Here is a 144179-nt window from a genome sequence, read left to right on the forward strand (position 1 = left end):
AAAACAGATGGGTTGAAGTTTAGCTTTGCAGCAAGAATCCAAATTTAATTCTCTGGATTGTTCTTAAGAGAGTTAATGCAAGTTGAATAATATGCACTGGCAGCCCCAGAAAACCTCTGTGGTTTTCTTTTCTTTCTTTTCCTTGGCCGGGCAAGGCCATTCTGCATTAAATTTGCATATGACCACCTTTCTCCCTAGAGTAAATCCAGTGGTTCATCTGACCATATTTCTGGTGGACAAGGGCCCTAAACTTCAGGAACTTTGCCCTCACAGTCAATCCCCATGCTCCTTGCAGCTCCTGCAAGTGAACCAGAGTGACCTGCAGAAGTGAGCAATGATTTAGTATTTGCCCTGTTTATTCATGAAACAGGTGAGGGTGATATTCTGCTCCTCTATGACAACACTGATCTTTAACTGAAACAAATTAAACTTTCTTAAGAGAGAGAATACACTGAGTTGTGGATGTTTGTGGCAGGGATATTTATAGAGTGCTCAGGGTGGCAAACAACACGTTTTAAATGGAATCTAAAAGAGATCAAGAAAGAAAACACTATATTACAGGGAAAACAACAACAACAACAACAAAAAAATCCCAAAAAATTGAGCATGCAACTTTTGTTGTGAATAGCATGAGTAGAGCAAAAAAAAGTCCATTGGGTTTTGCTTGGAGAATCTGGAGGACAGGAAGAGCTCACATGTCAGAACTCAGAGCTAAGAAAACACCAAAAACATTGCAGTCTTGTGAGTTTAAGTGATGATGGGATTCAACCTGACAGACTAATTTGAAAGTTTCTGAGAGAGATGGAAACTCTTTGCCAGATAAATAACTCTGAATTTGGCCAGTTGGGAACAAGAGCCTTCTTCCAGCTGGACGCTGCTTCCCTGCCATTCCACAGTGGGCGCGGAAGCTTTCCTGAGCTAAGGACTGGAAAGATTGATCCTGCTTTTGGTTTTCTGACCTGCCTGACCCTCTGTTCAAACAGCAGTGATGTGCTGAGCCCCAGAGCACAAAAGGGTTGGGAAGGAACCTATAGCAGAGAGGGGATGAAAGTTTGCAGGGGTCTGTCATTCATAAAGATCAATGGGCTCATGAAAGAAAGGGATTTTATGAGCTGCAAGGTAACATTTGAAGTCAGCAGGGATCTAGATTCTTTCAAATGTTGCACCCTCAATAGACCTGCAGGGCCTGTCAATGGAGCTGGTCCCACTCACCAGGGTGTAGAGCAGCCCTTTCCTGTGGTACAGAAACCAACTTACTACCATGGCTGTGTGTGCCCTCAGCTGTGCTCTGGAGCTGAGTCTCCGTTATGGCCATGCATCAAAGTGGTGGCTGAGGTAAGCACTGAGGCCTGAGTCTCTCTCACTCCCTCACACATACTCAGATTATCTCGCGTGCCTTGTTGACTTTGATTTCTTGCCCCATAGGACATTGAGCCAATCAGACCAGAAGCACTTTGCCTGAATCTTTCCTCCTCCCACTCTTCTCTGAAATAGTTTTCAAGACAAAGAGTAAAGCTCAGGGAGACCAGGATGGTTTAAGGAGAGCTCCTCCTACTTCCCCTGCTGTCTGGTGTTTCCAGGCAGGCTCCCTTCCTTAGAAATGCTTCTATCCCTCTGTTTCCTGACTCCCCAAATGAAAAGCTGTTTTTTTCTTGCTGCAAGGTGGTGGTTTGGTGGTGTGGTCACAGCACATCATTCTCTTGGAAGATGCAGCTCTACATCGGCTCACCTCCACTGCTGCCAGGGCAGCCCAGGTGTCCCATCCACTGGGCAGGGAGCCCTGCAGCTCTTGTCCATCAGTGGCTATTCCAGCTTGTGATTCTCAGGGATATTTCATAAATGCTGCCCTCAGAGTGTGCAGCCAGCACAAACTGGGAGCAGAGGACAATGACAATTGTGGGATGTGAGGGAGGTCACAGGAAAGGAAATAGCCTGGGCTGGTGGAGACAAATGATTCCAGCAACTCCCACAGCACCAACAAACAGAGCAGTCAACTGCTCCTGGGTCTGATTCACCTCTGAAACCCGTGGTGGGAAGGGACCATGTCTGCAGTGAATCACTGACATCTGGCTTCCTACATCTGGTTTAGGCTCTGAGTTTTATAGGTGCACTGTGAGTCTAATGCTCTTTTATTAGCATGACTCCATGCTGACCTCCATGCTAAAAAAAGCAGGGACTTTAATTTCATCTCATAATCCACCAAGGGCAAATAAACAGTCAGAAATTCTACTCTTTCTTTTTTCCCAACTCTCATTAAAACTGTGGTCGCTGTTATTACCATGCAGATATTTTGCACCAGTTTTTTATTACAGTCAAGTACAGATGCCCTTTTTATTTTGAGGTAGAGTTTATAGCAAAGGGGTTTTTTGCTAAAATTTCTGATTATCTGCTATGGCTGAGAGCATTTTGCCATCAATAAACTTCTTGGAATATTCAGGGTTATGCAGAGATTTTAATTCTTTAAAGAGTTTCTCAGTAAATAGCTTGTGAACACTGTGATCTCACTTGAAAAGCAGCCAGCAGACTTCTGAACCTGCCTGTCCACTTCTCTATAACACAGCCACTGGCCCAGCATCAGGAACCTGAAGCTGCTGATGCTAAAGACACATAATGGATTTAATTTAGAGGATTTTACAATGAACCATTTGGCATAGCACAAGCCATGCCCCATGTCCATGCTTTTGGGGCTGCTGTAGCTGTGTGCTCTGTAGGATATCTCTGTGCTCTGTAGGATGGTTCTGGGTTCTGTAAGATATCTTTGTGCTCTGTAGGATGGCTCTGTGCTCTGCAGGATGGCCCTGTTCTCTGTAGAATATCTCTGTGCTCTGTAGGATATCTCTGTGCTCTGCAGGATGGCCCTGTTCTCTGTAAGATATATCTGTGCTCTGTAGGATGGCTCTGTGCTCTGTCGGATATCCCTGTGCTCTGTAGGATGGCTCTGTGCTCTGTAGGATATCCCTGTGCTCTGTAAGATATATCTGTGCTCTGTAGGATGGCTCTGTGCTCTGTAGGATATCCCTGTGCTCTGTAAGATATATCTGTGCTCTGTAGGATGGCTCTGTGCTCTGTCGGATATCCCTGTGCTCTGTAGGATGGCTCTGTGCCCTGTAGGATGGCTCTGTGCTCTGTTGGATATCCCTGTGCTCTGTAGGATGGCTCTGTGTCTTGTGGGAGGATGCTGACCTTGCTGCTCTCACTTGGAGGTAGCATAGGAAAGGGGAGGTAAGTGCAGCAAGAAACTAAAAAGAGATCCTGTTTTGATCTATGCGCTGTAAATGCCCAAGGCCAGGTTGGGCAGGGGCTCTGAGCAACCCGTGGTGTGTCCCTGGGCACAGCACTGGGTGGGAATAGGATCTTCTTCAAGGCCCCTTCAACCCCCATCATTCTGTTATACTTTGATACAGTGGCTGGACAGTTGAGGCTGACCTTGCTGGAGATTTACAGTGTCTCTCAATACAACAAATTTCTCCTGATTTTTTATTTTTTTTTCAAAATATTGAAAAGTAGCTCCTATGCCTTTGGTGTTTTCTTGTTTTGTTTTGTTGTTGGGGGTTTTTTGGGGTTTTTTTTTGGGTTTTTTCTGGTTTTTTGTTTTTTTTGTTTTTGCTCTTACTACAGTTGTGTATTTTTACTTAGATGAGTGAAATAGTCAGTTCTCTTTGGGTAGCCATGAGAAAAATATCTGCCTTTCTAGCTGTTCTTAGTGGGGGACTTAGGTGTTATTGGAGGAATTTTCCTCATGAAAGGAATGGTTAGTGACACCAGTCACTCCAGAGTAATGTGTAGTGCAGTGGCAGCCTGGGTGGGCACACAGAGTGTCCATATTGCTTCATTTTATGATGTTTAAACACAGTGTGACACAGCAGCCTCCAGGAGTGTGGGAGCACTTGGATTCCAGCAGTCCTAGCTCATTATACTGACTGTACTGAGTGCTACCATTTACTCACAGTAGTAAACACCATGCTAGAGTGTGTACACAGGATCCAGGCTCTACAAAATAATGCAATTATGAGAACTGAACAATCCCGAGAGACTGTGCTTAGTGAAAAACATTTATACAATGCTGGAGCATTGTATAAAGCCATAGAAATGGGCAGTTCTTGGATGTCAGGAGACTTTCCAAGGCTTTTTACCCAGATAAAACTCTGATAGAAATTAAATGTCTGAGATTATTTATGATTCATTAGTGAACAAAACTGCAGAACTTGGGGCCATTCAGTACCTGATGGCTGGATGAGGACAGATTTTGAAGCGTAGATTTCTGCTAAATCAGTGGACAAGATTTATCAAATTTCTCAGAGCTTCTTCCAGCCCCAGCAAACAGCTACCCTTTCATTCATTGTAGAACTAGGTGCTAGAGACACATAACAGGAAAGCAAATAATGTTCTCTGGGGTTGTACACTTTAGGGCATCCAACTTTCCATTTTAGAAAGCGAAGAATATAAACAACAGTTTTGTTATTATGTCTGGCTAACACACAGCAGGTCTAGAATCAGTAACAGAAAATGTTCCTGAAAGGCCCAGCAGACCTCAAAGAGATAATGTGAATTGTCCGTTAACAGTAAGTCATTATGGAACTTATTAAGTGAAGCCTTGGGAGTTTCATAGAGCCTAAAGGTTGACATAAATTTTTCATACACTTTGAACTTTGCTAAATGTGCTTACATTTGATTAATGATGACTTTCTCCACTGCACTAATAAGAAGAAGGAAAATGTGAGCTAGGGCTGCAGCAGGGAGAATGGGCTCCTGCAAGGAAGGGCAGTGTTGGCAGCAGGAGAAAAATGGGGCTTTCTAGAGATACCCTGCCAAGCAGGAGGGAGTTTATTACTCCCTGAAAAACTGCTCCTTACCACCCAGAGACAGGACACTGAGGACAGCATGAAAGCCAATTTTGTAATTTTGGAAGTAAAAACATCACAGCTCCAAAACACTGGTGGAAAAATCCACCCCATCTAAAGCACTCATATATCACAAAGAACAACCAAAAACCCCAACCTCAGCCCCTAAATCCCTCATATAACACATAGAACAATACAGAAGAGCTTCATATTCAGCAAGAGAGACGAGTGGTGTGTCTGCAAGTCCTGCTGGGGACAGAACTGCAGGAAATTTGCCTTGGCAGCCAACGCAGTGAGTCATGGACTCATGGAATGATTTCATTTGGAAAAGAAGACAAAAATAACAAAACAATGCCTTCACTTGCAGCTAGGTCTGTTCAACAGCATATGGATTTGTTGAGCTAAAATAAACATGTTTTTCCCTTGTTTGGAAGCAGAACAAAAAGGGAAAGCAATCAGTAACCTCAGTCTAAAGCAGTCACAAAGTTTGAGACTGTTTCACTAATCACCAAAAATGCAAGGCGTGCCTTAAAATTAAATTAAAATTTAATAATTAAAAAGCACTACAAGGTAACTTTTTTGGGGATTATTTTTAACTTTCTAGTTTTAAAGTCGTTAAAGGCCAAACTTCTAAGCTTTCATTTTGTTTTATTTTAAAAGAGCAACACTTTGAAGAAGAGTCTGCCAAACAGCCATAGCGAAGCGGATTCAAGATAAAGTCTTCTCCTAGCTTGGATAGATGAACAATCAGTATTGGTCCTGATTTTACAAACACAAAAGGAAGAAGAAATACAGAAAACAAGAGATGCGGCTGGCCATTCCATCTCCTGGCAGCTTGGGGTAGAAGACAATAATTGTTTCCCCATCACAACCAGCTGTAAATTTGCCACTCCAGAGCAGTTTTCCCACAAACCTGGTTGGTGTCTCAGCTGTTGCTCTTCCTGATGCAGTTACAAACTACTGCAAATGGACTAGACAAGCACAGAAAACAAAGGGAGGGAAAAGTATCAGGTTTTAAGTTTGGCAGTTAAGAGAACTCACAAGGACTTCAAAAATCTCAGGTTCAATTCCCTGCCCCGGGTAATATTTATTCATAAGAAATAAATCGGCTTCATTGGGAAGTCTGAAAGACTCTTTGCCTGACATGGAAGGAGTTCTGAGAGTCACTCACAGTCCAAGCAAGTATTTCCCTCTTTGTCTCCTTTTTCTCTCCCTCTTTCTCATCTTCTTTCCATGGGGAAGCATGAACTGCTCCATACTCTCTGCAGACCACCCCCCTGCCATGGATCAGGAGCTATCCCCAACATGCACAATCCTCCCAGCAGGAGAAAGAGGTCTGGGGCATCAGCAGAGTCCCCTGTGTGTGTACACACATGAAGTTCTCTTGGCAGGGCTGCTGCAGCTTCTGCCCCTGCCCTGTGGGACAGGGCAGGACACCCACTGTGGACGTGAGATTTGCAGTTCATTAAGGGAGGGAGTAACAGAGATCTAGAGTTGGTGAGCAGCCAAGGTCTAAGATTTCATGCAGAAATACAAGAAAAAAGTTTTTCAAATCACTATGAATCCATGAATTGGAGTGGGCTAAAATTCTTTAATGGCTTGAGTAATTGTAGCCAGTCCATGTCAGTCAGGTTTGAAAAGGCCTTTCTTATCAAACACAGAAATCAATGATAATAAATAATGGAAAACTTGGGCACTTGCACGCAGGAAATGGAACTGGGTCAAGATGGTTGATCCCCAATCTCAGGCTATAAGAGTGAAACAATAATAGAGCTCCAGAGACCTGCAGTTCACTCCCTGACAAGCTCAATTAGTCCCTTTCCTGAGACATTCCTTTTGCTTTTCTCTCTCTCATACTCTTTTTCTTTTTCTTTTTTTTTCTTTTTCTTTTTCTTTTTCTTTTTCTTTTTCTTTTTCTTTTTCTTTTTCTTTTTCTTTTTCTTTTTCTTTTTCTTTTTCTTTTTCTTTTTCTTTTTCTTTTTCTTTTTCTTTTTCTTTTTCTTTTTCTTTTTCTTTTTCTTTTTCTTTTTCTTTTTCTTTTTCTTTCCCCTTGATACAGAATGTGATTCTTATGCCAATTAATCAGTTTTGGTTAGTAGCTCAGTATTTAGATCACAGGCCAAAGGGAAAACTTGCACATGTCCTACCTGAATTTTTCCTTTCTGATCCATTCATTACAAAAGTAATTCTGACAATGCAGCTAGACGGGGAAGACATACAAGAATTCCATGCTTTTGGGTCCCTAAGATTGTCCCTTCGTGAGCTTTATTTAAATTCCTACTGTACATTTTACCTCTGAGCTTATCATCAGCAACACGGTAAACTTCAGCATTTTATTTTGCCAGTCAGTCAACAACATGGAGCCAACAGAAACTGCAAGCTCTTTAAGAAGCTTTTCTCATCTGAGTTGTAGCAGTCTCTGGGGCAGAATCTTGCTCAAGATCACAAAAATGCTGGTGAGTTTACAAGCTTGTACCCTTTAACATAGTATCAAAGACTGCTTGACATTGTGGCAGGAACACCACAGAGGAGATCTGAGAATTCCCAAACAAACCCTCCCCTTCCCTATCAGAGCAAACTGGGAGAGCTCCCTTAGCAAGCAGCCCTGCACTTTCTTCCCTAATTGCTTCTTGCCAGGAGGAGAAACGGTGTTCCAAAGCACTGCGGAGACACCGTGGCACCTCAGCCTTCTGCTCTCCTGGTGACAGCCAACTAGACCAGGAGCTGAGCAGTTCTGCCAGTTGCAGCTCAGGATTGGTTCAGCTCACTAAAAAAATCCCTCTGGTAGAGTCAGGCTGTCTGTTACTGATGGTGTTTGGAGGGGCATTGTTGTAGCCCCGCAAATGATCCTCAGGCAAGACTTCCAAGCAGCAAAGCTGGCCAAAGCACTATCTTCACTTGCCACCGTCCCCTGCCTTACCTGGCTCAGCTGAGGTGATCCTCCTTGTGGTTAGGGTTTTCTCCAGACCCACTGAGGTTGTAATTAACCTTTCAGTTGTCTTCCATGGATGTGAGGCTCTGTTCTTGGGGAAAGCAGTGCCACTGCGCTTAAGTAACTGGAGTGGGTGAATCCTTTCCCAGGTGGCCCAGATTTTTGGGAAGGCTGCAGCCTATGGCCCACAGACTTCCTGGGTGTGTTGGGACTAACTCAGAGCTTCCATGTTGGGCTAGGTTTTACCAAGCTCAGATTAAAGACCCGAGGCTCTTGCGAGTGCCGTGGTGAAGTTCAACACAAAGCAATGTCCCATGGTGCCAGAATACGCTGCTCGTCCAAGGTGCTGCCAACAGTCTGGAGTGAAGGTAATTCCCAGCATTTCAGGGCTGGCCTTGGCTGAGATTAGCAAGCCTAACTTAAAAAAGCACTACCATAATTGCATGTTCACTGAGAAGTGGAAAAATAATCAAATGAAAAAGGACAAAACCAGCACAGAAAAAAAATTTATTTCCAAGTATCTACGAGAGAGCTACAAACAATAGAGACTAAAACTCAAAGCATATGAAACTATTAAAAAATGTAGTTGACAATGTCCTTCTTAAAAATTAAACATAAAAAATTTAGAAAATGCAGTTATTAATTCTAAAACTTGCTCAAAAGTGAAAGAAATCCAGATAGCATCAATGAGGATGGAATCCTACAAATTACCTTTTTTTAAATTTTATTTCAATGTGATACTAATTTCTTTTCTCTCTTTTTTTAAATGTTTATTTAAATTTATAATGGAGATATGTGCAAATCTAGCAAAATATTCTTTGGATTATAAACAGAGAAAAATAAACAACCAAAGAAATTTGAACCAGGTTAATAATAAACTATAGAATTATAGAGAATGCATACAGCTATAATAAAGTGAAATATTACAATAAACATAGAGCAAATCTGCTAATTTAGCAAACTCTGCCTTATAAAACATAGGGATATAATGGCACAAGTGAATATGTTATGGATATAGAGCTGAAACATCAGTCATCATTTTAAGGAGTTAAATTTTAATCTAACTACATATATGGGGGGGATCTTCAGAAAAGCAACACACCAACAAATCAGTTTTCCTCTCAGATCAAGCAGTTTGGTACCTGACTGCAAATGAAGGACAGGGTCTGTAAAACTAATGTAGGAAAATGTAGTTAATTTCTATTTATTGCCTCTTCCCATATTGCAGCTGCTGATCTCTGACCCTAAACAACCAACTATATTGAATTGAGCAGAGGTACAGCTGTACGCAGATGAAGAAAATGTTGATGTGCAGAACATATCCCAATCCCTTGCTCCTTCTGAACTAATACTTAAAAGAAAAAAAGTTCTAGATTCCTTTTTGGATTAAAAACATGCATTACAAAAAACAATTCTGAAAGCAATTCTGTATTTCTGTTGTCACAAATTAAAATATTTCCCAATCTGCAGATGATGCTATTCTACTGGAAATTAGAAAAAAACCCCAAACAACCAAACAACTCCCCCCCACCCCCCCCCAAAAAAAAACCAAAAAAAAAAAAAAAACAAAAGAAAAATAGGAATTAAGTACCAAAATCTTAATTTCTACTCAGGTAAGGTGATTGTCAGGTAGAACAGTCCTTAGGGAAGTCACAGCTAAACTGGGTCAGATTTCAGTCTCTAGAACCTGCAGAAGCTCAGCAAGGCTGGAGTAAAGTGTAAGCGCAGAGTACGCCTGTCCACCCACAAAGCCACTCCTGAAGCCTCGGGAATCTCTAAGATACAAGATAAATGCATATTACATGGGACATCTTGAAAAGTATTACACTTAATTTAATCCAGAACACACAGTAGGACTATATGATGATTCTTACTGTGTTCTGGGAGCAGCCACAAGCTGTAGAGAGGGTACAAAATGTTCACCAGACGTTATATTTGTTTTAATCTAAAAAACATTTGTAAAATGTACTTGATTTTTAAATAATCACTTAACAAAGCAACAAACCATCTACAAACACATAATAAATAAGGCTATTAAAAGGTCACAATTGTAGTAAATTAGTCAGAACTATAAATGGGACATTAGAAACACTATGTTTTTCCTTATATGCTTAATAACCAGAACAATAATTAAAAAAGAATCAGTTTATTTCAAAGTCTGCTTCTTATATTGAAGCACATATTAAAGCAACAGTACAATGTTCATAAAATATAAGTGTGATGCTGTAACATTTCTTACATGTCAGAATACTGATATTTGTATGTATACTAAAATAAGAATTTTAAAATTGTACAAATAGATACATTAAAAATGACATAGAAATAGGGTGCCTTCCACCGAACAAGACAGAGTTTTTATATCTGGCATGTATTAGTTTAAGAATAAAGAATAAGCAAAAAGATTTACAAGAATCAGCAGTAACAAGTTTGATGCTCAAGAGACATAGTAATTGTACATTGTACTGTACATACACCATATGAGTTTAAGCTGGCTGAATATTATATATTTCAAGTTTAAAAATGCACTACCATATAGAGTGTCCATAGTTTAAGGCGAAATTACAGCTCAGAACTGTTATCTTTTCTAATTTGTGGAAGCTTCTTTGACATAAAAGATTTAGATGTTCATAACACATAAAAGATTTCCCTTATTTGTAGATTCGCTTTTAGCATTTTCCTTCATTTAAATATCTCGCATTTCTTAAGTGGGTTTTTTCCTTCAGTGAAGCTGGCAGCGAACTTCCAGATTTGCCTTTTGTAGGAGAAGGTACTTCACAGTATTTACCACTTTCATGTCCTTTTAATCAAAGGAATCCTCTCTGTCAAACTTAAATGTTTAAATGAGATTTCTCTTGTTTTTAAAAAAATACCTGCTTACATTTCCTCTGGATTCTTCAGAACTTCGGACACAGTTCTTAAGGCCAAATCTTAAACTTTATTGTTAAGAATCATCATCGAAAGTGTCTTTGGAGCCATACAAGTCTGCAAGTTTCTTAAATCGAGGTCCCCAGTTTTGTAGATAGTCGTAGTCCAAGTCAGAATCTGTTGTTGCTGACTCCAAGGAGCTGAGGGACCCAGCCACGGAGCCCCTGCCCTCGTAGCCATAGATCTGGATGGAGTCATAGGGAGGTGCAGTGGGGTCGTTATCAGCCTCCTGTATCCTGGTGTTGATGAAATCATCCACGTCCACGCTGTTGGGTGCGGGCCGCAGCCCCGGCCTGGGCAGGTACTGGTACTCGGGCTTGATGTCCTTGCGGGGCATGAAACCGTTGATGCCGTCAGGGTTCTGCAGCGTGGCGATGTCAAACGCCTCCGTGTCCTCCTCACCTCCGCCCTCATCATCGTACGTGATGATGTTCTCCCGCACATCTTCCTCCTCAAACACGATCAGGGGCTCTTTCTTCTGCCTCTTCAGGGTTACAAACAGCACGACAATGACTGGGGAAAAAAAAAATGCGGGTTAGACCGCACTGTCAAACAGCAGCTCCTTTGTAAGTAATTATTGCATCCCCAAGCCCTCGGCTTTTCTGATGGATTGTTGCAAACTTCTGCATTTTTAGTGCTGCTTGCTAGGAAAAAGCAGAGATGTTTGTACACAGAACTAAACACACTGATCTGAGGCTTTCTGTCTGAGCTGCATGCCAGGGCTCTTACTAATGGCTCATTACTGCGACACTAATTCAAGGGAAGTGCTTGTGGGGCCCCAAGTACTGCAGAACACTGTGACACTGCCTTTGAGCAGCCCAAGCACATGAATATCTGCAACGAAACAAAGATGAATCTTTATCCTCTCTTGTATGCCCAAAATTTAACTCTAATTCCAAAGTGTCGTTTCCATTAAAATGGAATTTTTTTAAGCAACACCCCCAAAGACGTATTTGTTTTGCATTCTCACTTCAAATTTCTATAAAATAAAGTATATGAGAAAGGACACACTATAAAATACTACAGGGAAATTAGAAAATATTGTGTAATTTTTTTTCCAAATCCTCAAGAAACATTTTGCAGCACTTTCTTAATAGCAGGTCTTCCAAACCACTCATCTGTCTTCAACACAAGATAGGTTTGAGGGAAATAGCTGGCAGGGGCCATTAATCCTGGCTGACTTCAATAAGGAACTTGCCATCCAGGGAAGATCACAAAACTTAGAACTGTATGTCATGACCTCCTTTAAGCAGTGTCCCTGATTAGCTGGCATTAGGCCACAGAAGGACATTCTCCAAGCAGATCTATGCAAATACACTGGTGTTTGCTACTGAAGATATCACAGAAGCCCAGAATGATTTAGGATGGAAGAGATCATAAAGTTCATCTCATTCCATCCCCTGCCATGAATATTTTTGACTCTCCCAGGCTGCTCCAGCCCCAGTGTCCAACCTGGCCTTGGGCACTGCCAGGGATCCAGGGGCAGCCACAGCTGCTCTGGGCACCTGGGCCAGGGCTGCCCACCCTGCCAGGGAACAATTCCTGATTCCCAGTATCCCATCCAACCCTGCCCTCTGGCACTGGGAGCAATTCCCTGTGTCCTGTCCCTCCATCCCTGGTCAATTGTCTCTCTCCATCTTTCCTGCAGCTCCTTCAGGCCTGCCCTGCAAGGCCACACTGAGCTCAGCCCAGATCCTCTCACAGCCAGGCAGATCAACACTCCCTACAAAAATAAAAGCTGAAAAATTCAGATTTATTTCTCCATCTTGGAGCTGAGGGCAAGATTTTTTTTAACACAAGCCCAGCCAAGCAGCAAGGAAGGAACATTTTTCACCTAAGAGAATGACGATGCAGGCCAGGATGGCGATGAGAGCGCCGGTGCTGAGCCCCGCATTGAGCACGTAGGCCTCGGCATTGCAGGACAGCAGGGAGCCGCTGCCGTCGCAGCCGCACACGCGGATGGTCAGCGTGTTGGTGCTGCTCAGCGGGGGCACGCCGCCGTCGCTGATCACGATGGGGAGGAGGTACAAATCCTGCTTCTGGCGGCTGAACCCTTCCCGTCTGACCAGCACACTCGCTGTGTTATCTGGTTGAAGAAGACAGAGAATCATCATTAATTCTTCCACGGGGTTGTCCTCCTAGCCAATATTGAAAAGGAAATTATCTCGCTGCAAAAACTCTCAATTTTCTTTGGCTTTAGAGTTATTTCTACAATAAACCAGTGGAAAGTGCTGCCTTCCTAATGACCCAACAGCCATTACATGATTATATTTAATTAATATAGCACCACACTCAGTTTTAATCTCAGTTTTAATTCTTTAATTAACACAAGCAACACAGATAATCTCTGTCTGATAGCACATTTTAGTATCTGTAACTTTCTGAGAAATTCACAATATTTTTTCAACTACCCAAATGTCTGGACCTTCTTATTGCTGCCTGATCTGGTTTTAGTGTCTCTCCAAAATTAAAGTGTTCAATGGAGGGGTAAAAGTAAAACCCATATCTCCCTTATGTGTTCTTGGTATCACATATAAAAGCATGGTAGACACTGTCCCCAAATGGGATCTGATAATGAGACTCCCACCATAACAAAAGCCAATATTTTCTGTGTATGAGCAAATTTGAGCCTTGTTGTTTCAGTAACAAATGCTGAAGGTAACAGCATTTTATCAGAATCTGGTTTTCACCCAAACTTCCAAAGCCAGAATTCAGAGAGCTTGATCATACATGCACAGTATATCTGGGCACATTTTGTATCACATGGATGTGAGGAAGAGTTAAATCACAAAATCAAAAATGCCCTGAGTTGGAAGAGAACCACAGGGATCCAAGAGTCCAACTCCTGGCAGTATTGCTGTAACTCTGTTCCCACTGTCCTCACAAGAAGTGACCTGCCATGGTGCAGGGGACAGAAAATAAGCTGCCATCTCAGCACAGGACATTTTGGATGGTCCTGCATACTTCCTCTGGCTTAAACCTTGGAAAGGGGACAGTGTGAGATGACACCCTGGGCTGAGGCAGCCTGTGCTTCCTGTTCTCAGGGAAGCACCAACAGGGCTCCCTTGTGCCCCTGCTCTCTTTCTCAGCTCAGTCTAAACCAAAGTTTATATCAGTTGTACACATCCCAAAGTAAATAAAGTGAAGTATTCACATCCATGGTTTTCAGACCTTCAAAAGCCAGTTTATACTGAAGATTTAGTCCATACAACCTTTCCTGGCTTGCTATGTTCTTTATTTTTCACTGTATAACATAAAGGGGGGGAAAAAAGACCAGTTCTTTTATCTGCTGAGGGAGGGCTGTTCATCTCCAAAGGTATCTACATTACTGCTGCCTCAGGCTTTTGCAGATTAATTGTTTCCTGTTGAAGAGTCAGCATAAATCCCAGAATTTAATAATGCAAACCATAAAACCTCTCCTAATGACCTAATCACTGTGATTTCCATGGAAATCTGTGAATAAATTATACCCAAAGAAAAGTGTTCTTGCCTTGCATTAACCACCCTTGCAGGCAGTGCCCCTGATGTAGGACAAGGTCTGAAACTACCCCCAAATTTGGTAAATCTATGGGATGAGGAGGATGTTTGCACAGATTTACTCTCCCAGGAACTTCACCAGAAAAGAGGAATATTTAAGCTGGAGCTGTTTGTTACACACCAAATGAATCCATCCCCCGTAGCTGCCCCTGGCTGACAGCCCACACCCCTGGTGCCCTGAATGGCCCCCTGGGTGTGACAGAACTGTTGCTTTTTGGTGTTGAGTTTCACAAAAACAACAGCTGGGTACAAATGAGCTTGTCAACTTCTCCTTTGCACAATGTCACACTTGCTAAGGACAGAGACACTGATAAAGATCTGATTGTTTATTACTTGTGCCTTTTGGAGCTGTTAAGTGTCTCCCTCAGAGTCCTACTAATCTCCTGAATGTTTACATGCACTATCTAAACTTTGAGGCACAATTTTTTACAGGACCTTGGTGATATCAATGTCTGCATGACAAAAGCCTTATTTTAGGACTTTAAATTAATGGACTTGTAACACTTTGGTGCAGATAGAATACAACATCTAATATCTATTAGCCTATCAGCTAACTTAAATTAATATGTTGATCCAGAACAAAATATTCCCCAGAGTCCTCCAAAATGCACTTAATAATTAATTTCCTCAATGGGATAACCAAGATCTGCTCCATTAAATGAAAAATCACAACAGGGCAGATTATTCTTGTGGCAAAAAATATGAACATTAACAGGGGGCTGAACTACAGCTGCCTCAAGGCTGCAAAGGCAATGTGCAAGTAATGACAATAACATGTATTAGTATATATAGTCTTTGGCTATACATTTCTTATATTTTATTTTTCTTGCCTTTGTCAGCTGAAATAGCATTCCTAGTTAAAATTAAGAAAAGGATGGCAAATTATTCAGATGTTATACAGACTGGCCTGGTCCACTGCAGTCACTTATACTAAAAAAACCTGATTTTGAGCCAATGGTTGATTTATCTGTTTTAATGGGAAATGATTTTTGGTTTAACATAAATTTTTAAAAAGAAAAATCTAATCAACATGCCTGGCTAAAGTTTAAAAAGGACTACAATACATCCAGTCTAAAAGGTCATTTTTTCAACTTTTCCTTTTACTGTTTAGGTTCACTTCTTGCATTTAGTAGAAACATAATATCCATAAGAAGAAAAAGCCCCCGTTTCTTACCTAGAAAAAAGATAACATATAATCCCAGCTAATATTCTCATCCTTGCTTTTTTATTATTTTCAAGGCCCAGGAGTAGAACTATAATCCTGGTAAAATGGCATTTTTTAAGCCAACAGAAGTTAAATGTCAATGCCAGCTTAAAACTATTACTTAACACATATGGGAGCTACTTGACTGTCAGTCCTAATGAACACAATGGGAGTTAACACAAAAAGGAAAGGAACAGTCATCTCAAGGCCATTCCCAAAATATCACATTTTCCCAGTTATTATTGCCTTGGCTTTCCAATATTCAAAGATGTTGCAGGCAAAGATTCCCTGTGCTCTCCATGAAATCTTCACAATTAGAAGCTAAAATTGCATTATTCTTGGTGATACTTATACTGATCTCTCTGACCCTTGATTTTTGTCTTTTTCTCTGGTGATCTTATTGATGATTTCCATTTTTTCCTGTGCATAGGCAAATGCAGCTTAGTTTTTGGGGGCTTGTTAGCACATAGGTCGTGTAAGGAGTATTCTAGATTACAGGAGCTGACTGCAGTTTGAACTTTCTCAACTATGAGGTATGAGGTGTGAGGGCTGATTCAGTTAGAAAATGAAACTATTTCAGGGGTCCAGCTGTCTAAAATCTTTACCTTACCAGGAGTGGCAATCACTGTGGATAATCCATGGCAAAATCCTGTGACTTGATTGTTTGTGTGTTTCAAAATTTTCTTGCTGAAAAAGTGTGAAGCACATGTTTGAATTTAAAAAGTAGAATTTAGTCACTGATTTTTGGGGCTCACAAGTTTAATTTCAGGCTCTGCAAAGCTCTATCTTGTGAATTTGGGACTGCAGCCATTCCAGTAATGCTGGGCTGAGGGAGCTCAAGGAAAGGGCATTTCAGCACAGGACCCAGCAGGGTCAAAAGCAGGAAATCCATATACTCAAAATCTGCCTCTTTGCTGTGAAGTGCCATGAGCCTCTGCTGCTGTTTTGAAGGCCTGACTTCAGTGGGAGCAGAACTGAGCAGAGCCTGGGTAGACAGTGCTGTTTGTTTATGAGCTATAATATAAGGAAACAGTGCAAAAGTAATTCTGTGTTTTATCCCAGCGTGGACTAAGCCATTATCTTGTGTTTTCCATGGGAGATGGGCTCAGCTAAAGACTTGGTAACACAGTGGGCTATTAATAGGATGTAGAATGTGATTATGCTTTTTTGGATTACTGCAATATGTGATTACTTTCAGGAGCTGGTAAAAAGAAACTCTATTAAATGATAATTATGGGACTGTATTCACTTTAAAGTTCTGTAATAGGCCCAAACACTGGATTTTTCATTAACTGTTCTCCACAGTTAATAAAGCCATTTTTCTCTGAAAGTAGCAATTCCCTCTGAAAGCTGTGGCATGGCTTATAAAATACTCAGACTTACCACTGAAAAAAACAACTTTGAATGACCATGGACAATATTTGACTTGCAAATGGTAACACACTCTCCCTAAGAAGTTTTTTTATATAGGAGTACACAGAATTTTAAATTTTTTACTTTGTTCAAGTATAACTTTTAAAAACTCACAAGAATATGTAAATTAACAAGATAATTGCATTGAGGATTGAACAAAATGAGGGAAAGAAAGGATGGAAATGAATGAATTTTCTCAGAATATTTATTTCACAAAAAGAAAATTATGTGGGAAGATTCAATCCCTTAATCCTATCTTCTTGAAATAACCTTTTGCATTATTGTCAGGTAGAAACCTTATACCAAACTGACATCATAATTTCAACTACAACACATTTTTATCTGGGTGAATTTTGTCAGTAACAAATTTGTCAGTTTATGGAAATGAAGGATGAGTGGGATTAGCTGGAGTCAGGAACCATAATACAACTCAGAGTATCTCCACTCTGAGCTGCACTTCCTTTGCTAGATTATAAAATATAATCTATTTTCAGTTTGATGTAGTGACCATAAAATGTATTTTATAGCAAAACTTGGCCTCTGGGTCTCAAGCAAAGAATACGTGCTGATTTACTCCTCTCTAAAAATACACCCATGAATTTTTCAAAACTTGTGTTTTACTACTTTAAATATATGCCCTGCACTGGCTCCATTATGAATTGCTATGTATGTACAAACGTCAAGCACCAGGCAACAGTATTACTTTGATCAGTCAAGAATAACAGAGTTTTGTTTGGGAACTGTAATGATAATTGCCCTCCCTTCAGATGTGGAGAGAGATATAAAGTGTGCCTCAACAGAACAGTTTTTACTGAAATCATGTATCTGGATTTTTTTTTTTTTTTTTTTTTTTTTTTTTTTTTTTTTTTTTTTTCAGTTTGCCCACTTCCTCTGGCTCCCTCAGCCTCTGGCAAGTTTGGGTCACTGATGTTATTATGTTGTGATCAATTGAATTTTGACATTCACCCAGGCCTGAGGTTTTTTGCTTACAAATTTCTTTTACATCTCGCCATCAGAGTGCAAAGCTCTATTTTGTGAATACCAGATTGGCAAAGGGATCAGGATATCCAGATCCTGAGACAGCCAGCACAGGTATATTCCACAGCACAAATCACCATTTAATTTCCTGCACTGGGCACTGATTTGATTCCATTGGGAATCTAGCCCATGTCTCTTATGATTCATAATTTACAAAAGCTGGCAGGCACAGTGGTAAACAAATACAAGCAGCCTAATGATTTATGCTGTCTCAGCTAGTTTTAGGTTTGTCTAAATCAGGGACATCTGCCAATTCCATTTACTGAGTGTTTGGCAGTGGTTTTATCCTCTTCCTGGGAGATAAAATGGCAGTGGATTCTTCCTGTTGGTTATTACTATGTAATTTAAAATATGCATTCAAGAAAATTCAAGTGAGAATGTAGGTATCAGATTCAGTCAAAAAGAGAAAGTTTCTAACAAGGCAGAAGCCTGGGAATCTATTGGAAAATAAGGTAAATAAGGTCTTTTATCTCTCTTGTTTTTCACATTGTTTATAGTTAAGTTCTACCACTGTGCGTCATGCACTGTGCACCAATGTTGTTAGTTGTTTTCACTTCAGGACCAAAGGAATTGGCCTGGACAAAGCTCTGTATAAAGAGCGATGCATTGTGAAATAAATCAGAGTTTTACTCTCTCAACCTTCTGACTCAGTCTCTTCATTCCCATCCTGTCTCAAAAGCATCATGAGTTAACAAATATCCCACTTTCCCAGGAACATCCTTGCATCTCAGCTGTATGCTTTTGCCTTCCTCCCCTAAATCTTGGAGAAAGACACTCTGCCAAAGTTAATGACAATGCTTTTGCATAACATTACATTGGCCATTAGTTCTACTTTGTCATTTTGTTGGATTCTGGTAGAGTGGGAATCTTCACACAAACCTCTGTTGTCTCTGAGTGTAAAATTTGGATTATGAATAATTTCAGGTGGTAAACTGAAGATAAATCTTGGTCCATTGGCTGAGTCATCCTTGTCATCAGCACTAATTGTAATAAATTGCTGCAAAAGAAAAGCACTCAGTAAACAAACAGCTCCTTCTCTGGGTACATCACATACAAGCAGCGTTCTGAGACAGCTATTGAGTAAGAATTGTAAAATAGCAGAAGCCACCTCAAATACAAATATAAGTAATTAGAAGCACAGAGACAACTGCAAACTACAACAGGCAATCTTTAATTACTATTGCATTAACAACCCCAGAATTACAGCTGTAAAAGCATACACCTTCAACATTCTTATACACAAATATGTGTTAATGGTAACACAACAGATTAAATAAAATTCTGCAGAAAACTCAGCAGCTGAGAAAGTCTCTTTTAAACTGCTACACTGACTGTAAAGGCAAAGATCATGTGCAGAGCTGTATTTCTCTATGTTCCTAACCTCTCTCCCTCATAGATTGCCAGGAATAAATCTGTTGAGTAAACTCTACAAGAACTGCACTGGGATTCTTCCTGTAAGACACTGAGTATTTCTGCAATATCCAAACCAGTCTCACAACTGGGAAAGCTGCCCCCAGCTCCACTGGCCCTGTGCTGGTGGATACTCCCAGCCAACACCAATCCCACTCCATGCACAAAGGACTGTATAACTGCTGATAGCAGTCCAGAAATAAAGTGCCTTTCTGGGTGCTCAAGGCTTTCTGGTCAAAACCTCAAAACAAATGTTCATTTATTCCCTCTCATTGGAGCTGATAGGACAAACCTGGGCTAATGCCCTGAGGGAAGAGCTGTGTGTGCAGGGAGGTGGGGGGAACAGGGAAGGTGGTGGGTAAAGGGAAGGTGGTAGGCCTGGAGGAAGCGGTGGGAACAGGACGTGTTGGGAACAGTGAAGGTGTTGGACACAGGAAGGTGGTAGGAACAGGGAGGTAGTTGGAACAGAAAGATGGTGGGCACAAAGCAGTGGACAGAGAAAGGTGGTGGGCAAAGGGAAGGTGGGCCAGGTGAGGCTGGTGGGCAGAAGAAGGTGGTAGCACAGGGAAGATGGTGGGCACAGGGTGGTGGTGGGCAGAGGGAGGTGATGGGAAGAGGGAGGTGGTGAGAACAAGGAAGATGCTGGCCACAGGATGTGCTGGGCAGGCCATACCTGGTTGCTTCGGGCATTCTCACACACGAAGGCTTCGTAGGCAGCTGCAAACTTGGGAGCATTGTCATTGACGTCAATGACCTTGATTGCAACGGGAACTTTGGCTTCCTGGTGCTGTTTGTCTGCAGGAGAGACAACACTGATATGAGACAGAAGCAGGAAAACCCCTCAAAAGAAAAAAACAGTTCCAAACTGCATCCAAAGAAAGATCAAATATGGGAAAGATCAAATATGCTGAGGTATTTCTGCTGAGATTTCTTGCAGTTTATCAAACTCAGACAATTGGAGGATTACAAGATTCATACCACTGATTCTAAAATACCTCAGTGAAATACTCACGGACTTCAACTGCAAAGACAGAGATATTATGCCAAGCCATTTCTTCCCTATCCAAAGCCTTTATTGTCTTGATATTGCCATCTTCTGCATTAATAACAAAATATCTTTCAAGGTCAGTGTGTCGATCAATTGAATATCTAAAGAAGATTGAAAGTCAGCAATTAGAGGAAAGACGAACTTAGGAGTTTCATGCATCCAGATTTGTTCTATATTATTATTAATTCTAAATAATTCTAAGTAGTACACCTATTGTGACCCTCAATATCATTGTCAAAAGGACGATATGTGTTCTTTTAAAAGGAGAATCACCTGGTTGGTTTCTACATTTAGAAAAACAGTACATCAGAATGTTTGTAATAAGTGAAAATGCTAGTCTTTGAAGTCTCTATATCAAAGCCCTAATACACTCTTTATTTTCTTCTCTTCTAAAACATGATAAAAGTATCTACTGAGATATTTTTTTATCTTCTGTTTCATATTAATCTTGTTGATCTTTTAAGTCTTCCAATCTTTGGTTTACTTGGAATATTAATTGATCATACCAATTTATCAGCTATTATCCACGTTCTGCACATTTCTACAGCTTTATACAGCTCTGACTTTCATGACTTCACATTGAAATTCTTTTAAATGTTAAGTATACCCACAAAAGAGGTCTTCATAATTTAAGTTACACTGAGAACATGACAAATAAAATTAAACTAACAGAAGGCTATTGTAAGAATTCTTTACTATGAGGGCTGGGAGACCTTGCCACATGTTTCCCTGAGAAACTGTGGCTGCTCCTGGCAGTGTCCAAGGCCAGGTTGGACACTGGGGCTTGGAGCAGCCTGGGACAGTGGAAGGTGTCCCTGCCCATGGCAGGGGGTAGGAATGGATGAACCTTAAGGTCTTCCAGCCCAAATCATTCCATGAGTCTGTGATTCCAAGACAGTCCGACATAACTGCAGAAAGTAGGGGCCTGTGGGGGCTTGTCTTTAACAATTAACACTTAACAATTTCCCAGCCCAATCCATAATCTATATCTTAGACTTTGATATGTTGAGAAAAATCCATGCTGGGATAACAGCACAAGATATTTGTGGAAAATTTAATTTAGAATAGATTTTACCAAAGATTCCCTTAAGTATATTTTAATTTGACATAGCTGTAGTGTGATACAGGCTTTAAGAAACTGGCAGCTTGTGGAACAGGCACAAAAACAATGCTAGATGGTTAAACTTTCCATATTCTGGGTGTCTGTAGATCTGTCACACTGTCTTCAGAACTTGCCTAACCATTCCAAAAGCCAATGCTCAGAAGGAAACAGGAAATCCAGCAAACCTTAGGGCACTGTTGGCAGCATCCGGGTCTTTGGCATGTACTTTTCCAACCACAGTACCAGATGCTGCATTTTCCTGTACTTCAAAAATGTAACTTGGCTTCAGAAACACTGGTGGCTCATCAGCATCTTCCACTGTTATTTTCACTGTCACCGTGTCCTTGAAGGGCCCATTGCTGATGAACTTGGGGTCAATGTGGACATTGGTTGCCTCCACCTTCAGGCTGTAGGACTTTTTGCTTTCATAATCTAAGGTCTGTGAGAAACAAGAGGACAGGGCATTCCAGAGTCAGGGAAACCAGGCTGTAAGAGCAGCAGGCAGTGCCCTAGTGTTCAATGACATCAAACAAAGGTGAGCGTCTGTCAGTGAACTTGGACTGAAATGTGTGTATTTAAAAACATAAAGACTCAAATGGAAGGAGCTACATTCTATGTATGGAGCAGCATAGGAAGGCACTCAAAATATCACCACAGAGTCCTGGTCTTGCTTTTTGCTTGCTGTATCAATCATCTGTACTGGAAATATAAATTTTGTCTCCATCCAACCTTCCAGGCAGCACAAAAGTGCAAAGGATGGGAAAGGCGCTCCCACAAGAGGCCTGGCTTTATCCAGGCTGGCAGGCATTCCCCATGGATGTGGTTTGAAGTGCTCCTGGGTCCACCATGAGATAGCATACTGATAAGTTAAATTATTCAGGTAGTGGGGAAAATGCAAAGATGGTTTGCAGTGCTTTCATTCCTGCAGTTCTTTCCCACCACAGAACTCATACAACTTTCCAAAGAGAAGATGGAATAATGACCCATGGGACAAGTCCTTTTGGGAGCCTGATCAAAGCTATGGCGCCTCTTCACCTGCATGGGCATGAAGTGGCTGCAGGGTTGCACCTCAAAATGATCATGCAGGTGACAACCATATTTCACAAAGTATGTTAACACCAGTGAAGTGGAGTGACAGCTCACTCACATTTCAAAACACACATAAAATCCACTCCCACCTCTAGAACAGAGACAGAAATTGACCCAGGGCAATTTTGAGCAGAGGAGACCTCTGGGTCCCCCCACAAGGGTCTGCCCTAAAGGGCAGGGCAGGGTTGACCAGAAGTTGACAAGGTCTTCTTCTTTGACTTCTGATTATCTTCAAGAGAGATAAATAGCTCAAAGATAAAAAGGGCAAAATGATAATGCTTCCATAATAGTACAATTTATGTTCTGAAATTTGCAATTTAAAATTAATGCTTAATAATTAATAATGCTTTCAAAGTTCCTGCTGACAGGCTGTGTGCGAAATCCCCTCTGCTGCTTTTTCCATAGCCTGTGACTCCTTCAGAACACTATTGTGGACAATGCACAGCTGAAAAATTCAAACTATAGGGCATGAGGCTTTTCAGACTGAACATGAAGCAACAGTGAATGTCTGCTACTTATCAGCTCTAAGCAAAACTTCATTAACAATGAAGCTGATGGCATCATATTTTACCGTGACTTTTTATTATGAATTCATTTAGTTTGTGCAATTAATCCACTGTACAGTATTTATGTAACTCTTCTTGGTTATTTTCTTCCATTCCAATTCAGCTAATGGGGAAATGGAATATTAAGAGTTAATCACACCTTGAGCAATTAAGTGAAATTTGCATTTACTAATTTTAGCTTAGGTAGTAATCCATTATTACCAAATATTCTGTTAGCAACAAAAAAAACACTATATAGCAGTAGGCATCACCCACCTTCTTAAGCTTCACAACCCCTTCCTGAGTCTCATAATCTGTGGTGATTTCAAACATGTCCATGCCATCTCCATCGATGATGCTGTAAGCTACCAAGCCATTCTCCCCAATGTCAGGATCTTTGGCCTTCACTCTCCCCACTTCCTCTCCTGGGACAGCTGCTTCCAACACCGACATCTGGTACACACCTGGGCCAGAGAGAACAGGGAAAATAGGCATATGCCCCAAGTGAGCAAGCTGCTCCCCACTTGTGTGTTTACTCTTTGATCTTGAGTTCCAAATAAACACAGTGATTTTTGGCATTTTCACTCCCCTGAAGGAATGCTGTGTTCTGTTCTGCTCTGTTTCAAAGAGCTTTGAGCAGCAAAGGTGAGGGTCTTTCAGCTGTGAAACCTTAACCCACATGGATAATGTGGATAATAAACATGACCTCCTACCTGTTACCCCTCTGCTCAGGGAGGGATGTGAAAGGACAACTAACCACCGAAAAGGCAAAAATTGTTGTGGTATCAAGGTTTCCATTGATAGCAGAGATGTTATTACAAAAATGGAAGGAAAACTCTCTCTCATGTTGTCTTGGTTTGAAAAGACAGGAGTCTGTGAAGGAAAGCAAGAGCCTCCTGTGAAACGGAAAAGGTAAACCCCCTCCCTCCAAATTACCACAATTTCAAAATTAAAAGGCTCTCAGGTCAAGATATGGGAATGGAAGTAACAGTTCTTTACTAGGAAAAACAAAAACTAAATTAAAAAAAATGTAATTAGTACAAACAAAACTAGTGATAGAGTCAGAAACCTGACACCCTGAGGAGTCAGGGTGTTGGTAATAGTCCAGTTAAATAGTGGCTGCTCCTCCTGCAGTGGCAGATGAAATGCTGCTGAAGAGGTGGTCTGTAGAAGGGTGTAGTTTTCTCTGAAGGTCTGGTGATGGAGTAGATGGGCCTGGTTTTCCTCTGGGAATCCAGCAGAGGAGAAGCTGCTCCTCTGGGAATCCAGCAAAGGAGCTGCTCTGATGTTCCAAAAATGCTGATTTTACGCAGGTTGGGATGCTTGGCTCCTCCCTCTGGGTGGAGCATCTCACAATGGGATGATGGAACTTTACCAGTCATGCAGTGAGTCATTCAATGGCCATTAACAGAAGATATCTCCCTGGAGGGAGATTTTCTTATCTCCCTGGAAGAGATAAGAAAACTGCCCAACCTCCAACAGATGGCAAATAGAATACATGCTTCTCTTACAAGACAGGACATTATCCGCCCCTTATTCTATTTCCATCTGCATCACAATGAAATCTTACACCCAGTTCTCACTTAAGACCAGGTTTCCCTGTGGTACACAATTGGGTTTCCCCATCTTTCTGCATTACCCACCAAGTGTAACCAGGTCCTTGAGCAAAAACAATCCCATGGATGGGTTTGTCTTTGACTGAGGTGGGATTAATCCAAACAGTTTTCCCTAAAATGCCTTTCATATGTACCACAGGGACTTTATCTCCATCCACTCTGTGCAAGGGTTTTAACTAGGCAGGACCAGCTCCATTGATGGACCCTCGGGTGTTGACCATCCAGGTTGCTTTTGCCAGGTTAATTTCCCAGTTTCTAAATGTTCCCCCACCAAATGCCTTTAGGGTAGTCTTAAGGAGTCCGTTGCACCGTTCAACTTTGCCGGCAGCTGGAGCATGATAGGGAATATGATATATCCATTCGATACCATGTTCTCTGGCCCAGGTGTTGATAAGGCTGTTATTGAAATGGGTGCTGTTGTCAGATTCAATTCTCTCAGGGGTGCTATGTCTCCACAGGATTTGCTTTTCCAGGCCCAGGATGCTGTTCCGGGCAGTGGCATGAGGTACAGGGAAAGTCTCCAGCCATCCAGTGGTGTCTTCCACCATGGTCAGCACGTAACGCTTGCCTTGGTGTGTCTGGGGCAGTGTGATGTAGTCAATCTGCCAGGCCTCCCCATAGCTGTACTTGTTCCATCGCCCACCATACCACAGGGGCTTCACCCGCTTGGCCTGTTTGATGGCAGCACAGGTCTCACAGTCATGGATAACCTGAGAAATACTGTCCATGGTTAGATCCACCCCTCGGTCTTGTGTCCACTTGTAGGTGGCATCTCTGCCCTGATAACCTGAGGCATCATAAGCCCATCGAGCCAGGAACAACTCCCCCTTATGGTGCCAATCTAAGTCTATCTCTGACACCTCTATTCCTGCTGCCGATCTACCTGCTCGTTGTTTCAGTGTTCCTCATTAGCCCAACTTTTGGGGACATGGGCATCTACATGATGGACTTTCACCTTTAGTTTCTCCACCCGAGAGGCAATGTCTTTCCATATATCAGCAGCCCAGATTGGCTTTCCTCTACGTTGCCAGTTGGCCTTCCTCCACCTTCCCAGCCAGCCCCACAGAGCATTGGCTACCATCCATGAATCAGTATAAAGGTAGAGCTTTGGCCACTTCTCCCTTTCAGCAATGTCCAGAGCCAGCTGAACGGCCTTGAGTTCGGCGAGTTGGCTCGATCCACCTTCTCCTTCGGTAGCTTGTGCAACTTGGCGTGTGGGGCTCCATACGGCTGCTTTCCACTTCCGGTTCATCCCTACGATGCGACAGGAACCGTCAGTGAAAAGAGCGTAGCAGGTCTCCTCTGCTGGTAGTTGGTTGTATGGTGGAGCTTCTTCAGCCCTTGTCACTTGTACCTGCTCCTCGTCGTCAGTGAGAGCAAAGTTTTCACCTTCCGGCCAGTTCGTAATTATCTCCAAAATCCCAGGGCGATTCAGGTTTCCAATACGGGCGCGCTGAGTGATGAGGGCAATCCATTTGCTCCATGTGGCGTCACTGCATGGTGGGTAGTAGGAACCTTCCTTTTAAACATCCACCCCAGCACTGGCAGTCGGGGTGCCAGGAGGAGTTGTGCTTCCGTGCCAATCACCTCTGAGGCGGCTTGAACTCCTTCATAGGCAGCCAAGATTCCCTTCTCTGTTGGGATGTAGTTGGCTTCGGACCCTCTGTAACTTTGGCTCCAGAATCCCAGTGGTCAGCCTCGAGTCTCACCAGGCACCTTCTGCCAAAGGCTCCAGGACAACCCATGGTTCCCGGCTGCAGAGTAGAGCACATTCTTGACCTCTGGTCCCATCCCAACTGGGTCAAGGGCTACAGTATGAGCGATCTCCTGCTTGATCTGGGTGAAGACTTGTTGCTGTTCAGGGCCCCAGTGGAAATCGTTCTTCTTGCGGGTAACCAGGTATAGAAGGCTCACAATCTGGCTATACTCGGGAACGTGATTCTCCAAAAACCTATGGCACCTAGGAAAGATTGTGTTTCCTTTTTGCTGGTTGGTGGAGACATCACCGTGATCTTGTTGATGACCTAGTGGGAATCTGGCGCCGTCCATCTCACCATTTCACTCCCAGAAACTGGATCTCTCGGGCAGGTCCCTTGACTTTGCTCTTCTTGATGGTGAAGCCAGCTTCTATCAGTATCTGGATGATCCTCTCACCTTTCTCAAACACTTCTGCCACTGTGCTCCCCCACACAACGATATCATCAATGTATTGCAGGTGTTCTGGAGCCTCACCCTTTTCTAGTGCAGTCTGGATCAGTCCATGGCAGATGGTGGGGCTGTGTTTCCACCCCTGGGGCAGTCGGTTCTGGGTGCACTGCACGCCCCTCCAGGTGAAAGCAAACTGAGGCCTGCATTCTGCTGCTAGAGGAATGGAGAAAAACACTTTGGCAATGTCAGCCATGGCGTACCACTTTGCTGCCTTGGACTCCAGCTCGTACTGGAGTTCCAGCATGTCCAGCACAGCAGCACTCAGTGGTGGAGTCACTTCATTCAAGTCATGATAGCCTACAGTCAATCTCCATTCTCTGTCAGAGTTGTGCACAGGCCAAATGGGGCTGTTGAAGGGTAAGTGGTTTTTTCTGACCACCCCTTGGCTCTCCAGCTCACGAATCATTCTGTAGATGGGGATCACGGCATCTCAATCCATCCGATACTGCTGGTGTTGCACTGTCGAGGTCGCAATTGGCACTCGTTGCTTAGGAGTCCTACTGCAGACGGGTTTTCTGACAGTCCAGACAAGGTGTTTAATTGCTTAATGTCCTCTGCCTCTACAGCAGCTATTCCAAAAGCCCACCTGAGTCCCTTTGGGTCTTTGTAATAGCTGTTCTGGAGGAAGTCTATGCCCAGAATACACGGGGCCTCTGGGCCAGTCACTACAGGATGTTTCTTCCACTCCTTCCCAGTCAGGCTCACCTCAGCTTCCACCAGAGTCAATTGTTGTGATCCCCCTGTCACACCAGCAATGGAAACAGGCTCTGCCCCCACATGTCCCGATGGTATCAGAGTACACTGTGCACCAGTATCAACTAAAGCATCATATTTTTGTGGCTCTGATGTGCCAGGCCATCGGATCCACACTGTCCAGAATATCCGGTTTTCCCGTGCCTCTCCCTGGCTAGAGACAGGGCCCCTCTAACACTGGTTATCATTCCTTTCCTGGGCATACATACTAGAGGTCCCTTCAAGGGGATCTGACAGATCGTACCCACAAGCTTGGTCACGGGAGGTTGAGGCTACCTTCACTTTGGTGGAACTCCCCCGGTTAGAGTTTCCCTCCTTAAGTTGACGGACCCGTGCTGCCAGGACAGAAGTGGGTTTCCCATCCCACCTCCCCATGTCTTCCCCATGGTCACGCAGGAAGAACCACAGATTAGCCCTTGGGGTGTACCCTCTCTCTCTAGCTGGGGAATGTTGGGCTCTGACTTTGGGGCCTGTGACTTGCACAGGTGCTGCATTAACCTTCCTCATCTCCTCCCTCATCTCCTCTTTGAACTCCTTAATCACAGCTGAGATATGAACCTGCATTGGGCCATTGATCATACTCTCATAATTCCTAAGTTTGTTGGCAATAGAGCCCACTGTCTCTCAGTTAGTGTCAGCATCAATTGTTGCAATGAAAGTGGTGTAATGAGATGGTCCAAGATTTGCTAGACTCCATAGCATTTGCCCTGTGCACCTGACCTTGTCAGGGTCATTATCATGCTGTCCATCCCTCCCAAAGAGTACCTCCAATACTGCCACTTCCCTCAGCTGTTGGATCCCTTCCTCAAGGGTTTTCCAGCACATTCTATGATGGTGCTCCTGCATTCTCTCCCTGTGGACAAACCTCTCTCTGACACTCATTAAAATCCACTCCCAGAGAGAAAGGGACCCTGGTTCCCTTACAAAAACCTGATTCATACCTGAGTCCTGGGGCAAGGGTCCCAAGTTCCTTGCCTCACCACCGTCCAGCTGCACGCCTGTACCCATAAGGTCCCAGACCTGGAGTAACCAGATAGTATAAGCCTCACGCCCTCATCACACATTGTCTTTGTGCAGGTTACGGAGACTTTTGTACATCAGGGACTCGGTGATGATTGTAAACTCTGGCTCCCCTGTGGGTTGTGAGGTTCCTCCATTCCTATACCTATCTGGGTGCTCTGCTTTCACCTTAGACTTCCTTGTTTCTACTGGGGCAGCTGTGCTGGCTGTGACTGCCTTTGTGGTTCAGCTGGAACCTGGACAGTTGTAACATCTGTGAGTTCCACAGCTGTACTATTACACTGTCCCTCTTCAAGGCAAAGGGCAGGTTTCTCTCCAGCTGGGAAAATGCACTCCTTCAGCATCTCTCGTATCTCCTTAACCAGAACCCTCACCCAATCTGGGCGGTTCATTTCTGAGGTGGGCTGTGGGGCAGGGTCAGGCTCTGGAGCAGCAGCATCTCGAGTCTCTGGGGCAGTGTCAGGCTCTGCTGCAGCATCCCTCGTCTCTGGTGTAGGTGTCAGGGTGGTTATCCAGGTTAATCTTCCTTTATCTCTGAGTGCTAAATATAACAGGCATATCAGCAACACCACCCATTATATTATATCATTAGCACTTAGAGTGGAACTTAACCCTTCGAAAACTGGTGCAGCAGACCCAAAAAGATGGTTAAAGGGTTGGGAGAAAATTTCCCCCAGTGTCATTTCCTTGCAGTAGGTATCATTATTAAAGTAACCTCAAAAACATACAGTTAGGGTGTGATAGCTCTGAATCCATGTACCTGCCTTCTAGAGGAAGTTAAAGATCCATGAATTCCTCACCTTATTAACCCCTAAGCAAAACTGGGTAACAGCCACAGTAGCCTTAGTTATAGAACCCATGTCTAGATAAGGGACTGCAAATGGGAGAAATACAGTTGCGACCACGTGCCGCCCAAACCAGGGTAAACTAGACCACATAGTGACACTTAAAGATATTTCTGTATCAGCATACACACAAAAAAAAACAAAAAAAAAACTTAAGAACTGTTAATCCTTTTTTCCCTCTCAATGCCCTCGAGCCTCACATTGGGTGCCAAAATCTGTCTTGGTTTGAAAAGACAGGAGTCTGTGAAGGAAAGAAAGAGCCTCCTGTGAAACGGAAAAGGTAAACCCCCTCCCTCCAAATTACCACAATTTCAAAATTAAAAGGCTCTCAGGTCAAGATATGGGAATGGAAGTAACAGTTCTTTACTAGGAAAAACAAAAACTAAATTTAAAAAAAAATGTAATTAGTACAAACAAAACTAGTGATAGAGTCAGAAACCTGACACCCTGAGGAGTCAGGATGTAGGTAATAGTTCAGTTAAATGGTGACTGCTCCTGCAGTGGCAGATGAAATGCTGCTGAAGAGGTGGTCTGTAGAAGGGTGTAATTTTCTCTGAAGGTCTGGTGATGGAGTAGATGGGCCTGGTCTTCCCCTGGGGATCCAGCGGGGAAGAAGCTGCTCCTCTGGGAATCCAGCAGAGAAGAAGCTGCTCCACTGGGAATACAGCTAAGGGGCTGCTCTGATGTTCCAAAAAGTGCTGATTTTATGCAGGTTGGGATGCTTGGCTCCTCCCTCTGGGTGGAGCATCTCACAATGGGATGATGGAACTTTACCAGTCATGCAGTGAGTCATTCAATGGCCAATTAACAGAAGATCTCTCCCCAGAGGGAGACATTGTTCTTGGAAGAGATAAGAAAACTGCCCAACCTCTAACAGATGGCAAATAGAATACATGCTGATCTTACAAGCCAGGACACATGTGACTCATGATAAAACCTTCACCTCTGTTTCTTGTTTCTGCCCATTCATTCAAGAGGCATAAATTATATACAGTGAATTGGATAAATCCTGTCTTGCTGTGCTGGCTAAAGTATAAATCTGTTGCTTTCTCTGGCTTGAATTTGGAGTGTGACTGTAGAGCAACAATAATTAGTAAAATTTCACACCACAGAGAATATGTACCAATTTGTGTTGGAAAGGATGGATAAATATAATTGCCTGGCAAAGGATTCACAATAGTACAGTAAGGATGAAAACAATCCCCCCTACTGGCTGGACAATACCCTTACCTACAGATAAATCCAAAAGTCAAATGGACTGTTTGATCTCACCCCCCAAAATGTATGGTTCATCCCACACCTGTAACCCTACCCTGAAGCATCAAGTATCTGTAATCCCATTGGCCCAAAGTCTTGTTCCAGCCCACCTTGAAGCCCCCTGATAAGGGGTCTCCGAGGGGCCAGACGCCCTCTTGGATCTTCTCCCCTCTTAGAACTTCCACCCTCTCCTAGAGCATCCTCTCTACCCCTTGTCTCTCCCCTCCCCCATCTCCTCAAGCCTTGCCATGTGCTGGCAGCTCCAAGCAAGACCTTTCTCCATCCCTAATAAACCTGATATCCTAAGAGCAGCCTTCAGAGATCTCTTGTCTCCATTCATCTAAGCCGTCCTGGAGCACAGCATTCCCTACAAATTTTATACGATTTTATGCCAAACAATAAATGGCTTTCCCACGGCAAGCCCCAGTAGGAAAACCATCTCCAAACATCCCACCGGTGTTTCCCTGGTTATTCAGGGACACCAGAGGAGAGCAACACTCTTCCTGGATAAATCTCTTTCTAACAGTTGTCCTTTAGGCAATACTGATTCCAGAAGTTTCCCAACTCCCTCCAGAGTTCAGATAACATAACCTGATCCTAAATATATAAATCTATGTCAACATTTTCTGCCACATTATCAGCAATAATAAATTGGGGAGGAAAAAAAAAGGATGATAAAATAAAAAAAATCTCATTTGTTCCCCTTTATAATTGCTCTTTTTTGCTCCATGGGCACCGTAGGAACATTAGGAGACTTACACGAGGCAGGGGCTTGGCTCATTACCCATTGTGAGAACCCCAGCCTTGCTTTGGGGCCTCATGTGGTGGTGAAATTCCTCCTCCAACCCGTGCTTCCAAAGAAAAACTCTGCAGGCTTTAGCTGTTCGTTCTCAAGGCAGTTTATTGCTAGTTATCTAACAGATTATGTTCTTGGACTGCAGCTATTTGATCAGCGGCCTGGGTAGAGGCACACACACACCCTGACATCCTCTCTATCTGCTGTCTTCTTCGTCTCTCTCTCCGCCCAGGGCTGCTGCTATCTTTTATAAGATATATTACGTATAACATGTTTACAATTATTCCCCAATACCTACTACCTACATTGCCAAGTGTTTTTCTACTCTAAACCAATCTGTGAGTGCCAACATCACCAAGAACATGGAGGTAAGGAAGAAGAAGGAGGAAGAACAGGATCAGCCCACTTTCCTCCATCTTAGAACTTCTGACCCCCATGTACAAAGTGAAAACCCCCCTGTACAGGTGTTAAAACCCCCCTGTACAATACTAAAAAAATTTCCCCTCTACTTTGTAACTACTTTTACTATACTATCTAACCTTTTGTGATTGCTTGTTCCACCTCCAAAGTTGGTAATTCATTCCATGGCTCAAACTCAAAATCACAGCTGTTTTTCAGTTGTCTGCCAGGGTCTAGAATGCTTCTGACCAAGGCCTGGAACCTCTAAAAATGTCTGAGAGACATTTTGAGTTCCCACAACCCATAAAAACAATTGCCACATGTCATTGAAATAGGTCATTAAATCCAGTCACAAAGAACCCAAAATTTAAGTATATAACTCATTAACAGCTTGAGCAATGAGCATTAAAAAAAAAAATAAAAGTAAAATAAGAATGAAAATATCAGTAATTTGGTTGTTTATACAGACAGCTAAACCTTGGTTTTGAGTTACAAAACATTCCCAAATCAGATTTAACCTGGGGGTGAATGATTAAGTAAAGGAACTGCTTTTGGGCATTTCTGATAATTTAATGTGTTCTTGCAAAACACTCAGTGAAGGGGCCATAATTTGATGGAGTTAACAAAATGTTGAATACTGGTGTCCCAGGTTATGATGTGGAGGGAAAAATGTTTGTTTGTAAGGTACATAAACCCTGATTTTTTATGATTTAATAATTTTATTTTTGAAGGGTAAATAATGCTGACACAGATTTTTGCATTCAGCTCTTGCATGAGAAGCCAGGGAGCTGCAGTACTGGAAGAAGAGCTGTTAGAGATGTTAGAGGGATGGCCATGGCCAGGATATGTCAGGGTCAGAAGTGCTGCTTAGAGGAGAAACATGGTGGGCTGAGATGGCTTTGAGTGAGTTTGCAGTGCACTCAAAAAAACCCAAACCCACGCAGAGATGAGCTGCAGAACAGATGTGTGGGCCCACTAATGTACTTCTACCCAGCTGTGAAGACTGGGTCTGGTAATGTCAGCCCTGATTAATTTTATATGTGAAAAGTAAATTGCTCAGGTATAAAAAAAATGCTGTATTTGACCTCCATAAATACACTTCAGCAATTAAAAAGTAATTGTGTTACATTTAGTTTGTTTTGCGATGGTAAATATGCGTCTTGAAGAATGTATACATGTCTCTCTGTTCATGTAAGCTATACAGCATGGCCCAGTAGCTTCAAAAATGAAGTGTAGGGTCAGAAATCTTTGCAATTTAATGCTGGCCCTAAAAATGTCTCACTTTGCAACAAAAAGCAAATAATCCAGACACTAAAGTTCCATATGTTACAACAAAAAATGAGTAACTAATACTTCTTTATTCACGTATGGTGCAATAATCCATCAGTTATTGCCTCTTCAAGCCTTGGGTACATCTGATATTTCACAAACATGGGTCCTGGCAGGAGATGGGAGAAGGATTTTGTTCGTACTCACTCTGTGGGAACTTTGGTGGGTTGTCATTGACATCTGTAAGTGTAATTGTCACTTTGGTTGTCCCTGAGAGGCCTCCCATGTGTCCTCCCATGTCCTTGGCCTGTATCACCACGTGGTACTCCTCCTTGGCTTCTCTGTCCATGTTGGGAAGGGCAGTTCGGATGATTCCTGCAGGCACAAAGGAAGGTGGCATGCACAGATTTAATGAAAACCTGGCTGCTGCATTTGGAGTGCATTAAGCACAGCAATATTTGCAGGGATGGTGGAGGTTCTGCTTTCTCTGAGCATTGCTGTGAGGAAAGCAGCCCTAATCTTCCACACAGAGGATAGGCCTGGAGAATTACAGCTGAGCACAGAAACAGCCTTTTAATCATCACAGCATACAGAACACACAGAAACAACATCAGCTTTCTAGTGTAGAAGCTCCAGCAAATGCCAGGAGACCAACCTGCAGCAGAGCAGGAAGCTTTGCTCAGACACAGCAGCAGCTGTGTCCAGTCAGTATGTTCAGTTCACTTCGATGCACTCTGGTCGTGAGGTGCCACTCAAAGAAACGGTTTAACAATACCTGTTTGAGCCTCCACCGAGAAGTAGGGTTGACCTTCAAGGATACTGTAAACCAATTTGGCACTGTTCCCATAGGTAGGGTCATCAGCATCTGAAGCTGTTACCTGAATAACTGATGTACCTAAAAATGGAGAGCAGAGGAGGAAGAGTCTGAGGCAAACACATCTGTAAGGGCCATGCAGAGATGCTTTCAGTCACACAGGAGAGCTGTTCCTAAATTTTTTTATTTCCATGTTTGGTAAATAAAAATCAAAATTACTTGACAATTTCTATATGACAAAATATACTCATATGATCTAAAAAGGTCTGTCACCAGCTGTGATGTGGATTAATGTTCTAACCAGTGAGGATATAAAAGTCAGCAGTCACCCTGCACCATTATGGTTTTTTCCCTCAGTAGTTTAAGCCTTATATTGCTTTTGTCATTAGACAGTCACACAATAGAGTTTTCCTTTACATTTTTCTCAGTAAGTTTCAGACAAATCATTCCTGTAGAAATCTCTGAGACAGATACAAGCCCAAATAGGAGATGAAAATGGAATAGATGGTGAGGCAGTAACTTCCCGGCTTTATTACACAGCTCTGCCAAAGGAATGATCTTTGTGTTTACCCCAGAGGATTCACAGTCCATAAATTCCAGTGGACTCTTATGCTCCTTTCTAGGAGGAAAAATAGTTTGATTCTAAGAAGGTCTCCCAGTTAGGAGCTGTGCAGGGTTTGATTTGGCAGCAGATTAAATACATCAAATGAATGATGGCTGAACACGAAAGTAAATTTTACTTCCCCAAATCCTTGACAAAAGGAATGAAATAAAGCTAAAATGTCCTGATGGTGCAGTACCTTCCCCACAAGGGCAGTGCCTTTCTGAGTACTCACCTACATTTGATCTCTCGGGCACATTGGCATGGTAGTTTTCATGGAGAAACTCGGGCGGGTTGTCATTTATATCTTGAACTTTGACAATGAATTCAGAAGGGGGTTCCAAAGGTCTGTTTGTGTTCCTGTCCACAGCCTGAGCTGTCAGGGTGTACTGAGCTCTCTCCTCCCGATCCAGTGTCTTGGTTGCATGAATGTTCCCTGATTTGTCATCAATAACAAAAATGATTCCTGCTCCTTCACCTGAGAGAATGTATTTAATGTTTCCATCTCCAGAATCAATATCTGAATGAAGCTACAAAAGGAGAAACAGACACACCTTAACAAGAGAAAACACATTTCCTGGATGTGCTTGTAAAACAAAGAAGTGAAGGAAATTGCTATAATTTCACAGTTTTCAACAATTGTGGCTTCCATCAGTCATTAATCCACACTCAGGGACATGCTGTGACCACAGGCACCCTGCCTCCAGGGCAATGCAAGCCCAGACATGCCTTCTGTCACATGCAGGACTCTGCTAAACCCAAAATTTCAGATCTAAGGAAGAGGATATACAAGAAGATGCTTATAGCAGGTTCTTTATTTGCATGAAGTTGGTAGGAGTAATTTTTGCAAAGATTTTGTACACTTCAGTGAACCACGTTCTACTGGGTTGCATGTAAAAAGCTGTTAAATGACAAATAGGATGAGTTAAGTGATAAATGAATGAGCCCAGCTGTGCCCAGGTGTGTAAGAAGGCCATGGGCACCCTTGGCTTGTAGCAAGTACAATGTGGACAGCAGAAGCAGGGCAGTGACTGTCCCCTGTACTGTGGGCACTGCTGAGGCCACACCTCGAAGGCCGTGTCCAGTTCTGGGCCTCCCCATTTGGGAAGGACATGCAGGGGTTGGGGGTGTCCAGGGAAGGGAACGGAGCTGGGAAGGGGCTGAGCCCAGGAGGGGCTGAGGGAGCTGGGAGGGGGCTGGAGAATCCCTGAGGGAGCTGGGAGGGGGCTGGAGAACCCCTGAGGGAGCTGGGAGGGGGCTGAGCCCAGGAGGGGCTGAGGGAGCTGGGGGGGCTCAGCCTGGAGCAAAGGAGGCTCAGGGCCCTTGTGGCTCTGCACAGCTCCTGCCAGGAGGGGACAGCCGGGGGGTCGGGCTCTGCTCCAGGAACAGGGACAGGAGCAGAGGGAACGGCCCCAGGCTGGGCCAGGGCAGGCTCAGGTGGACTCCAGCAGGAATTTCCCCATGGAAAGGGTGCTCAGGCCTTGGCAGGGCTGCCCAGGGAGGTTTGGGGTGCCCATCCCTGGAGGTGTCCCAGAAGGGCTGCAGGTGGCACTCAGAGCTCTGGGCTGGGGACAGGGTGGGCATCGGGCACAGCTGGGACTCCATGGCCTTAGAGGGCTTTGCCAGCCTGAATGATTCTGGGATTCTGTGTGATTCTGATTGCCAACTAATTTTTAATTACACCCTCTCTAATATAAAAGAGGAAACAAATGCTTACTAAACATTCTTAATTCCAAAATCTGTGCACATTTCAGTTTGATGAATGAGGGAAACATTGAACCAAATTACAGATTTATTGATTTTATATTGACAGCTACAAATTGCACCATTTTAAACCAGAATACCCAACACGGTATTTGCTGACACTGATCCTGTTTCTCTACTCTTTTTGTGCTGGGGTTAAGTCAACACCATTCTGCTGCCCATTTAGAAACTGGCAAATATTCTGGTTTATTTACCTGTTTATATTTTACTAGTGTTAGACAATAGCAGAATAAAAAAAATCAGTCCAGGATATGTGTACATACACACGTACACGCAGATATTTACCTTCCTCTATACATAGTCCTCAATATATTTAATTGTACTGATAATTTGAAAATGAGAGGATAAAAAGATACCTATTTTACTGAGTTAATGGGTTAGACATTCAATTTTTAATTGCTGTCTTTAAAGACTTGAGAATTATATTCTTGAGACATATTTTTTCTCCATTTGTTGGTGTGGTTCTTGCTGCTTTGCTGAGTAACTGCCTGCATACCATTCAAGGACTGCTGAGGTCAATGGAAATATTTGTATTGACTTAGGTAGTATTTTGCTTAGCAAAACTGAGCTACCAGAAAATGAAGAACCAGCTTATACAGCACAAAGGCAACAACAACAACAATAACAACAAAACCACAAAAAAACCCACCACTAAACCACCTCAAAAAGAATAAAAATTAAGAATATTAATCAATGGCTGAAAAAGGAATTCTTTCTTACCCTTCCTACCAGCACAGGATCTGGTCCTGTGTACTCTTCTATAACGAAGAACTGGTTCCACACCCAGCCTCTTTTGGAGCGGTGCAGGACTTGTCCCTCCTTGCCCTTCTCGTGGTGCCCGTGCAGCGAGGGCCGGGCGCGGCTGAGGTGCTCCATGGTCAGGCCGTGGCTGTAGCACAGCACCCCCAGGCAGAGCAGAGCAGCGTGTAAACAGTGGTCCTCCTTCATTTTTGGTTAGTGTGTAGGCACAGGAGTATCCGAGATTCTACCCCTTCCACCTTGGAAGTCAGAAAGTCTGGAGCCACTGAGGAGTTTCAGACCAACCCTTGTGCACATCGGATTCCACCACGCATTAAACACATCACCTTAATGCTCTGCAGCTTCCCAGCTCAGTTTCTGGAAGAAGGGAAAATGGAAAAAATCATCAATTCTTTGAGGACCTTGTAGGGTTTTTTATTTAACAAAACAAAACTAAGACTGCAAAAATGGTATATATCAAGATAAGAAGACTAGAATGAATACATGAATGTTGATGAAATCCTGAGTAATGGTCAGATTTGGTGTTTGGCTGCATGCAGCTGCCACCTTGCAGAATCTCCTGGCTGGCTGGTTTGGCCACTTAGTGACTGGAAGTTGAAGGCTGTCTTTCATATTTTCTCATGATCCTTTCAAATAGATTTAGCCCAAGATGCAAGGTAACTGTAGAAATACCTAATTTAGACCTTATCCCTCTTTAGAGCTTAGATATAAGCCTTAGATACAAGATGCTAAGGCAGAGGTCCAGATATAAGGGAGATCCCAAGACTTATCAGAAATGCAATATTTCTCCACCAACCGTTTCATGATCAACACATCCTTGTGCTGAACATAACCATCCCTGTTTTTTAATGGGCAGAAGCAGGGGCTGGCAGGCCTCCAAGGAACTCCAGTTTGGATTTAAACCCTAGAAGCACCTCTGAGGATCAAGGCACCATCAGCACTGATTGCTAGTGTGATGCATTCAGATATTTTTGATAGTATAACAATTGATTTAACTATTTGTTTTTACTTTCCCTGGGTGTCAAATTACCAGGATTACATTGATCTCCTACTTTCTAATACTTCTTAAAACACTAGGTCAGATTTAATATTCGAGGGAGAAATAGAATTATACAGTGGAACCTGAACTAAGCAGTCCTTAATCCATCATAAAGGCCACTTTCACTTATCCCTGGGTTTTCCAACATATTCTCCTTGAATCTTTACACAACAACAAATTTTTCAAGGTCCCTAAAATGTTTGGTTAATTCTTGGTGTGATTCATTTTACTCTTCTGCAAGAGTAAAAATCTTGACATTATATTTATACAGGCAAATGTATAAATATGTACCACCATCAACTGTAAAACAGAATGATTTTTAAAGGTGAAGTAAGGAGATGTTAATGGTATTTTCAGCAGAGAAAATGTGAATATAGGCAAAAGCTTGAAGCTAAGCACATTCTGTAACTCCAGCCAGAGACAAACATCTCACTAGTCCCAAACCCACTAATTTAGGGTTGTCTTTCTCACATCCTGAGCAGTCATGTCCTCCTTACATATTCTGTTTACAGTTACATAAAAATACATTGGCTGACAGGGGTTCATGAATAAGGAAAGACATATTTTGGTTTATGTCCTGGTTTGTAAGATAAACTTGTATTCTATTTGCCATCTGTTGGAGGTTGGGCAGGTTTGTTATCTCTTCCAAGAACAATGGTGTGCTCCGAAGAGGTAATCGTTTGTTAATGGGCCATTGACTGACTCACTGCAGGGCTGGTAACGTAACACCATCCCATTGTGAGATGCTCCACCCAGAGGGAGAAGCCAAGCACTCTTTTATTGGATAAAAGGGGTACCTTTTGGGGGACAGAGCAGCTCTCTCTCTTTGCGGGATTCCCAGAGAAGCAGCTCCTTCGGCGGGACTCCCAGAGAAGTGGCCCCTTCGCTGGATTCCCAGAGGAAGACCGGCCCCACTGCCACCAGATCTTCAGAAAAAACTATACCCTTCTAAAAATCACCACTTCAGATGCAATTCATCAGCCACTGCAAGAGGAGCAGCTTCATTTCAACTGGACTGCTACCAACACCCCGACTCCTCAGGGTGTCAGGTTGTGGACTTTATCACTAGTTCTGTTTGTACCAATTGCATTTGCCTTTTTAAATTGTTATTTAGTTTCTCCTAGTAAAGAATTGTTACTCCCATTCCCATATCTTTGCCTGAGAGCCTTTTAATTTAAAGATCCTGGTAATTCGGAGGGAGGGGGTTTACCTTCTCCATTGCACCGGAGGCTTTTTCCCTCCTTCACAGACTCCTGTCTTGTCAAACCAAGACAGTTTATTTCCTCAAAAAAATATCAGTTTTCAATTTTATTATACTGAAAACTGAAATCACCTCAGTTACAGCACCAAACTGGCTCCAACATAATGAGTGAAATGACATTCTCACACATAAATGGAAATATAGTATGGTTTTCCCAAGCATATTTATTAAATAGCTTTGGTGTATCCATTTGACTTTTTCCTATTGTTACATGATGACACATTACAGATTACTCATGGATTACAGCATGGAACACATAGAAAGGAAAATAATCCCTGTGATTTTGCTCAGGAAAATTCTTACATTTTGACACAATGTACGTATGTGAAGTGCGGGGCATTAGGTCTGTGGTTTCTATTTCATGTCTCCTTCTTGCTGAGGGGTAAAAACAACAAAAGGCTTAAATGGTATGAAAATGGAGATTACACCTCTTTTGGATGCTTGTTTTGCACCCATCTTTGCATAGGGAAAAAAAACATGGTTGGGATTTGTGTTGTTGGGATCACTCATGTGCAGTAGTTAGAGGGGATTGGGCTCCTGGAATGTAATAAAGAATCTACATACTCTAAACATTGAATAGGAAAACATTCCTGGACAGCTGTGAATTTCTAAACCTGCTGTGAAAGAAAAAAAAAAGGTAAATAAACTTCTTATGTTAATAACTTGGGGTGCATTTGAAAATTAAACTCACTGATAGTCATTCATCTTTAGCATCACAGAATTATGTCAGCTACAGAGATAAGTAAACAAATCCCCCCACTCTTCTGCAACTTCTCAATACTGTTATGTAAACCAGTAAACACTTTTTAAAGCTGCTTAACCAGAATGGCAGAGCCAAGCAGATACACACACTGCTTATTATCAGGTATTCAAGTGTGAAGTGCTGGAAACAAAATGTTAATCACAGATCCATGCTTATTTACTAACAAGGATTTAAAGCAAAAATTGTTATCTTTTGTTTTATCCTGCATATGTCTATGTACAGAGATGAAGCAATAAGGCTCCATGTCTTCATCCTAAAGAAAACTCTTTTCTCTCACCCATCACTTTAGAGAATCCCAGAATCTCAGCATGGTTTGGCCTGGAATGGACCTTAAAGCCCCTCCAGTGCCACCCCTGCCATGGCAGGGACACCTTCCACTGTCCCAGGCTGCTCCAGCCCCAGTGTCCAGCCTGGCCTTGGGCACTGCCAGGGATCCAGGGGCAGCCACAGCTGCTCTGGGCACCTGGGCCAGGGCTGCCCACCCCGCCAGGGAACAATTCCTAATTCCCAATATCCCATCCAGCCCTGCCCTCTGGCACTGGGAGCCATTCCCTGTGTCCTGTCCCTCCATCCCTGGTCAATTGTCTCTGTCCAACTTTCCTGCAGCTCCTTCAGGCCCTGCAAGGCCACACTGAGCTCACCCCAAAGCTTCTCCTCTCCAGGTGAAAAATCCCAGCTGTCCCAGCCTTTCCTCCCAGCAGAGCTGCTCCATCCCTCTGCTCATCCTGGTGCCTCCTCTGGGCTCTCTGCAGCAGCCCCAGGTCCTGGCTGTGCTGGGCCCAGGGCTGGGGCAGCTCTGCAGGTGGGGTCTCACCTGAGCACAGGGTCAGAGGGGCAGAATCCCCTCCCCTGCTGCCCATGCTGGGCTCAGCCCAGGGCAGGGGGTTCTGGCTGGGTCAGGTCCCTCTTGGGCTAAAAACAAGTCCCTCAGGCTGTTTGTAGCAATTGATTCTGTTTTGGGTTGTAAAGGCAAAGGGCTCTGTGCTAGCAGCAGTTCCAAGCTGGCTCTTTAGGCAGTGACCCCCAGGTAAGACAGGCTGCCAGGAAAGCTGGAGCTGCAATAATCTGTCCCTGGCCTCCTCATGCCCCTTCTCCCCTCCTGGAGTTCATGCTCTGCTCGCTCACATCGTGTTCACTCCAGCAGTAAAACCTCTGACTCCTATCCTCAGAAAACCTAAAAAAGCATAAACCAACAGGCTTCCACTGAAGGCTGTGAAATTACTTAAATTCACACCAGCTACAGTCTGGATTTTCATAAACTACTTGTATGCTAAAAGACAAGGTGCACAAGATATTCTTAAGTTAAAGCTAAAATAAATTTAATTTAAAAATGAAGCAGTAGCTTTTACAAAAAAAAAAAATCCCAAAGCTTTTTTCCTTCATTTATTTTTCAAACTATCTATTTTAAACATTTCAAATATTTCAACGTTAACTCAGCTGCTGAAAGCCTACTGTTTCCTTCTACTTCAAGCAGAAAACATGAAAAAACAGCTAAACAATTTATAACTCAATTCCTTTTTCTCTTGGGGAAAGATACCTCATAATCCTGAGACTTTGGAATACAGATATGAGGATGGCAGTTGCTGCAGCTGCTGGGCTGCTGCTCCAGTGAGCGTCTGAAAATTCTGAGTGCAGTACTTGGATTCAGGCACTGCACAGATTTGTCAGACTGATTTGCCATGAATGGTTGCAGCCTTTTTTATAAGTCACAATCTTTGTGGTATTTGGGATCTCTGTCCATAGGTTATAATCCACAACTGCAGAAAATCCAGTCTCAGTGAGCAGTTGACGAAACTGCAGAACTGCTGCTTTTAGCTGGGATAGAGTTAACTTTCCTCCTGGTAGCTGCTCCGGTGGTGTGTTTTGGATTTAGGAAGAGAATGATGCTGATAACATACTGAAGTTGGAGTTGGTGCTGAGCAGTGCTCTACACTGAGTCAAGGACTTTTCAGCTTTCAGCAGGCTGCATGGGAGGCACCAAGAGCTGGAAGTGGACACAGCTGGGATAACTGACCCAGCCTGGTCAGAGGGGTATTCCAGACCATTCCACTGTGCTCAGCACATAAACTGGAAGGAGCTGGCCAGGTGTCTCTCAGGAGCTGTCTGGGCAGAAGTCTGTTAGTGGTGAGCAACTGCTGTGTGCATCACTTGTTCGGTGTATTCAAATTCTTTCCTTGTTGTTATCACTATTTCCTTCCTTTTCTGTCCTATTAAAGCGTCTTTATCTCAACCCATGAGTGTTCTCATTTTTACTCTCCCAAATCTCTGCCCCATCCCTGGGGAGTAGTGGAGAGTGAGCAGTGCCTGTGTGGTGCTCAATTGCTGGCTGAGATTAATTGACAAACATCCTGGGGTTTTTTTTGACATTATTTAGAATTGCGCAAGATATAATATTGAAATCCCAAATTTTCCTAACAAATCTGTAAGAAAAGCTGTTTCTCTCTTCCTTGAGCATAGTGGATCCCAAGTTTCATAGAAACATAGAATATCCTGAGTGGGAAGGGACCCACAGGGATCACCCGGTCCAGCTCCTGTCCCTGCTGACCCCCAACAATCCCCCCACAATCATGGATCCAGCCCCTGTCCCTACCCAGACCCCCAACAATTCCCCCAGGATCATGGATCCAGCCCCTGTCCCTGCTGACCCCCAAGAATCCCCCCAGGATCATGGATCCAGCCCCTGTCCCTGCCCAGACTCCCAACAATCCCCCCAGGATCATGAATCCAGCCCCTGTCCCTGCTGACCCCCAACAATCCCCCCAGGATCATGGATCCAGCCCCTGTCCCTGCTGACCCCCAACAATCCCCCCTGTCCATCCCTGGTGTCCAAAGGCTCCTGGAGCTGCGGCAGCCTCGGGGCCGTGCCCGTTCCCTGGGCAGCCTGGGCAGTGCCAGCACCTCTGGGGGAAGCAGAACCTTTCCCTGCTCTGCAGCCTGAGCCTGCCCTGCCCAGCTCCAGCCGCTCCCTGGGTGCTGCCCTGGCCCAGGGCAGAGCTCAGAGCTGCCCCTGGGGAGGAAGTCTCAGACTGCTCTGGCTGAACCAAGATGGACTTATACTCAAAAGCATGAATTCCATTAATATCTTTGAGCTGTATACATATGAATGTTGGCGATTTTGTTAGTGGCTCACCACTAACAGAATAACAGCGTTATCAGAGGTAAAGGGTGAACAAGAGCTAGTCAGCTACCATACAAGGTCTGATCTCATTAGCAATGCACATGAATGCAGTGAAATATCATTGGATGCATGCAGGACAGAGAAATATTTTAAAAGTCTAGTCCACACTCTGAAAAACAACCTGCATGAGGAGGTGTATACGAAAATGTCTGCGTAGAAATAAAATGTGTCCCTAAATTGTGAGAACAGGCCTGCTGGGCATTTCTAGCTGCACAGACAGCCTGGCTGTGCTGTGTGCTTTTAGTTGTTGATGCAAACCTCACCAGTTTCAATTTTAACATAAGAAAAGTCTGTTCTTTGACTGTTAGAAAATAACACCCATCAATACTCCTAATGGAAATACTCCATTAATTTAAGAATTCAATCGAGAACACAACACCTGAAAAATAATATATCCATGTCCACGTGGAAACTATATTGCATGCAGCCACTCTGCAAAGTCAGTGTGCTCCACACAGCTTCACACAGATCTGAATGACTGTTCCAAGATATCAACAGTGAAAAATGAAGAGGCGGCAGAGATAATTTCAATGACAAGAGCAGTGGCGGAAGTGAAGTCTAGCCAACTTTAAATTCCTTTCATTATTTTTATAGCAACAATAATCCCCAGCATTCATGATGATTTCCTGTGTGCTATAAAATGACCATATGCCAAATTATAATAGACTAAACAATTTTTTCTGGTTTGTCTAGGCCATAACTTCTGGATGATGCACTAAAATAGCAATTGTTCTCAGGAATACTTGGCAGAAGGCAGCCAAGATCACAATGTTTCTGCATAATAATGGATGATTATGTTCTGAAATGTTTTGCAAAAGTATCATGTAAATATAGCAAACTCCCAGTCTAAGTGAGATTTTAGCTGTAATTAGAATTAGCTGAAAAGATGAAGGATTTATTCTACCATAATTTTTATATCAGACAAGGAAATGAATAGCTTTTTATGGACAGAATAAATATTGGATCATATTAGTTCTGGAGCTGAGAGTGTCTGTGTTTTGGGCAGAGAGGTGGAGGTGGGGCACAGCTGGAGGAGCCCTGGGAGGCAGGGAGGGACCTGCAGTGTCCAAGTGATGTCCCCAGGTGGGCCGGGACCTCTCCACATGGGATGAGGCACTGCAAAGCTCCCCAGAACTTGTACAGATTCCTGCCTCTGGCAGTGGGGCTGTTCTGAGCAGCCCCAGGGCTCTCACTGCAGGGTTTAACCTCAGTGCTCAGCACAGAGTGTGTACCTCCCCTGGACACTGAAACTTCCATGAACCCATGGAAAACGAGCAGCTCCCATGGAAAGCAGATCTCCAGATCCAATAATCAGTCGAGTCACACTGGTTAATCTTTAGGGTATATCACAAATTAACTTTGGGAGTTTTTAATAAAACACACAAGGTGAGGGATGTGGAAGAGTTCTGTGCACAAGGGTTTCATTCCTCCTGTTCATTGATGAGTGTGGGAGGAGTTCAACCTGCCATGGATCTTTATCCTCCTGCAGATTGCTCCATGCAAACCCTTGATGCCTACCAATTTTCAAGAAATTTGGTGTATATTAATAAGAAAATATTTTTGAAGGATAAAAGTTATTGTTGAAGAAAGCTATTCAGCCCTAACCAGGCAGTCTCCCACAATGAACATTTAATTTCATTTTTTTCTCTTTAACAACATGTTGTTGTCTTCCTTGAGTCACTTCAAGAAAATGACATAATAAAGTAAATTGATAGCCTATTCCTTATTGTGTGTAGAACAAGAAAAACCACCAGGAATCAGAACCTTGCACATTTAACTTAATTCTCTCCATTAACTTTTGATTTTAAACTGTTCTGCACTATGAGACCAATGTTTGAATAGTTTTTAGCTTGGACTTCATGACAAACTTGTGCAAAAGAAGGCCTTTCATTTTATTTACACAAAATAACATTATGATATCAAGATCTACTTTGCAGCACTTTCAGTTGCACGGCACATATGGCAAAGCCAGTTCTTCAAATAAAACCTTTAGTCCTGAAAACAACTGAAATTTTAAATTCCAGGTGTGCTAAATTTGGACAAGACTCAAATGAGGATTATTGCATTTTTCCACTGTTACTAGAAACCAGGCTGAATTTACCCTTAAGCAGAATTAAGGGAGGTGCAACACTGCTGTGTCAAATTTGCAAGGCCTCCTTTAAAAGGAGAGCTGAACTGGGAGATGAGGCAACATCAGCTTTCGGCTGTACCCCGGCAGTTTAGGGCTTCCGGTGTATTTCCAGTCAGGAAATCATCCCACTGGGTGGCAGGAGTTTTGCTTCCTCAAATGAGCCCCTTCTCCCAGGGCAGCAGTGGGACACAGCACCAGCACAGTTCCCTCTCGCAGCGCCAGCACCATGGGCCCCACTCATCATGTGTGAAATAGGAAAATTAAAAACTGAAGGACTCCATCTGCATGACACTGATTCCATGCCTGTGAGCAGCCCCAGAATCTGGTCATGTATATCTGGGTGTGCTGGGAATCAGGCACCAGGAGCATGGAATGACAGGACAACTGATAGAGAGAAGATTTAGAGCAGATTTTAGGGAAAAAAAATTGTTCCCTGGCAGGGTGGGCAGGCCCTGGCACAGGTGCCCAGAGCAGCTGTGGCTGCCCCTGGATCCCTGGCAGTGCCCAAGGCCAGGTTGGACACTGGGGCTGGAGCAGCCTGGGACAGTGGGGGGTGTCCCTGCCATGACAGGGGTGGCACTGAATGTGGTTTAAGGTCCCTTCCAGCCAAAACCATGCTGGAATTTTTTAATAAAAGCCAGTGTTCACTGGTCTCATGTAAAATGTTTTGTTTAGATGACAAGAGCTCTGATCTCTACACGTTCCTGCTGTATATGTGGGTGGTAAATTTCATTTTTCCTAATGTGTGATTTCAAAGCAGACCAGCAGCCAGTAACTCCTGTGAGCCCCTCTGCAGCTCTGGGTCCCTCTTGCTAGAGGAGCACATTCCAGGCCTCACTGGACAGAACAACAAAAGCCCCTCAACTGAATGCAAATTAATATAAAGTTTTCTGTGCCATTCACAAAACATAATTAGTCTTACGAGACAAAAGTATTTAGTCCAGAAAAGGAAATTCTTCATATTTAAGGATACTTGGGGGAAAAAAATTCACTTAGTTATTGCACTGAAAAATAAGAACCTCACAGTTCCCCAGTTCATGTTCTATGTTTTGTATGGGAGCACTTTAAACTGCAATGTAAAGGATTCAAATTTGAGACTGCAGTTCTTCAGACATAAGTGTATATATAACTTTATCCATAACTTTATATTTGGTGAGGAAACAGCCAAGATTCTAGAGGTATCCCACCACAAAGGAGTTCTAGGTCATGGCAAGATTTGTATGCACTAAATACAGAAGTGAAATCTTTTCAGAACTGGTGATTTGCATCTTGACAATAGAAGGAGCTTCAAAAATGCTAAGCAAGTTTTGTAGAATACTATTCTGAATTCTGTAGAGTCTTATGAAAGGAAATCTTAAACCTTTGCATTTTTAAAATTATGTTTTATAGCACTGTATTGGATTACTGAGATGTTTAAAGACAAAATCCCCAGCTGCTCCAAAGAAGAGTTTTTTCCTGCAGCAGCATTGAGACTCAGCATTACAAAACCATAGAAAAAGCCAGAAAATGATAGCCCGTTGAAAGCAGAAGTCATTGTGCAAGAAGGAAGAAGAGAAATAACCTCCTGAACAGTGTGATGTGCTATCTGTCAGCATCTACCTCTGAATCCATCATGGAAGGAGAACATTTTCCCCAAGCTTTGATTTAATTTGTGCTCATTGGGGAAGGGTGAGATTGCTTCTTGCTGTACCTCATATAAAGCAGGGGAAAGCAGGAAGACAACTTAGTACATTATGGAGTGAATGACACAGAAATAAGCCTGAGAGAGTGATATTAAAAGGCTTGGGAAATGAAAAATGGCTGTAAACAGAGTTTTACATTTACTTGCTGCCCTGGGGAGATCCACTTAAGATAAATGTGACAGAGGCTGTCTGGTTTTAAGCATAAACTCTACAGGAACACAACCAGCATAAGAAACACAGTCTTATTAAAGAACATGGTGATTGATAGAGTCATTTCAAGTGATGACTAAGCTTTTGGTAGAGTTTATTTTAAATAGTAATTGCGTTCTTGTGCTTCTCAGACAAACTAGAATTCTCATAATTCCCTGGATGATCCAAGGCCAGCGAGGCTGAAGCCAAGCCCATGCTCGTCTCAGTCATTTTGTTATTATGTAAGTGGCTATCTATGACAGCCTGAGGAGGACACAAATGACAACTAAAGTCAACTTACTTGCAACTACTAATGCTGTATTTACATGCTAAACCAACCCTGAATATTCTTTCTGCAGGAATTGATATGTATGAATATCTGAATAACATTTGTGCTGTGACTGATAGACTCTTTGTTTTGTGCCAGAAATTAGACAGTAAATCAAGATTAAATGGTGAAAACCTATCAAAAACTAATGACTGCAGGCAGGTCTATTGAGCTCCCAGACCAAGGCAGACAGAATTCCAGCCAGCAATCCATTTCTGCTCAGATCCATAATCTCTTGCTGAAGGGCTGGCAGCCCCCTCAGGAGCAGAAATCTAAATTCATTCTGTGATTCTGCACTTACAGCTTCATTTCCAGAGGCAGCTTCAGCAGTGCTGCCCAAAGGCTGGACTACTAAAGCATCCTGGGTGGTCTTTGTATGGCCAGTGCATTCCTCTACAAAACATTCTTCCACTTTGTATTTAATCGTACCGGACTCCTCAATCCCCTTGTCCCCTTCAGTTTGGTCTCCCTCATGCAGGAAAGTTCTTGATGAAAGACTTTCCCATCATCGTGACTCATTTAGAGAGGTTCACATTGCAGGCCCTGGAACATTTATCTTTATAAAACCAACAAGTTAGGGAATTACTGAGAGTTCCCTTTACAAATAGATTTGCTAAAAAGAGAAAGGTGAGAGCTAAATTACCAATCAAAAGCCTTCTCCTTTCCCCAGCTTTCTTGGAGCTGCAGAAGGAAGAGCTCAGATGCTTTAGCCATGCCTGTGGAAGGTTCTTCTTTTGATAGCTTACTTAACTATTCCAGTTTAGTGCAGATTTCTTCCATAAAGAGCATAAAAGCCACCTTGAGATTTCTGAATGAAAAATTGAATCAATAATTAATTTTTGCCTAGACAGAGATTGTCTGTGAGGAGACCAATTTTGGCTCAAAAGTATAACAACCTCAGAATATTCAAACACATTCCTAAAGTAGCCTCAGTTTGCACTAATAAAGGAGACCATCACTGTTTAAATACCTAATGGAGGCTACAGCTGGAAAGACCAAATCTTCACATTTCTATTATTATTTGTGACCTATTAAATCACAAGATTGTAATTAAAACAATGTTTGTATTAGTCTTTTTCTGAGATGTCTTGCTGTAATTAGTCACCATAGAATATTTCCACTTAACCTAAAAAACCCCGAGTACACAAACACAAATGAAACACCACCTTCATTAAAACAATTTGGCTTTCTGATCTGCTCTGAGCACAAATCAGAGGAATTATATGGATTTTTAGGGTTCATAGGCTGTAAGGACTAAGACATAATTTCCAACTTTTAATTGCAAACCCAAAAATCCAGCAACAGGTGGTAGGATGATGCAATGAAATGCTAAGCATACAAATAAATACAATAATAGCACAAAAAGACAGACTGGTGTTAGCTTGCAATTAAAATCTGTTTTTTATAAAACTGATCCACTCAAAAAAAAGAGCAAATGATTCAGCATATTTTTCATAAGCATAACTCATTTTGAGTTAAACCTGTTCATCACATCTCTTTAACTGATCACATGAACCACAAACACATCCCAGACCTGGCTTGGCACTATTTCTGACCTGTAATTACAGATGATGGTGGCAAAACATTTCATTTCTGTTCCTGTGACAGAACCAGTAGCAACAACAGATTTAAAGTAGTGCCTTGCTTTAGCTGGAATGATGTTTGATGTCATTGTTATCATGCAGAAGATGCAAATTTTAGATATCCGAACTGATATTTCACAGAGCTTGTAGTGGAAAATTGGCCCAAAATGGGCATTTTAAAAATTGGATTAGTGATAGTCATAGCTGAATCTATGAATCAACTTTATTAGATGTATTTTGGAAGTGCATTAGGGATTTTGAGGCTATAAATACCTTTTGTTACCGTTACTGTGGTGCCAAGGGCAAGCCTTGGCCTTAAGAGTACAATCCCCAGGTCTGGCAGGGTGTATCTGCAGGTCCTAGAACACCAACCTCATTTCTCCATCTTGCACCAGCAATGTCTCCTTTAACCAACAGGAGACTATGAAAGTACTGGAGTGGGAATGAGCCTGTGTCCAGTCAGGTAAAGCTTCAGCTTCCACATCAATAACAACTTTCGCATTAATGAAAATCCCTGAAGTGCCCTTAAAAATCAATCTGGGGAAAAGAAAGGGAAACTGAACATTTGGTAGGTGTGCTGGATTGAGAACAGTTTACTTTTTTGATGAATTGACCTTAATATGAGGCAAGTAGAAGGGAAAAAACTATATTTATATAGGTGAAAAAAATCCAAAAACCTATTATTAAAAAAATGCCATGCATGTACATATATACACATAAAAATACTGGAAGCTCCTTTCACCAGAACAGGACTAAGCATTTTTTTTTCTCCACATTACACATGCCCTTACATTCAGCATATTTTCTACCAAAATATGCTTTTCAAAATGTTGCCAGGGTATATCACTATTTCAATGCAACCAATTTTTTTTGAAGTCTCCCATAACAGTAATTAAATAAATTGCTCTTGGAGTAATTATGTTTTTTTTTGGTTTTTTTTTTTTTTTCTCGAAAAGGAACTGTTAGGTTAAAGAGAGATGAGAGAGTCTGTCACCAAACTCTTTCTAGAAATCTTTCTAGAAACATTGGTGCTTGCTACATTTATTGGAAGAATTATGGAATACTTTAAAACTTTGGACCCATTTTAGCTTTATTAAAAGGAAATGTCAACTTTCCAGCTGAAATAAGCACCAAGCTAAAATGACTGCTGACAGTCCTGGGAGTGCAGAGAGAAAAAAAAAAATGGAAGTTGTGTCAATAGAAAGCTTTTAAATTCTATGTATTAAGTCCAAGAGCGCTGGTGAGAACTGGAAGGCCAATTGCAGTGTTAAAGCAAGTGGATGGTGAACAAGATGAAGGGGATGGAGAGCCCAGGGCTGATGACCCAGTGGAGGGCACAAAATAGAACAGTCCATAAATCCAGCCTATTGGAGCCCTTGGAGACTGGGCTCCTGAGGTTGGGGAGGTTCTGTGTGTGGCCATCCATCAGCTCCAGTGCCTCCCTCTCTGCTCTGGGAATTTGACCAGCCCTGATAGAGGAAAGCAAGACTTTCACAGCTCCACAGAGTTTCCAAATGTGTAATTTTATGTTCCAGCTGTACTTTGGCTTTGGCTCCAAGTCAGGCTAAAATTTCTAGGTGTAGCATGTCAAGCATCTCATGAGTTTTTGGTTTTTTTTTCCCAGAATAAAAGTTCTTTTACCTTTGCTAGGGATTCCCTTTTATTTGTGGGGATTTGGTATTCATCTGATAAGCAGCATTGATTTCAGAACAAACTTAGCTAACCCTCACCTTGTTCTCTGGCTTAGTCTGGTACCTCAGACTTCTGGTAGTATTATTCACATTGCAAAGAACATGGAGCTTTCAATTTAAAGCTTTTCTTTTAATTCCTCGGCTCTGTTTTTCTTTATCTATGATACTGAAATGCCCATCCTCCTTTTCCTTTAAATCTCTCTGGTATATGAGATAATATTGCATAAGAATAACCCACATGGATAAGTATCTGAATTTCTTTATGGAGCCTTTACCATATCCAACCCAGGGACAGTGACACAGTGTTTGTCTGCAAGCTAAACTTCTACTTTCTCACTGCTTTGAAGACCCAGAGACAGTGTTTTTCAACTTAAACACTCACAAGGGTGAGCAAAAGGACAATAAGAAATAGCTTCCTGGAAATCCAGTGGTCAGAGGAAATAAAGAACCAGACAGGCACCAGCTGGAGAAACTGACTCTGGGGATTCATCCAAGAATGGGGAACATCTTTCTGAGCAGACAGACATATTTCTTGTTCCAATGGATGGCTGACAGGGTAAACATTGCTATAAAAAACTTAACATGATCTTTTTTTTTTTTAACTCTTTGTGTGAATTTTGCTAACCCCTTCTGGCTTAAGCTTCAACAAGTGAGCTTAGAGTCAGACCCAAGGAATGCCAGATCCTTCCTTATTATAAGCAGGAAGAATAATTATGAAGGTCAAGCACAGGCACTTGTATTATGTTTGTAAACACTGCTTTAACTAAACCAAACGAATGATGGTGTAAGAATGAGATTGCCAATAGGAATATTTACTAAATGCTTATTTAATAACTGGGCTTAAATAAATAGTGTGAAGCATAATTTTCCACATGTTAATGTGAACTTTTAACATTTTCAGCCCCTTGTAAGCCCTTAGGACAGTGTCACCATCACTTGTGACATGCCCAAGCTGGAGTGAGCTGCCAGCACAGGCAGCAGGACCCATCTGGACTCTTAGGCAGCATCAGCACCACTTTTGGCCTGCCCAGGCTTTGGGTTTGGTTAATTTATTTGCCTGTAAGAAGTTATCTAACGACCAAAGGGTCATTGCCTGTTTTTCTTGGGCTTTTTGCTTCACTCAGGATGGCTCCGTGCTGTAACACAGTGGGTTTATGTGAATGTTTGAAATGAAAGGGTAAAAATGACAATGCACTGGTCCATACACAGTGAACTACCTGTGCAGCCAGAAGACAGCAAAAGAGGAGAGAGGCGATGTGGAAATTGGAGAATAGTGGGGCTGGAAACTGCTTCCCAAGGCTCAGCTGTGGAACCACTGCAGTCTGGGAGCTGCACAAAGCTCAGAGACAGCACAGGGAGCAGAGGGTGCTGTTCAACACACAGAAAATCACCTTTCACAGCAACACAGGCTGCCATGTGCCCTACAGAGCCAAGGAAAAAGTGCAGCCTGAGAAGCAGGTTTGCAAATTTAACAGTGACTAGAAAAATAACATGCTAGAAAGAGAAAAATGGCTCTGGGTCCAGGGAGAAGGATCCATCCCTGAGTTCTCTGCAATAAGGTCCCACCCCCATCCTGCCTCAAGACCTTTGCCTGAGGCAGAAGGTGGTTCCTTTCCACCAGGAAAAGTCAGGGACTGGGAAGCTCCTGTGCACCACTTTTAACTGTACATAACCTGTGTAAGGGCTCAGTGTGGCAGAACTGATAATTCTCTGGTTAGACTCTTTAGAATTTAGGCCAACAGAACATTCTTGGTTTTTAATTTCTGTCCTTTTGGGTTAGATGAGCTCAACAAGGTGCAGCAGATTAAACTGATGGAGACTTCAATGACCCTGGACTGAGACCTGGATGTAGCTCCACAACTGCTCAGAGGCAAAGCTCTCAGCTGGACAAAGGGCAGTGTGTCAGCCCTGTGTGAGCTGTGCAGAGGAAACAGAGGGAGCAGCACGTGGGGAGCAGAGGTAACCTGGATAACCCTAACCCAGCAAAGCACCAGCTCTTGCTTGGGAGAGTGGATTAAAAAGTCATTGCCATTCTATTCTTTGCTGGTAAGTTTTCCCACTGAAACAATTAATTATCTCTGTATTTGTTAAATGTAAAGCAAATCAAATTACTACAGACCTACAAGGAGAAAAGTGGTCATTCCATTTGTTGAATACACAACTTTGGTGTCATTCTGCTGATGCTGGGAGCAGCAGAGGGGTGATAACCAGTGAGTCAGTGGCTTTACTGGGAGAGAGCACCGCAGTCTTTGTTGAACTGTCCTTGGGGTGAGCCTGTTCCTAGGATGGGGCTGTTCTCTCCTGGGCCTCACACATGGCAGAGGGGGACAGGAGACACAGGCAGCACCTTTGGGCTCATGAACAGGACAGCAGAGCAGTGAAGGCTGCAGCTGGCTCCCAGCCTTGGGATGAACAGCTCATTAGTGAGTGCTAAATGTTTGTGTGAGCACATTTCCTGGAATAAATAGGGAATATCTTCTACCCTGCATGCTGCAACTCACACATGCTGCCTGTAGTAAGAAAGTATGAGAATAGCTTGGGAGGTCAAGGCACAGCCTTTGGCTTGGTTGGTTATTTTTGCTTCAGTGCAGCCCTGGCTCACAAAACATAGCTGATGGCAGGAACCCGAGCCAGGACGGCCAGGAGGCCTCTCACAGTGGCCGGGCTGGGCAGCTTATGTAATCGGCTTTTCTGTTTTGCGGGGAGAGATGGGAGAGTTGGAGGCCAAATGGCCAAGTTCTCCTGTAAAAGAAGGGATAAATCTGCAAAAGTACAGGGGGCCAGACCCCGTGACCATGAATATTCAGTATTTTAGGTTGTTGTTTCTAAAAGAAGATTGTGTTCATAAACAGAACCAGAAAATACCCTTCAGTGTCAGTCCTGCTTTAGATTCCAAATGTAATGTTGGCTCAGACTTCCCCTTTCCTGGCCTCTCCCATTATCCCATTGAATTCATTAGGAGGTTGTGGCTACTGGCCAAAAGAAATGGGTAATGCATCCCAGAGCTCATATTCTTTGAAATATCTTCTGAGACAGGAATTTGTAGCATCAATATAATGAAACTCAGATTGTAGCATTAAGGTCTGAGTCTGTCTGCTTGCCACACATACCAGAATGATACAGAAAATTTGAGCCATGGAACCCTGAGGAAATTGGGGAAAATATGCACTCACATTTAGAGGGAGGCTTTAGGACTTTGTTGCACCAAGTCAGAGAACAAGTTAAATCATGTTTAAGAACAGCCTCAAGCAAGAGAGAAATCACACACATGATGCTACATAGGTATCAGCAGCAGACCTGAAAGAATTGCCATAGAATCACAAACACTTTTGCTTTGGCACACTGAATTTAGCAAATTTAGCCTGGTCTAGAGGAGTTACTACCTTAGATATGAAAAAAATAGGATCAAGTCCTGACTCCATTCTCATTTTGTCCCTCCTGATTGTGACCAGCAGTGAGAGGGTTACTTTTTTGCTTTAAGGTATCTGTTTAGTGTGTTGTAGTCTATGCCATTCTCTTTGATGTTATGTTTATTCTTATGTATTCAATGATTATCAATTGGGTGTTTTCTATCCCAAAAAAATCCACATTATTCTCCTGCAGTAATTACAAGTATTGCTTTTATAGTCCAGAAACTGGACAGCTTTTTCCTGTAAAGGAACAGGAGAGACTTCACCTAAAACCTTGGAACAAACCTTCATTTATGTGACAGGGGAATCATTTTTATTCCACTACATGAATTCACTGAGCTGCCACAGGCCAGTCATAATCTGTTATTGTTTCCCTACAACCTTGTACTATTAATTTTTCTTTTTAATGAACTGTCCAGTCTAGTTTAGCTGTGGAAGCTATGATGGAGCTGCAATAGAAATGGTTTATGTCATGCCTTTGTCAAAAAGCTTTCCCCTACAGCACCAGAACGAAATTGAAAAGCGATTTTAAAATAAAAGTAACTGAGTGGTTGCAAATGCAGGTTGTCAGGAATGGAGAGAGAAAAACCTTTGCAATTACATTAGATTTTAGCAATCACTACTCGTGTGTCTTTATTAGTGTTTACACAGATGAGGAAAGCCACAGAAACTGCATCTGCTGCATGGTTATATCAGCAAGTGTTCCTGCAAGATACATTTTTAGGAAGTTTTTCTTCAACTGTGACTAACAATGTAGTAATTGACTGGGTTAAACACATCAAAAGAATTAAATACACTAAATTTTGATTTATTTTATGGCATGCAGAAGATGTCAGGTTTTGAGACATTTTTGACAATTTTTGAACAAACTAACATCTGAGCAGAATTCAAATCATTTTTATTGCATATGAAATCTTGAAAGGCTGAGTGTACAGACATCTTTTCGTATGTAATATATATGTGAAAGGCAAACTATTTAGTTTTCTCTTGGGTTCATTTTTCTAGCCCTGGCTATGTGTATTTTTTCTTGGAGACACTATAATATAAATTTTAAATATGCTATTATTCTCCTCCTCACCATCACTATTAAAACACAAAGTGAGCAACTATATATATATATATATACACAGATATAAATGTATATAGGTATACATGTGTGTGCATATATACACACTGTATATTTATGTATTTATTGTTAAAGCTGACAACAGTTTTATCCACAAATTCCCATTAAAATTGTTTCAGAAAGACTCTGGTTTAGCTTTTAATTCTCACTTTTCACCTTTGAAGCAACTGTGGAACTTTTGCCAGTTCATTTTATCAGAGCACGATGTCCAAGTATTTGAGGTTATTTTGACCCAGAAATGATTGGCGTTCTGGGGAGTTTTTCAGCCAATGGATCAATCTTTTAATGTCCTTTCTCCTCTGCTGGCCAATCTCTACAGCCTGTGCAGTGCAAATTCCTTAGGGAATCTCATCCTGCTGGGGGGGGGGGGGGGGGGGGGGCGGATTTCAGGAGTTTCCGGTTCCTTAGCCCAGCCAGGCTGCTCCAGATCCTTCTCCAGAGCTGCACCCTGCAGCCCAGGCATGGCTGGGATTCCCCACAGAGCTGGAAAATGCAGGGATGAGTCTCTGATGACTCAACTGTTTCAGGATTCAACCAGGAACAAACTTTTTGCCACAAAAAGCTGAATTTCAGCTCGGGTACAAGTTCATTGTTTTCAAAAACAAATCACTCATTTCATCACTCTTCTACATTGAAGATTCTTTCAAGGCAACATGGAAATAATTTTCTATTAAAAAGCAGATAGGAAAACCTTAAATGTCCATGTTAGTAAGTATTGAGATCACAAGAGACAGGACAGTGTCAATTTATTTCCCCACTTGATGTCTTTGAAGCATTTGTAATTTCTAACAAAATAATCATCCTTCTTTGGTATCTGTTTGACCAGAGTATGTCTTATAATTATCCTAACAATGTTTCCAAAGTTCTTTCAGCTCAAGCAAGGTCTTGAAGAGAATCAAAAAGGCAGAAGTAATAAATTCAGACTCCATCTCCTTGCACAGACTATATGAAATGACACTTACTCTTCTTAACAGTTCTCTCTCAGGCATTTCCTTAAGAGCCACCTGGAGATTCCCTGTACTTTGGAGTGTCATCCTACTAAAATCAAAGCTTTTGCCCTCACATGTGAGTCAATTTCATTTAGAATACTAATATCCATCCTAAAATACATGTAATGAACTAATCCTGCAGGTACATTGAATGTCTGTTCTGTGGGCTCACACTGAGAATTCAAAATTCAGGTTTTAAAAACCTACACAAGTGGATATTTGTAGAGAAGCAAAGTGAAGATGTGAGGCAGGATAAATCAGGCAGCTGGAGGGGGAACACTCTGCTCTGATTTATAGGCCAGGTTCAACATGCAGGACAGGGATTCCAAGTGCAAATTAATTTTCTTTCCACATGCCATTTGTACAAAAACAAAACTATAGAGGAATTTCATTCCAATAGCTGCTCTGTGCATCAAGAACACCCTGGTTTTCCCATTCTGGTCTTTCTACATAAGAATGAAATATTACACTTGAAAGAGGCAAAGTATGCATTATACAGTAATAATTTATATATTCAGGAAGTGAACTTCAGTTTCTCATCCTATCTGATGAACTCATCACAGCCTGCCAGGATCTGAGGGGGCTGCAGGGAGTGTGGAGGGGGGCTCTGCACCAGGAGCTGCAGTGCCAGGGGCAAGGGCAAGGGCTTCACTCTGACAGAGGGGAAATTCAGTCAGGTGTTGGGCAGGAATTGTTCCCTGGCAGGGTGGGCAGCCCTGGCCCAGGTGCCCAGAGCAGCTGTGGCTGCCCCTGGATCCCTGGCAGTGCCCAAGGCCAGGCTGGACACTGGGGCTGGAACAGCCTGGGACAGTGGAAGGGGTCCCTGCCATGGCAGGGATGGCACTGGAAGGGCTTTAAGATGCCTTCCAACCCATTCTGGGAGTCCCTGATTTTGTGATTCTATTAGAGTATTCTTTTTTGGGGTCCTGAGGACCCTTTATTCACGTAGGATGCTTTACAGAATAATATAATCATAGGGAAGTGTATCTGTTATGCTTACCCTCAGTCTCTCTTGAAATTCAGTATAGAAAATCCAAGCAGCACAGGAGGAAAATGTCCAGTCAGGATATTTCCAGTTCCCGTATCTCCCTGGTCACCTTCTGTAGTGACTGAGCCAAGGCTGTGTCACAGCCCACAGCAGCTCATCAGGGCCTTGCTGTCTGCCCCACTGCTCTTTGTTCCATGAACAATAGTTAAACATGAATATTTTACCTCCTCAACTCTTGTCATTATCCAGATACTGTAACAGGAAATTTGCATTCCTGAATAAGCACAGCTGGAAGTAATTTAAGAAAGATCCTTCAAAAGAAGGGAAGAGAATTTAGGAAGCATATGGAGTCAAAGGTTTACATGATAATCAACAAAAGCAGCTCTTGTTCCTCCTCTTTTGCAGGGAGACACTTCACACTCCAAGCAGAGGGAACATCCCACAGTCTCTCTGCAGGAAGCTTTCTTTCACAAATTATTTGCTTTAACTCTGAAATGCAAAGAAGTCTATGAAAAAGACTGCACTTTGTCAGATAAAACTGCAGTAGGGACCCAGTTAAAATTATCTCACACACAAGTGAGAGTGATGAGCTGTTTTCCCTTAAGCTTATTCCTCACAGTCGTTTAATTTCTAAAAATTTAGTCCATTTAGAAGTAGCTCTGAAGTCAAGAACAAATGGAGTAGAAAGGGGCCTGAACTAAACCATGACCTGAGATATTAGAAAATGCCAAAAGAGGCAAAACAGTGGTAAGAAAATTCATGTAACTGTGCATGGAACAGAGACATGCAGAAGTAATTTCAGATATTTTTCTCTATGTCTTCTTGATACTCAGGAATGAATTTGAAACCTAGTGAGGAAGTCTTCAAACCAAACCCTCTTCAGAATCATTCTGTTGAGAAACTGGATCTGAACAAGAGCTGAGCACTGTCTGCAAAATATGGCTTTTGTGTTCAGACAGGACCAGAATCTGCCTCTGCCGTTGCTCAGGAGTTAATTCAACTCAGAGCTGCAGGTGTCACGCAGCCTGGCTGCTGCAGTCCCCTCTCCTGAGGACTGCACACACACATCCCATAGAGCTGCTCACAAGGATGTTGAAGTGTTGGTCTATTTGGCTGCCAGAAATAAGATAATTGTCATTTAAGGACATTTTCACAGAAATGAAGCATCTGTCAAGCAGCACCTGAGTGAATTGAATGTAGAAACTGTGAATGAGTCAGCAAGACAAACAGCTTTAAAATCCTGGCATGGTAGTTTTTATCCCACAAAATTCAGGTGGGCTTGTGCCTTTGATTCTGTAAAAATGATAGTGTTTAGATATTTATTATCTATTACACCTAATATGTTTCTGTGTTAAACTTAGAACCAAACAATGAACATACAGTAAGTGAGGAATTCTCACCTCTGTGGAATCACAGCAAAAGCACAACTGAAAGTCACAGGGGATTTGAAAAATTAAAGACATCAGAGCAGCAGATCCAAATATTTTTATGTCTAGAGTTTCCCATACTCTGTCCTTTCACACTTACCACCTTCTCTGAAGCCTAAGGGTCACCATGAAGTTCTCTTCCCAACCCAAGTCTGAGCAGTTATACTGAGCTCAATATATCAGAGAAAGAGTCCAAATGTGGAGTTAATTACTCACTAAAACAAGGAAAGTATGAACCTGTTTGAATGATCACTTCCAGCTGTAAACCTAAATATCAGAAATATTCTTACATTCATGCTCTTCAGTGCTCCACTGCTGTGAATTTTCAAGTGATACTTTGATGTTTAAAACAAGAAATTCAACAAAAAGGATTCAAAACATGTCCCTTATCAAACTGTGCTGTTCAGAGGTAGAAGGATGGCCCGTGTCCTACAGCTGACAGCTATCAGGAATTCTGGTTAAACTCTCTGAGGGATCAGTGCCTGCAGAAATGTTCCCTATATTGCACAAACATTGTAGACACTACAGAAGCAATGTTCCAGCCATGGATCCCTGACATCCCTCAGGAGATCACAGGGTTGGATGCAGGACTTACCTTCACCCACTGGAAACCTGCTGCCAGTTGATGTAGCATATTCCACACATCTGAAATGCCACTTCAGGAGCCCTCTGCTGCCACTCAGCTACTACTTCAGCTCTGGCTGCAAAGAGGGAAAAAGGACACCTGAAATCCAACCCATCGGTGGGACCAGAAAAAATGAAACTGAAGCCTGGCCTATAAACTACCATAGCAGCCTAAAGACAAGAAATGAAATACTACTTATAATTAATAAATAGCCTTTACCTAGAATCACAGAAGGCCAGGTTTGGAAAGGACCTTAAAGATAAGCCAGTGCCACCCCTGCCATGGGTAGGGACACCTCCTACCATCCGAGTCCCGTCCAACCTGGAATATTTAAGACTCACTTTTGCTACAATGTTCCCGTAACTAAAATGCTTGAGGCCATATCAAAATTCTTTCACATCTCTTTTGTGTTATCTATGAAAAAATCTGTTCTGGCAACATTATCCAAGACAAGAGACACTGTAGTGAAAAAAGGATCATCTGCAGATGCCATTAACCAGCAAGATGTGCTTTGAACATTTCAAAGTGCTCTAAAGGCATATTAGAAAATCAGTGGGTTTATGATGGAAAAGGGAAAAGATTATTTTAGGAGGTGGAACTGCCACTACAGTAGTGGAAAAATATGTAAGAGAAAACATTTCAAGCAAAAAAGAAAAAAAAAACAAAAACAAAAACAAAAACAAAAAAAAAAAAACAAACAAAACCAAACCAAAACAAAAACAACCAACCAAAAAAACCCACCAACCAACCAACCAAAAAAAAAAAAAACCAAACCCCAAAAAAACCCCAAACAAGTAAGAGGTGCCTCTGCCTCTAAGAAGTTCATCTACAGCTGTTTTAGTGGTTACAATTCTTTCACAAATGGAACCGGAAGTTGAATCAATCTGGACAAAGGGAGCAGAAATAAAAAGAAACCTGCTGAATCATTTCTCACGGCAAGTCTTGAATTTAAATTGGTAAATTAGGGATGGTCACAATTTCCCAGAGCAGTCATCCTCACGCCTCATCATTTCATACCTCATCATCCCAGGTGTTTCTGATAATGTCTCCACACAAGTAAAATATAGATAAAATATAATTAATGTGACTGATGCAAAGGAAATAGTCAGTGTGATCTGTTGTTACCTACTGGTGCAAGCACTGCATTCCTGAGGTTCATTTGACACCTTGATAGACACTTAAACAGCCCTAACTGAATTCTAACTAGGAATAAGATCCATTCCAGCCAAGGAAACCAGGCTAGATTCCCTAGTACCTCCAAATTTATTAACTGAAAATTTCTAGAACTAATTATTTAATAAAAAAATAGCCTCTGTAATTTGGGCTGATAGATCCAAGTCAGTAATTTTCTGTAGTGTTTAACTGTTGAAGATACCTCATCTATATCAATCCTTCATTTTATACCCCTGTTAAGCCAACTGAGTTTCAATTGCAAAAAACCCAGTTCAGCAGCACAGGTTGAAAGGTTGAATTCCAGAGTTCCCAGCACAAGCGTTGAAAAAGAAACAGGCATTGACTGGCTATATTGTATTCAGTATTGCACAAACATATTTCACTCTTGCTCCATCAAAGGAAGAAATAAATTCATGTGGCTTCTGTGGCTCCTCAAGACAGCAAATACATTGAGTCCTTTTTAAAAATTTGGGATACACGTGCCATATAAGCACATTCCTAGACAGTGAATTTTGCTAAGGTTAAGCTCTGTGGAGTGATGATTTGTGTGATGACTGAGCCACTAATATAAAAGCACTTCGTTGGTAAAAGTACTCCACACATTTATGCTATGAAGTACCTATGGCACTTTGAAATATATTCATTTTGCAAATATTTTTTTTATAAAGGACCCTTTTGAACTATTTTACAATTCATATGAATGGCTGAAACTGAATAAATTCCCCAATTTTGAGAATTTGTTCAATATCTTTACAGAAAACATCTTTATGAATGACTTTGCACTTCAGGATCCCTTTATGCCTGAGACATTTGAATTTTCTTGGATAAGGACTTCTCAAAATAGCCTCTTAAATATCCCTACCATCCAATTTTTTAAGCTCTTCTTTTGTTTTTAAAAGCCTCAGAGATTTGGTAACAGACACTGCCAGTCCCCACCTGACCTGCAGCTCCATTAACTTCTCCCTGTGCATCAACCTGGCCACCAGCAAAGGGACCCATCATGGGACACAGAGTGGGCTGGGCTGGAAGTGTCTTGAAGAATAATAGATAATAAATAACAAATAATCATTTCACTGCCAATTACAGCCTCTATTCTGCAGTCACACTGCATTGCAATAAATATCAGGGGTTACAAACTGATACTTTTTGTAGCATTAACCATTGCTAGAAGTAAATATCAAGCAAGGAGAAACTTCCAGATGTCAATTTTCATTAAAAACATGGTTTAAAACTATTTCCATCTTTGTGACTGTGGACAGAACAGTTTAGCTGAGTAATTTATATTTAGGCGTCAGATACTATTTATTTCTTATTACCATTTCATTTATCAGATGCCTATTACTTACTGTATAACATTTTTATCTCTTCCTATTTTCTCTGCAGCTAAATACGCCTTCAGGAGTTCTAATAACTTTATAACGCTTACAAAAGGGTGAAAAGCCAAGCCTCCCCCAACTGCTGTATTTAAAGAAGGCTGCTTCAAAGTCCAATTACAATTACAAGAAAATTTAAAAAAAAAATTAAATCCATTAAACAGTTCCAAGGCTTCAAACAGTGGCTCTTTAAACCACACGGCCTAACAAGACTTTTTGGGGCAAAAGAAGCTGTGGCTTCAGGGCTGGTTGATGCAAAGTGACAAGTGGAGCAGTTTGGGAATGGGCTGGGAGAGGGGCAGGAGCCGCGGCCCATTGTCACTATGGAAATTATTGCACAATGCCTGATGTGAGAAGGGCCCAGGCAGCAGCTGAATCCGGCATTGTCCTCGCACGATAAAAAGATTTGGGAGTCTGAAAAGCAGAGGAACGGAATCTCACAGTTCTTAGAGTCCCCTCTGAAAGGGCCATTGTAACATCATCATAAATCCTGGGCTCCCCAGGCACTTGACAACTAAAGCAGTGGACAATAGAATTCTTGTGCTGGACAAAACACTCCTTGTCTGCCAAAGGGTTTATCTGCTTCATTTACAAATGTCTTTCATTGTACCCAAATAATTCCCTATTAGAAAAACGATTAGGAACAGCACTAAATAAATATTCACAGTTTTGTGGGCCATTTGGCAAAGTGAATAAACCAATACAATAGAGGTGCACGCAAAATATGAGATTTATGCTGAGGAAAACCAAAACAACCCCAAACCTCTGTTTATTTTCATTTTCCCTTTTCCTGATACACTGCAAACACATTTGTCCCTCTAAAAAACACCCAGGTACATTACTCTTATCAAAAGAGATTAAAAATATTAGAAATCCACAAAGATCTGAAATTGGGGGAAAATATATATCCACTGTGCCCCTAAAATTAAATATTTCCAGAAGTGCAGTTCCAGAAATAAACTTGGGAGCACATCTGAGAGTTTAATGAAACAGACAAATTGATCACAATCATAAAAGCATTTAAACTGTGGATTTCTAACTACATATGTTTAGGTCCCAATTACTGAGAAATCCAAAAGCATCAGGGATTGATGGTTTTGGATCAGGAAATGAAATGGTGCCAGATTTTTGCAACTCTTTACAAGCCCAGTGAAAATTCTGGTAAATATCACAGAAATTACTGAAAGAGACTAAAATATTCCATATATATGACACTTCAAAAAGCATTTCTAATACAGTCAGAACTCCATTGCCTCAGGTTTTCACATAAATGGTTATTTTATTACAATTTACTGGAGAAGTTCCTATGGAAACACAACTGACACCACACACAATGATTAAAGAAAAGCCCTAATAATCTAAATTATTGCTCAAGCAAAGAGTGCTGATCATATTCAAAGTTTCAGAGACATCTGCATGGCTGAATTAAAACCTGGAGAAGTCAAAACTGCTTGACTGAATTATTGACCATAAACTACTTGAAATCCAATACAGGAACAAGGTTTTACATAGCCCAGGCCAATGGACTGAGTGGCTGAAGGGCTTTTTTCCCCCCTGTGATTAATTATTATAAGACCACAAAGAATGCAGGTGTTCATAACATATGAAACAGATTACTCATACTAAATAATCAGAATTAAATATTCAATAAGCAACAACAATTGTTAAAAAAAAAAAAAAAAAAAAAGATGCAGGTTTGAGCTCACAATCACACAGATTTAGGAATATGTAAGCTTTCCATGGCATGGTTCTATCATGAATTTGCAGTCTGGCCCTGCCACATGTCACTTGACCTTGGAGCCATTGCTGAAAGTGAGCAAAGGCACACTATAAAACATCTCAGCTCTGAAAAATGCACTAATCCCTATAAAACTCAGAGGAAAGAGGCTGGAACTCAGAGCTCCCACATGCCAGCTGAGGATCTCTGCTGTTTGGGTGCAGAACTTCCCGATTTCTTCTCTCACGTCTCTCCTCACTGAATAATTATCTGTTCTAAAGATAAGTTCTGTCTTAAAATAAAGTTTAAACTTGACTTCCCCAATGCTGTTTTTTTTTGTGTTTGCTGTTCTGTGCTATGCACTGCCCAAATTCTCCTTTCCCCTTAAGCTGGATCATCTGTATAAATATAATTTGCATGAAATTATTATGATAATTTATGCAATTTGCATTTTGAAGGAACACAGCTTCAACAAAATCTGCTTCCTGTCAGCTGTCTGAGTTTTATTCTAGGCCCTACTACACCCCACAGCACCACACCATATTTTTATGTAGAGTCATCTCTGTTTAGGTATTAAAAAAAAATGGATCTGGAGAACTTGGATCCGGGGGCCATGACCAGGGTGAGCATCCTTGCCTGTGTAACAATTGCTCCTGTGCTAGCCATTATTTTAGCAACTAAATAAGGTCATGCTTGGAATCACCTTGCAGGAGAAACTCTTTTTCCCTCTGATTGCAGGCAGCTGAGCCAAGCAATGGGAATCCCACAGTCAGCAAACACCAGAGCAGGCCAGGATAATTCTGGTGGGAAGGGGCTCTGGAGATACCTGGTCCAACTGCACCACTGAAAGCAGCTCCAAAATCAAAGTTCATATAGGTTGTTAAGGCTGTCACTTAATGTCAACAGCTGACACCAGCAGCACGAACAAGGTCTCTGTGTGGACAAGGAAACGTAAAGGTTCCCCATCTTGTGCTGAACGATGGTCAGGTGCAAAGGTACGGAACAAAGCAAAGGGCAAGAAGTGCAGCAGAAGGGACAGAAGAGTAATTTGGATAATCTGCCTTCCCCCGCACACCTAGAGACAGGTCTGTTGGCAGGGCGGGGTAAAGAACTCTGATTTCAGAGCTGGGGCTGGTTTCCCTGCCCTGTGTTCACTCCTGAGCAGCAGGGCAGGAGCACAGACTGTCCCTGCAGCACCTGAGGTCACTTCTGCTGCCTTCTGCTTCCGAGGCAGGGCAGTGTCAATGCCTATGTCCATACAAGGGCTCAGTCCTGGAGGAACTGTTCTCAACCCAAGAAGCCTGACATAAAATGAAGATCAGAACCAGAATTTGACTCAAAAAGTTGCACAGTCCTGTATCTTTGTCCAGAAGGAAAGCACCTCCCACTTGAGGAGGATGACTTGTGCAGGCCACAGGGAAAAAGGACAAAATGCAAGAGCTGCAGAGGTTTCACACAAACAAGGTTCTGTTCTAAGCAGGTTAATAGCCTGTTTCACTTTCTTACAAACTATTCTGACTTTTTACTCTGCCCAAATTTCCTCTGGTGGTCCCACCCCTTGTCCACTCACACTGCTGTGGCACAGGCACAGAGCCAGGAGAGCAGAGCAGCTCTGCCAAACCCACCACCCCACCACCCAGCTGGGAGAGCACAAACCAGGCAAAGGAAGCTCGGGAGCACAGTAGCTGTGTGCTCTCATGAGAGACAAAACCACATCTCAGTGCTTTGCAGAATGTTAACAGTATGCAGACTAAAGCCCAAATCTCACCCCTCTGAGGCCAAATTACCCACCAGGACAGATAAGGTTCATATGGCTCACAAGGAACAAATTAACCTCCCTCCAAAAGCCTTCTGCAAATCAAATGAGTGCCCAGTCCTGTGCTCACCCATACAATATGACCTTACCAACTTTTTCTTGCTTTTGGGTCACAGGGGCCTGGAGGCAAACGATGGGCCCTGGAGGGTAAAGTCTGTATTAATTATCCTCATGCTGCTGCAGTTCTGTCCTACCCAAGTATCAGGAATACAAGTGGATTGGCAGACCTGCAGGCAGGTGTGTTCTGTCATTTTAAATATCACAAATCAAGCCCTCTGTTTCAATGTTTCCAACTTCCTTGAGCTTTCTCTAAAATCTAAATTTGGAAGCATTTGGGATCTACAGCAAGCAGCTACAGACTTTTTGTGCATACACACTTATATAGATGTCTATGCATGTAAATAAATATGAATTAAAAATTATACAAGTTTTTCATGCTTAAATAAATATTACTGTGTACCACACTCTATATAATTCAAACTACCTACATGTGGGAAAAGCACTTCATTTGTACCCTAAAAACTTGACTTTTTATTTTTGTTGTCTAACAAATTATCTCAAGCTTTTGTTCTTGAGCTGCTACCAGTAAAAGGCTCCTATATATTCTCTCTTGGAAAAACAAATTCTACATGCAGAGCATGCCAAAACAGTTCCTGCCAGTGCAGCAGGCACACAGAGCTGCTCTGAAACCTTCTGAGTCACACTGGAGCTCAGCTTCCACTGGCAGCAGATGTCAGACACCAAGGATTGGGATCTTGTCAGCACTGAAAGATTTTTATGGCAAAATTGCTCTAGAGATTTGGGCTTTTTTCTGGTTTGTGTCCTCCCCTTGCCTTTTTCCTATTCTTTGATGCTTTTCTTCCACTGAACATGAAAGACCAGATCCTTCCTCTAGAGCAAATCCATAGCAGAGGCTGTCTTCACTAGCATTTGGTGCTCTATTTATATTATCTTTCAGGAGGCTGTTCTCTATTTCTTTCCTCTGGCTTTCTTCTGCTCTCTTTTATCAATCTCTTCAAGTGACCTGAAAAGAAAACCTAAAAATTGAGAGCCACTGAAGTATATGCTGAATGTCCCCATTAGTCAAGCTGTAGGGGACACTCAGCACAGAAAATAAATTCAACTAACCTTTGGAAAAATCTTTATATAAATGTTCTACAAAATCATCCTGCTGGTTCCAGATCCACTGGAGACACCCAAGGAAGAATAATTCGGAGACATCAGAGATACCATAAAGGAGAATATCTCAGAGTCTGTCCAAGAGACTCAAGAGAGACAGAATTCTTTGGTCTCAGGGACATTTTTCCCTACCTTCTTCCTTTTATTAATAAATAAAGAAAAGAGGAGTTGTTCAAAGCCACCCCAGAGATCTGATGTTTCGGAATTTCTGTGAGCCTCATTCAACTCACTGAATATCTCTGTCAGCCCAGGAAGATTCATTATTCATTCTGGGGGCCCTATTGCAAACCCTGCAATGACTCTTCAAACATTTGTAAGGCTTTTAAAAAAGTTTCATTCAGTCTGATTTCTGGATCAAATATATCCCTTTGCTTATTCCTATTCCATTCTCCTCCCAGACTCCCAGAGGTCACAGCTTGTCTAGATCTAGGGAGGGTGGCAGGAAGGGAAAATGGATTGTAAATTCATTTTAGGTCACGCAGAAGCCATTCTGTCTCTGTCCCTCCTCACTGTCTTTTCCTCATTTCCTTTTGTGTTTCCTCAAAGGACATTACACACTTGGCTTCTCAATCAAGGAAAAGGCAATGTCAAGCACATTAATTTGTCCATAAAGCAGTCTTTAAATGTTGACAAAAGAAAGCCTAAAGAAGTGAGACAGACAAGATAAACATTACTGATTCAAAAAGGAAAACAACCCCAAATCCTCTTTAACTGGTAATTTCAGTTTTCAGACCTGAACAGTACTGAGCAACTAATACTTTGATACTGTCATAATAGAATATATTTGTGTATATATAATATATACACACACATTTTATATATATTATATATATGTATATAATATATATACATATAGATACATATATGTATATAATTTTAAAGAAATATCTATTAAAACCAGAGTTAAATATCAGTGACTAAGACCTTGGGAGATGAGAAAGGACTAGGAGCATTCCTTGATGCCTGGTGTGCAGTTCCTACTCACAACTAGTAGAGTGTTGCAGAATTTCAGCAATATTTAGAGCAAGGATGACATGATTTTCCACCATCTATCATTTCAGGATATCACTCCAGAAATTACAATACACTAATATTTTTCTATGGAGTTACTTAGTTATTTGCTAACCTGCTTTCCAATCTGTTCTTGGAGCTGTAACTTGAGCACGTATCTGTATTTCAGCTGCAGCAGATAATGAAGTGTTCATAACACCAAAGTTCACTGCCAAAATGTACCAGAATAGTTAACAATATTAATATTTAGCATTTGTCTGCTCTTCATTATGCTGACCAAAGAGCACCAAGGCTTTAATTTTCTGTGGTGTGATTATAACAAGCTAAAAGCAAGTGCATTAGGAGGTTTCTTCCAAGCAATGGTTGTGAAGTAGAAACACACACAACCAAACAATAACAGAGCAAGTGCTCTGCATATTCCAGAGAAAATGTACAATTAGGGAAAAATTCCTTCTGGTATCTGTCAGTGATATTGCCTGGTGGAGATAGTCCTAGGTGCTGTAGGCAGTTCTTTAAACAACAATAAATGAGCTCCAGGATACCCCTGGCAATCATCTGGTAAATTTATATTCAACCAACAAGAGGATATATTTAGGAAAATAAAAGGATCATATAGAAAAAAACCAAACCAAAACAAAACCGAAACAAAAAGAACAGAAAACACTAACAGAGCAACAAACCCTTGCTGGTTGAAAGCTGAGAACCTGTCTCCACTATTTCACCAGATTTCAGAAGCCCACCTACTCCCTGAGTTTCAGTGGCTTTTTTTTGGGACTGAGCAAGGAGTGCCCAGTGTCAACATCCCTAGAGAAAAAGGAAGATTGCATGGAAATAACCTCACTGGGAGCTGGGAAGGGGCTGAGCCCAGGAGGGGCTGAGGGAGCTGGGGGGGCTCAGCCTGGAGCAAAGGAGGCTCAGAGCCCTTGTGGCTCTGCACAGCTCCTGCCAGGAGGGGACAGCCGGGGGTTGGGCTGTGCTCCAGGAACAGGGACAGGAGCAGAGGGAACGGCCCCAGGCTGGGCCAGGGCAGCCTCAGGTGGACTCCAGCAGGAATTTCCCCATGGAAAGGGTGCTCAGGCCTTGGCAGGGCTGCCCAGGGAGGTTTGGGGTGCCCATCCCTGGAGGTGTCCCAGAAGGGCTGGAGGTGGCACTCAGAGCTCTGGGCTGGGGACAGGGTGGGCATCGGGCACAGCTGGGACTCCATGGCCTTAGAGGGCTTTGCCAGACTAAATAATTTTATTATTCCGTTATTCTAATTACTAATAAAAGTCAAAGATAACTTATAATAAAGAGGGGAGTCACTTTACCAGCTCTGCAGAAATGCGACTCTCCCCAAAAGCACAGAAAAGCCTATTTGCCAAGAGCTTGTCTAAAATAGGTAAGTCCAATAATTTTCATGCAGCAGTAACATTTTTCCTTCTCAACTGAATTGGACAGGGGTGGAAGAATGTTCCAGGCCATAACTGAAGCCTTCTGGGTGGCCTTGGGCAGTTTTGCTGGGAGTGCCTACATTGTGCATTGCTGGCAGATGTGAGCTCTTCCTGCCCGAGCTGCAGGCTGAGCTGAAGCTGAATAAATGTGTTTAGCACAGCACAGCGTGCCCAGCCCACGGGGTGCTGGGCGAGCCGAGGCGCAGGGCTGGCGACCCGAGCTGCTCGGCCAGCCCTGGCTCCGGGACAGGCCCCGTGCTGCGGCTGGGCTGAGGCGCCGTCTGCCAGAGCAGCTGTGGCAACGCGGGCTCTGCTCCCCGCCTGCAGGAGCTGCAGACAGCAATTAACGCCTGGGTCTGGAACGGCCAGCAAGGGGAGGCAACTTACTCTCACAATCAATGCTGAGATGCTCTAAACCCAGAATGAGATGGCCATATAATTATTTCTTCAGGGAGCCAACCTTTTTCCATATGTGTGCTGTGGAACTGAGCCAAACTGAGGCTGTCTGCACACTTAATGTTCAATTTGGTGAGCTCTCCACTTGGAGAACATAAACACACGCTCGTGTCTGTGCTATCAGGTTCGAGTTTCTGAGACTTATGAGTGCTTGACAGCTCAACATGGCTAAACAAACCTGTTATTTTGTTTTCAGATAGTGTCAACCTGAGTTATAGGGAAACAAGCCCCCTAAGGAGTTTACCTGAGAGTGTGGACAACTCAGCTTCAACACCTCACTGGTTCTGCAGTCACAGAAATTATAATTACACTGCAGCCCTTTCTAAAAGACAGCATTCTGCATGCTAAATTATAGCTTCACAAAATTCATTTGAGAGGTTTCAAACAGCAATAAGCTTTCCCAATCCCTTTCAAAAAAATAAATCTAATTACTCATTCTGTCAATCTCATGCAAGATCTTCATTGTTTTTACATAATTGTTTCCTTATTACTGTAATGGGAGTGTCCAGAGATAAAGAGAGCATGAGGAAAAAAACCACAGAAAGTCCCTAAATGTTGGCTTTTTCCTTTTTATAGTTTGCATTTTATTCAAAGGCTGGGTCTATGTTCTTATCTTTTAGGGCACAGAAACTGCCCCAGCCACATTGGAGAAAACAAACTTCACCAGTTCCCCACTGGTGGGGACTGTGAAGTCAAGACAGTATAATTTTATGAGCAATTACATAAATTACCTTCCAAAATACTTTGTGAATAAATATCTTGTGGTATTGAGAAACACCCACTGCTATAACTCAAAAGGCCAAGGTTTCAAGGTTTAAAGCACTGCACATCCACAAATCCGGTACAATGGACTCAGACAAAAATGACTGAAAGTCACAACTTGCAGAGCAAGATCTGGTATTTCACTGGAGAAAGAAATCCAGATGAGTACCCAAGGCACAGTCACACACTGCTCTTCCTTCTCTATGTGACAATCCACAATTTTACCCAGCTGGCCTGGGGCAGCCTCTGAGACACAAAAGCCTGCAGAGCTGGACTTACAGACACAGATGTTCCCAAGTGCCTTAGGAAGAGGGAGGAAAATGTACATTATCAGGAAGATGAAGCACAGGCAACTGGAAGTTGAGCTGTGGAGCTGCTTTCTCCCTTTTGGTTGCTTTGTGCCCTGGAGATTTGCAGGACTGGAGTTGCTTCAGTAGAGCACAGGAATATTTCAATTCATTAATAATAATAATTGGAGGACATTACATTTACAGGGAAGAAGAAAAGTGATCCAAGGCATCAAAGATTTTTTTTGAGCACAAATTCTATTAGGAAGTCTAATGCTTTGTACAATTAAAGCATTTTGACTTGGAAAAAACTTGAGCTCCTGTACATTTGAAGATCTTCCCCCATATCAGCAAACTCAAACCCTTTAGTTAAGTAGTAATAAACCCACATCTGCAATGAAAGTTAAATGCAACTATTCAGCACTGTTCAGCAAATGTAATTTATTTTAATTGTCAAAACCAGAACCAGCACTGGGTTAATGCTCTACAGAGAAAACCTTCCCAGCTACCCAAGCTCCTGTGTGTACAGAGCTCCCTGAAGATCCTTTGGGACATCCCCAGCCTGGAGCCACCACATCTCACCCTCCCTGGATTTCCCCATCTGCCTCTTTTAGGAACAACCTGTGGGCTCTCCCATGGCACAGCAGGGGCTGAAAAGGACCCCAGGCATCCCAAACTCAGCTCTGAGCAGAACAGAGCAACTCACCACACAGAGAGACAAGTTTAGCTGTCTTGAGGAATTAAAAAAAAAAGGATCCTTAAAAATGAAGCCAGCAGTGTTGGAAGAGCCAGCAGGCTCCCATGTCAGCCATATGCCTTCATATGTCTGTTCTGGGGGAGTGTTACAGCTCCTGCTGTTCCATTCTTCACTTTTTAAAGGAAATGTTACAAGGCCACAAGGACTCACAAACATTTGTTGACATTTCTTCTGGGTCAGCCTTAGGAGGCCTGCAAGAATTTAAACATATGGCAGTATTTAGCTGCGTGAGGGAATGGGTTGTTTTGGAGAAAAGCAATATTTAGTTGCAAAACAGTTTAATCTACCATAAAGGTTTTAAATTTTTTGGCCCAAATCCAAACCTTTTCTCATTATAGTTTTCACATTATATTTTTAAAGCAACAGCAGCTTACCCACTGAGTTGGTATTGAAAAATACTGAGAGACTTCACACTGTTTTCTACTGTCTTCCACACAAATAATATCTTGATCTGGCAATACAGGTCAAACAGATTTGATATGTGTTTAGATTTAAAGAGGGGAAGAAAAAAAAGAGATAATTTGAGCACTGAAATGAAGGTTTTTGACCACACTTAAAGGACATGAAACCTTTGCATTTTGAACCATATGATGAAATTAACTGGGTTTTCAGCATGTTTCATTGGCAGTACTTATGAATTTGCAAGGCAGAAAAATGGGATTTGCAAGGCTTTGTCTTGTTTTTCATCTCCCATTGCTGTCAGTCAGCTGCTAGCGAAGACACAGCGGCTTCCTGGCTGACACTCCTTAAGTCTTGCTGGTAAAAGAAATAAGTTTCACGTCAGCAGCTGAGCTGAGGTTTGTCTTAAATAATGTAAAAAAGGCAGCACAATATTAAACTTCCTCAAATCTGCACTGGGAACACACCTGACCCAGCTGCAGGGCAGGGAAGGACCAAGGCAAGGTGCAGTCTTCCTTCGCTGCTGGTTTCCTGCAACATGAAGCTCAGGGAGGGCAGGTTTAGAGCAGATATGAGAGAGAAATTCTCCCCTTCCTCCTTGGCAGGGTGGGCAGCCCTGGCACAGGTGCCCAGAGCAGCTGTGGCTGCCCCTGGATCCCTGGCAGTGCCCAAGGCCAGGCTGGACACTGGGGCTGGAGCAGCCTGGGACAGTGAAAGGTGTCCATGCCCATGGCAGGGGTGGCACTGGATGGGCTTTATGATCCCATTCAGGGATTCTGTGGTTGCAGCTCACAGCCAGTGTCCCTACCACTCTTTTCCCTTCCACAATCTTGTCTGTTAATTATATATCACAATATTTAAAATGAGCACTTTGAGCAGCTGAAATGGAATACCTTGCATGGGAAACAAGCATGCAAGAACCACTCTCTGTTTATTTTTTCCCCCAAGACATAGAGGAGATGTGGTTTTTAAAATGGAGAATGGATTCAGAAATTATGCTCTCATAAAATGTTCTGTTAATTAACATCTACTCTAACACATGAACTAACATGAACCAGGAGGAGACAAACACCTCTGGTTTTGAACAACATTTTGGAGCCTCAGAAGGAACCCAAGACTACTTTGCTGGAAACATTTATAAGATATTCATATAAGGATGACTGAGATGGATACAGAAATTTTATAGGAATTATGAGAGAACAGCAAAAATATCTAATTTTAACAAGTAAATTGCACAAATTAGTAAAACCTCTGGATAAGGAAGTTCAAAAGAGAGAGGCAGCACTTTGTTCATCAGCTGGCAGCAGGCAGGGTCTGGATGCATCACCTGTGCTGTCAGTCTGATGAGGTGAAGTTCCTTATAGGTCTTATTTTAACTCAATTTTAGGCTGGAAAATAATCAAACATTCTGAAATTTAAAATGAGTAAGAGGACAAACATCTGTCATTACAGATTTGTGTGGACACAAAAATGATGTGCATAAAACTTCAAGGGCAAGTTACTTTTATCCAACTTTCATAGTCTCAACTAAACTGTCATCCAAATTTGGTTAGAGAGGTCACTGTCAAAAATCCGGAGATTGTGCACCCCTTAAGAAACAGAGCACATCCCATCTTCTAAAGCTGTGCAAAAAAAAAAAGTTTTTCTAATCTTGTTAAAATTAAGTTGACATTTCCTGAAAGTTACCCACTTACATTTAACCTTTATCCAAAATTACCTTTTATTCTAAATTCTTCAGTAATAAAATGCATGAGGCATTAAGGGAAGGTAAAGGCTGAATTTCAGAATTTAGTTATCAGCAGTAATCACAACTAGGAAAATGAAAGTTACTCTGGGAAAGTTCCAGTAACTCCAGAGGAAACAAAATCAAAAACCCACTGATTTTTGGCCACCACATAACAAATATTAAAACGTAAAAGAGATTTTTACTTAAAAGCTGAATAGGAGAATCACGAAAGGTCCTGACTAAAGAATGGTATGAAGAATCCAGTGACCTTGGTGGAAATAACTGGAAAGTATTAATTAAATGCTCACCAGATTAGGTAAATAAAAATTAGAAAGTGAAAACAGTCTAAGGCTGCAGTGCTCAACCTTGCAGCTGAATTCCAAGCTTAAGAATTTGTGAGCCAGGTGGATCAAAAGATGTATCAGCAACACAGGAAAAATAATAAAACAATGAATAAAAGGCACTGTATGACTCATTTAGATGTCAGGGAGAAAATGGCATCAGAGACCTGAAAGCATCAGCTTGGAAGAAATAAAGAAAAGTTTAAAAATAAGTTTCATGCATTAAAAAACCATCAGGAAGGCTTAACTGCAAACTTTCTAATGCCTTTAATGGCAAGGGTGGACAGCTTTAATTAAAAGCTAGCAATCATGAGAAATTATTTACAATGAATTTTTTCTACAAGCACTTGGTGTTAAAATCCACGTTTTCTCGGCTTCATGACAGAAGGCAATACCCCCAAGTCCGTTTTCATATTGGGGTGAGGGAAACAAGGTAGCCAATTTAAGTGCCCCAGTGTGATGGAAAAAAGGCTTGTTAGATTCTTGAGACCATTGACATTTTTTAAGTAGGAAAAAAAGAGATTGATTAATTTCTGGGTCTGAAGACAACATAAACAAATGTAAAAGTAACTGTGAGCACGGAACAGCAAGGCTGAGTGGGAGACCCTGCAAGAGAGGTAGTTCCTGGTGGGATGCTGAGGGTTTTCTCACAGTGATGAACATGGTGGTGGTCCTGGTTGAGCTTCATAATCTTAAAGGACTTTTTCAAACTTAATGATTCTGTGATTTTATGACTAAAAGCAGAACCATGGGTTTCACTGCTCTGCCTTAGAGAGATGAGCAGCTGTGCCTTGGGCTCCTGGATACCACTTCAGCCATTAGCTGTGATGAGAACCTCACTCCAACCCCCGGAGAGCAAAGTTTGTGTCTATTTAGCTACTTGCCTCAAGCAATTAATTCTTTTTCCATGAAAAGAAAATGAAAGTAGTCTGATACACCCATGAACCATTATAAAAGCTATGCAAATATTGCCAAAGCACTACAAATATTCACTTCAGATTAAAATATTTTGATCAAAGTCACACACTTTCAGGTCCTATATCTGCAATGCTTCCCTGAATCCAGGTTATCAAGCGCATTTGTTAAAAGAGCATATTTTGTGTAACTATTCACAGCAGCCTTTCAAGTTGTCATTGCTAGTATCCCGTCAGGATCCAAACTCCAAGAATTACACATCCATTTAGGAAACTGAAGGTTATCACACATCGTTTGTATATCATGTCAACCCAGCTCAAAATGTACCAAACAGCCCACAAAAAAAAAACCCCAAATAAACACAATTCCACCAACAATGCATGTCAGTAACCTTGTGCAAATAGTCAAGTAAGATGAGAAAATTTATCACATACATGAGTCTTTGCTGAGTATTTTGACGAGATTAACTAATTTTCACTTACTATGTTAGTATGTAATTATTGCATGAACATACTGCAAATGGAATAGCAGGATGACCTTTACTAAATGAATTCTTGAAATAAATTAAGTAATGCTATTAAAATAATCTAAAAAGAATTACTATATGTTCTTAATTACACCAAATCAGCATCTTTTTCTTAGAGTCATAGAATCACTGAATGGTTTGGGTTGGAAGAGACCTTAAATCCCACCCAGTGCCACCCCTGCCATGGCAGGGACCCCTCCCACTGTCCCAGGCTGCTCCAGCCCCAGTGTCCAGCCTGGCCTTGGGCACTGCCAGGGATCCAGGGGCAGCCACAGCTGCTCTGGGCACCTGTGCCAGGGCTGCCCACCCTGCCAGGGAACAATTCCTAATTCCCAATATCCCATCCAGCCCTGCCCTCTGGCACTGGGAGCCATTCCCTGTGTCCTGTCACATCCACCTGTTTATTTTAACACATAAATTCTGAGGAAAGGAGAATGCATGACCATGATTTTATTGCAAGGTAGGAACATCTGTTTGGATAAACCATGATAATCACAGTTAGAATTTCTCATTAGCTCCATCCAGTTGAACACCCAACAGTTCTGCTGTCAAATCCAAACTAATTGTATCCCAATTTACAGCAATCATTAGCTCCAATTAGCAAACATGATGGCTGCCTCAATGACAAACAGTGAGGTTTTGTAATTCCCTCCACTTGGGCTGAAATGAAGGTTTGATCAAGATTACTTCCATTGACATGAAGCCTAATAAGATATATCAGCTCTAGCATTATTTGTATTATTCAACAATATAAATGGCTTTGCTGCCATTTACTGAAACAACAAACACCATGAGAGGCAATCAGGTGACTTCTGATTTTTACTCAGATTTTAGGTCCACAAAATTAGGGAAAAGGAGACAAGCTGAGCACCAGTTCAGCTCATTAGAAGAATTATGAAGATCTGAAGCCATGCTGTTGTATTATTCTGCAGTCCTGGTAAGATGTGAGCAGAAACTCAGGCAGCTATTGGAGCATCTCTGCAGTATTTAGCAAGCACTCCATCCTCCTTCATCAACATTTAGTACCTCTCCAAATAAACAGCACACAGCTAAAGAATAGATTCCTTCCATTCTTGGGAAGGAAGAACTGCAATTCAATAAATTGATGTTAACTTTTTTCTTGCCTTGCATTAAAAATGTTTTCAGTAGCAGTTGCAGGTCAGATTTTTAGCTGGAGGTAAAACATCCTGTAACTGCTCCCTGTTTAAGCAGGACTCAGGATTAAGCAGTTCCAGCTGGAGAGAAGGCAGGATGGGGCTCAGAGTGTCTTTAAGAAGAGCACAGCTTTTTCTGGATGGCCAAAATGCCATTGCCAGGATCTCCTCAGTACAGCTGCTGTGCCAAGGCATCACTTGCCTTTCATCCCAAACTCAGCAAGTTTCAAATGCCTTAAAATTTTCATGTTCTTTTAATTCTCACAGCCTTAAGTATCTTCTGTGCATCTGCACTGGTTACTCTTTTGTGTTGGCCTAACTCACTTACTGTCCTAAATCCCAAAACCATTTTTCTTAATTCACGTGACTTTTGTATGTAGAGAAGATGACACAACTAATAAAGTCCAAAGCAGTCTGTGAAATACAGAGCAGTAAAGCAAATGGAATATAAAACAGTGAGTCAGAACTCTCTCCTGTATACACAAAGTAGAAACCAAAACTGCAGCCCATTTTCATTAAATGTAACTTCTGGAGAAAGAAGAACAGAACAGAAAATCGTAGTAAAGACAATACTGCCTAAAGAGTATATATTGCTATATATACTATATAGTAAAATATACAATATATTAGGATATAAATTATATGTTTGTCAAGCACTTTTCTCAACCTACCAGCAAAGAAATGATCTGGTGCCAGCTGATCCTCACCCTGTATTTGTACTCCATCTCCCCAGCATAAACTCACAGTTTCATTGCTTATAAACCAAAAATGCTGGAAGGGAAATAGTCCGACAAAGGCTCCCATGGAAAGGAACTCCTGACATTTGTACCTCCCATCCCTTGCATCTTTCCTCCCCTTGAACATCTGCTTTGGTGTCTCATCCCTGCTCAGGAGCTCGAGCCTGTCCTAACCTACAACGCCAGTCACAGCTCTGACCTAAAGGAACGCCAGGCAGCTGAGTCTGAAAGAAGCCTGGCAGATCCCTCAGCTCCCAGCAATAATGAAGAGCTTTCTGCACAGCTGAGAGAGGCTCTTGAGCCATGCGTGCTGCTGGGAAATTTCTTGGTGGGTAAAAAGCAAGAGGGTGTAGCAGTATCCTCATGTGGGCAGACCCAAACATACACCTGGGAGAGAGGTTTGAGAACTTTACTTATTTTTGTTCTGCTTCTCCTTAAACAGTCCTGTCTTCAGGAAGATACCACAGGCCTGGAGTAAATACGTTCTGCACTTATGAGCTTATACAGAGGAAAATGGAAATAGTGCTTTGCGCTGAGGATTGCATCACACGGTGCATGAATGACACATTGTTCACGAGCAATTAGCGGCGTTTCCAAGCTATGAACTGCTTAATTTTGCTAATTTAATAATGATGTAGCTAGTGAGCTACAGCTCCTGCAGGTTCTGAACTGAAGGACACTGCTGGTCATGTTACAGCCACAGGTTTCTGGGTTAGCACACAGCTTTTATGTAAGAAAAGTTTTCATCCATTTTAGATTACTTAGATTGGAAAATCCTCCTGGCTTGACAGAAGGACCTATGTCCCTAAAGCCTCTAGATTTTTAAACCATGTGCAAACCTACTCCAAGAGATGGGCACAGCCACCTGGGATGGTGTAAAGGGATGAATGGCCTGGATAAAGGCCATAAAACAAGTCACTAAAAGAATCCACAGTGGTAGGAAAAGAACCCACATTTTTTACGCAGATGTCTCTAGATTAGCAAAGGCGATGTTAACCATATAGTCTATCAACCTTTTCTGTCAGTTTTTACGAGACCTTAAATTCCTTTGCACTGACACCTCTTGTGTTGGTGATAACAGTGTTTCTTGAAAATTTTGACTCTAGAAACAATGTCTAAAAAAATAGCAGAAACTTTAGAGATGTCTAAATTTCTCTGGCTCCCTGAAAATTTGGGTTCAGCCTATATCAGAGATGCCTCAACCCCTCCTGACAGTGTAAGACAAAAACCTGAGAAGTTTTTCATCTGGCAGAACCCAAGTCCTTTCTGCCATATGAGTTTTATCCATGAACCAATAAAAATATTTCTTTGCTAGCATATGCTGTGCTTAAAATAAGGAACGTTGTTGATACAGCTATCCTGGCAGAACTCTATCAGCAAACACTTTCTGCTGCAGAACAGGACCCAAAACATATCTTCTTCAAGAGATTTTTTTTTTAAGTTTGAACCACAAAAAAACTCCGAACTTGGAGCAGACAGTTTGGTGAGAGTACATTTCTTTAAGAGATAACATCTCCATTTGAAGAAAATTCTGTTTCCTTCCACTGTCCTGACCTGTAACTAATTCCAAATAGTAATATTAAAAAAAAGAATCGTTTCAGACCTTTGACCTGTGGAGTCCTTCTCTATTCCACAGCTCCATGAGTCTGTACTAGTGGATTTTCTCTGTTCCCATCCCTCTGAACAGAGCTACTACTGCTGTTACACAAAGCAAAAGCTCTCTCACCAACTGCACACACATTTCCATGTTCCATGTGCCTCCCAAGATATCCACATATTCTCCTACAGAGAAACAAGAGGCAGACAAAGAAATAAATTTGGCAAGTAGTGTCAACTGAGTCCAACTGACACCATGTGGGCGTCAGCAGTTCCTCTGAAGTTCAATCTTATGTCTTACCCGAAGACAGATTTGCTGGTGCCTGAAAACTGTTACATGAGTCATTTACTAAGAATACTAAGGGATGGAATTAATTTTCCTCTGAATTAAAAATTCAAGGTTTTTTTCTTCCAGGAAATAAGTAGCTAAAATTACAGCAAGTCTGTTGCTTTAGGATTTTTGCCCGTTTTAGGATCTGAGAAACCATCACTTCAAGGTAGTAAATGTCCTTTCTTTTCTGCATAAAGGATTGCAACTATTGGATTTATGAGTGAAATAGGTACCTATCAACATTATACCAAAATAAACTGGAGAAAATAATACCAGTTCAAGAATAAGAAAAATAAATATTGCAATTCTATACCATAGTATCTGAAGAAAATACTTGAAATAAATTCCTACCCTGTATTAATTTAATAATCTTTCATTTCAAAACTTTAGTGGTTCCTTGAGATATTATTACAGAGTTTTATCTGAATTTTGTCTCATTCTGTGGTACTCACACCTCCTCAAGGAACTTTTTACTACGGGAATAAAATGGTTACATTTCTTCTGTTTAAAATGAAGAAACAAGAAATCAGAGCTGAAATAGCAGTATTGAAGTAGTTGGAAAAGAACAAATGAAATACAGGGAACATCTTGTGAACTGATACACTTTGAGGAATTTTTACAAAATTTATTCATAAACTGTCAGGACAAGAATATGGATTCCACTAGAGGTCCATTAATCCAATATACACACCTTGGTTTTCTCAGGCTCTGTGGGAATTTAACAAGTTTTCATCTTCCTTCATTCAAAGGTCCCCACTCCAGTGATGTTTCATCCAAGAGGAAAGAACAACTCACCGGGATGTTGTTTGGGGCGGGGCTCAGGACAACCTGGTTTGGAGGGGTCAGTGCAGGTTTAGGTAATGAAAGCTTGTGCAGCTGAGCTGGGGGGGCTGTGGCAGCTTCAGTTTGATCATTCCTGAGGAGAAACTCCTCTGAGGAGCACTTGGGCTGGTGCCACCTGTGGGTTGCAGCCGCAGAAATCCAATACTTCTCACTCAGCTGCCTTGGGCAATCCACGGCCACTTCAAAAGCCTGCTGACTCCCATTTCATTCTGAGGATTTAAACTGCCTGGTTTAGTGTTTTGCACAACATTTAGTACTCTCAAAATGTTGAAGTATGTAATTATGCTTGAAATCATTAAAATCACCGTTAAAGAAAGAAAGAAAGAAAAGAAATGCAAACCCAACAACAAAAGGAGAGCAAAAGCGGATCCCTGAACTGAGGTTGGGAATCCACTGTATGTGGCACTGCAAACCTTCACACCTGAGCCAGCTCAGCAGGAAGAATCTCATGGACCTGAAGGAGATCAAGAATATGAAAAGGGAATCCATGGTATGAGAATATTGAAAAATAGGCAGTAGAGACATAGGATAAAAGATCCAGGCACTGAAAAGTTGAAAGATGAAGCAACATTGGGGTGAAAATTTATAAATAAGAATTATTTTTATATGTCTTTTATCTGAGAAAGGGCATATGGAGCAAAGAGTTCTTCTTGCCTCTGGCACTGCTCAGTCTATTTTATATTTCAGCTCTTATGATGGAGTCCATAAAGAGCTTCCTGCAGGGTCAAACATTACATGAAACAAAGACTAGGTACCACACCTCCGTGATCTCTGCCTTTGTCTGCATTTAACCCTATTAACCATCCTCAAAAGTTCCAGTGCCTTCCACACAAATATGTGCCAGGATTCCTTTGATATCCAAGAATATACAAAGTTGCTTATCATCCCCTATCCCAATACTGTAACCTGCTCAAAATTCACTGAAAGCATTTCAGAAAAGAGAAACAAGGAACTGGTACTGGTAATACCCTTGCATGAATCATATGGAGTGAAGGGTTCTTTTCCCCTCAAATAATAAGAAATTCTTGGGAAATTTCTGGAAGGAGTAGTGATGTACACGCTGTGCTCAGTGCCACGGAGCAGAGCCGAGAGATAATTACCCTGTGAGCACGGAGTCAGTGCGCTGTGAAAAAGGTGCCAAAAATCCCAGTGCTGTCATTAGCAGCTGCTTGCTGCTTGTCAGCTGCGAGGGCAGCACAGCCTTGCACTGCTGATGGGCAGATGAGAACACACCTGAACACGGCAGGATATTTATAAAATCTAATCAGGTAGGGGAAAAACTACAGCCATTGCCTCACAAAGACTTGTAGCACTTATTTCAGTTACAAGACATTTCATTTTTCCTTTCGAGCTGGCAGTGTCATATTGCTGATCATTCCCTGATTAAAAACTAAGTTTCCAAAAACCTATTAAATAGGTTTTAATAGGTCTAAACCCACTGGGTTTTTTTGTATAGTTCCTGGATTGAAACAGGATCAAGGAGAGAAAGAACCATTAGTGGAACATTTTGTCTATTTGCAGCAGATCTAGTTCCATTGAAAGCTATCAACACCAATATTTTTAAGAGTTTCAAAGCACCCTATAAATAATGGCACTTCAGACAAGTAGTTTCTACTTTCACTTCTGTCTTATCACATAAATTATCAAAGAAATTGCCTCTGTGCACTACCGAATAAAAAAAGAACACCAGGAATTTCTGGACTTCGACTCAGGCAGGCAAAGAAGGACATCGGCAATGGGCGGCTCCTGAAATGCCATCACAAGTACAGCTTTGAGTGTAGGAATCTCCAGATGTGAAAAACCTAAAGTGCCGTAAGAACAGAGCTTGAGAAATCAAGAAGCACAGATTCTGGAAGAGGAACATATTTGCAATGTAAAAGCCCTGGATGATACTATTAAAAAAAAGTCCCATTCCATGTTCCAAAAGAAGAAGAGTACAAATTGAAAACCAATACCAGTGAATGACCCAAGCCTGCCTAAGTCTTGTCCAAACTACATCTGAGTAAAAGATGAAACATCCCCTTGAAGGAGGTGCAGTTGGTCTTTTAAATACCCTAATCTAGGCACTTTTCTAATTGGATTAGCTATAGCCTTTCACAAAAGTAAAAGCGATCCTCTTTAATTGTACATAACAGCATTTACAACAAATAGGTGCTATTTCAGCTGATTAATGTACATTTTGTTTTAGTGGCTGCCCAAGTTCTGTAGCCATTTCAGGAGACAACTCGCTAAACTTGTAAAACATTTTAACTTTATCTGATTTGGCTTTCATCTCTCACACTGAGTTGTAAAACACATTTTTCTTATTCACTAAGCGTGCCACAGACAGAGATTTGGGCTGGAGCCTGATCTACATGACAGCTGCTGAAGCCACGGACAAGAAAAACTATATCTGAAATTGCAGGGAGCGGGCTGGGAACAATAGCACCTACAGCAGCCAGGAACTGCTGAGCTGGGTTAAGATATATTGCCCTGACTATTGCATTTTATTCTCATGGCAGTGGCAGGCCAAGTGCATTGTTCAGACTTCAGCAGCTCTGATTCCCCTATAAAGAGGACAGAGCCGACAGAGCCAGTTCAGAGGTGCTGCTGCAGACTGAGATTACCCAAACTGACCTGGCTGGTTTAAATCACTGTGTTAATGCAAATGCAGGGCTGCTCATGGTTACCCTACATTTAATTCCCTGTCTTAATACAAATACAGAGCTGCTTCTGGTTCCTTCAGCCTCCAGATGCAGTTCCCAGAGAGGGCCTGTCCTTGGATGGGATGAAATGGTATTTCCCCTAATATATGCCCCTTCCCATATTTCAACTTTTCCCTGTTTCTCCTTGGCCTTTTGGGGACAGTAATTCTCACCTGGACAGGCTGGCTCCCTGCTGGTGGCCAGCAGGAACTCTGGGGACATTCAAATTTTTGGCTGTTTTTTCAGCTGGTGCTTAATGACCAGCAAGATGTGCTGATGTTTGAGCAGATTCCAGAACCTGGTGTGAGAGATTTCAATTTAACAAGAATATTCTGCAAGGCTCCCAGGATCAGTCTGGGGTGCCTGCAACTGCCTGAAATGGGTATGGGGTTTGGAAACAATTAAAAAATCTGTACACATTCCCTCACCCCCACCCCTGAAGCTCATCCAGGAGCACTCTAAGGATGTGAATCCTGAGCACACGCATCATTTATCCCTGAGAATACGGCTGGGCAAAGAGACATCCAAGACTGACTTGCCCTTTCTATGTGTCTCTCTGTAAACCTTGGGAGATCCTTTCAGATTTTTAAACAGCATTTATTGGATGTGGAGAAATGGCAGGAAAATAAGTAGGCATGTAAAAAGATGGAAAGTAGGCAAAAGACGTCTTGCCAGAGGAGCTGGAGAGCAGGGGAGATGGCATTTTCAAAGACTGTGCAGCACATACAGCAGCTTCTGTGAAAAGCTGGGAAGTGACCATTATTAGGGCTTGAGAATGTTACAGCTTAATCACCTTAATAGGACCTTTTAGTGGCGAACCCAGTGCAAAATGAGCCTCCACTTTCCTGGGATTTTCTTTCTCTCAAAGGCTAAGTGGCTTTACATCTGTCTTTTGCACCTCTCTAAACCAACTGAGCAACCTTCTCTCTAAGCATTATTCTTAAAACTTTGGTAATGTGAACTCAGAGTGCTCCCTCTCCTTTTCCTGTGCGCAGTTGTTGCATCCACAGTGACAGAACTCTGTTCAAAGCCTTTTGGCAGACTTTGGGTGCCAACAGCCTTGTCAAAGTTTCACTCCAGTTTCAAGCAGAGATTGAAAGATTCATGATTTCAAATGTCAGATTTGTGTCTGCTCCTCTCCTTACATAACTTGCAAACATAAGTCATCATGCATGTACTACACCCACAGCCCCTTTTCTAAGCTAAAATAATACAATGCACTTCGGGAGTTTTGAACTCTTCACCTCAGATGAGGGATTTGAGGATGCTTTAACAAAATTATCTGTATGAATGTTTCCTAAAAGGACTGAAACAGTAAGAGAGTCCATGTACACTCTTACAAAGAGTGTGGCTGTCATCTAAAGATGTTCTGCATTTCTGTCAGGAGCTTTGCTTTGATCAAAGGTAGATAAATCTTGTACTATCTGAATTTCTGTTCGTGTTAGTATATAGAAGATATTGTTCATATAAGATAGCTGGATAAAATAGAAGTAAGTATAAACTCCTATATTTTAGTCTGACTATCTTGATGCAGCAAAAGGGAGAATAAAACTGTGCCACCTCAAAACTCACCAACTGAAGGTCTAAATGAGAACTCTTATGTTCTGACATGCTCCATGAAGGGCCTGGGTGTCCAAACCAAAGGATGCATATAATCCCTCATTTAGATAATATTTTTAGCTCCTACATTTTTTTCTCTATGTGCTAAAATATAACAATCTTCTATTTAAAAAATTAAGTTGTGCTCTAAGCACTTCATTTTCATAAAGCAAATGTTGGCCTTGGCAGACAATAGCCTATGATGGAGGTTTTAATTTATAGCACCTTAATTGCTTAATGGCTTTTTAGTCCCTAACTTAGACCTGAAATTTTCATAGGAAGCAGTCTATGTAGGAATTGACACTAAACAAACACAAAAGGCACCTTTCTATTCATCCTCTCTTAACCTTCACTCTACAGCAACAGCAACAATGAATTTATATCAGTTTTCTCTTTAAATCAGGAAACACAGCCCAGTTTTCAAGGATTTCCCTTAGCCCTTCTCATCTTTCAGGATGACATTTTATACACTTTTTAATTTTTATAGGGATACTTATCCCCACTAAGTATTCCAAGGGACTCAAATTCTTGTGTAATTGAATTACCAGGTTTATAGAAAATCACTTATAGACAAAATTGCCAAGGTGGGTGTGGGGAAAGAAGGAACATTTCAGCAAGATGTGGCCCATTATGCAAATTTGTCACCACATGCCATACATAATGAATAAACCTTGCGCTCTTAACACTTTGATTATAGACTATACAGACAATGCAAATTAAAATTCCTGCTGCTCCATAAACGAAATGAGAGGAAATTATGTAAATTCTAACACATTAGATTGATTTGGTTGAAACAAAACCTGATCCACTTGATGTTTTAGGGGAAGAGCCACAATTACAATGATTGAGAAAGTGCAGTGTTAATGAAGTGTGTTATTGCTAATCAATTCCTCCCCCTCTGGAAATGGCAGGACCATGAGCTCTGGCGCTGCCTGGTGCACTGCCCAGGGCGGGCTGGGCTCCGGGGCACGCTGGGGCTGCCAGAAACTCCCAGGAACTCCGTGACAGCCAGGAGGGGTGCGTGCTCTCAAACAGGAGAATGGTTTGGGGTGGAAAGGATCCTAAAAATCACCCCCTGCCACGGGCAGGGACACCTTCCACAAGATCAGGTTGCTCCAAATCACGTCCAGCCTGGCCTGGAAAACTTTTTGGCAATCCTGCCTGGCTGTCTTGGATGCTACTGGAAATCCTAACCAAGCAACTTCCCCTTGAGCAAAATAATCACCTTTCTGTGTGGTTGACTTCTCAGAAAATAAGGAATAGGATTTTCACCTGGTAATAAACTGACCATGTTTAGTTCATAGAAATTAAAAGCAAGGTCTTTCAGGCTTAAAAGTTCCCTGACCAAATTAAAGAAACTGAAAAATGGTACCAAACAGTTTTAAAAGTTTCAAATGAAACATTTTTCCAATAACAGTTGCCTGGGTTTTGTTGTAGGAATTTGGAATGTCTCTAAAATGGAACTCAGTTGATTAAATTCTGTGATCTGTGGGGAACTGATATACACAGAGCCGATAGAATGGTTCTATGGTTAATCAGTAGATGAAGGTTACACCTTTACACCAAGCAGAGGAAGATCTCTCCAAGCATCCTCTCACCATTTTATACAAAATTCTCTGTAGAACTCCTTACCAGTGAGGTCCAGAATACTGCATTGCTATCTTAATTATTCACTGCGTTGTATAAAATAATTAAGCAGTTTCTTTATCCTATTTTGCATTTTGCAGACCTTCCTCTAAAATATTTCCATCTCATTTGTAAAGAAAAAAACTTTCATTTGTAAAAGGATCTGCATCATTAGAAATTTGTGGCTCTTATCTCACAGGTAAATACAAGCAGGTAGAATGAGCCACTGTTTTATTTTCTATTTAGATAACTTTTATATCATTCTCAGAAACATTTGTCACTGCTCATAGTGGCTGCATTTGTTTCCTTCCTCTGCTGGTTTGTCTCCCGCTAATTTATTTTGGTTCCTGCTGAGGCACGAGAAAGCACAGACATCTCACTTCCTTCAGCAGCAGCTTCACACATAGGACTGGTGCAGGCTGTGAATAAAATGCATCCAAAACCAAGGCAGCACAGGCAAGGAGAGAGCTTTTATGCAGAAATGACGTAGCACATAAACACACAACACACACATCGAGGCTGGCACTTACCAGAAGAAATTCTAGTATTTTATGTTTGCTCCATGAACAAGGAAACAACAGGGGTCAGGCCCCAGCTGCAAAAGAAAATTTGGCCGACCGAGAAAAGAGAATGTTAAAATGAGAAGAGAAGGAAAAGATACAAAGGAGTTCATCTCTTCCAGAAATAAAGCGACATTTAGTTTTGCGGGTGGAGGATCCATTCTGGTGGCAACACAAGCTTCTCTGCTACAGCTGGGTTTTTAAAACTGCCACTCCATTTTCGCATCAGCAATTGTGAGCAATCGCTGCCCCTGTGAGAGGCTCAGGGAGCGCTGGGGCTGAGCTGCGCTCCCCTCCCGGAATTTATCCCGGCTTTGGGCCGGGATGCTGCGGGAGCCGCCGCCCCCGCACAGGGCTGCCCAGTCTAATTGCGACGTGCTAATTGGAATTTCATAGTGTGACGTGGTCAGAGAGCCACTCAGAGCTTGGCACAGAGCGATTTGCAACCCAAAATGCAAAACATCGCCCAAAACCGATGAACAGGAAAAACAACGGCAACTAAGCGGCTCTACAGGAGCGGGAGCTGAGCATTTCAGCGTGGGACAGATGTTTTCTTACATAAAACAGACACAAAGAATCACAGTGGTAAATATCTGACCCCACAGGAGTCATCTTAATTTCTAGTTCACAAAGACCTTAGAAAACTGAGTCTCTTCACATTAGGTTTTACTTGAATTCTTTGACTTCCCACTGCATTGTTTATAGGATCAGGCTCTCTTTGATGTTGGAACATTAGAAGGAGTGCAACAATAAATTTCCCATATTCTAATATCCAGGCATCCCGAGCTTGTTCAAGGAGCCCTTGATTCATGAAGGCAAATAATTAAATTACCTGAGCTTTGATCAAGAAGTCACTGCAGTCCCTTTTTGATGTCCATTGAGGCTGTTTGCAGCTCCACACAGATAGCTGGTCCACACGGGGTTTAACCCTTTTGGCACCAGCAGCAGACTGCAGGCAGTGTTCTGGTATTCCCAAGTGAGCCTTGCAACACCATTTGGGAATGCTGCTCCAGAAGGAGCACAGGAAGCATGGCAGGTCCAGGAGGATTCCTGTACCAGACTTGATGGGATGTTCATTGAAAGGCTGAATCTCTTTCTTCTAAACAAGGTGAAATTATTTCCCAGTCAGGTTAACCTGTATTAAAAGCATTTTTTGGGAGCTGCTCTTTGGATGGCATGGCACTGAGACATAAAAATGCTGCTGAGAAGCAAAGGGGTTTGCCTTGGTAGCACAAGAGATTTCATCACATCCACGCTTCCCAACAATTTCCCCCAAAAGAAATGGGAGTGGGCACAGACTCCCCTAGTCAGGTGAAAGAACACTCCTCAATAGGAAAATCAAGCAGATTTAAGCCTACCCTTTCCTCAAATACAAGCACCTGGATGAATTAATCTGTGCCATGATCAAACCAAAGCCCTGGTCATGCTGCATGCAGAAAACCAGAAACTAGTCAATGCAGACACTGTGCTCTTGGCTGATTTGCCATTCTGAATATGATTACTGAGAGAATTCCTCCACATAAATGAGAAATTAGACTCCTCTTCATTCATTCTAAGATTCTTTCGGGACATAAGGAGGTTACTAAAAGGACATAATTAGAAGTCATAATTAATACATAGCAATCTCTCACTTGGTTCCCTACACAGCTCCAACAACACAGTCAATCTATGGCCACCATAGAGCCTAATTTTAGCAGCAGTTGCATGGATGATAGAAATGACTGAGATGTGGCAAAACCCGTTCTGCAACAGGACTTTTCTGGCCTTTCATGGTAGAAAGGCATCTGTCCTTCACAGCACAGCTGGGGAAAGGATCCCTGTCATGCAGAGTGACAACTCAATTCACAGGATACGGGCTGCAATGAGCATGCCTGACTTCCCCTAGACAACAGGCAAATTATTTTGGGGCATGGGATATAGATGAGGAAATATTTACATTAAAATGCTTGATAAAGTCTTAAAAATTTGGGATGTTTCTGATTTGTTGGAAAAGAAAACTTGGTGCTTTCTGTAAAGCCCAGAGGGGAAATGTGTATAATGAATTATTAAGAATGAGAAAAGGAGCCAATGTACTCACAATTTTATGCATTTTCCATTAAACCAAAGGAGTTGCACATATAACTAACATGAGAAATGAGAAACCTTCCTCTTTGAGCAAACACTCCTGGTAACACCAGTGAAAAAGTGTTAAAGGAGGAGCTGCTGATCTCCAATTCAACAAGCAATTAACATTCATTAACTCAGAGTAATAAAATGCCCAAGGCAATTATGGGTTAAATATAGTATTCTTTAAAGAATATAGAAACAGTTAAAGCACAAGCATTACTCCAGTTTATTTTGAATTATTTCATTTCTAATAAAAATGGATGTGATTTCCAGATGGGAGATACCTCCAGGCAAAAACATTCTCCTTGTGTCCTGCAGTAGGCAAAATCACTAAATACAAATGGAAAAGTCTTTCATAGAAATTATTGACTTCATTTACATTATTATTTTCTTGCTAAAGTACCAATGATCTTCTGTAAATACTGGGGGTGGGTTGGGGTGGGGGGGAGGGGGAGAAGTAAATAGAATTTAAAAGTCCTGAGTTTTGGTAGCTCTCCTATAACTTACAACTTCCAAGAAATTACTTGCTGTTTACTCATTTCTGAAGGGAAATACCATAAAGGCTGAGCTGTTTCCTAGACTGTTTGTGGGGATAGTTACAAGCAGGATTTCACAGCTCTGTGATCAAAATACAGAATTGCACCCAGTCCCTCAGTGACAAGGGACACTGCATAGTTTGGTAGTAGTCCTCAGGATGCTGGGAAGGCAGAAATTCCAGGAGTACCTGCCCTGATCTCCAGCTCATCCCGAAAAAGCCAAGGTCAGGACAATGAGCAGCTGCAAATCTTAGTAAATCTTGACTGATCTGAGAACTGGCACTTCCTCTGCAGAACTGGTTATTTCAGTCCAACTCGTTTCAACCTGATTGGATAATTAAACACATATTAATGCAATTTCATCTATTTGATGGAATATTGAGAGCATTCCTAACACTGATAGGACCAAAACCTGGATGAGCCCTGGGATGCACAACTCCATCTAAACTCAAACTCAGTGTAACCACCAAAACTCCCTGAAATGGCACATGAAGGGTGCTGCTCAATAATCCCAGTATCAGTGAATAATCCCATGGACTCCAGCACCACTTCTCTGCTTTAGATCAGGTTCACCAGTCTGAATTTAACCAGGAGGTGCAAACATCAGATAAACAGCTTAAACCTGCCTGCTCATAAAAATAATTTTAAAAAGCTGCTAACCACAATAACAAAGTTTTCACCATGTATTAACCAAGGTGGATATTTCCAGTGCCTTCCAAAAGTAAAATCCACACTGAAGAGCACAATAAAGAGGAACTCAATATCGAGTCCATGCCATAAGGAAAAAAACCCAGCAATTTGACTTTTGACTTTCAATTTTCCTCATGTGTTTTGACTGCTTCTTTAAACCCCAAGCCAGCAGCCACCACAAATTTGGTATTTGTGATGCTCCAGAATGACAGCACATCACTGCAGCCTGGAGTGAATCCTTGTGCTACCTTTTGCATGGAGTTCATCATGTCCTAGTTCCATGTGACAGCTGCGTATTGCACTTCTCTAGTGAGGCAGCAGGGCTGGCTCCCACTTCCTCTCCCAGGAGAGTGCTCAGGTATTTCTCAGATCATGCTCTTGCCTCATTTCAATGCGGGGTTTTCTTTGTCATGAAGTAAATAATTATTGAAGTCATTGAATGTACCGAGACTTAATTTTAACTGTTCCCAGCACTTTGACATCTACTGAGACAAATACACAAACGAGCTTCTGCTGTTGGATCCAAAAAGTGAAATAATGTCAGCAGAAGGTCACTGGACATCAGCTCCAAGCTCATAGTGAATGGTGTGATTGCCCTGCAGGCTGGACATGGAAACCTTGCTTAATTCAGGGAGCAGGAAGAGTCAGAGGAGAAGGCAAATGTTGGATAAGCCTGACTCAAGGAAGCTGAGGAGAATGTCTCCACTTTTGAACACAAGGACAAATATGAAAATTAAAAAAAGAAAGGTCAGAGGAGGCTGCTGCACCTGCTAAAGGTGAGGTTATGGCAGGGCAGAGCAAAGTTTGCATTGCAAAGTGGGAAAGTCTGGGGGTGAAATGTTCACTGAATATTAGATTTGGAGCCGCACAAGGAGAGCGGGGTCTGACAAACTGAGGGGCAAGGAATCTCACACACACCTCAGCAAGGTGAGTGAACTCCAGCTGAAGGTGCAGGAACCTGAGAGACCTCAAGCCAAGGTCAGGAGCACAGGCAGGACTCCAAGGGCACAGAGACATCAGCCTCAGCTGCTCTGCATGGTTCTGTGTGAGCCCGGGCATGCAGATGCCCCAGTTAGCTCTGAATGATCCAAATCAGCTTTTTTTTTTTTTGTCGAGGGCAGTGGACTGTGACCTGCAGCACTGGGTTGGGAAGCACTGAGCAAGGGATCAGCTAAAACCAGTTTTGCTTACAGGGCAGTAGTCATAGCACCACAGAAAACTAGAGATCTCTAAGAAGATTTGTGACTTAATACTTGAAACATGAACATAAAGAATTGATGAGTATAATTTTTCATATAAATATTACAAAATTCATATTTTTAAGGACATAAAAAAGCAATTATGACCTACAAACTATCTGACCTACAACCACTTGTATTGCTACCTAATCAGCCCTTTTGTATGCAAATGCCAATTTGTTTGCATGCAAATGCCACTGCCTGCTCTGTTTTCTTCTTGCTTTAGAAAGAGAAATGCTATGGAAATTGCCACCGTGTTAAAAAGAACTGAAATGCATACTAATCAGCCATATTTTCCCAGCTATACCAGCTATAATTGGAACAGTAACAAATAAAAAGGCAACAATCAGCGCTGGACAAAATTTTCTATTTGAATCAGAGCCCCAAGTAAAATTATTATTCAACTGCTTTTCAAAATTTTGGAACCTCTTGCGTCTGGAGAAATTGGGTTTGAAACTGCAAATGAACAGTGACTTTTCACTAATGTGAAATATTGAAGCTCTCTGGAATTTCAATTGCAAGAAAAATATCCTGAAAGAGAATGGGAAGGAACCATTATCATAAAAAAATGTCTGTTCTCTGTGTGCACTGGATAAATGTTGGAGTGATTCTCAGTTCCACCAAGCTGCTGATCCTTGTGGCTTGTGCAATATGGAATGGGAGGGTTTGATCAGTGCTCTGGACCTGCTGAATTAACCTGGCAGCATTCAGCTGCTCAAATTTTGCTCCTTCCTGGAAAACAGTTCACAGCCATTCCTGCCTGAACAGAAAGTGCCCTAAAAGCAAGAAATGCACTAAAACCTTGTCTTGAATGATCTGCCATGAGCTGAGTGATGCTGAGAAATCCTTAACTGCACCAGTGTGTGGTCAGGTCTCTGAAGGGAGCACTGCTCTGAGGAGGGTGAGATTGAATCCTAGAATTGAATCCAACATTTCAACTGTGTTTTCCATTCTAATGAGACCTTTCTTAATTTCTAAATGCCATTCAAAGTCCTGTATTTGCCTCAGGACTCTCTTTATCAAATTAAACTGTGTCAAAAAATTAGGGGTAAACTTTTTGAATGGCATTTTCCTTGAGCCATTTTCCTTGAAGGCTGCAATTTTTACCTGTTCCTTTCAGAAAAGTTTTCCAGTCACCTCTATAAATGATTCAAATGCCAGCCAACTTTGCACAAGGTCTATTTCTTTTGTTTGCCTTGCAATTTCTACACACACACCACACAAAAAAACCCAAACAAAAAAAACCAAACCAAACCAAAACAAAAAAAAACCCAAAAAACAAACCACCCAAAACAAAACCTAAAAAGCCTTAGTTGATAAAAGATGAAAGGAGTAACAGAGTTATTCATTCACCAGCCAGGATTTTTACTTTAAAGATAATTACTTTAAATCAAGAAGGGGCAGAGCGTTTAAATTTATTACTTAATGCTGACCTATGCATGTATTAATAAAACAGCATTAATGGAAATAGGGCTTAGTCTCCTGATTCCAATAGAGCCATCATTTCTGCTTTCCACTGAACTAATGACTTAGCCTTGGCAGAATGATATGTATTCATGTATTTAACTATTTAACTTAACCACTGAGACCAATTAATGTGTTTCTGAAGTTTGATTTTATTTAAAAGTATATATCAGCAACCTCACTGGGATCAAAATTATGTTGAACCAGAGTTTATATGGCAGCAGTTTAACCTTAAGCGTGACTCTTTCCCCTGGAATATCTGACGTAAAAGAAAGAGCACTAAAATGGGGGGCAGAAGAAGCAGCCTGTCACTGGGATTTGGCTTCCCAGGTTAGCCTGGACTGTGTGACTGGGGGCTCACGGGGGAGGGAACAGCACTGATTTCCTGCCTCTCCAGGTTTGGAAGACAGGATCCAGGGACAAACCTGACCCAGCTGGGCTGAGCTCAACCCGAGTTTGCTCACAGGTCACAAAAACCTGCACCAGTTGCACCATACAAAGATAGGGGAGATAAATGCTCAGTGCTGTGCAGCTTACAAACAAAAAACTCTGTTTTCAAGGGTTTTTGAATGAAATTCCTCCTGTTCATCTTTCCAGTGTTTCCCTGCACGGGCTGGTGTCCTCACAGTATCACTGGGGGCTCACAGCAACAGTGTCAGCCTGCAGCAACACCATCGAATGAAACCTTAATTGCAATTACTGTCTAGACAGGCATTTCCTACAGCTGACATTCACATATCAAAGTCCTATCTAATTTTGTCTGAATTATCATGCTTCATGATCCACAATTTCTGTTAGTTTATCTATAATGTAGCTACAATCTACCTGTTGATGAACGTTAAACATCATTGTAATAATGAATTATATTTGGAAACCTCTTGCTGCACTGTTCACCAATCACTCTGGCTCCCTTTTTACATTCAGTTACTTGGTCCTTTTCTTTTAATCCATTTACATTGATTTCTACTACTTCAACTCTGCCTGCCGTTGCATTCCAATTAAGAATTCTGATGAACTCTTGCTGATTCAGAAGGGAGAGGGCTCTCACTCATTGCCAAACTTTGGAGGGAAAAAAAGCAATCAACCACACACGCAAAACCCCCTTAGAATTCGCTTAAGCCAGCACTTCAAAGCCGAGGAGCTAAATTACGGCTGGTGGAGCCAGCAGAGCTCGGTGGGACCAGGATGCCCGGGAGCCACCGCACCCGAGCCGAGACGGAGCGAGTCCTGATGCCTTTGTCAGGCAAAAAGAGCCTTAATGTCACCTTCCTCCGGGCACTGCGCAGCAGCACGGCTGCCGGCTCCACACACCAGTCTCTGGATTCCTGCTGGCTCCACTGATGGAGGCACCGCTGCTGTCCCTCTGCTGTCCCTCTGCTCTCCCCGCTGCTGTCCCGGCTGATGTCCCTGCTGCTGTCCCGGCTGCTGTCCCTGCTGCTGTCCCTGCCGCGTGGGATCTTCTTGGGAGGGCCTTGAGAAGCACTGGCAGCTCGAAGTTTCCCTCCCAGCCTGAGCACAGGGAGCAGCTGACGGGCTGTTCTCTACCCTGCAGCACAGAGAATGGGCACTGCCAGGACTCCTGCACAGGAAATGTGTCCTCCTGTGCAGGGGTTAGTGACGCTCTCACCGAGGGTTGTTTCTCCAAGATAATTCTTAATTAATAGTCTCTCTCAGGCTGTTGACAGAAAACTGTATAGCTATCATGGTACTGTGCTGCCCGGCTTTGTTGTAGGCAAGAACTTGGATTAGGTGCATAATGAACTTCTCTGTCTGCACCCAGTGGATGTTCTGCAATTTTGTAGAGTTCTTCACTGATATTTATGGTATATCCTTCTTACACAAAGCAATGTGGTTGGTCTGAGTCAAATCAAAGAGCCAGTCTGTAGGAACACCCCAAAGAGGATGTCTAGAAGAACATCTGAATGAAAAAGGCGGCAGCTGAAATAAGCCTCCTGCCATGCCTGCAACCTTTCCAAACCTATATGATCATTTATGTCCTTGCTGGTCAGCATCCAGCATGGATGTGTTTTGGAGTAGCCTGAGATAGTGGAAGGTGTCCCTGCCCATGACAGGGGGTAGAAGGAAATTCGCTTTAAGGTCCCTTCCCACCCAAACCATTCTGTAATTCTGTGGGCAGTAACACCTTTTGTATTACAGGGTGCTGCAGGATATATGGAAGTGATTTGGACTAATTTGCTTTTCTCAGTCCTTCAGCTGTAAGCTCCACTGACCTGGATATGAACAGATAAAACTAGTCCAATTTGGCTTAATATGCGATTTTTTTTTTGGTGGGTTTTATTTTTTTTTCCGCCTATCAAGGATATCTTTATAAGAGGTCTCAAGCCCGAAAACATCTCTGAAAGAAATACATTTTGTTTCCCTGTATAATTTTTCTTCCACCTTTGAACTCTTGGCATAGCATGAACCGTCTCTGCCTTTGAAAAGGAACGAAAGAATAAGCAAAAACCCTCCCGAGACGGGCCCGCGCTCTTATTCCACGCCCAACCTCCAGCTGTGGAGTCAGCTTGTCTGCAAAAAAGCCGCACTTCCAGCATCCCAAAACTCCTCCGCCAGAGCCAAGACGGTGCCGCGCGGCCGCAGGGGAGGCGGTCAGAGGCTGGAGGGCTGCAAAACCCCAGGGAGTGCGGGGCGTGAACCCGCGGGATCTCCCGGGGCGGGCACAGCCGGAGCGGCTCCGGGGGCAGCCGGAGGGTCCGGCCCGCGTCCCGCGGGATCTCCCGGCGCGGGCACAGCCGGAGGGTCCGGCCCGCGTCCCGCGGGATCTCCCGGCGCGGGCACAGCCGGAGGGTCCGGCCCGCGTCCCGCGGGATCTCCCGGCGCGGGCACAGCCGGAGGGTCCGGCCCGCGTCCCGCGGGATCTCCCGGCGCGGGCACAGCCGGAGGGTCCGGCCCGCGTCCCGCGGGATCTCCCGGCGCGGGCACAGCCGGAGGGTCCGGCCCGCGTCCCGCGGGATCTCCCGGCGCGGGCACAGCCGGAGGGTCCGGCCCGCGTCCCGCGGGATCTCCCGGCGCGGGCGCGGCTCCGGGAGCAGGCGGGGCAGCACTGCCCCCTGCTGGCCGCCCGCCGCAGCGCGGCCGCGCCGGCCCCGCGGAGCAGCCGCAGCGGTCCCAGCCCTCCTTCCGCGGGGATAACGCACTCGCGGACCGCCCGTCTCACAGGCTGAATCCTCAGCGTCAAAACCCCACATGGGGCTGCTACATTTTCTCCTAAAATGCTATAAAAAGGTTTTACTCCATGTCCAGCATGTATCAAAGCAAGGGGTGCCGTGCTCCTCGACCGGTAAGAGATAGCATATCTGATGTACAAAGATACAGATGGCACAAAATGACCCTAAAGTCCTCTTAGTTCACCCAGTTAAAGCTCCCGACCCAATATCCATTTAAATCAATGGCCACCTTGCCATTTCTGTCCCCAAGCCTTGGTCTGGCCCCAACAAAGAAACAGTGAAAGTTGAAGTGCCATTAAAAACATAAAAATGGGTATGGCGTAGGAAATTGTACAGAGATTTTAGCTTAAGATACTGGTAGAAAACTCAGACACACACAGACAAAGCCCAGGAAGTATGTTGCTAAGCTGTTTCAAATTAATTGGTTCCAGATGAGACCTCTGCTTCTCACACACTGAAGATATTTTGCTAAACATCCATCTCACAAAATGGCTTCAAAATTTGGTTAGGGGGTTCACCAAAAAAGAAGTGATGCCAGCTTTAGTGTGAGATGATTTGAAATTTCTATGATATCTGAGCTAGCAATAGCTTCTATTGTGGAATGCTCATCACTCAAAGGTTTGTTTGTCAAGTTATGCTGTTATATTACAGCAATTGCAGAAAATAAGAATGATAGTCTCAGTCTACTGTAACTCTGAACTTCACATATGTTCCTTACACTAAATTAAATATGTCAGATGTTATCAGAATAGCATATTAATTGAAGCTGAAATCACATTATACAGTTTAAAGCATTTTATCAGATAAATCACAGAAATCACTTCAATCTTCATATTTTCCCCATATTTTTATGCAGAAGAAAAATTAATTTAGCTGCCCTATCTCTCAACTATTTCTATACATATTTTCCTCTGAAATTGCTGCTGAGAAATTGCAATGACTTATCCCCTGGTATGTCCTATTGTAGCAGCATTTCTGCTAATGAAGTAATCTAGTTCCCACTGATTTCTTTGGACAGGCAACACTTAGAATTGTAGTAAAGTTAAAGCTGATGTGGAGAAGCCTATAAATAACATTCTCTGTCCGTGCTTATTCTCTGATGTGCAAGGCTGAGGTGAAAAAAAAAAAATCCTATTTCAGGGCCTAAGAACAAAAGCCTGACAAAGAAAGATGTTCTTTAGGTAGAATTTTCCTAAAGTATTTCCAGTTCTTTTACTGAATATCTTTTTCTTAGTTCTGTAACTTTATTTTGTTCTTCTGCAAGAGGCAGAAGAAGTGCTTTTGAACCGCAGCCAGGAACTTCTGTTTTCTAGAGTACAGACTTTTCTAGACTCAGAAAGCTGCTCCAAGAACGCCTGGTGTGTTGAGGCATGAAGCTCAGACCAGACCTCCTGCTCCCCATTTCCCTGCTCTCACTGCCCCTCTCCCGGCTGCAGGAACTGTGCAGCCTTGCCAGGGATCTGCCGCTCCCGAGCAAACATCTGCAGTTCCCCTGCCACGGACTCGCACATATCTCTGCTTACAAATCCAGCAAAACCAGCCCAAGGACCGAGCACAAGCATCGATTTGTGTTCCAAACCTCGGCGGACAGACCTGGCTGAGGCAGATGTCACGTTAATTATTGCAGGACTTCTACACTGAAAGGCGATTTATTCATTTGGATCCGTTAGCCAGTGTGGAAAAAGAGAACAAAGTATTTACCTGGAGAATCACACAGACTTTGGAAACACTGAGGCAGACGGAAGAGCAAGGGAGGGGGAGGAGACGGACATCCAGCAGCGCCTGAATGCGTGCTCCCCTGCCCCTGAGCACGGCGGTGCCTCTTATTCAACAGTTCTATTATTAAATAATTCAAACCATTGAATTTCTTAACAGAGAGGCACGGAGTCTGTGAAAAACTTATCATATCATCATCACAAATCAACAGGAAGAAAATCTTTCCCAGGGACTTGCTAGTATTTGGAACGTGGAAAAGAAATGAGCATTCTCCTCATAAAGGACCAATTTCTGAATTAGTGACCTCATTTACTAAAGAGGTTCCTTTGTCACAGATATTTGGGTAGGTAAATACTGTGTTACACAGCCACTCTGTCCTTTGTAGCAGCCTCCAAAGAAGCTTTCCAAGCATATACTGGTTCTCTCCTCACCAAATGAATATTTAAAAAGTAGACAATAAAGGGGGACTTCTATAGGAGGTGAAGGCACTTGGATCATGATGTCAGACTGCTGTATGTGCTCCCGAAGGGCTGCACAGGAAGCACTTTTATTCTGAGTTTAATGGTATTTATAGGGACCTACAGCCTGATCTATTTTATCTTCCTTGGGGATGTGCTTATGCATGCATCACCCAGGAGTCTAATGCTTTTTGGACTAGCCCGTGTTAGAGACAGGTACCATTTTGGTACCTTGTGAATAGTAATGCGTTTGAAAGCCAGCAAAATAATTAAATAAATAAATAAATAAAGGGGGGGTGGTGGGGGAGAGGAGAGAAAGGTATAAATCAAAGTCTTTGCCTTTTTCATTCTGGCTAGAATATCCTTCATTTCATGCACTCCTAATTCCTGCATATCCATGTCGTGCCTGGGAGCTACGGCGCAAGTAAAAGATTTTCAGTTCGGGGCTTTCGGCATCTGCTTCTCCAGAGGAACACTTTAAAACGGCCAAACGTTCGCCCTCTCCCTCCCCGCCCCCGAGCAAGAAATGAAGGGAGGGGTAAAAAAAAGAGGGAAAAAAAAAAAAAAAAAAAAAAAAAAAAACAAACAAAAAAAAAAAAAGCAGTGTCTGCCAGAGCGTTTTCCGTTTTCCTTCTCTCTGCGGAGAGCCGAGAGCGCCCGGGGCCCCCGGCCGCCGCAGCGCCCGCGCCGCCCGGCTCCGCTCGCACACCAGCCCGGCCCCGCCAACTTCGAGGGGCCCGCGAGCATCCCCCTTTCCCTTCCCTTCCCTTCCTTCCGAGCTGCCCACGGCTCAGCCCCGCCGCTGCCCTGCCCTTCCCTCGCTGTGCCCTTACCCCGCAGGCTCCCCGGCGCGCAGCCCGCCGCTCCCCGGCCCCGGCGCTCACCTGCGGGTCCCTCGGCCCTGCGCGGCGGGGACGCCCGGCAAGTCCCAGTCACAAGTGGCCGCGGAGCGGGCTCGGCAGCATCTTCAGCCTGTTACACTCCAGCGGCAGCGGCTGCTGAATGAGGCTCCGAGCTAGCGGCAGGAATTAGAAAGAGGGAGGGAGGGGAAAGGGGAGAGGGAGGGAGAGGGAGCAAGGGGAGTGAAGCAAGATTAGAGGAAGGGAAAAGCTGAAGGCTGTTGATTCGTCTCGATTTTCCTGTCCCTTTCCCCCAGCCCAGGGGGAGCGCAGCCCCCGGCCCTGCCCTCCCGCAGGGCCCCTCTCCTGCGCTCCGCTGCTGCCCGCGGGGACCAGCCGGGGCTGGAGGGGCCGAACGAGCGGGGGAAGCAGCCCGGGGCAGCCTGTCCCTGTCCCCTGCCCGGCCAGGGCGGGTGTCCCCTCCCCACAGAGGGGTCGTTCCGCACCCTCTCGGTCACGCAGGCACCCAGGGACACGGCTGCGAGGGGGCCGAGGACCCCCACCCATGCTGCGGCGCTGGTGCCCTGTCCCTGTGTCCCCGTGTGTCCCCTCCCTGTCGCCTCTCCGCAGGTCTCTGCCCAGGGCCACCCCACCGGAGCTCCCTGCGTGGGGACACAGACACGAGGCTCGGCTGGGCGGCAGGGACAGAGCCAGCATTTTATACCCAATCCAGTCATGTTTCCTGTCAGGAGCAGACATTTGTCCAGGAATAAAAAAAGACCCAAAAGAAAAAAAAAAAAAAAAAGGGAAAAAAAAAACGAAAAAAAAAAAAAGGAGATAAAGTCCCTCAAGTAATTTTGCATATGGAAAAATCCTGCTCTCTTACAGCTCATAGCCAGAGGCTGAGGCCAGGCCTGGTGTGGACCCTTTCCATCTCAACCATGCCTGCCCCATGGTTGCCCCTCTCTGCGTTCTCCTCACCTACAATGATTCCCAGGTGTGGCTGAGCTCCATGAATGCAGGGAGTAGCACCCCGAGCCCATGCACCCATCCACACCCAGAGGCAGCTCACAGTCCCCATGACACCCACACAGGCACAGGTGAGCCTGCAAATCCCCTCTGATCCACCAGCATCCACCGTGCCCCACCTGTGTGAGCCTGTGAGCACAGCCTGTGCCACCTGTGTGGCTGTGGAGCAGAGCAAGGAAGGATGCAACACGTGGCTCCTCCAGAAGAAGAGTTGCATTCACTGATGGAAGAAACCTGCTACCCCTTTGTGAAGACATTCTGCCCATCCTCAGGCAGCCCATCCCTCTGCTTGTCCCCCAGGGTAGCACTGGTTCTGCTCTGGGACAGCACCACCTGGCTCTGGAGAACAAGGCTTTTATATTCTGTGGTTAGTTAGCTCTGCCAATAACTCCAGGCAAAGGGGGAAAAAAAAATAGCACAAAAGCTGCCACTGTACAAACAAAGAATTTGTAGGGAGGAAAGCTGATAAACAGAGCATCCTTAGGAGGCTGAGGCACACTGAACGTAGCAGGTGGAACACTAAGTCATAAAATTGTTTAGGTTGGAAAAGCTTTGTAAGATCATCAAGTCCAACTAGTCTCCCAGCACTGCCAAATCTACCACTAAAACCCTGTCCCAAAATGCCATATCCAGAAGTCTTTTAGTGTTTGAGTCACCACTTCCCTGAACAGGCCCTTGACAACCCTTTTAGTGAAGAAATTTTCTCTAACAGCCAGTCTAAACCTCCCTAGGTACAGCCTGAGGCAATTTTCCCTTGTCCTGTTTCTTGTTACTTGGGAGCAGAGTCTGACCCTCCCCTGGCTACAACCTCCTGTCAGGGAATTGTAGAGAGCTCTAAGGACAGGGAGCCTCCCTTTCTCCAGGCTGAATAACCCCAACCTGGCCCATGGGAGAGCTGGGGCTTGGAGAATCAAGGACACAAACTGCTTCAGAGCATGGTTGAGAGTTGCCATTTCAGCTGAGAAAGGCCCAGGGACAGGCTGGGTGTGCCACAAGCAGGGAGGATGGGACTGGAGCACAGGCACAGCCCCAGGGCCACGCTTGGGGACCTGGGTGGCTGAACAGGGTGGGAAACAAGGGCCATGGCTGGCACAGCCCTGAGCAAACCCAGAAACATCCCTTTCAGCTCAGGGGCTGAGCTGAAAGCATGATGTAACAGCGTAGCAGAGTAAATAGTACTGAAGGTCTAAGGGCTTTATTTTTGTAGGAATAGGGCTCTGGGACTAAAACAACACGTTTTGTGACTGAATTTTGAGAGAGAATTCAAGGAGTAATAAAGCTCATCAAGAAATGAAACATGCGAAGGATTGTTTGAGAACATCTTTAGGGAGATGGGGATAAGGAAGGAGGGTGGTGCACATTAATTTGACAACAGTTTTGTCAAGAAATTGGTTTTGGACAGAAAATACAAGTATGTCTCAAAATTGATTATATAGACCCAGTCCAAACATGTTACCTTCAACGTACACCAGCCAGTCTCTTGGTGATGATGAAAGAATTACCATTTGGATAATTACCAATGGGTACAAGTACAAGTGAGCTCTGCCATAATTGACACTAAGCTCAGACCTGTGAGCTGGCAGAGGAGCCTTTTCCCCTTCTCTTGCTGATTCCAGCACCATGGCAGAGGGGATGACTTTTGTAATTCCCTTTTTTAAACTGCTGAGATCTGATTTTTTTGAATATAAAGGAAATGCGAAAGCAATTTAAATCTAATTAAGCATATACAATAGGTACCATAATATTCTCCAGTCAAAGAGCATATTGATCTATAATGAAAGGTTTCATTAATTCCATTCAAGGACGCACGTTAACAAATGAGTGCAGTAACATCTGATCTGGAGAGAACCTTGTATCTTCTCTTCCTTCTCCATTGAAATCTCAGCATAAACGAATCAGATTCTGCTATTATTTTTCTCATTTGTTCATCTTCCCATAGGATCTATGGATGGATGGTCCTAATCTGCAAACAAAATTCAAGAAAAACTCCTGCTGGAATCTGTGTTTGTACCTCTGGCTAAGTCCCAATGCTGATTACCTGAATAACCACTGTGGAATTAATTTCACCTACCCTAAATAATTTTTAAATTGAAACTCTAACAGGTTGTCTGTAGAAGAAGTCCAGTCAATGTCAATACACAGTCCCTCAAACTGGGACAGGCCTTTAGCTGATATGCCTCTCTGTATCCCAAAAACAACCTCCTCACTAAAATCCTACCTACAGCCCTCTGCCAGCCAGAGGAGAAGAGGCAGGACCTGCTTTTTCTGCTGGACACAGAAATGAAGTGCTCAAATCAAAATCAGCCTGTGATGCTGCTAAATGGCGACATTTGGGATATTCCCTTCAGCCACTGCAGTTCCCATTCCAGCAGCTCCAAACCACCATGCCATCTTTCCAGGAGAGCATTGCACAGGGAATGATTGCAGGTCACACAGAGGAGGCGTGGGCAGGGAGGAAGGGCAGCCTGGAGTGGCTGCAGAGCTGCCCCACAGATTTCTGCCAGTGTTTGTGAGTCCACAGCCTGCCCAGGCCACACCTTGATATTCCCAGCATGCATGGAGACAGGGCAAAGTGGATTTGCCACTCCCCATTCCTGCCTTTGGTGACTCCCTGCCTCCACAGCCCTGGGCTGGTGGTCCCTCTGTGAATGGCATATTGAATCAAGCTAAACTCACTGTCATACTCACTGCTGGGTAATCTTTCTATATGCAATTGTCAGCTCTCTTCACAAAATGTTAGATGCACCTCCAAAAACCAGGCTGAGCTCTCCTGCTGCCAAGGAAGGCATGGGTAGCAGCAGGAGAGCACACTGAGCCCTGCAGTTAGCATTTCCAGCTGCTTGAAACCTGGAGTCAGAATAAAATGAGTGTCAGACATAAATAAAGGAAGTTTATACATATTTTAAACAGTATTTGTTTTTGCATATCCATATATTTAGGTTAAGAACATCTGTGATAACAAATCTGTGAAAACAAAAAAAAGGTTTATTTTCTACTGTGTGTTGACAGCATCTGAAATTTTTAAACATTATGCTTATTGCTGGATAAGTTAAACTATTTTTTGTTTGAAGATAAGCTGGCTGCTTTGTTTTCTAAGCATCTGAAGGGATACATGCACTTCTGCTAATTGAATGATTGTTCTAGGAAATTGTAAGTTATAAATAAGGGTAAGAAAGCTGCAAGTTTAAATTGGACATTTACATTGGGGTGCATAGAAAAGGTTGAACTGTGAACTTCAAGAACTGAACTGCAAAAAGCCTTTAGCAACTCAAAAGAATTTATCAGTACTCCATTTACACACCAGCTGGAGCACATTTACACAGAGAATAGGAAAGGAGAAACTTCTTCCCATCTTTTTGACCCTGTTTTCTGCAGCCCTCCACACCAACCCTGTTTGGCTTTGCCAACACATGCTCTTCCCTCTAAGCTCCCTTTAACAGACCTGCAATTTCCTTCACTTTTCTTCTCACCTGGAAAATATTAGAGATTTAAGAAGCACATGAGCAGCATATTGCTATCTGCAGGAGCTGGGGGTGCAGGAAGTGGCAGGAGAGCCAGAGGTCTACAGGAAAGGATATTCCACAAAACCAGAACCAAGTGTTTTATTCAAAATGCCCTTCAATTTCAGTGTCATTTTGCTAATTAATCAAAGCAAAAATTGAATCCTATGTGGAAATATGAAAAGTGGCCAGGATTGAAGGAGAGAAAATAATATATTAATAACGCCAAAAAAAGGGAAAACTAATTAAAGCCACTATGCCAGCCCAGTGAGAAGACAAGTATGTAAAAAGAGTATAACTAACAAAAGTGTTTTTCTTGCGGCAAGGAAGTGAGGCTTTTGCACCATAAACAATGAACAGCTCAAAGCAGCTGCTACCTAAAGCCATTTCTTCCAATAATAAATGTCTTCCTTGTTTACTTGAAAAAGGTTAAAACAAAGGCAAAACCATTGAGGTTAAAACAAGTATACACAAAACAACTGATACAGAATCTCCACAAAGTTCAAAATGCAATGCAAACATTTCCCGGGTGTTAAACTTGAAACATTGAAACCTGGAGGGAAAAGGAAATTTTGAAGTGGGAAGAGAATCACAGTAAAAACAAACTGAACTATGGAAATATTGCAATCATAGACAGAGGATTTGGGGGTGGTTTTAAATTTCAGATGTGCACATGGAGCATCTTGCAAGGCCGCAGGCTACACTGATAAATCATCAGCTGGAAGCACCTATCCCAAATGGAACAGCTGTTCCTTGGAGATGAAAATCCTTCTTGTCAGCCAAGCCCAGTCACCCAGGCTCAGGCCACAGAACCAGCACCTTCCTGACCACAGAAGACAACAGAATGGAGTCCAGTTTCATTTAGGCTGCAGTAGAAAACAGCTTATTTTTCTCCAGTGTTCAGAGGCCTTATAAAGCTGGGTCTGTTTGCATTAAGGCTTTGCTGAGAGAGCTTCCCTCATGGCTTTGTTTTATAAAATCTGAGGATGTTTGGCAATGTATGGACACTGAAACATTGCAGTCAGATTTCTGAGATCATCTTACCCTCATACAATCCTCTGAATCTCTTGATCCTATTTTATTCAGTTTTATGATGTGGTGACTGTTGTCAATGCAGCAGCATTCTGGCCATCATCTCATTTCCTCATCTCTGCTGGGAGGCAGTGAAGGCCAGGGAGGACTGGCTTGGTCAACTTTTCTGTCCTGAGAGTCTCTCAAGCCTGGGAGATTTCCAGAAGCACTGGGACACTTTTGTTTGCCTTGAGTTACACACTTGGCCCACGCAGGGATCAAGCCCCAGCTGTGTGATTTTGACCACACACTGAAGTAGATTATCACAGAGAACATTATTTTTAAGGACAGCAATTCAAAAATGCACTATACAAAAGGTCTGCTGACCAGTGTAGATTCACAACTGTGAACTATTTATAGCTCCAACCCAGTATCCAAAAATTACAGCACAAAGAATCCAAGGGGAAAAAATGGCCTGCATGGGTGAGTCAGACCAACCTCAAACTTTTTAACGTATAAATGTCTTCTGCTAATAAGTCCTTTAGAAATGCAGATATTAAAATTAAATTTCTCATTTAGACAAGGTATTATTTAGTTAGGAACTTGAGGCTCATTATTTCTGATGCTGTGCATTAAAAGAAAGAAATGCATTCCTTTATGTGTATGAGCACAGAATAAGGGACAGCTGGGAATGAGAGGCTGAGGAGAAGCCATGAGAGGGGACCTAGGGGTCCTGGTAGCTGGGCAGGTAGATCTGAGTCAGCAATGGAGGGACAAATGATCCTTGTGAGTCCCTTCCAACCCAGGATATTCCATAATTCCATAACTGTGTGGTTCCAACCATGTGTAAGGCACTGTCTGTGCAGGCTGCCAAGCAGGATAACACCTCTGAATATATTCCTCTAATGTAGTCAACTGATAGCTTAATAATTTATCTTGTTAGAAAACAAGTTAAAAAAAAATCACTGCATCTTCCTAGAGAGCGTGCACAGCTTGTACACACATCTGACAGTAAGACATAGCACAGCTAAATAGCTGCTAATAATCATATCTTTTCATTCCAGGTCTGAATGTCAGTTATTTTGTGCAGGATGTGCTGTGCAATTAATGATTGACTATTTCTTCTAAAATCTAAGAAAAATATATAATCTTCACAATGTTTCATTTTTATCCATTTTCCTGTTTTGTCTGGAGAAATTGTGTTTTATTTGTTAGCATGTACTTCTGTTGGGAATATTCTTTCTGTGTGTATTGGGCACACCAGCCATCAGTTTGTAAACAGCCCTGGCCGTGCTCATGAAGATTTAAAGCCCTGCTCAGCCCCCTGTGATGATGGACACCAGGCAGTCATGCTTATCTAGCACAAAGATCTTTCTTCATTGAATGCCCGCAGCTTGAGATAGTCAATCTCACCCAGCAATGCCTCGAATATTTCTGATTGTTCCTGGTGATTTCTGTCCATGTCCCCTCGCTATTCCAGGCACCTGGAGCTGGGAGCTACTTATCTCTCCACACAAGGCCATAATCAAAGGCATTTTCCCATCTGTATATGAATAGCCATGATCCAAGACACCAGCCGCTCTTGAGTTCAGCAAACAGCTATAAATTGTGCATAGACTAGCAAAATACTGGCAAAATTATGAAGCTTTTTTTTCCATAAATCACATGCTGTCATTGTTTTCACATCTATCTACTACTGGAAAAACCATGGTGGCTTTAATGGAGTAAAAAAGTTATAAAAAGAAATTTGTTTGCTTCACTATTTAAAGTCCCCAAGATTATAATTCTTTATTATTGATTTTATCAGGAGATAAAAATATAACAGACTTTGGAGTTTGTCAGATGAGTCACAACTGAAAACATCAGATGATTCACTCAATAATCAATAATAAAACAAGAAACAATCTCAGTTATTAAACTTGTTAAAAAAATAAAATGGCACCTCCTTACTATAAATCTGCCACAGGGTTTAAAATCTCATTGATCACACAGTGCAATCTTTTTAAAATCCTGTGTATAATATGGTATTACTTTGCTTGAGCCCAGATAATTATTTGAAGAGTGTGCTGGGTTTTTTTCTCTATTTTCCAATAACATAAATGAAATATTGAATAGCATTTTTAGTTCCATGTACAAGCAAGTGAGGGGTCATAAATCCCACTCAGAGAAGGGATGCCTAAAAATGACAGGCAGGAAACTCAGCCATCTATTTGTCTTTAATTCTCATCTAGATAGATCATCTAACAAGCTTCTGTGGAAAAACACGGTGTCCTCTGGGCATCTATAAGAAATCATGAGAATGCCTTTCTATTGCTTGGTCATTTGCTGATTTTGGTTATTTGTTCCAGATATGTGGTGATGTTTTTTAGTTTTTAAGAAAAAAAAAAAACAACAAAAAAAAAAACATAAAAACATTCTACAAATCTTCTGTCAGTTCCACAGAGGAGATGTGTTGCTGTTTGCCTTCCATTTTTCAGAATCAGGAGGTAGATTAACACAGATGCTTAATGCATCAAACAATGTCAGAGCTTTTTCCAAGTGAAATATTGTGGGTGCAAAGAAATAGTGAAAAACATGCCCAAGCTGTGCTGCCACACTGTTAAATGCAACCCAGAGACAAACACATTCCATATGAGAATCCAATGCACCCTTCCTACTAATTTAATCAACAAAGGAAGCAAACCTATGTGTTTAAAAAAGAAACAAATGGGAACTTCCACATGGACTAGGCCTCTTCAGCCTCTGTTCAGATTATACAACAGAAAGCAATGCTTCACAGAAGCATTTCATACAATTTAACACAGCTGAATGACTCTTTCGTAGGAGTATTGGAGAAAATTACATATGTTCTGGATCTGCAGAGCCCTTAATCCATGGAAAATGCTTTCATTTCCATAAGACCTACTCGGAGAAAGCCTCATCTTTCTCCATTTTCCATCGATGCCACACAGGAATGTGCAAGGAGCCCTCACTAAACTGTTTAGCATCTAGATGAACTCATTTCCATGGAAAGCAGTGCCTGCAATGCTCTCCCATGCAGAAACCTCTAAGAGGTTCTCTGTAGTCACTTCAGCTTTAGGGATGTATTGATTACTGTGATTCTCCATAGCTTTCCCAAGCATCTTGGAGAGGGGTGGCCTCCTGCAGCTTTTCAGGATCGAGTGGATGCTCTCTGCCATTGCTGCCTGCTCAGTGTTCCACACCAGGCACTGAGACCTGTCCTGAAGGGACCCAGATACTGGCCCAGTTTCAAGAACATACCCAAAAGATGTTAAAATGAGCCACCACCTACTTTCCTAAGCTTTTAAAAGTCAGTTATTCAACGTAGTCCCATTTGGACTTGTGCAATGAAGTCATGGACCTGGCAGCATGCCCTGGGCTGAGCCCAGTGTGGGCAGCAGGGGAGGGGATTCTGCCCCTCTGCCCCTGTGCTCAGGTGAGACCCCACCTGCAGAGCTGCCCCAGCCCTGGGCCCAGCACAGCCAGGACCTGGAGCTGCTGCAGAGAGCCCAGAGGAGGCACCAAGATGAGCAGAGGGATGGAGCAGCTCTGCTGGGAGGAAAGGCTGGGAGAGCTGGGATTGTTCACCTGGAGAGGAGAAGCTTTGGGGTGAGCTCAGTGTGGCCTTGGAGGGCCTGAAGGAGCTGCAGGAAAGATGGAGAGAAACAATTGACCAGGGCTGGAGGGACAGGACACAGGGAATGGCTCCCAGTGCCAGAGGGCAGGGTTGGATGGGATACTGGGAATTAGGAATTGTTCCCTGGCAGGGTGGGCAGCCCTGGCACAGGTGCCCAGAGCAGCTGTGGCTGCCCCTGGATCCCTGGCAGTGCCCAAGGCCAGGCTGGACACTGGGGCTGGAGCAGCCTGGGACAGTGGGGGGCGTCCCTGCCATGGCAGGGGTGGCACTGGAGGGGCTTTAAGGTCCCTTCCAGCCTAAACCATTCTACCACTCAATTTTATGCTGTCATAATAAAGTACACAGAACTATATTATAGACCTAAATGTTTTCTTTTTTGGCCTGATAATGCAGCTTGGCAATTTTTTAAAGATCTCCTTGGACTGCACTACTTGTGGTAGAATATAGTATTTGAAAGTTTGACTCAATAATACCAGAAGCAGAGAATTTAAATACAATATTGATAAGTAACACCCCTGTGTCCCCAGGAGTTACACATTAATACATTTAATGCCTGGATCTAGGGACATTTTTTAGTTTTAATTATAATATTGAAATTAGTAATAATGATAGTTACAATTGTCCAGCAAAACCAAGGTTAGAAAAATATGCCTGAATATTTGAAGGTCCTGATCATGCACTGAAAATAGAGATTTTCTTTCATTGCAGTGATTAATGCAATTAAATTAATAGGGTCCCCATACCATTTCAACATCTGTTCTATTGAAAATGTAACTGAAAAGACTGTATAGGAGAATTGCAAAATAAAGAGGCAAAAGAAATGAGGCAAAGAAGTTAGATGTCCTGAGGTGACTTTGTATCCCCATTTGTTTGTTTAGCCCAGGAATAAGTTCTGCACCTTTAAGACTGGTTCTGAGAGCAAAGCAGGGAAGAGAAGGTACACCCCAAGAGCTGAGCTGTGGTTCTTCCTGCACAATTGCAGAGAAAACATGAGGAAATGGGATGGAAAACCTACTGCTGCTCTGGCACAACGGGTGCATGAATTGAAGGTAGTGCATGAATTGAAGGGAGGCAAGACTCAGAGAGGAAGTTCCACCAAAAAGAGAGCCCGTAGCCAAACTGCCAGGTAAGGTGATGACATGTCCGATCCCCTTGGCCTCTGTGACACGTGCCCAAGGAAAGAAGGAAAAACAGGTTTAGAGGGGCCCTGCCTCTAGCCAAGTAATGGCTAGGGAAAACTGTGTTTTATGGACTATGTGGATTCGTTGGCCTGGCACATCGGAACCACAAAAATATAAAACCTTGGTCAACACTGGTCCACAATGCACACTAATCCCATCAAAACATGTGGGAGCAGAACCTGTTTCTATTGCTGGGGTGACAGCAGGATCATGGCAGTTGACCCTGTTGGAAGCTGAGTTAAGCCTGACTGGAAAAGAGTAGAAGAAACATCCTATAGTGACTGGCCCAAAGGTCCTGTACAGTCTAGGCATAGACTTCCTCCAAAGCAGATATTTCAAGGACCCAGAAGAATTTGGTGTTTGGGATAGGGACTGTGAAGCAATTGAACACCTTGCCTGGACTGTCCAAGAATCCATCTAGAGATGGACTTCTGAAGGGAGAAGAGCAATAGGTACCAGTTGCCACCTTGACAATGCATCACCGACAGTATTGGACTAATTGAAATCCCCATCCACAGAATGACCTGAGAGCTGGAGAGGCAAGGGGTGGTCAGCAAAGCCCACTCACCCTTCAACAGCCCCACCTGGCCTGTGCATAAATCTGAAGGAGAATGGAGATTGACAGTGGACTACCGTGCATTGAATGAAGTGACTCCGCCATTGAGCGCTGCTGTGCCGGACATTTTAGAGTTCCAGGACCAGCTTGAGTCCAAGGCAGCAAAGTGGTGCACCACTATGGATATTGCCAATGCATTTTTCTCCATTCCTCTGGCAGCAGAATGCAGGCCCCAGTTTGTCTTTACGTGGAGGGGAGTGCAGTATACCTGGAACCAGCTTCCCCAGAGGTGGAAGCACAGCCCCACCATCTGCCATGGACTGATCCAGACTGCACTAGAAAAGGGTGAGGCTCCAGAACACCTGCAATACATCAATGATATCATTGTGTGGGGGAAGACAGCAGCAGAAGTCTTCAAGAAAGGAGAGGATCATCCTGATTCTGCTGGAAACTGGCTTTACCATCAAGAAGAGCAAAGTGAAGGGACCTCCTCGAGACATCCAGCTCCTGGGAGTGAAGTGGCAAGATGGACAGAATCAGATGCCTACAGATGTCCTCAACAAGATCACAGCTATGTCCCCACCAACCAACAAGAAGGAGACACAAGCTTTCGTAGGCACCATAGATTTTTTGAGAATGCACATTCCTGAGTACAGCCAGATCATACAGAGCCCTCTTTACCTGGTCACCCACAAGAAGAATGATTTCCACTGGGGCCCTGAGCAGCAACAAGCCTTCACCCAGATCAAGCAGGAAATGGCTCATGCTGTAGCCCTTAGCCCAGTCAGGACAGAGGTGAGGAATGTGCTCTACTCTGCAGCCAGGAGCCATGGTCTGTCCTGGAGCCTTTGGTAGAAGGTGCCTGGGGAGACTTGGGGTTGACCACTGGGATTTTGGAGTTGAAGTTACAGAGGGTCTAAAGCCAACTACACAAAATTGGTGTTTCTTCCTGGTTTTGAACTGAAACCACTAATTAGAAAACATGATTCATTACTTATTGATGTCACAAATCTTCAGGTCAAGCTCAAAAAAAAAAAATAAAACAAACCTTTTGGCAGGTAAAATGAAGAAACAAGAGCATAGGATTCAGAAACTTTCCCACTTGCTCCCTCAAGGAGCTAAAATATAAGGAAGCCATGCCAGATTCTGTTCTCATGCCGTAAATCAAAAATAACACCATTGGCTTACTTAGATTTTACATTGACTTCAGGAGAGTTACTTTAAATTTACATCACTGTAGGATCAGAATCAAACTACTGAGAGGATATTAAAAGGAGATTAAATATTATCTTAAACAGTGATTTCCCAGGAGATCCAAGGATTTTCAATTTGCAAGATTTTACAACTGTCTGAGAGTTGGATAAATTTCAAATGCAGTTGTTGATAAGAGCATTTGCAGCTGCCAAAAGAACCTGTTTAAGGATCTGGAAGCTGGCAGAGGAGCTGAACATCCTGGGAGAGTGTAACAGAACAAGGGAGGCTGTGAGGAAAGGGACATCTGAGAGCATTTCTGGGTGCACAGGGGCCTTCCTGGATTAATTCTACTCAGATATTGGATGGGGTTATGCTCTGGTCACTTATTCAGTAAAACTCTGAGTCTAGGTTTAAAGCATAGATATCAGATTTTGATGTCATTCAGCCTGTATTCTGTTCGAGGCAGACTCATGCTGAAAGAACTCAGAAAACTTTTGAATACTTTGGTCTGGGTTGTTTTGCTTTTTCCCAGGCACAAGACTAATATGCAGCATTTCTAAGTCTGAGTGTTGATTTCAACCTTGATGTCTCATCTAGCTTTTTCTTCATTCATTAAACAGGATTTCTACAGAATTTAATGGAAAACCAAAATTTTTTCTGGAACCTGTGCTCTTGGGTCTCTCCAGGTGCAATTTGCAGGGAGCTCTCAGACCATCAGCGAGAGGAGTGCAACAATCCAATCTGTAATTCTTGAAACAGGATGAGTTTCATTTCACTCAAATTAATTTCTCATCTGCCATAAGAGGACACCATATCCATCTTCTCATACTTTGAAAGTCATAGGCTTGGTTGATAGATTTTCCTGAATAAATAAGAACCTTAAATAACTGATAAAGAATGAAGCCTGGTTTGGTGCTGGTCTTTGGGTAAGAGATATAAGAAAAAATTAATGCTCCACTCTCAAACTATGTGTGCAGTTCTGAGAATTGTATATCCTTTAAATTTCCTTATGCAACAATCTACAAACTGCCCAGAAATCAAATTGAGCAGATCTACAGATGATTTTGAGCCCAACTCTAATGGTTCTGTACACCAAAGAATTGAATAAAACATACACAAAGCAGACATACAAAATTTTTTGTACCTTTTACCCTGAAAATCAAGCACTGTAAATCATTCTCTTCAGGGATGTGCTGTAGTAACTAAAATATACAGATTTTAAAGATACCAAGAGAATAACTTTAAATAATCTGAACTACATTACAGACATGATACATTAAACATGAAACATTATATAATGGGCTAATTTGAAGAAGTCTCTGAATCCTACTGGCCCTAAATTTGGCTGAGGAAAATCCTTAAAGAAAGCATCTTCTCTAATTTACAAGTGATTTTTTTACTGTTTGTGTTTTATGGTGTTACAGTGACTTAGTTCAAATTTTATACAATTTTGTAGTGCTTGTTCTGGAATGAAATGGAACTGAAATACACATACAAGTCAAATAGTTTAATTTTATTGCTCAGAGCAATTACAGATCAAAGAGAGTATTCATATGTCAATATAACTTAATTTCTAGAAACAAATCTGCAACTAGGAAATAGAAACAGGAATTTTTTCATTCATTATAATAAAAATCCCAACAAGAGTATGGCAGGTACTGGAGCATGTCCCACATGACATTCCTGAATAATCCATTAAATGTCATTATTTCTACATTATTTCCATGCATTTCACCTCCCTGTCCCAAATCAAAGAGCCCTCGTGGCACCCAATGTCTCTCCTCTCAAAGTATTTGTCACTTCAGCTTTTCCAATTAAAACCCCAAGTAACAACAGGGATGTTTCTTTTCAGCACAAAATATTGTGTCTTGTGCAATTTGCATGTCCTTTTCTCAACCTCTGTTTAAATTGTTCATTTCCATAATAGATTTGTTTTCTTTGTTGCTAGTCAAAATATTAAACTGAAATTTTAGCAACAAAATATTGATAAATTGACATAAAATCCATTGTGCAAATGGGATTGAGAGAAATGGAGAAGGAAACATTTTAGAAAAGTCAAAGCATTGTTTTAATATATTTTAAACAGAAGGTCTGAAAATGTTATTTATAAATGTGAACCAAAATGAAATGTAACTAAATTTCTCAAACCTAAATGTTTAAAACTGTCTTTGAGCAGATTAGAACATTTAGTTCAACTGTACATTTTGGGAGTTTCATTTCAAACAGAAAAAAATGTTTAAATTGTTTAATTGAGTGACCAAAGTCGAAAAAAAAAAACAGTTCTCAGTTTAAATAAGGTTTATGGGAACACCTATAAATGCTGGTAACAAGAAATATGATAATGACATGCACAGAAATATTCCACTGAACTTGTGAATTATGAAATTCACTGGTTTGATAAAGAAGTATTTCTATGACCTTTGTTCCCCAGGATCTTATGGATAGCTTCTCATGTTAATGTACCCAATATAAATATATTTTTATAATTTACATACTCCCAGAAATAAAAAACGAACGGCCTATTTTTACTTATCTCTATGCATATTAAACAACTAAAAGGCAATGAAATGTTAAAATGCAGCAGCTAAAATGTGTAAAACCAAACATTTATAAAGATATATCAAGACTGAACAGCAATGTCACCCTATCCATGGTGCAGATTACAAAGCATCTGAGGACTGATGAAAATGGCAAAGTGATGGTCTATCAAAAGCAGTTCCATGTTCAAGATAACAAGGTCATCACTTCATTGTGCATTTTCGGGGTAAAAATAACAGAAATACTCATTGAGGGTCAAAATGCTGTTGCAATCCAAGTCCTTAAAAGCAGCTTTGCATCCAAACCTTTGCATCCAAATGACAATGAGAGTGGCTTAGATAATCTGTTTTTATAAAATGCTTTTTAACAAGCAAAGTAGAGTGATGCGTAAAAATTAGAGGAGAATTCGAGTATTAAGTGTTGTTCATAACTACATAGTATGTTTCTTCAACAGAAAACAAAAGCACTGCATTGAATTGTAATATCCACAAGATGCACTCAGAAAAAAAAAAAAAAAGAATTGATTCATTTGTTAAAAATAGAGCTTTTTCCAATGATAGAAATAGAAATTTCCTGGGCAAAACCCAGGATAGCCATTAAATACAGGGCTGACCTGGGTTGCTGATGGTAGCTGATATCTGGGAAGAGAAAACATCTCAATGCATGGAAGAGAGACTGAAAGAAGGGGGGTTTAGATGGGATATTGGGAATTAGGAATTGTTCCCTGGCAGGGTGGGCAGCCCTGGCACAGGTGCCCAGAGCAGCTGTGGCTGCCCCTGGATCCCTGGCAGTGCCCAAGGCCAGGTTGGACACTGGGGCTGGAGCAGCCTGGGACAGTGGGAGGTGTCCCTGCCATGCAGGGGTGGCACTGGGGGAGCTTTAAGGTCCCTTCAAACCCAACCCATTCTGTGGTTCTGTGACTCTAAATGTTACACATCTTCTTTCTAAAGATGAAGATTTTTGTTCAAAGAAAGAAATGTTTCCAAAGTATTTTTTGAAATATTTTCTAATACTAGCAGTGGCAAGTGGAAAGAAAACCTGCAAGTTTTATCAGATTCCCAGCCATTTTAATTTGCAGAATGATGATCGACATCAAGGAGAGGGAAGAATGACTAATATAAATTCAATTTAATCTAATGAATCTACAGGCTTGCCAATGTATTAAAAATGTGTGCACTGCCACATCAACAAACAAAATGCCATAACTCCATTAAAAAAAAAAAGCTAAAAGTAGGCCTCAAAAACAAGGCGATTCTAATGAGATTTGTCATTCATCCCCTTCACACGAGGTGTGATTCATCACATTTGTAAAATGCTTTGAAACTCTGAGATGAAAGGTGCCAAAGCACCACCACCATGCTCCAGAGGCGTGCCATCATTGCCACCAGGCACGGTGCCTCAGGAAAGGGCACTTCCCACAGCAATTGATTTGAGATTTTAATCCTCACTTCGTCCTGTGGGAAGCCGCTGCTGCCATCACATCCAAACCTGTTTTCAGGGAGGGAAACTGTCAGGAATAAATCCTTTACTCCCAGCCCCAAGACTGCTAAACAGAGAATTGGATCTGAATTAGAGCAAAGTGCACGATCAATTCAGCATCCACCTCCGTGGACAAGCTCCAGCTCTGGAGCTCCCCTCCTGCAGGACACTGGGCAGAAAATTCCAGAGCTCCCCTCCTGCAGGGCATTGGGCAAATCTTCTGCCTCTTTTGAGTTCATGCAAATGGTGTTCTAAATAATACTGCACAGAGAGTGACAAGATAAAAATATATGCAAATGCATAATACACAAAAGGGAAAGTTAATTTATTTTTAATTTATTATTATTATATTATAATTTTTATTTTAACATCCCCCTGAATATAGCAATAGTTTAACTTCACAGTTACACTAAATGCCTTTAAAATTCTTCAGTATTAGCTGAGGATTGGGGACATTTTTGCCATTCTAGGTAGCAACACGGGCTCACTTTGACATCTGTCATTAAAATAACAGGGCTGTGCTGCTATTGAAGGAGAGATTGTGGCTCCACACATCAACACATCAACATCAAACCTGTGACACAGCAGCAGAATTTCCACAGCCAGCATCTGCCCAGGCAGAGGAATTTGTGGAAAGCTTTGTAGGAGTCCCCACATGCCCAAGCTCTACCATTTGCCACTGCTGTTTCTGCTGATGAAACATTAATGATTCTTTGTAAGGTTCAGCTTGGTGCTGGTAATCTGTCATGTTTACCCACTTATCTATAAATAAGCAAATTACATCAATGGTTAAAAGGTTGCATTTTTTTACTGATCTTAAGCCTTCATCTGACAGATGTTACTTTCTTTCCATAGGTGCCTCTTTTTGGCAGCACACTTTAGTGAAATTGCCTTGAAATTAAATTCCTGCTTTTGTTCATTAGATTATTCAACAAGTGAATACATTTATAAATAATAATTAACTTCTCCTTTCTGTTTTGTTTCTATCTCAAATTGCTTTGCATTTATTTGTTACAGTTTTGGGGCAGAGGGAAAATATGTATATTAAAGATTTTGGAAGTCTCCTTAAAAAAAAAGTAACTTTTATATTGCTGCTGAAGGAATTTGTTCCTGCTTGGAGAGGATCAAGCTGTCCTTGTCTTTCTCCAGTTAAACCCAAACCAGTGTGCAAACTTCTGCAGCTGATCAGTCATATACGGGGTCTGGCCCAAATTACACCTCTGGCCTCTGGCTGTTAATTCTGCTGTTAACTCACAGAACAGTGTTGAAGTTAATGGAGCTGTTCCAGTTTTCAAGTGCAGAATATTATTTCTGACATCACACAATTACAGAACAGCTCTGCCAGGCTCCTCGTTTTTATCAAGAAACAGTTTATTTAAATCAAGTGCATTGTATTGTATAACTCTTTAAAAAAGGCTTAAAAAGCCAACGGACTAGAAAGAGTAGCTCACTGCATTACTTGTAATAGGGGCTGAAAGTGCTTAATTTTGATGTAAATTCCTCTAAGGAATGATGGGTTCATTTTGCCTTGATAATGTTCAAGGTGTCAGTAATTCTTTGTGGAAACAACATATCAGATATACAGACAAGCTTTCCATAAGAATACACTGGAAAACAATATGTTTGTTACTTTTAATAGACTAGCAGAATAGTTTGGGAGCAGTTTCTTTTCCTTTGGTTTTTTTTTTGTTTGTTTGGTTTTTTTTTGTTTTATTTTTTTTTGTGTGTGTGTGTTTTTTTTTGTTTGTTTGTTTTTTTTTTTTTTGGCTTGGGTGTTACAGTGAGCTCATGGGTACTCTATTTCCCTTTCCCCGGGACCCTGTGACTCTGCTCAAGATAACCCTGGACCCTCCTTCCTGCCCCAATGGGGTTGGCGGAGAGCCAGGGAAGCCCACCCTGTCCAAAGTCTGTATAGACCCCTGACATTTCCTGTTCATCCTCTTTTGCCCCACTGTCCCCTTGGACACCACAGAATAAAAAGAGCTGAACCAACGGATTTTGGGGTAAGAGCCTTTTTTTGAAATCTTTGCCATCCCCTGATATTCATCCCCTCACAGCCTCGGACCTCTGGGCTAGCCTGATATTCAGGGGGCTGTGCAAGGGGGGGAATGTCACTTGGGAAATAATGATCATCATTCTCATGTCTCAGCAGAGGATGGTCTGAGGAAATCAGAGGACACATGAGCCATGAACAAAGAGTGGGGGGCTGCTCTTCCTCCTGACCCTGCCCAGCCAGTAGAGCAAACTGCACAGAGCTGCACATCATCCTGAGGGATGATCAGCATGGTGCTAATCCTGTCTGCTAAGTGGTGATCACAGTGCTAAACCCCTCAGACCGAGGAAATCAAGGATTGTGCTCCTGGGGTCATTCAGTTCCACAGCTCCACACCACAGACATGCACCTGTCTACCACAGTCTGCCTCTGCTGACTTGCTGAAGGGTCTGCTGACAGGAAAGCACAGGCTTAAAGCTTTCTAAACATGATTCCCAAAGACAATGCAAAATTTAAACATGCCTCAAATCTATCTACACCCGGCCTCCCTCAAATTAGGGCAAATCAGGGAACAAATCCATCTCCAGCCCTGCAGAGAGAACTCTGTTCCCCTCCCATGAGATCAGAGCACAACACCTGGGACACACTCAGTGGCTCAGGATCAGAGAAGACCAGAGCACCACTGTTGGGAAGCTCTGCCAGACGTGCCAACTGCATGTAATTCTTATCCTTCCACCTGGGAATAAGAACCTGCTGTGGGTTCATGGCTTGCAGACCACCAGCTCTCTATGGAAGGACCACAGGGTTAACAGGAAAAATAATGTGATTTAGAGCACCATTTGCTCTCCCACACTACTCATTTGGATCATTCCCTTGGTTCAGAACACAATTTCTCTTCCTGTGCTGCTGTTCTTCAAGTCACCACTTAATTTATTTGCATTTCTGCCCTTTGCAAAGAGAAATGTTCTGGTTCTTTCTGTGTTGATCCTTTTCCATCTCCAGTTCACAATGTGATTATAAAAAAAATCATTGTAAATAAATGTTGATCCTCCAATAAAACTTCAGCTGAAACATTGTCCAGGAAGCTCAAGAAAACAGTATAAAGTGAAAGGAAAGGTAGAGAGGTGTGGTAGTCTTTTATTTTACAGTTGGTTCTTCTGTAGTATGTTTTAATATTCCTTGTTTTTAGTTTGTTCAGTCTATGTACCTCATTTGACTTCCCTAATGGTTCAGTCCTGAGTTGTTTACCACAGTTTTCCCCACCAAAATGTATGACAATCTACATGTTAATGCACCTGTATACTTCCCTTGTTCCCTTGTCTTACCCCTGTCTGTCAAAGATAGCCTTTTCGTTCTGGAGTGTTCCCTGACCCTCACCCTTCCTTGAAGCAGAATTGGATTGTGAGGTTTGCTCCCTCCTCGTGTTGGCTTCTCCTGGGGAGCTCTTACCCTGCACCCCTCCCCTAATGCCCTCCTGTTGCTCAAAGGTTCTGTCCTCCCCGTGTTCCCCCTACCATTTAAAAGCAGTCCTTTCGAGTTCAGATTTGTCACTTGCTCTGCCCCCCTTGGAGATTAAATCCTTGGAGACTCAGCCAAGTGTCCTTCCCTTATTCCTGTGCCTCGGCTTCCTCATGCTCTGCACCTCTGCTGCGCTCCCCACCCGCAGCGATCGCCGCCACCCGCGGCAGTGTCAGCAGAGACTTGGGAGCGGCCACCAGTGTCTGTCCTGAGGCCACCTGTGTGTCTGTCCTGCGACCACCTGTGTGTCTGTCCTTCAGCCACCTGTGTGTCTGTCCTGCAGCCCTTCATGTGTCTGTCCTGAGGCCACCTGTGTGTCTGTCCTGCGGCCATCTGTGTGTCTGTCCTGAGGCCACTTCTGTGTCTGTCCTGCGGCCACCTATGTGTCTGTCCTGCGGTGCCTCGTGTCTCTCCCCTCCAGCCCCTCGTGTCTCTGCCCTCCCGCCCCTCTTGTCTCTCCACTCCAGCCCCTTGTGTCCCCTCCAGCCCCTCGTGTCTCTCCCCTCCAGCCCCTCGTGTCTCTCCACTCCAGCCCCTCGTGTCTCTGCCCTGCAGCCCCTCGTGTCTCTGCCCTGTGGCCCCTCTTGGGACAGCTGCCGGTGAATCTCCATCCCGTGCCTGCCGAGAGCCAGGCGCAGAGCGGGAAGCTGAATATTGCTGCTGCTGTTCAAAGCCCAGGCTGCCTGAAAGGATCCAGTGTGAATATAACATTGAAGTGACCTACAGAAACCATAAACACTTGATGTTTGATTCACAAAAGAGAAGAAGCCTAGGTAAGACATCAAATACTGTAAAAAACAGCAGAGAATAATAGCTACAAGCAATGTACAAAGGTGAAAGAAGAGAGATATTACAAAAATCCTGAAACAAAAAGGTGCTAATTGCCATTCATCTTAAAAGTAGGCAATTTTCCAAGGCACTGTAACTAGCCCTCGTCTTCCTGTTAGATGAAAGAATAATATTTCAGGTAGAACACTTCAAATACAAAGCAAAATCACCCAACTCAAATCTCAACTAAGAAAAAAATACCCCCAGAATATTCTCCATAAATTGCACCAAAACTCACTGGATTTGTAAAAGCTAAACATGAGAGCCCAGTTCAGTGTTTAATCATTGCAGCATCCTGTCAGTAATGATTTAGTGAGCAGGTTGATGTGATTATTTGTACCATTTAGCACAACTGTCTGGAGTTGTGCTAAAAAAATATTGTTTAAGGACTCCCAGGGCCTGTTCTGTTCTGGTTCACCTTACACTATCACTTTGAAACAGAAAAGTTTGCTTTTAAACTAGGGTTTTTATTTACTGTTAAATTAAACACATGAGAATGCACTTTCTGCTTGATTTCTAGGTATCATGCTCACTTAGCCAACAGAAATTTGCAAGATTATCTATTCCGAGCTGTACAGCCATGGAAATACAGAGCTGTGTGGAAGATTTGGAGCTCTTCCTCTACCTTTAGAGCCCTAATTGAGTGGCTGAAATTGCTCCTTTGTTTCAGAAAACACTCACTAGAATTCATTCTTGGTGGGTCATTAGAGAAGGTTTTGGGGAACTGTGGAGCAGGAGTAACTACACCCCACCAGACTCTTCCCAGTGGTCACACACTCCAACTTCTTCTGGCAGAACTGGCTTGGCTTTCCCCCACAGATGCTTTGAACATGGCAAGTGTAAGTTTGGATAATGTTTAAAGTCAAACATTCCAATAGGTCAAGGCCAGCAGAATTAATGATCTACATGAGTAAATCACACAATCAAATCTGTGCTGGTTTTCCTTATGTGGATAATAAAGGTAATGGGGTGTGGAATGCAGAAATAAACACCAGATCCTTCTAGCAGTTTTTTTCTCTAAGTCTTTCACAGGATTTTGGAATAAATTCTTACACAGCCATTACTCCTTTTGTTCTAACCTTTACTGAGCTCGCCATAGCACAAAAATGTGGGGATACTGGAGTCTGTTTTGGCTTTTTCACCTGATGTTCCTGCTTCAAGAATACTGAAGGAACTGATCTTCACTTTGAAATGTCAATCCCATTTCAGCTGAAATACTTATTCCAAACCAGATAAGTTTAAGTCACTTATCCAGGGCTACAGAATTCAATTTTTCCTCCATCCTTTTAGCCAGGTCATGCTGGGACCTGAATTACACACAGCCTGTGGAGCTGGAAAAGCTGTGCCATGGACACTTTCCTCCTCTGAATTCTCTTGTATAAAAGGACTCGTTTATGAGAATAAACAGCCCCACAAGTCATGATTCAAACTTCTACAGCATCTTGAGTGTTTGTACTCGTTAAAGTCTTAGCACAGATTCCCCAGAGGAAGCCAAAAACGTCTCAAACTTTAACAGCCCTAAGGGATTTATAAGGACTAAAATATCTACCAGAACACACTCAAATATCCAGTGAAGGAATGTTTGGCTTCAACATTCTGATTAAAATCTCCTGTCAGTCTGACTCCATATGTGACGTGTTGGTGTTGGCTTGCTCACCACAATACAGCAGCATGGACCAACCCAACCCCAACCCATCCACAGGGTCCACACCTGGGACTTCTGCTCAACAGGGCAGTGAAAATTCACTGGGAAAAACAGCAATGGAAATGCTGTGAAAAAATGAAATGTTTCCATGTTGTTATGCCTCAAATGAAGAATATTGCACATTGTAGATGCAGAGCTGGCTGTGAGAGTAGAGAAAAAGCTGTTCCAGGAGCAGGAGACAATTATGGACAATGACAGGATATCTCATAAAGTCTCCAGGGGGAAAAAAATTGATCCAGGCTATCAATAAAATAATTCCACTTTATTTTTCATCTTTGTCTCAGCTTCTTTTCCTTCTTTCTTCTTTCCACTTTACTACTACTCTTACTTAACCTTCAGCTCATCATTAAAGTAACTATTGGGCAGCAGCAATAATTTTATAGTGTACTCTATACTCTTCTTGCTTTTGGTATTAATGTCAGGAGGTTTTCTTCTTTTTAATATCACTTCTTAATATTTCCAGCATGATAAGGATGTATTCTCTGCTATTTGAATTGCTTTCTATTGGTACTAATTATTTCCCAAAATTTGAAAAACACTTCAGTGCCAGGTAGTGAGACCCACAGCTTCACTCCATCTTCCTGCCAAAGACTTATTTTGGATTTGTGCAGAACTCTAGACCTGGGTGCATGACAGCAACCCTTCAATCCACTGTATCCTTCAACAAATAAATAAGAATTTAATAAAAGTCCTTGGGCTTTCCAATGATAAGGTGACACAAAAGTACCAGAACATTGGTGCTAATGTAGCCCTTCCAAAGAGGGGAACAAGTACAAGCTTAAATTAAAAAATTACATACCTACTTCTCAGTTTTGTTGTAATTCTGGATATCCAATTATGTTGCCTATTACCAGGGACTTTTATGATTTTAGTTCTGCAGAGCATAAATATCACCTCAGCAGAATTAATAGCTCTAAGTATTATGGCTACTAAGAAAGTATCGGCAAAAACGCCGGAAAGCATTAAAGATATTAACATTACCATTTAAAACAAGCTGTGGAGAAATCAAACTGAAATCAAATAAGAATCTTTCTGCTGGTTCTTCATTTTAAGGAAGTTCATGAATTTCACTCACAAGAATGCAATTAGGAAATTAAATTAAACTGATTGTGCCTGCTGAAAATGGTGTAAGCCCCAAAAGATGAGACAGAACAATGAGGTGACTTGGGAAGCTTTGTCCTGACCAGCCCCTGCACACATACAGGGAAACACTGGAATTTAGGGGGTGGTTTGTGACTAGAACTGCACCAACCATGTCACAGTGACAATGGAGACTTCCAGTGACAACTGGAGGATGTGACAGGATAAATGCTGTTTTTTACAGTGTAAATTCTCTGGCAAACATGGTGAACTCAGAGAGAAAACTTTCCTGGGGAAATCCTAAACATAACTGGCACAAACCATGCTGAAATCAGATAAATCCCAGTTAGGCATAGATTTATGCAGGCTAATTGAATGCAGCACTAATGAGGGGAAGGAACTTCATCTTCTCCCATCGAGGTGATGCTCTTATTCAAGTACTGTTGTCTCCCTCACGTCATGGGCCCATGGCAGAAAAGGAACAGGGCAAGAGTTCCTGCACATAAAAGGTCAGACAGATAATATAATGGTTCCAGCCAATCCTGAAATTAAAAACACTGTTATTTACTTGGTCTCTGAGCTCTATACACATGCATATCTTCATCAATACCTGTGCTGCATGAGGAATTTCCTTCATGTGGTCCATTACTCAGCTTTCTTATTGTTCTCCAATTGATTTTCCTTTTTTTTTTTTTTTTTATGGAGAAAAAATGGATGGCAAAAGAGATCTATTAATAAAAAATATAATGTATTTAAATGCATATTACATATGCTCCCTTAAGGCTTTATGGCTAATATTTTCAATATGAATATTACAACAAAAAGGGTGAATGGTCTGGAGTAGTCAGTCAGAGGCCATTCACACTACGAAAGTGAATGCTGCTCAAAGAAAAGGTTTCATTTATGTATTTTTATGAAAATTAACACATTCTGACTTTTTTCCAATACAAAACCACTTTATTTCCGAGCAAAAGAATGCACGAGAATGCATTCAAGGTGAGTTCTTAGAATTAATAAAACCAGGATTTATGTGCTGTGTACAGAAATCTCTAAGATGTGACTTGCCAAGATTTCTTAATGTGGCATAAATACCAAGGAAAGAAACTGAATCAACAAAAGAAAACCCAGAATAAAACCACCACACCAACAAATCGAATTTCTAAACATCCAGTGAATATCTTTGTACAGCAGAAAAATGCTTCAAACAATGAATGCATGGATCCCTTCCCCCCTAGTTTTTATGGCTGGAAAACTGACAGAAAAAAGTAGAGAAAGGGCAATATTCCCAGCATAAATATATGGAATAGATAATACCAATACTATTTTTTGTGTAAAAAAGGTTTGTGCAGTCAGAATGCTTTTCAGTCTTTTTGTAGCTCTCCACCCAAGCACATGCTGAAAGAATGTCACTTCGAGGGCAATAAAAATGTGTTCTAGATTAGAGTTGCACATAATGAAGGAAGAATTCCAGTCAAAATAGAATTATTCTCATGTTACTTTCTTGGGTTCAAGAATCAGATAGTTTCCCTTTTTTTTTAACTTATGAATTTGAAAAGTGTTTCCTCTTTAGGATATAATCAGAAACATGTGTAAGAAAGGTCTACACTGATGATACTCTCACAAAGCACTGAAAGAAACAGATTTTCAGAGGCAGGATTCTGATTTGGTAATGTATGTACATAATTGCAACTAGGAAGGTGAAAGCATAAATTGCTACAGGCACCTGCACTCAATCCACTTTAAAAAGCAAATAGAAGAGCTCTAAAATTCCATATTGAACCCCTAAAATGCTTAAGTCCCAATCCTGCAGAGAACAAAATATCTTTAAAATATGTCTAAGTAGCTAAATACTTCTTAATAACTCACTTAAGAAACCCCAATGGAAACATGTTATGGAGTGTTTTGCTTTGAATCCATGTTTCCCCTCCCTAATCCCCTCCCTTTCCCAGTTGCTAATTTTCCCAACCCTTCCCTAGCCTCCTCCCTTCCAAGTTGTCAATCCTCCCTATCCCTGCCCCTTTCTCCAGAGAGTTCTGTCTGTCTTGCTGCCCTTGACGCCCCATTTGTTCCTTTGTATTATTCCCTCCCTCCACCCCGCATTTTCCCTGGTAGGCTCATGAGCTATTTGCCCACCTTATACCCTTCTCCTACCATATCCTCATTGGTTCACTTTGCTACACACCTGCTCCTGAGCTGCTGTATAAAAACTTCTGTTCACACCCCTCGTCCCTGCCTCGCCCCAGTCCTGTGTGGGAGCCCAGGATAAACCCATCTTGTCGCAGCCCAAGCCCCGTGTCCTCGCTGTCCCTGTCCATAGCTGGGATTGCAGAGCTCACAGGGCACAGTCGCGGCCCCGCTGCAGCCGCCCCGCACGGCGCCCGGCGACAGAAACAAACAAAACATCGCCACTGGATCTCTGATCCTTGAAAACGCAGTTTAAGGATTTTACAACTCTTCCCTTTTAAAATTTAATTTGTGTGGTTTTCATCATTCACACAATTTATTGTTCTATCTAAAAGGCAATAACCAGAAATGACCCAGAGTCTATTTGTGTTAAGGACAACACCCAACTGAGTTCAAATTTTTTTTAGAAATATTTTGATTTTGCAAGTCTTGAAAGAGATCTCTGCTGAGAAATATGGATGTCAGACATAAATTATCCTCCATGTAGCACCTGGAATCTGAGTGGAGCAGGTGAAATAACATCACAGAAATGAAACACAGACAAATCAGGGAGCTGAGTAGCTCAACTCATTTCTGTTCATCTTCACCTGCATCCCCTGCATTGAGCTACATTTTGTGGCCAAATATCAGTACTCAGAAGCTCTTTGAGGAAGCTGAGGTCAAGCACAAATACAAATTTCCTTCAATTTTTCTCCAAGTTCTTCCCTGTGATATAAAAAGTTCCATCCTGGCAATTTTGCTCCTTTCATACACATATTAATTATCAACATTAATTATAATGTCCCTTATTCTCTTCACTCCTTTTGAGCAAACTTGGGGTTTGTAAACAAGTCAAGCAGAAGAGGTGAAAATATGAAAATATGGATACTGGGAAACTTGGATTTAACTAACTGCATTAAAAAGAGAGGATTTTCCACCATTCAATTTTTAGGGGATATTTATGAGATACAGCACAAAAACACGGTCATGCATTGGGTAAAGCTTTAAAAAGAATAAAAATAAAAAAAGGCTTCAAAGCAGTTGGTTTTAAGTAAGCTGATACTTTGGTTCTCTCCTTGGCCTAAATATTTCTCGGAATTTTCTGAGCATAGATAAGACTGTTCTGGTGCAATTGGAACACAGTAAATCTGAGCTGGATTCCTCCAGTAGAAGATGTGCCCTTATAAGATGAACTTGAAAAATCATATGAAAACCAAGACTGAAGGAAGAACACAATTCCAAATGTAATGATACTGATTTAAAAACAAGCAATAGTTCTGTTAGAAACTGGCAGCATTCCCAATAATAATATTTAAACAAGCAAAGACAGAATACAATATGCACAGGCATACTCCAACTATTTTTAACTGACACATTACTGTATGCTTTCTGAGAAAAGTTCAACAAGATTTGTCAAATCACTCAAGGTCTGGCTATTCAAACCTCTCTGCACAGAACAATGACTTTGTTTTGCAGACCTGCCTTTCTGCATCCCTTCAAAAATATGCTGAGGAGCTCCAGTCCCAGGTGGCATCTTGGTACCAACAGGAACATCACACACATTGTTCTGCAGAGTTTTCTGTGACAAAAAGGGGGTTCAGTTACTGATGTGACATTCTGATTTACACACTGTGGACAAGCTGCTTCATGCCTGCCCATCTTCAGATATTTGACTCTTCAGGGAGACAATTTTGCTTTCCCTAGGGAAAGAAACCATTTCTGGTGACAATGCTCTGCTCCAGGATCTGGAAGTTTTCAGGGAAGCTGCTAAAGACTCAGAGCAATGTGTCCCAACAAAAACTACCAGCAAAGCTCTCTGAGGTTTAATTCCTTGACACCCATGGCATAATTGGAAATTTTTAGGCTGACACAGGTCAGCCTAAAAAGTCTGATACTTAAAGATGTCCAAGAATTATGGCTCCACCCTAGGCTTTTTGAAGATTTCTTTATCAGCAAATGTCCAAGTGGAAGCCATCAGTGCAGCCCCATGGATGAGATTAGATATGTTTTTAGGTTGCAAGCTAAAAGCTTGCTAATGCTTACAGGCATTCCTTGTCTAGGAATGTTTGTTAATTTGAACTCCGCTCCTTGCTGGGTTTCTTTAATCTCTCAACCAGCTGTCTCCCATAAAAAGATATTTCTGTTTTTAGTTACAAGTCTGTTTAGAGATAAAACTTGCTCATAAATACACAACTGCATGCATGGTTGGGTTTTTGTTTTTGGGGTTTTTTTGTGTTGAGTTTTGGTTTTTTTTGGTGTTTTTTTTTTTTTTGGGTTTTTTTTGACAGAAAACCAACTCCAGATGAAAAATATTGAACTTTTTTTATGGGATCAGAACACATTTCCTACTTCTCAGAGCCTGGTGCATGTGTAATAGATGCTCTCGATTTTAGGGCTGGAATAACACTGTGAAAGAGCTCATTGAAACAGCCATTTTTGTCACCTTTTCAGATTTAGAGCTCATGAGATGAGATAAACTGAAGTTCTCAGAGACTGGCAGTATTTTTGCCTGCAGAACACCCAAATATATGAAGTGGACTCAGTGTAAGCAACTGAAAACCTCCTCCGAGCCCCACAGATTTTGCTTTTCTAATAACAGCAAACCCAGGAAATTTCTGACTTGTTTTCACTTATCTTAGTTTCTAGATTTTACCTAAATAAATTATACTTATTTCTTATTTGTATATTCACTACAGAAACATCAATCCAGAGTTCAGCACTTCTGGGAACAGCTTTGAGCACAATTAAGGGCTATAAGGCCTCTGGTTGAAGCACACACATTTAGGGTTTTTTTAAACATTTTCACTGGAATGTGATAAGAGTTCTTTAATTTACCCATACATTATTCCTCTTAAAGTAACCTCCATCTTCTGAATAATTCCAGGTTCCACTAAAATGATTGCCAGCTATTTTATTAGAGATAAATTGAAATCATCCTTGTAATGCAAACTAAGTGTAAAAGAGCAACAGAATTCTGGTGAGGAATTTTAGTGCTGCAGAAAGTAACATTTCAGTGATACCCCAGCAACATTCTCAAAAATGCTTCTACACATTACACCTCATACCTACATGAAAACATTTACTCTCCCAATCCTATCATTCTTCCACTGGTCATCTGCTAATTGAGGCTCTTGAAATTTATCGTGCAGTATTAGTTTAGTATTTAGCCATTAATATTTTTTGTATATATAATATATTCTAGTACATCTTAATAATTAAAATACTATTTCAAATGTATTTTCATTAATATTTACTTTACTCCTGCTGGAGTTCAGCACACAATTCAGTAGAAAACTGATAAAAATATAGTTGCATGAAATATACAAAAATTAAATTCTACTTGTCTCAAAATATCAAGATTTTATGGACAATGTGCCAAAACTCTGTGTTATAGCGTAGAGTATAAATATTTACAATTGGCTTTGTATATTAGCAGTTAAATGCTGTGGGATGAATTCATCGTCCCAAGTGAGTTCCCATCAGAGGACACCCTGCAGATGTCAGTTCATTATTCCACAAATGTATTTTATCTAAGCTGTCTTCCATGGGAGGCCTGTGTCATTTAGATCCTGAGGTGATACGTGCCTTATAAATACCCTGGGCTGATAAAGGTGACTGACAGGAGCTAAAAGAATGCAGAAAACTAAAGATGAAAAAATCCTTCCCTGCTCTTCACCTCAGGAATGTTTTCCAGGAAGAGGAGCTGCCCTTGGCTTCTGTCAGGGCTGGTTCTGGAGGGGCTCCATCACAGCTGGGGCTCCAGGGGCTTCCTTCTGTGCAGTGGGGACCCAGCTCTGAGGGACAGAGCCAGGGAGGAGGAACTTCAGCTCTGGAGGAGAGGGAAAATTACCTGAGGGTAGGATCAGAGAGTGGTTTGGATTGGAGGGACCTTAAAGCTCATCCCATTCCACCCCTGCCATGGGCACCTTCCCCTGTCCCAGGCTGCTCCAGCCCCAGTGTCCAGCCTGGCCTTGGGCACTGCCAGGGATCCAGGGGCAGCCACAGCTGCTCTGGGCACCTGGGCCAGGGTCTGCCCACCCTGCCAGGGAACAATTCCTAATTCCCAATATCCCATCCAGCCCTGCCCTCATTGTGAACCCATTCCCTGTGTCCTGTCACTCCAATTCCTGATGAGAAGTCCCTCTCCAACTTCCTTCTGGAAGGTGCTGTGAGGTGTCCATGCAACCTTCTCTTCTCCAGGCTGAGCAGCCCCAAATTCAGAAAACCGGAACCTTGGAAAGTTTGAGGTCTCCTCACAATCCACCTTCACACAAACCATGAGATAACTCTGGGATTGCCTTGGCTCCAAGAAGTCTTGAAAGCAAATAGAAGTTGAGCTAGTAGTCAGTAACAACAGAAGAAATTCCACTGGCTCCTACCATCTCTCCAGTCCCGCTGTGCTCACACCTAAACCAGAGCAAAGCTCTGTAACCCTCAGAGCTTCATCATAACAAAATTTTACTCAGTGCAGAACAAACCCTCCCATGAAAAAAAGAAACATTGGTAAAATGAAAACTTAACTAAAATTTATTTTAAAGTAATAAAAATAGTAAGCAACAACATGGAACTCCTCAGTGTCCCATCTAGAAATTAATTATAGAACTTGTTACAGGGAGAATGAATATCACACCCAGGCCTGTGTGGCACAGCTGAAAAATGATCTGACAAACATGATGCCTCCAGAGGAATGAGCTGGCAGTTAAAGCAGACAGGTTAATACCCTTCCTGCAGCCACAAGACATCACTGCTCCCTTGTAACTGCTGGGCCTTGAGACAAAAGCTTTAACCAATAAAAACCATTAAACCCAGGCAATAAAACAATGTCAGCTACAACAAACCACATGACTCTGAATCAATACATGGTATTTCCTCTAAAAATCATGGCATAATGGTTTCAGCCTGAAAACATTTAGAAATGCAGAGGGGGAAAAATAAAAAGGAAATTTAGTCAGGTCTGTATTTAGAGAACCCAAGCCAGAGGGCAACAAGTAGAAGAGATTCATGGTAATATCACTCCCAAAATGCTAAAAATGAAACATGGACAGCTGTGGGGTGGTATGGGCATGGATATGTCTTTGTAGGGCCAGTGGACTACTTTGCCTTTAAATATATATATACATATATATTAAATAACAATCCACCAGATATTTGACAAAGCTTCTTCCATTTTTATCTAGCATGCAGCAGGAAGATAATGAATAATGAGAGCTGATGCCAGGTAATTCCTCCCCAGGATTCAGGCACTGCATGCACAGAATCACTAGGCCAGTACTAGGCAAAACCACTTTGTCATGAAGCAAAAATCCCACAGGAATTGGGTGTTCTGGGTTCCCTGTGCTGTCAGCACAGAACTTTCTCTGCATGTGAGCCCTTCCACACCTCTGCACAGCCCATCAGAAGTGGGGAGTTTTATCCCTCCTCACATCTCCATCATTGTGGGGATTTGCATACTCCCAACACATTATTTAACATATTCAGGAAGTATTCTTTCTATTTATATACTCAGCTAATACTCTACAACAGAGAAGAGAGCTCAAGACAAAGGCCAAATAACACCCAAAGAAGGTTAATTAAAGACTTATTTCTTTCCCATTTTCTATCCATCCCCTATACTATATATAACCAATTATTTTAAACATTAAAAGAAAGCTGAAGGGAAACTTGCCCCAAAAATCCTCTGTTCCAGGCCTCAGGAGGGCTCTGGGGGCAGCTTCCCAGCTGTGCTGGGGCTCCTGAGCACCCTGAGCTGCTCTGCAGCCTGAGGATGAGCTGTGCTCACCCCTCATTTCTGGGGCCTGGCAGACAGAAAGACAAAGCTGAGCCCCGACACTGCAGCCCCATGATTTTCCAGTGCCACCATCCTTCGTGTCCATGTCATTTCTGCAGACACAGGCAGGACATTTATCTTCCCAAACACTTGAGTCCAGCTAGGCAACACCACACTTTGTTTCTTTTATGAAAAATAGTAATAAAAAATGATATAAAACCATGATGAATCCTTAATTCTTAACTGAATGATCCCTTTGACATCAAATTACTCTGATATTTCAATGCCTTGCGCCTTAACAGGGCAGCAGCTTTATCTCTCTCTTTGCTAAAGGCTTTGGGAAGTAAGATCAGCAATCAAAGTAATAGTAAAAGCAATACAGAACGTATATAAAACTGAGCTGAATATCCTCAAATGTTTCTCAGCATGTTGGCTGTTATAAGATTAGGTGCCTGGATAGTAAATTACAGGACTTTGATTTGTGTAACAGGTATTTTGTGTGTGGTTGCCAAATTAGCAGAAACAATCCAAAAATTTCCCACAGTTACTGGTGTCCACGTTCTGTTTTTGAAATGTCATTGCAAGTTTACTTGGGAAGGAGCTTTGAAGGGCAGTTTTACAGACCCAACTTAAATACATTTTCATGGGTCAACTTCTAAAGAATATTATTGTTTCTATTATAAATTGTTTGTCCTTCATGTTATGGAAAGCCTTTTTTATATAAACTAAAATTAGGAAAATGTCACTTCTTACATTGGAAAGGGAGGTTCAGAGGCATACAAACACACATAAACACACAGCATTTCGACTCCCAGCCAATTTTCTGATCCAGTAAATAGAGAAAAAGGGAAGATTTATGGCAGGAATTGTTTCCATTTCTTTTTCCATTATTTGAATTTTTTTTTCTCCCCGTTATCCATGTATCAGAGAAAATATATTCAAGAAAAACAACCATAATAAGAATAAAAAAAAGGTGAAGCTTTTTTGAGTATGGGAACAAATCTTCTGGAACTCCTATCCGCTTTTTATTTTTTCTTTGTAGATAAAGTATGGTTTGGGGGGCCAGGGTATGTAATTAGAGTACCCATTTTGGGCACACAGGAGAAAGAGAGGTGAGGAATTTCTCCTGCTGAGAAAAAGCATCAGGTCAGGAAAAGGAGAAGGCATGGGAGGAAAAATCCTCCTCCATGCCACCTGACCCCTCCTTGTGGAATCTGAAAGATTTTCTTCTTCCAAGGCTCCAAGTCAATGGATGCAAGAATATAATGACCACACGACCTTAATGAGGAATAAAACACTTACACTGTTTTTCATGTCACTAATACCACAAACCCTACATGCTTTGGTGTCCTCTTCCTCCTTCTGGAGCTGCCTATCTTGAACTATAATTAAGGTCACCTTTATTAAAGACTTTCTGCCTATTTCTAGTTGGAAAATCAGAACTGAGCCACTGCATTAAAAGCTCCCACTGCTGCTGTTTGTTCTGCTCCTACAGCCACAGACAGGTCAAACACAATGACACAGACAGAGGGAGAGGAGTGCACTAATATCTCCCAAAGCAGAGGCGAAGTCAGGCAGGTACTTCAGGATGGCACAGGGACCTCCAGTGCATGTGGCTCTATCATTAAACCAGGCAAATGATTCATAACTATGGATTTTAGCCTTTTTTAAAGTATTTTAAATAGTTATAGATTTGTAAGGCAGCATGACTGGAAATTGTGCTGACCTTGGAAAGGCAGAAATCTTTGTGCTTTTTACCAAATGAGCTGCAATAGCTCCAGGAGCATTCTATGAACTTGGAAGAGCCCCTGCAACCTTGGATCAGCCCAGGAATTCAACCCCAAACTCACCATCCCAGAATTGCACAGTGTCCAGGTGCTGGGCTTGGGGAGGGAGGAGCAAATGGTACATCCAAGGAAAGGGAAAAAGTGTTTAGTGGTGGAGAAGGGAAGGTGGAGAAAGAAGTGTTCCTTCTTAGAAGGAGGTTTTTATTTCCATTGGCTCGATTAAAGGCCAAGGCTCAGATATGAGAGTTCAAAAGTACTCAAAAGACAGCAAAATTAGGGGTGAGAAATGCAGAAAATTCCAAGCAAGTGCTGGTAAGACTTTTGTACCCTGAACATTTTCATATATTGTAAAAAAAGTATTTATTGAAAGATGAAAAGAAGTTTTAAAATAGATTTTTGAGATTATTTTTGCAGCCTGTGCCCATAAGCCCCCATTCTCCAGTGAGTGCCAAGTTTGAGGGCTCAGAAGGAGAGGAAAAAATGTGAACTAATAAATTCAGCTTTGCTTTTGTGAGTAAGGCACCCCCTCCCAACCTCATGCTGATAAACCCTTTCTGCCTCTCTCTCACATGTTCCCCCTCTCCCTCAATTTCTATTTGAGTTTTTCCCACCTCATATGTAGCATTTGCAGAATCCACGATGGTGCTGGGAAATAAAGGTTTCATTAGCACTCATTTGGGATGCAGCAGAACTCCCTCCTGATTTCACAACATGGGAGAGAGGGAGCCATTCCAAATACCTCCTGCTGAAACATTTATAATGCAACCAGCGCTCTCCCACTTTGCCTTTCACTCCCATCCACTCTCCACCCACACACGCTGCCTGCCCCATTGCAAATTCAATTTAGTGTGGTTCCTAAGACCTGAATAAACAGACCACAGCCATCTAAACGTGCATGCAGTCCCTGTGTCTTCATGGAGATTAATCTAATTTTAACTCCTCTGCTTTGGTGGGGTTTTGGTGATGGTTTGGGAGAAAATAACTAGAATGACTACTTAAAAGAAAAAATTGATAACCCCCATCTTTATTGAAATATCTGGTCAAATTATTGGGGGTTTGGCTTCTTTTTTCTCATAGAAATCCTGTTGAAAGCTCTTGCAAGAATTTAGCTAACATTTTCTCTTTAAATGTCACACACATTCTGAGGAATCTGTATATTAGAAAAAGTTTCCCCTCCAAAAAACCTGAAAAACATAGCATTTTAGCAAGATGTACTTGTGGGTCTTTACTTTGCTGGCCATGGAAATGAGAAGGAAATGTGTATTTATTTTAGCTAATGGGTAAGTAAAACTCTCAGGATCATGTCTTTGAATGGATCTGTCATTTTAAAGTTAGGTGCTATACATAGTCCCTAATGGTACTGGGGGAAACTGTGCTGATATGAAAAGCTATTAGGAAGAGGAGGAAACTTTTGGGTGGAATGCAGTGTTAATGAGAGCTCATTATGTTATTGCAAATTTTGACATAGCGCATGTTTTTCTCACAGCCTCAGCTTCCCCAAGTAAGGTAAGCCTTAGTTCTCAAAAAAGGTAAAATAAAATCATCCTTCCCCTCTCTCTCCAAAAATAAAAGCAGAATAAAAGGATCCATAATTTAGATCCCTATTACCTGGAGCTACCCTAATTACTCAGGATAAAGCAATTTATGGCTTCTAAAAGATATGAGTGGCAAAACAAAGACTATTTAATATCTGCCACCATAAAGAGCAGAGAGGAATTGCCTTTCAGGGAAGATGGATCTGCCACTCCCCAGCTCCAAGCCTCTGGCACGGCTTTGCCAACAGGAGCCACGAGCCTCATTTGTTCAGTGTTTGCTTTGCAGCTTTACCTACTGCAGGAAACATGAGACCATTACTTCTTCTGATTTCCAAACTAACAGTGATTTAAGAATGGAAGCTATTTTTATTAGTCTGAGACAGTTCCTTAATTACATGATTTATAGAGGTTATTTTGGAAGGGGGGAAAAATGCACGCAGATCTCTGTATGTGGAGACCCTGCTCCTGAGGAGTTCTGTAGTCACAGGTTTTCCCAGAAGATGGGCCCTTCCCAGAAATTCAGTTATAATTTGAAGCATCTTAAATAAAAAGGGCAAATTTTCCTTATTCTTTTTAACTTTTCCTGTATTAGACAGCATTGGAGCAATCCAGTCTTTCTGTTCCATTCAAGTGAGTATTTGAATTTGCTGCATTAAAAGGGGGCAAAATTGTGAACAAAATAAAAATGATACTGAGACGACACTGCCTGATCTACATCTTTTTCTATTGTGAGCACTTATAGAAAATCAAATTAGCAATATAATAAAAATTTTTAAAAATTAGTGCAATAAACCCAACAAAAAGCCAAAAAATGTGGTGTGACATCTGAGACATGTCTTTGAATGAGACTAGACGTCTCTCTTCACTTTCCAGAAAAATATTTTAGACTCTTTTGAGGAGAATAGTCAACCCTTCTGCATCTGCTGGACGACTAAAGGAAACTGTTTCATTCTTACAGCAGGAGTATCACACTGACACAGTCAAAACTGTATCAAATCTGATAAAAATTCTATTCTTCCCTGTCGTACAGCTGGACCCAAAATGAGATCAAGTCTGAATCCCATCTTACAATAGGATTTTTCTGCCTATTTGTATTCTTTAGCATATTTTGCAGTCTTTTCCCACCAGAAAATTAGAAGTGATTTAGTCCATTTCTCTTTTCTTTCAATACTCAATTTAAGGCATTCTTGTGTGCATAACTCCGGCACAAGTTTGTTTTGAAAATTTAAATTCACCACTCTGTACATTCTAAATTTAGTCTAATTGCTGTTGCTGTTGAGCAGAAAATGTCCAACACAGAGAAGTGCCAGAGCAGTTCTGCCTCTGTGCCTCTGTGCTGTGCAGAGGTGAACTCAGCAGCAGAAACTAACAGAGCCACAGATTCCAGAGCAGAATCACAAACACATTTCCTGCTTTGTCTCTGTTTGGAATACAGACCCTCTGCTGCAGTGCACTGACAAAGCATGCACAGCTGAGAAAAATCTGGGAAATTCATTCTGGTTTTTATAGGGTCTAAAACAGGAGAGGGTCTTTTTGGACACCACCTGAATCAATAAAGAATGGCAATAAGAGCAATCCATACTTGTTCTTATCAGCTTTTACTCCTACTGATTATTTCTTGTGCCCTTCACCAAGAAAATATTTTTTTTTTGCTTGTAAAGTTCTGTTTGTATTGCAAATCCTTAAGAGGGGAGCTGCTGTTGACATTTCCTAAACTGAAATGCTTCCCTTCCCTTCCCTTCCCTTCCCTTCCCTTCCCTTCCCTTCCCTTCCCTTCCCTTCCCTTCCCTTCCCTTCCCTTCCCTTCCCTTCCCTTCCCTTCCCTTCCCTTCCCTTCCCTTCCCTTCCCTTCCCTTCCCTTCCCTTCCCTTCCCTTCCCTTCCCTTCCCTTCCCTTCCCTTCCCTTCCCTTCCCTTCCCTTCCCTTCCCTTCCCTTCCCTTCCCTTCCCTTCCCTTCCCTTCCCTTCCCTTCCCTTCCCTTCCCTTCCCTTCCCTTCCCTGTCCTCCCTCCTGTCCTCCCTCCCTCCCTCTTCCCCTCATCATTCCCATCCCCTTAGGATTCAGGTGATGACCCAGCTGAGTGTCCCTTCTGGATACGGAAGTCTTCCATGTAGATGTAGGAATTGCTGGTGCAACCAAGAAAAATGAAACCCCCAAGTCAAACCCAAGAGAAATCCCCACAGAATGCTTTTAATAAATGAGTTTCAGAATGTTGAACAAGAATTGCCTGCTAGGACTCTCTCCAAAGTGGTGTCACTATGCTGGCATCAAGTTGCTCCCTTCAGTGGCTCTGCCAGGCCTGGAGAGGCAGCAGGAATTCCAGTCCTGGTGCTCCAAACGCCAGGCCTGCTCCTCTCACAGCAACAGAGACTGTTTGGGTAGAAAGCAGCCCCCACCAAAGCAACACACTCCACTGCACACTGTCAGAGACACTGTCCCCACTCAGGGACAGAAAACTCATGGGACAGATGAAACTCATGGGACAGATGAAACTCATGATGCTTATATCACTCCCGAAGGCATTTGTAAAAAGTTTCTCAAACAAGAGTAATTTCCTGATCCTGCTCCTTTTTTTTTTCTCCACCACAGCATTAACAACTCATTTTGAAACTGAAGATAAAGTTTAGCACAATTACACTGAGATCATCCCATACTGGAAAAATAAGAACCCAATGTTTTCTCAAAGAGTCAGCAAATTCTAGGTCAAATAAAGCCATGCAAAGCCACAAGAGGTACACAAGGTCTGGTGTACCAGACCTTCAGAAGCAGAAACATGAGGCCTCCAATACCTCACACATTATACTCTGTTAAAGGAAGACAAATTAATTTGAAGGAAACATCTTGGTTAAGTTTTTGCACAAACACATCAAAGTTCTTATTTGCATAGCCTAAAGTATACACTAGCGCACATTTTCTTAAATAAGCATTACCTTTTAGCACAATTTTTCTTCATTTCTATGTTTTTTCCCCATGAATGAGCAGAGATGACAACAAAATAAGTGACTAATTTGACTTCAAGCCCATTTGCTTTGATGATAAAATATAGCACTGTAGGTATTAGCCAGTTTCACCTATGCTAATATATTTTTAAAGTGTTTTTAAAAAATATCTCAGGTGTACTTTGCCTAACCTTGAAAGCTGCTCACTATTTCAACGTAGCTGTTTACAAATAATCAAACTCTATTTTGGATGCTGTAGAGTAAATCTAAAACTCTTGGGCTTTTTTTAGGCTCAGAGTTTGATTTATAGCTCTGCAGGCTGGTAGAGCCAAGGGTGGAACCCCGGTTCTGCCCATCCATCACACATCAGGGCAGGTTTGGGAACATTCCCTGGGCACTGGTAGAAAACCCAGGTGTGAGCTTCCATCCTGCAGGATGCAGGGCAGTAAAGGCATGCCCTGCCCTCATTCCTGGCACCAGTTCCCTGCATTTGGCTCCCCCTCTCCACATGAATAACCAAGACTCCCATGATGAGGGGGTTTTAAAGGAACTCCCACATATTGGACACGTGCTACAGAATTTCAGCCTAAAAACTGAAAAAAAGGAAAAAAAGGCACCAAACTAGAATGAAAACAATATATAAATATCAAAGTTTTTGCTGCTAAATTCACTCGTATTGTACTTTGATTTATGCCAAGCTTCAAAATAATGTTTGCAAGCATGGGATTATTGAAAATCACAGAGTGATTTGAATTGGGAGGGACCTTAAAGATCTTCTTATTCCAGCCCTGCCATGGCAGGGACCCCTCCCAGTGTTCCAGGCTGCTCCAGCCCCAGTGTCCAGCCTGGCCCTGGGCACTGCCAGGGATCCAGGGGCAGCCACAGCTGCTCTGGGCACCTGGGCCAGGGCTGCCCACCCTGCCAGGGAACAATTCCTAATTCCCAATATCCCATCTAACCCTACTCTCTTTCCCTATGCCATGGGAGCCAGAAATCCTCATTCACAGCACTATTTGGAGCAGATGACAAGAAGACCCAGTCCAGGAGCGACCCTTGTATTTTGCCCGCAGAATTAACATGAACTAATCCCTAAGGCTTGGGCTGGACAATCACTGACTCTGATCCAGAAAACTGTGCATTTACTCAAGCTGAGGAGTCAATCCCAGCTCCAGTGAACATTAACATGCTGCATAACATGCAAAATAAATGATGTGTTCTACCACCACAGTCAGTGCTATTGTGCTTTGTCTGTAGAAAAAGCTTCAAACATAGCCTTCCCTCATTTGTATTGCATGCAGGCAGGGCATTATGTTAAAGACTTCTTGATTAGGAATTAAAAGTGAGCTGTAGAGGAATGCAGAAATTTCTTCTGCAGAGAATTCTGGGTTTCTAAATACCTTAATATGCCTTTATTTCCTTCAGAGAAAAACCACAGGAGTGGGTGCAAAACACTGGCATGTCTCTGAAAGCAGAAACTCCCCAGATTTCATACCAGAAAGATATAGATGAGTGTTTTGTTGGCATGGCTCAGGGTTTTGTCATAAACTTACATTTTCACTTTCCCTATGGCCGTCCTCTGGGCAACCTGGGATTTGTCTTAATCACTAAATAGATGATTTGCAGATTGTATCCCCTTCTGTCTGATACAGCTATTCTGATCTCAGAACAAATTTATCAGTAGGAACCTCCCATATCACACTGTATTCATCAAATAAACACAGCTATTCACACTGAAACAACAAATCTGTATTGAAATACAACCAGTTGAAATCATTATTTCTTTTTCTTCCACTGCAAGATGTAGGTTTCTTGGGATAGAGGAAGTTGAAGAAAAAAAATTATTCCAGGGTAGTTCCAGATTTTGCAGAATCATAGAATCATAGAATCATAGAATCATAGAACCATAGAATCATAGAACTGTTTGGGTGGGAAGGGACCTCAAAGCCCATCCCACCCCATCCCATCCCATCCCATCCCATCCCATCCCATCCCATCCCATCCCATCCCATCCCATCCCATCCCATCCCATCCCACCCCACCCCTGCCATGGCAGGGACCCCTTCCCCTGTCCCAGGCTGCTCCAGCCCCAGTGTCCAGCCTGGCCTTGGGCACTGCCAGGGATCCAGAGGCAGCCACAGCTGCTCTGGGCACCTGGGCCAGGGCTGCCAACCCTGCCAGGGAACAATTCCTAATTCCCAGTATCTCATCCAACCCTGCCCTCTGGCACTGGGAGCCATTCCCCCTTGTCTGTCTCTCCAGGATTTTGTAAGTAGTTTCTCTCAGATTTCTTTAGCCAGATGTGTCATGGGATTCTGTCTTGGCCGGCTAATAGAGAGAAAAACCAAAGGCCATGACAATGAAACAGCACAGAGCAGGAAGTGCAGCTGGCTTCAGAAAAATCTGACACAGGTTTTCAGCCAAAATCAGTCTTGAACCCCCACATTTCTAACAGAAATGAGAATAAATATTTTAAAAAAGTAAATAGTCTGTACATTTCCATAAAGACACCAGCAGTTCCCCGGCACAAGGAGCAGCAGTGACACAGGGATTGCTCTGCAGAAGGCCTCAGCAATGGAGGCCTCATGAAAAGGGCAGGTAAATCCAGCTGTCAGTCATCACCATTGTGGCACATCCCCAGTGCAAAGCCTTGCTTCCAGCACTATCAGAAAGGTAAAGATGCCCTTAATCTGTCAGTCAGAATGGAGAAAATCTCCCCAGCTGCACTTCCTCACAATGTGCCACCTCCCTTCCTGCCCCAGACAGGTTCGAGTCAGGTTCAGTGCCCGCTGAGCACCCAGAGCCCACATACGGCCCCAGGGACAGCAGTGCTGCCCGGCTGTGGCTAGCCAGGACACGGCCCCTCAGTCCCCCCAGAACGCAGGAGCCCGGCTGCCGCTCCCCTCGGCCGAGCAGCCACGGTTCACTGTGGCCATAGGGCAGGAGCCCCCACGGTTCACCGTGGCTGTAGGGCAGGAGCCCGATGGCTCACCGCGGCCGTAGGGCAGGAGCCCGACGGTTCACTGTGGCTGTAGGGCAGGAGCCCCCACGGCTCACTGTGGCCGTAGGGCAGGAGCCCGACGGTTCACTGTGGCCGTAGGGCAGGAGCCCCCACGGTTCACTGTGGCCGTAGGGCAGGAGCCCCCACGGCTCACTGTGGCCGTAGGGCAGGAGCCCGACGGTTCACTGTGGCTGTAGGGCAGGAGCCCCCACGGTTCACTGTGGCCATAGGGCAGGAGCCCCCACGGTTCACTGTGGCCGTAGGGCAGGAGCCCCCACGGTTCACTGTGGCCGTAGGGCAGGAGCCCCCACGGCTCACTGTGGCCGTAGGGCAGGAGCCCGACGGTTCACTGTGGCCGTAGGGCAGGAGCCCCCACGGTTCACTGTGGCCGTAGGGCAGGAGCCCCCACGGTTCACTGTGGCCGTAGGGCAGGAGCCCCCACGGTTCACTGTGGCCGTAGGGCAGGAGCCCCCACGGTTCACTGTGGCCGTAGGGCAGGAGCCCCACGGCTCACTGTGGCCATAGGGCAGGAGCCCGACGGTTCACTGTGGCCGTAGGGCAGGAGCCCGACGGTTCACTGTGGCCGTAGGGCAGGAGCCCCCACGGTTCACTGTGGCCGTAGGGCAGGAGCCCCGCTGCCGCTCCCCTTGGCCGAGTGGCCGCGGCTCACCGCGGCCATCCCACCCTGCGGGACAGGGCCGGGCGCTGCTCACTCCCCTCAGGCTCACCTCCCTCAGGTGCCCCAGTCAGCCCGGGGAGATTCAAACCCTTCCTCCAGGCTGAGGCTTTTATATCGGCTTTATAGATGTCTTAAGGGATAGAAAATATATTCCATGAACTAGAGATTCACTGAATATGCTATAATGGTATATAATGCACTTAGGCCCAGACTAAAATAAAAGAGCTATAATTGGTCTCTTGTCCATATTTAAGGTAAAATAAGTGCCTGGATTTCCAGAAGCACGGAGCTCAGATCATTCAGAGTGAATTTGGAAAGTGCTGAGCAATTTTGAAAATGAGGACAAACATTTTTTTCAGCCCAAATGTGAATACAATCTAACCAGAAGCTGCAGTTCTCTGAAAATCCTACTGCCCTGTATTTGTTTTTCACTTCTCTTCTGGTTTTACACACATACACAGGAAAAAGTCTTCTGTTTCTTGTCTCCATCCTGCTTTTTACCAATTCTTTTCCTAGTGGAAATTGAATATCAATATGAGTCAGCCTCCCAAAGCCATAAGTTGAGTAAAAAACTGTAACTACATTAAGGGAGTTCACTCTTTTCTACCTAAAATATAGCTTGGATTTTGCTGAAAGAAAAAAGTCATGATAAAAGCAGGGTACTCATGTGAACTATACACATCCAGTAGTTACAGTTCAAAATTTAATTACTCAGTTTTCCATTGGGAAGCTCATCCTATTCTCAAAGCCTCTCCCAGTAAATGCTTGCTATTTACTGCTAAAGGAAAAGACAAATACCTGCAATAAAGAATCAATAACATTATAGTTGCAACATATTTTCACTCTGAATTTAGACCAACATGGTTCACCAAGGAGTCTGAAGGGCTGCTTCCAGTCCTCTGAGGTGGGAATTCTAGAAACTTCAGTTTGAAAATAATAATTTCAGCTGAACAGGCACAATAAGTGAGAACTCCACAGCTTTTTAAGCTTGCCTGACTATAATGACTTTATAATTGTTGTAAATAAAGATTTGTCTACATGGCAGATGAATCTGCAGCATTGCTGTGTTTCACAAACTGTCAACATATTTCATATAACTTCCTAAGGACCTTTAAATGCACAGCTTGAGGGGGAAAGATGCAGCTTTCCAAGCTGTCTGTGCTTAGAGCACATTCCCCTCTCCTTTCAAAGTGAAGATGAAAATCAGAGCAGAAATGTCCCTTTGCCACTTTTCAGAGCATAAATCTTTGTCTTACAGTATTTATCAGAAATACCCTCAGATATCAAGTCCAGTAAAAATCCTCCATGAGCAAAATAATACAGTGACCAATTTATATTCTTTTAACAAAACAGAATATCATTGGCATAGGGCTGAGCTCCCTGCAAGCACAGGAGCACCTGGCACCACCTCACCCCCCAGTCCTGATCAGACCAGGCACATTTCTCGCACTAAATCTTCAATTTGAAATGTTATATAAGCCCATTACTATTACATTTTCTTCAGCATCTCCTCTGGCCAGGTTTTTATGTTTGCTTACAAAACTTTCATGCTGGTATTTAAATGGAATTAAGAATGCAAATTACACATGCAACTTGCTGGTTAGAAACACACAGGTTCTTATTTCCTGATATGACTTCCCTTAAGAGTGTGGAGCAGAACATTAAAAGTACCCCAGGAACTCAATAGGGATTGGAAATTACATTGGACTGAAGTGAAAGGCCACTTTAAATGACAGAATAATGAAATCACATTATTTCACCTCTGAAAGTGCAGAAACTTAACATCAAATTGATTGGAACTTCCAGGTTGTGTCCCACATAAAATCACAATTTTTCAACCCCTCCTCAATGATATAAGAAGGTTAAATATCAAGTAATTATGGAAGCAAATATTTATAAGGAAAGGTCAGTTCTAGTGTGGAATCAGATGTTCTAAAATAACCGACATGAGGGGCACTGCCCCAAACTCCAGGAGTCTGGATTTACTCTGCTCACAGACCTGGGAATGTTTTTCCAAGCTCATGTAGCACCAAGGATTACTCAGCTAACACAGGCATGCAAATCCTGTGAGGTTCCGGACAATTACAAATCTTGGAGCGTGAAGAGTTTAGAAACAAAACACAAATGTTGTATGACCCAGAAGCAAACTTGTAATTATGTGTTTTTTCAGTACAGCTCAAGATACATATAATTACCTTTAAACATTTCAAAATCCAAAGTGACAAGCGTTGTTCAATACAGACTAGCAAGCATATATAAGTCTCTTAAAATATAACTTTACCATTTTAAAGAATTATCCCAAATTATAATAAGAACATGACAGATATTATGCTTGGGAAATTATTAGAACTCTTCAAGCATCTTGGTTATTATAAAATAACCAGTAATTTTCCTTATACTTGGAGGTCTTGGTCTAATTAAAAGATTGTATTTAATACAGTAAGAGAAATTAGTGTTGTAAGAGTACAAGTATATATGTAAAACTACATTGGTTCGAATTGAACTACTTATTTAGTAACTAAATAGTCACAGGTTGAAGCTATTTGCTCCAAAATTCTAAATCTATTTAATTTGTGAGTGATTTAAACACCTTTGCTGCTCAATATGGTTGTTGATCTCTACCAAGGCCTGTAGACTGCAATTAAAAATATATTGATCTATAGTTTCTTTATTAGGGTTGCTAATATTCAAGTGGAATTTGTATTTAAAATGTCAGGTAGGATTTTGAGGAGGCTTGAAGAGGAGAGAAGGAAGGAAAGTTATACAAAGACAGCTGACAAGACAATATTAAATTAAATTCTCTGGTGATAAGTGAACTCCAGCAAGCTCCAACAAGAGTTGCAGTTTGGGCATTCAGAAGTCCAAGGGCTTATCTAGGCTAAATCCTCTGGGTCTGCAGAACTGAGCTGAAATCTTGCAAGAGAACTCTGCTTCTGTTTAGAAACACTTGACAGACATTATTTCATTGCATTTCAGCATTTTAATTATCACTCTGATTGGGACTTGGTAGGCTTATAAAAGCGAAAAGAAAAATTAGGATGATGTTTTTAGAACTTACATAAAGATCCCTCAGGCAAAGTTCAAATTATCTACCAAAAAAAAAAAAAAAAAAAAAAAAAAAAAAAAAAAAAAAAAGCCAAAAAAATCCACAAACCAAACCAAAACACTTGCAATTTTGGGATTGGATCTGGGAAGAAATGCAGGGGGTTTTTTTTTGCTTTTTTGGATTTTGCAGCTCCATTTATTATCCAGACTTAGTCAAACTAATGAACCATGGAAAGGGATATTCATTTTAGAATTCGCCTAGCATTGTTCTGGGATCTGCTGGAAATGTCATCAATAATAGAGAACATATCTAGCGTGAAGGCAGCTTGTCAACAAGATGACTGAGTCCTGCACTCTTAAATTGGTTATTTTAGCTCACATAAGTTCTTATTGACATGGATATATCTGAAACAATCCTCCCAGACACAGTCATGAGCTTTGGCAAGTTCTGAAGCCAAGATAAACTATTGAGCCACATATTTCCAAAGGTCAATATTATTTATCTCGTTCAAGAGAGCAGCCAGTGATGAGCAGGAGCCTGCAGAAATGGTTGTCCTGGACATAGAAACACCAGCTACCCAAGAAGACAATTTCTTATTTGCCACAGCCAACATTTTCAAATTTTAGTTGCTATTTGTTAACGCTCCAGTTTATTACTGAAGGGATTTCTCTGGGATAAAACAGGGCTTCCCAATTACAGCAGCAGCTTTTGGGGCAGACTGCCTTTGAAATACGAGATCTCAGCTGAGGCACAGCTACTGCTCTGCCCTGCCCTGCTCCATCAGGCTCTGCAGGACACACCTGGACCCACCCTCTCCCTGCCAGCACTGCCTGTCGCAGGAATTTCCTGGCTAGAGAGACATCCTGGCATTGCTGGAGGATGCAAAGCCCCTCCACGGTGCTCTCTCAGTTTGAGGCTCTTTTATGGCCCTGTTGCTGCTTCCTTTCTCCTACAAGCTCCTCATTTGGCTTTGCTACTCCACCAGCAGCAGTGCAGAGCTCTAGTACTCATCTTGCCTTTCCCATCTTCTCCCCACATGAAGAAAGCACAAACATTGTGGGTTCATGGTGAGATTTCATTTTAGCAGCTGCCTCAACATTCTCTGAAGCCAACAGAAAGTTTCCATTAAGCTTGACACTCTTTGTTGGGTTTTTAAAATTTATCCTGCAGCACAACAGAGTTTCACAG

At 42.4% G+C, this 144179-nt stretch overlaps 1 protein-coding gene across 6 annotated transcripts; it reads right to left on the bottom strand.

The window, feature by feature from the left end:
• Positions 1-9903: 9903 nt before the first annotated feature.
• CDH11 (cadherin 11) lies at positions 9904-99025 on the bottom strand. 6 transcript variants are annotated; one of them, XM_021534737.3, is made up of 13 exons: positions 98874-99025; positions 59566-59671; positions 37147-37542; positions 34898-35192; positions 34023-34142; positions 33455-33622; positions 23361-23548; positions 21636-21889; positions 20313-20449; positions 19974-20095; positions 18770-18887; positions 12533-12784; positions 9904-11211 (listed from the first exon to the last, which is right to left on the bottom strand). In XM_021534737.3, exons 3-13 carry the CDS (start codon positions 37372-37374, stop codon positions 10715-10717), a joined length of 2379 nt encoding a protein of 792 aa, XP_021390412.1. In that variant the 5' UTR covers positions 37375-37542; positions 59566-59671; positions 98874-99025; the 3' UTR covers positions 9904-10714. The 6 variants fall into 6 exon arrangements, with proteins under 6 accessions (XP_021390412.1, XP_021390413.1, XP_077642375.1 ...); XM_021534738.3 differs by lacking the exon at positions 98874-99025 and adding an exon at positions 86564-87672; XM_077786249.1 differs by lacking the exon at positions 59566-59671.
• Positions 99026-144179: the final 45154 nt, after the last annotated feature.

The sequence above is a fragment of the Lonchura striata genome, chromosome 13, assembly GCF_046129695.1.
Source record: "Lonchura striata isolate bLonStr1 chromosome 13, bLonStr1.mat, whole genome shotgun sequence".
NCBI lineage: Eukaryota > Metazoa > Chordata > Aves > Passeriformes > Estrildidae > Lonchura > Lonchura striata.

What these genes read in the sequence shown, in the direction of transcription:
- CDH11 (XM_077786249.1), bottom strand. Translation starts at nt 37,374, where the DNA reads ATGAAGGAGGACCACTGTTTACACGCTGCTCTGCTCTGCCTGGGGGTG. An exon ending in AGAATGCCCGAAGCAACCAG is followed by an intron (nt 18,888 to 19,973) that starts GTATGGCCTGCC and finishes TTTCTTTTGCAG; the next exon opens with CAATTTATTACAATTAGTGC. An exon ending in CTGCATCGTCATTCTCTTAG is followed by an intron (nt 11,212 to 12,532) that starts GTGAAAAATGTT and finishes TTTTTTCCCCAG; the next exon opens with TCATTGTCGTGCTGTTTGTA.